This window comes from Furipterus horrens, unplaced genomic scaffold (genome assembly GCF_987537825.1).
Source record: "Furipterus horrens unplaced genomic scaffold, mFurHor1.1.pri manual_scaffold_1, whole genome shotgun sequence".
NCBI classification, from domain to species: Eukaryota; Metazoa; Chordata; class Mammalia; order Chiroptera; family Furipteridae; genus Furipterus; species Furipterus horrens.
In genome coordinates this window covers 217829065-217965573 of record NW_028327171.1, presented here as the reverse complement: position 1 = coordinate 217965573, position 136509 = coordinate 217829065, and the positions used below count along the sequence as shown (strand labels likewise).

The following is a 136509-nucleotide window of genomic DNA, read 5'->3' as shown; positions in this document are numbered from 1 at the left end:
GCGGACGCAGGAGGGGCAGGGGCCAGGCCTGAGCACTGGGGCAGGGACGAGGCCGTCCCTGCCCAGGGCCACCCCCTGCACACACCACAGCCGGGGCCCGCGCCCCGGAGGCTGGGCTGGCTCTCAGCCCCTCCGTAGCGCCCTGGCCAGCCCTGGTGGTCCAGCCGGCACAAGGGCAGAGCAGAGCCCCAGCTCCCGCCCCTGCCTCGGGGTCCCCTGCCCTGGGGTCAGCCCCGGGCAGTACCGTAAGTCTCGGTGGTGATGCGGCGCTGGGCGTAGGTGGCCAGGCCCTCGCTCAGCCACATCTCCTCCCACGTGGCGTTGGTGACGGCGTTGCCAAACCAGCTGTGGGCCACCTCGTGGATGACGTCGATGACCAGGAACTCGTCACACTCCAGGATGGAGGAGATGACGAAGGTGAGGCAGGGGTTTTCCATGGCCACGATGGGGAAGGAGGGGGGCAGGAAGACGATGTCGTACCTGCCGGGGAGTGGGGACAGGCTGGTGACCACGAGAGAGCCGGGCACCTGGGCGGCGAGCGTCACTGCCTCCCCAGAAGGTCAGACAAGGGGCCCCTGCTGCTCCTCGGTAGGCTAGGGACTGGCCCTCTGGCCCCTCTCGCAGCCGACCAGGGCTCCTGGGTGGCCCAGGACATACCTGCCCCACATGTACGGCCCGTACAGCCGCTCAGCCGCGCTCAGCCACTGCTCCACGGCGCCCGACAGCTTGCTGGTGGCCACCGGCAGGAGGCAGGGTTCGGCCCACACGCGGCTCCTGTCACAGCACAGAGCCCGCTGACGCCGCCCTCACCTGGCCCCGCCTGCCCCACCCCGCCTCACTCAACGGCCACTGCGCAGGCCCTTTGGTGGCAGGGACCCAGCCTCACACCCAGGAGCCGCCTGGTCCCTCTCGTCTCTGAGCAGAAGGAACCCGCGTGGGCTTGAGGAGGGTGCCTGGTGGTCGGGACCAGGGGTGCCCGGTTTGGGGGCGTGAGCAGCCTGGCAGGGACGGCCAGGCCACAGCGGTGCGGTGGTGCAGGTCCCCACAGTGTAGGGTCCCCCGGCCTGCGGCCGGGCCCCAGGCAGCAGCTGCAGGAGCAGGACGCAGAGGCTCTACCTGGGCCCGATGTCTGCCGGCTGCAGGTCCCCGGCCACCAGGGCCACGAGGTAGGCGGGCACGGGGTGCTCCATGTGGAAGTGGTAGACGCCCTCCTCCTCCACGTAGGTGCTCTGGGTGGCACTCATCAGCACCTGCACCCCCAGCGGGGCCTGCATGTGGGAGCCCCACCCATCAGGGTGCCCACACGCCGGTCAGGAAAACCCATATTTGTGTGGGAACCTCACCCTACAGGGCACCCTACAACCTGGGTCGGGGAGCCCCACACCTGTCGGGGAGCCTGTCGCCCCGTCAAGGCTCAGTGCCAGCCTGTAACCCTTTTTCCCCTGGCTGGGGGTGCCGCCCTGAGGCCCAGGAGCCCCGGCCCCTCGTGGGACTGGCTACTCCATCTGAGCCCCTGTCTCGGGGTCCTACTGCTCATCCTCGGACCAGGAACCCAACCCTGAAGCAGTCCTCTCCCTGCAGAGCAGCCCCTCCCCCAGGGAGAGGGCGGGCTCCTTCTAGGACGGTGACCCCACCAGGGCTGGGCGGAGGGGGAGGCAGGCCAGTGGGGTGCGCACTGACCTTGACCACGGCCGAGTAGGTGCACTTGACGGCAGGCGTGTCGAAGCAGGGGAAGAAGGAGCGGTTGCAGACGGAGTGGCCCTGGGTGAAGACGAAGGGCTTGGTGCTGCCGTAGGTCAGCTCGGGGTCCAGCCACCAGATCTGCAGGCGGACAGCAGGTGGGGCCTCAGCACACCCCCCCACCCCAGTGAGGCTGGAACACCCCAGGGTGGCCCACAGGGACACCAGGACACCCCTGAGCCGGGCGGGTCTCCTTGAGAGGGCAAGGCCTTAGGAAGTGCACCCAAACCTGCTGTCCTGCTCGGGCTGCTGGGCCCAAAGCCTTTGGGTAGCAGCTGGGGAGGAAGGTCGGAAGGGACCCAGGGCCGACACCCACTCTGGTCACCACCGCTGGCCCACCCCCTTGCGCAGGCAGGGCAGCTGATGACCCAGAGGGTGGCCTGCACCACGTTACCAGGGCCAGCCCTCCCTCTGGGCAGCGGGATGTGCCTCAGGAGCCAGCCCATGCCCCTTGTGCCAGCCCCCAAAGGAAACTGAGGCACAGCCGGAACACCCAAGTCCCCATTCTCACAGGCTGGCTGCCACAAAGTCCGTGCCGGCAGGGAAAGGGAGTCAGGCACGTGGACATGTGGGGCACCAGAGCTTCCCCATGATCCCGGGGTTGCCCCGGCAACGGGACCAGCCTGGTGGGGATGGGCTCCCACGGGGTGATGGGCTCCAGGCCAGGGGACGCTGGCCAGGCCCTCAGGAGGACCTCCTGCACAGCAGTGTCCCCAGGCAGGGCCACCAGGGCCCGTGCCTGCAGCAGCTGCCGGCACCCAGCTGCCCGCCCGTAGGAGGGGCCTTCCCCGCTGCCAGTGCTCACAGGCCTCTTCAAAGTTCGCCCCAGCCGCCACACGTGTGTCCCCCTCACCACGGGAGCCTGCAGCAGTATCTTGCTGACCCCATGGGGTCCCCCATGTTCAGGAGGCCTGTCTGGGAGTCTGTTAAAAGTGCAGACTCCTGGGCCTCACCCCAGAAGGTACCTGGCTGGGACCGAGGAATCTGCATTAAGGAGACACCCTGCAGTGGAACCGGCTGCAGGGAGCCCTTTGCCCTCCCTGCGGGCAGGCCCCCATGGTCCCCAGACTCCCTTCAACCCCACCACCGCGGCCTCTCAACAGACCCTCCCCTCCCCTGTGGCCCTCCTCAGGGCCAACCCAGCTCAGGCCTCCTGTCCCCACTGCCACATCCTCCTCTTAGCCTCACAGAGACCAGTGGGGCCCACAGTCCTCCCTGGGAGTCAGGGGCTAAGGCAGACCCCAGGCGGGCAGGACCCCGCCCCAGACAGGCCACCACTGCCAGGGTGCACAGGGCCAGGGAGCAGAGTGACAGGTCCTATGGGCAGGAGAGGAAGGAACAGGCCTAAGGGCCCCAGACACTGCCAGCTGGGAAGACACCAGCACTGGCTGGCAGTGGGTGGGGTTCAGGAATGGGGTATGAGGGGCATGGGCCCCAGAGTCTGCAGCACTCCAAGCTGCCTCCCAGGGAGCATTCACGTGTGATGGTGGGCACCGAGGTCAGATAGCTCGTGGGCGGGCCAGGTGCCTGTCCTCCAGCCCACAGCCCCAGAGGCCCACAGCCTGTGCGGACCACGCTCTCCCTCCCTGCCCGATAGTATCCAGGGGCCCTACAGAAAGCCCACAGCCAATGGCCACCCTTGCTGGCCTGGTCCCATCCCCATGGGCTGTTGAGAGCCCCAGTTCCTCCATTCAGCTGGCCACGGGTCTCGGGTGAACCAGACACATGGGCTCCAAGTTCACATGTGAAGGTCAGAGAGGAGCATGTCCCTCTAGTTCTCATTGCTGTGCTGGGAGGCATGTCTGTTGGGTCCCCAGATGACCTGAGCAGGCAGCCGGGGCCAAGCCAGCCGGCCCTTGGCCAGCTCGGTAGCCTGCAGGTATGTGTCCAGGTTGGGCTACTGGCCTGATGCTGCAGCACCACCTGTCCATCACTGTCCATTTGCGTGTCACGAGCAGGGACAGACAGAAGCCCCAGGGGACTTCCAGAGCCGTGGGCACATTGTCTGTGTGTGTATCTATGTGTCTGTGTGTGGAAGGAGTGGAGTCACATCTGTACTGTCCACATGGGAGCCCAGGGCCGTCCAGCTTTCCTGGCAGAGCCTCTGGGTTAGTGGGAGCTCTGTGCCCACAGTCCTGCAGAGTTTACGTGTGTCTGCCGGGCCATGGGGCCACTCAGCCTCCTGCCCCGCCAGTCCTCGCCCAGGAGGCCCTCAGCCTCCTGCCCCACCAGGTCTGCCTCTCGTGCCACCTCCAGAGAACAGACCTGCTGCTCACGAGTCCTCGGAAGGCGCAGGTCACACGCCAGCCCTTCCGCAACTGACACCCCTGGGCTGTCCTCAGGGCTAGGGCTCCGGCAGCTTCAGAGCGTGGCAAGTGCCTACCAGAAGCTGCCCTGTCCCTTGGTGGCATGCTGTTCCCAGTCCCTACCACCCCCTGGGCCGGCACCTTGGCTCTCACTCTGTCCAAGGCTTCTCGGGGCTCCCCAGACACCGCTGGGACTCGGTGCGGGCACCTGCACAGGACTCCAGGGCCAGGGGGGGAGTGCCAGGTGAGAGGCCAGAGCCCTGGCTCTCTGCAGGTGCCCCGGTCTCCAGCCGGCCTGGCAGCGGGGACAGAGGCTGCCCGGAGGTGGCCCCACGCCCTGCCCACCCTGACAGGACTCACGGCGGGGGCGTCGGTCGACGTGTAGCGCAGGATGACCTGGAAGGGCTGGTGCGCCTGCAGCTCGGGCGGCAGCGTGACGGTGAGCGAGGAGCCGTAGTCGGTGAACGGGTCCACCCTGAAGGCCAGGGGGCAGCAGGCGGGCTCGGCGCCCGGCGCCCCGGGGAAGGCGGGCACAGGGGCCGGGGGCGCGGGCGCGGGCCCGGGGCCGGGCGCGGCGAAGGCAAAGGCGCAGGGCGGCTCGGCGGCGGCGGCGGCGGCGGGGGCGCGGCGGAAGGCGGCCGAGTGCAGGCGCAGGGCCGGGTGCGTGTCGAGCACGAGCGCGCGGGGCGCGGGCCGCAGCGCGCACAGCTCGAGCACCAGGCAGCCGGCCAGCTCGCGCGCCTCGGGCCGCAGCTCCAGGCCCAGCTGCAGGTGGCGGAGGCGGAAGAGCTGCGCGCTGGAGGCCGAGGCCACGTCCAGGGCGGGCGGCGGCTCGGGCGGCGGGCGGGCGGGCGCGGCCTCGGCGCCGGGCGCCTTGCGGCAGCAGCACTGCGCCGCCATGCCACCGCGCTAGGTGAAATCCATGGGCGGCGCCGTGCCGGACTGCGGGGAGCCGGCGAGGGGTGCCGGGCGGCAGCGGCGGCGGCGGCGGGGCGCGGGCACAACAGGAAGTCGCGACGGGAGCCGCCCGGCCCGGCCCCGCGCCGTGCGCCGCCCCGCTCCGGCTCCGCCTGGCCGCCGCCGGGGGCGCTGTGCGCGGGGAACCGGGCGGCCGCGGCGCTGCGAGTCAGGGACCGGTGGCCTGGACGCTGTGCGCGGGGGAACCGGGAGCAGGAGGCGCTGTGCACAGGTGGTCCTGGGGCTGTGCTGTGCGCAGGAGACTCGGTGGTCGGGGGCCGGGGCTCTGTGTGCGGGGCTGGGGCGCCGTGCATGGGGGTGGGAGGGGTCGTGAGCTGGGATCTGGGGACCCGGGACGTTGTGCTCGGAAGGCAGCGGCGCCCTGGGGTACCAGGCAGCCAAGCGGCCTCCCTGCCCCGGGCGCTTCCTACGTGGCCCGCGCCCGAAGGACCCCCGCAGGCGCTGCTCCCTCCGGGATGCTGCGGCCCTGGTTCCTGGGGCCCTGGTGCCTCCGGGAAGTGTAGTGTCTGGAACTCGATGCTGCCTACCCACCGGGGGCCGAGGGAGTGAGCCTCTTCCTCCCCCCGCCCCCCACTCCCCGGTGGCTCCGCTGCGGGCCCTGTGGGCTGCGGGGACGCTCCGGTGCCTCCAGGCTGTGCTGTCGGGGCAGTGGCCACTAGCCGTGTGTGGCATTTAGGTTTGAATTAAAAGGAGAAGTTCTGCTTTTCAGTTGCCTGAGCCTGTGCCCAGGTCTCCGTGTGTCTGGAGCGCAGACTCAGCAGGTATTCCATCATGGAAGACAGTTCCCTTGGGCGCGCTGTCTGATGGCCGGCAGGGCCCTGGGCCAGGCTGTTTAAGGAGGGGAGTGCTGGGGTCTGGCCCGCGCGCCCCATCCCACCTGTCCAGCACTGCGCAGGGCCCTGGGCCCAGAGGGGACAGCTGCAGACCAGGCATGATGCCCAATGACAGGGTGTCAGGCGGACCTCGAAGCTGTGGGGTGACAGGGGCCAGCATGATGTCACCGTCAGGGTCATGTGAGGACTCAGGGCGTTGAGGAGAAGGACTCTGGCCTGGAGAGCGTCCAGGAGCCCCGCACACCTCTCTGCTGTGCTCAGCTGCCCAGTGGCAAGGTGTGGGCTGGACAAAGATGTCATACTTGACCTCAGTGTCTGCCCTGAGTGGTGCTGAACCTGCACTGTGTCCCTGTCTGTAACCATGTGACCGTGCCTGCCCTCCTGCCTTGGACATGGGAAGGACAGCTGAAAGGGGGGATGTGTGTTCACTGAGGAGCGCACATTCACTGAGGCAGGTCCCCATGTGCCATCTCAGCTGGGGACACAGCCTCCCTCTTCAGGCCCCTCCCCAAACTCACCAGGACCCCAGCGTGTCTGCTGTCACCTGGAGGAGGGGTCAGTCCTGAGCCAAAAGCCCAGCAGGGAGAGGCCTGGGGTCTGACCAGCCCTTCCTGCCCTCAGTGGCCATCTCCTGCCTGGGTGGCAGTGGCCCCATGGTGCGAGGGCAGTGTCTTCAGTGGCCCTCCCAGTTGACCAGCCCCTCTGAGCCCCACACCCAGGCCAGCAGGTGGGTGCCTGCACTGCCCCTCCAACCCCCTGCAAGCAGCTCTGAGCCCCGAGGGTAAGTTACTGTCAGGGCTTCTTACCCTGCTGGTGCCCTGGACTTGGGGGCAAGGGCTGGATCTCATCCCTTCTCTCCTGGAGGGCCCTGGCATCTCCCGGCAGCCAGTTCTACTCCCAGGAGGGGTGGAGTGGGGCAGCCTTGCTGGTCCAGAGGGGCTGTTGCCTCCTTGGCCCCTGGGGTGGGGTGTCTCCCACCCCACATTTGTATAAAAAGCTAACAAGCCAGTTTGGAAGGAACAAGTAGACCCATTGTTAAGTATTAACACCAGCCCACCGAGGCACAAGCCACGGGCATTGTCTGCACTCTGCGCCCTGTCCCCATCCTGCTGACAGGTCTGTGGTGGCTGCTCCCTCACCCCATCCTGGTCTAACCAGGGGAGAGGGTGTGGAAGTCTGGGCAGCTGAACCGGGGGTCTTGCCCACAGGACTGTTCATACCCCAGCCTTTTGGTGATCAAAACCTGGCCGGCTGGGTGGGCTGCAGCAGATGACACTCCACCTACACCCCACCACTCCCCTAATGCACATGGCCTGTGCACCCTCATTCAAGCAGCAGGCTCCAAGGAGGAGAGTGGGTCCCTGGCCTCATCTGCCGGGGGTGGAAGTGGAGGCGAGGGCTTCCAGGAGGGAGCGGCACTCAGGCAGGGACTGTGTTGTCCCAGAGACAGAGGTCTCGGGGATAATTGGACCCCTGGTGGGAACCACAGTTGGATGATGCTCAGAACAGAGCTGGTGGGAAAAAAGCCGAAGCAACCCACAGATGTCCCCCAACCTGGCCTGGGCTCTGTCGTCTTTGCACCATCACCCAGGGTCAGGTCAGCAGGTTAGGGGCTGTGCCATTCACAGTCCTGTGAGTCAGGGCACTGCAGCACACAGGGTCACTGCCTGGGCTCAGGTCCTTGTCCTGACCTTCCACTGGGCAAACTGCTCACCCCCAAGGTTGCAGATGGCACGACTGCAGCACTTGCCAAGTGGAGAAGATGGCAGAAGACCCCCATGGGGTTGACGCAGTGGCGATCAGCTATGGGGGCGTTCAGGGGAGTAAGTGGCAGCTGGCAGGTCTTCCGCTACGGTGGTAGAGTTGGGTTATGCCTGGGGCTCTGGCTCTTGGGGGTGGGGCTGCTGCCTGCTGATGCCAAGTGGGGCTGCATGCGGTGTGTGATCTGAGCCAGGGACCCACGAATGGCATCACCCCTGTCACAGGTGCAAGAGTGAGAGGGCCAGGGATGGGGAAGCCCCTTTCACGGCCACTCGTGCCCACTCACAGTGCTTCCCGCTCCCACAGCTCTGAGCGGCACTGGGGCAGAGGTCGTGGTTCCCACGTAGGATGCTTGTACCCGGGGACACACCCTGTGTCCCTGGACGGGAGGCTGTCACCACCTCATACCATAGGCATCAGGCAAGTCAGGGCTCTCTGCTGGGTGGAGGGACTGGCCCTGACCTCCAGCGGCAGTGGGGTGTTGCTGCTGCTCCACGGGGGCGGGAGGGTGCTCTCCTGATGCCTCCCAGGTAGAGTGGGAAAGGATCAGGGCGCAGCTCCAGTGCAGGCAGCGCCACCCAGGGCCCCCCAGGGTGAAGGCTCATCCCAGCAGGAAAGACCAGCACTGGGGACCAGCCGGCCGAGAACGGAGTGGGCGTGAAATGAGTAATGGGAAAAGGAAACGATCAATCCTAACTACAGCTGCTTTATTCACGATCTTGCTGTCTGTATTTTAACCGGGAACTATCTACAGTGTCTGGAATTCACACTGCGAACCCTGAGAAAGAGGGCACCTGCTAAGCAGGGCTCCTGGCGGCTCACTGGGCTCACATTAAAGACCAGAGCCCAGAAGCCGTTCCTGCAGGGGCCTCTCACGCAAAGCGCACGTCGCGGACGAGCCCCGGGCGCCGTAAATGCCCTGCCCGTTCCTGCTGCCCGAGCAGCGCTTATAAAGGAGCTCCTGGGATCCTGCTTCCGCCAATGAAACGGAGGCTTCCCTCCCCATCCAATCAGATGCACAGCTCCTTCCCCCGACCGGAGTGGCTGCATTCTAACCAATCAGGACACGTGCCTGTCAGGCCAATCCCACGGTGAGCACTGGAGTCCTCATTTGCATGAGGAGGGACCAGGAACGGGGACGTCTGTCCCCATAGGCCCGCTCTCCGCGCGCTGAGTGCGTGTTCTCTTCCCCGCGAAGGCTGCGGGCTCCCCCGCCGAGCTGACCCGGTACCGCGCTCTTGCTGGAGCACAGCCCGGCAGCGAGCGGAGCGGTGTGGCCGGAGGGGCCGGGCCCCGGGGCCAGCGCAGCTGCTCCTTTACAACCGGTGCTGTGTCGCGATCGAGCTGTTCTGAGCTGTTCGACAGCGAATAGGTTCCTTCCTGACCACGCCCCGAGTGGGGGTTCCTGTTGGCGCCGAACTGGCACCAAGGATCCCTGGCTGACAACACGCGTTACCCAGTTTTCCCTTTTCTTTCCCCCACGATCTTACTTAAGCCTCGGTACTTCCCTGGCTGGTGCGGCTCCGTGCTCGGGTGTCGGCCACAAACCGAAGGGTCGAAAGGTCGCCAGTTCGACGCCGGTCAGGGCACAGGCCCGCGCTGCGGGCGTGCAGGGGCACCCAGTGCTTTTCGCCCCCCGTTCTCCTTTCTAACAATAAATAAACAGTTGGTGGTGCTAAGTTTTCCGGTGCATCTCTAGGCCGCGGGGGACGTCCAGGCGAGGCGTGTGTGACCAGAAAAGGGGTGCCCGTGCTCAGAGGCACAGGTGGCTGCAGGAGACCAAGGGTGGGGGCCCCATCCTGCTGCTGAAATCGGGGCACAAGTAAGGTGGGGGGTGCGTAAGCGCGACAGCCTGCCACGCCCTTGCGCCCTCGCCTGCACATTGCAGCAGCTACAAGTTGGGGACCGTGGGTCCGCGCCAGCCGGGTCCTGTGCTGGCTCCGAGGCCTCAGACGGGGCCGCCGTGAGGCCGGGGGCAGGCACGAGAGTTGGCCGCAGCCCCGGGCGTCCTCCCAGAGTCGCCCCCGCCACGGCGGCGGGTCTCCGGGACCCATGAACTTCCCCTTCTCCGGATCTGGACGCGCCTGTAAGAACCGCCCGTCCGCCCGAAGTTCGGCTGGTTTGGATCTTCCTTGCCCAGCCCCGTCTAGGAAGCTCGGGGTGTGTGTCGGCTGCCAACTCTGGGGAACTCCGAGCCCCCGCTGGGGCTCACTGTCCGGAGGGCTGACGGGGCAGGCGGGGCCTGGACTGCACGGCCGCCTCGTACTCCTGGAGCTGAGACCAGAAGCCGGGGTTCGGCTCGGCCACCCGGCGTGCGCTCTTCACGGCCTGCGAACAAGGGGACCAGCTGAACCGCAGCGCAGCGCCGGCGCTGACGACCACGAGTGCCCTGCCGCAGGGCGCCCCGCCCCCGCCCTGAGCCCCGCCCCCTCCCGGAGCCCCGCCCCTCGGCCCCGCCCCACCGCACCGGAAGGCCCGCCCCACCTGGAAGGCCTGCTCCAGGCTGAGGCCGCGGTGCCGCATGAGGTAGGCGGTGCAGACGGCGGCCGAGCGACTGCGGCCGTTCTTGCAGTAGACGAGGCAGGCGCCGCCGGCGCGCACCGCGGCCTCCATGGCGGCGCAGGTGGGCTCCAGATGCGCCAGCAGGTCCTCGGCCGGGTCGTCGAACACGGGCACGCGCAGCTCGGCCACGCCGGGCGCGCGCGGGCCGGGCTGCTGGCGCGAGACGTTGACGCACAGGGTGACGCCCGCGCGCGCCAGGAGCTCTGACTGACCCGCGGCGCGTGCGTTCCCGAGGAAGAGCGAGGGGGCGACGTGTACAAACGGCGGCGACACGGCCTCCGTACCCCCGAGGTGTCCGGCTCGTCCCGAGTCCATGACCGGCGCTCGGGGGTCTATCTGGGGCGGTTTGTCAGGCAGTTGGGCGCCCTGGGCTCTAAAGGCCTCCGAGGGACGCCCGGGCGGGCAGCACCGGAGCTGTACACGAGCGGGTCCGCCCCCAAGGCCCAGGCCGCCTCCTCATTGGCCAGGCCCTGCGGGCCCCTTCTCTGATTGGCTACTGGTGGGCGGAGCCTGCGGGTGTAGGTCCCGGCGACCGGGGAGGTCTCACAGACGGCGACAGCTGCGCTGGAGCCTGTCCCGCGGGCGGCCAGCAGGGCTCCCGCGGGCCCGAAGGAGGCCGGCGTCTCTCGCTGCGGCTGCCGTGTGTGTAGAGCTGCGGTGTTTGAACTGTTCCGCAGCGGGCACACGGGGGTGCCACAAGGGTTTTTAAAACGGGCAGTACCTGGCTATCTGGTCGGGGCACGGACAGTTTCCCCTTCGATCAGCAAGTTAAAGAATGACAGTAGCCAGCACAACAAGACTCCGGTGTGAGTGACTCAAAGTTACACCGCGTACCTACTTTTTGGTTAGATGGGCAAAAATATATTTTGGTGTGCTGCCGAATTTTAGCCGTGAGATGGGAAGGGCTGAAGGTCGCGGGGGCGGAGGAGCAGCGGGCCCGTCAGAGCCTCATCCGGACCCTTATCAGGAGCTTCCGTATCTAGTTGTCTAGTTGGTAAACCACCTGGTTTCGTGCATTCTTTTTTTTTTTTTTTTTTTCCTAGAGAGAGGAAGGAAGGGAGGGAGCGAATCCATCGTTTGCCTCCTAAGCGGGGACGCAGCCTGCAACCCAGGCATGTGTCCTGACCGGGAATCGAACCAGGGACCTTTCAGTTCGCCAGCCGGCGCCCTACCCAGAGCCACACCATTCTTAATAACTACTTCCTCTATAACTGCGTTGCCGGCTTCCTGTTCCCTAATAAATTGCCCTTTGTAATGGACGCATTTTATTTATTACTGTAAAACATGGTTCATATAAAGCTATTCACCGTTAACTTTTCATCATTTCTTTCTATACCAGTATATTTGTTGTTTGTATTTTTCTTAGTTATTAATTTTTGGGACATCACTGTAACTTTTAAGAATTAATATCACAAGGTCCACAGTTGCCTCTTCAATAGGATTCATTGGGAAGACCTTTTCAATAGGTTTTGTTCTGTTGGCCGGTACCTTTCAGGGAATGGTTTCAGTGAAAGGTCTTGGCAGCCTTGCATATATTTATTTAGTTGTAATTTCAGTTTTATTTTAATAGCAAAAAATTTTTTTCTGATTCATCCCCATCGTTCACTTAAGATTTGCAACCCCAGCACCCCCCCCCCACACACACACCCCATACACACCCTCCCTCGCACTGGATGATCTCGCTGGCTGATCTTGATTCCCTCCATTCCAGCTGTAGCCGCCAAGCGTTGCTAACCCGGGGCCCCGTTGTGAGCTGAGGACTCGTGTGAATCCCGGCTGTAGCCGGGCGTTCACTGGCTGCAGGTCCGGACACCGCCTGCCGCGCCCCGCCGAGAATTCATTTCCCTCTTCTGCCCTAAGCACAGACTCGACGTTCCTGGGATGGGGAGGCAATGGAATTCCCGTTTTTCCACGTTCATGGGAGCTGCCGACGTAGACATTCTGTCCCCGGCTCCAGGAGGGGCCCTGACCATCCCCAGCCAACCAGTGAGGCTTCCCAGGGTCGCGCGCTCCATCCGGCGTCACCGCGCCGCTCGCTGCCCCGGGGGCACATCTCCAAACACGGGGTTCAGTGGAGAAGAAAGGGATCTTTTATGGCACGTTTCTGCCTCAAATATCTGGGTACCAACAGTAAGGGGAATAGAAAAGCCAGCGTATGACACCAAAAATAGGTAAGTATGTGACAACTACCACACAGGTTCAAGACTGGAAATAACGCAAGAACAAAAGTCTGTTCCCTGTGCTATTATCACCCAGGTCCTGGAAACAACGGCGAGGTTCTGCCTCAAAGCCCGTTCCCTCTCCGAAACCCAAAGAAAAGTCCCCCTGCCGCCCTTTGCCCGCGCAGTTCAAGGTCGCGCCAGGAGCGTCTTCGCCCACGCGGAGGGAACACGAACGTGCGCGGCTTAGCTGGTGTCCAGCTGCTGCCCAGCTGTTACGACCGTATTTGGAAACGGTCTCGGCAGAGGTAAAGGCGGCGTCCTGGGTTAGACCGAGCCGCCACTGTGCTCGCGAGGACAGGAAGGCCGCGAGGCCCAGACGCACGGGGAAGAACGGCTTCTGTCGTTTTAAGCCGCCTCGTCTGTAACCCTCGGTTCCAGCAGCTCTAGGAAACCGATACATCACCCACTACAAAAGGCTAAACAACCGTTTTAAAATGTTTCTGGCCAATCGGACAATTTGGTGAGATGGGCAAAGCAATTCTAAGTACTAAGTACTGAAATGTGGTCCGCGGGACCCCGGACCCCAGCCTCGTCTTGCTCCCCCACAAACACTTACTTTAGAGTCAGGCAGAGCGTGATCAGATACCGCGGACAAGTTCATTTACCCCTCAGGGCTCTCTTCACGGGGGCGTTGGGAGCATCAGCCCAGAGGCTGACCGCCGTCCTCTGCTGGACATCGCGCTCCGCGTGGGGGCGGGGAAGACTGACCTGCAGCGTCCCGCGCTCTCACGGGGCTCAGATAAGCCAACAGCACTCGCGAAGGTGCGGGGGCGCCGGGGCGTGGGGAGGAGGAATGGGGGGACACACGGAGTCAGGGAGTCCTATGAGGTCACAGCGGGGCACGTCTTATCCCGACGCCAGGACGCCCGGGGGCGTGTCCGGTCGCTGTGGGGCGTGTCTGTGGGCGTGTCCCGGCGAGGCCGGGCGCAGGATTGGCCGAGGCCGAGAGCCGCGCGTGGGCGGGGCCGGTCTCCAGGGAAACCCGACGCTCCCGGGCTCCAGCGCGGTGCCCACTGGAGACAGGCCAGCGGCTCTTCGCTGCTGGCGACCTGGTGCGGTCGCTGCGAGCTCCCCGAGCCTCTGTGCGACCCCGCGGCAGCGGCGCGGTCGGGATCCCTGCGGGGAAGCAGGGGGTCGCGGTGTGTGGAAGTGCGTGGTGGGAGTGTCCGAGCTCCACAGAGGCGGCACGGGGACCTCTGCGTGGTTCCCACGCCCGCTGGGGGGGGAGCAGAGAGGAGATTTGGGACCCCACGTGCGTGATCGGCTGTGAGTTAGGGGTTAGGTGGAGGCGATGCCCTCGAGCCCGGTTCCGCAGCCCTCGCTGGGTGGCTCCCAAGGCCCCCGGGGGGAGGGGGAGCCCTCTGACTGTGCCCCCAACTCGGGCAATTAGCCGGCGCAGACTGGCCTCGCCACATGGCTCTAATTAGAGGTCGTGGGAAGGTGGTCCGACGTCTCTTCCTGTGATTCCCGCCTCCTGAAGGGCCAGAGACACCCTCGGGGCTCTGGGGAAGCTTTCCCGGGGGGTTCTAACAGGATGGGGGGCTGTTTCTCTGAGGCTGATGGAGCTGTGGGCTGTCAGTGGGCGCCTGTAAGAAGCCCCGAGAGCTAATGTGGGTCTGGGGCTTTGCTTCCAGGTTCAAGGACAAGAGATATGGACTTGGACTTATTTTACCCAATCCCAGACGATGACCAGCTGGAGGGGAGTGGCAGCGAGTCTGCTGCCTCTGAGGACCCAGAAACCCTGGAGGGCTCCATGCTCTTCACCAAAAGGTGTGGGGACCCTTCCATGGGTGGGCTGCCCCTGCCCCTGGGGCCCAGACTTAGCTGGGATCCAGCTTTGGGGCAGGTGCTAAGAAGTAGCTAAAAGTTATTTTATCCCTCAAAAAACGGGTCCCTGGAGAAATAGAAACACCAACAGTCACTGAGGAAAATTACCATAATGGGCGACGGCCTGGAGCCCGATCTTTGCTCCTTCCTTCAGCCTACCCGCTCTGCCCCTGTCAGTCACTCACAGCCTTGGGGACATCTGCTTTATACCACAGGGCCAGGGTTGGCACCGCCTCTTCCCGGACGTTGTGGCCCTGCCAGCTGACACATGCAGGTCTGCTTTGGGCCAGGTGCTGCCCTCAAAAGGTGACCCCGATGTCTCAAGAAATCACCCTGTACCCGCATTGTGTTTGTCCCTGTTATGGACTGAACTGTGCTCCCCAGCACCGAAATTCCCATGTTGAAGCCCTAACCCTCAAGGTGACGGTATCAGGAAAGGGAACTGTTGGGGAGTCCTTAGGTTAGAGGAGATCACGAAGGTGGGTCCCGTGATGGCACTGCTGTCCTTATAAGAAGAGGAAGAGACTGACTAACAGCTGCTCTCCCCACCACGTGAGGACGCAGTCGGAGCCGACCCTCATGGGGAACCGAGTCTCCAGGCACCCTGGCCTCGGGCTTCCAGCTTCCGAAAACTGGGAGCAATAACTGTCTTGTGTTGAAGCCCCACCGGTGCTGTTTGTTATAGCAGCTGGAGCAGCCTGGCATGGTCCCCGTTTACCAGATGAGGAAACTGAGTCCAAGGGAGCTCCATGGTCGAGCTCTCACCCACCTGGCCAGCTGACTGTTTCTAATGACCCCGAAGTGGGCAGGAATGATTTTCTTGCTTAACCTCAAAGCCATTTTCATTTATTTTTCTTAGGAAAATATTTCAAAAATTTGTTTCTTATTCTCACTGTCACTTATCTTTCCTCATTATTATTTTTTTAAAGATTTTATTTATTTATTTTTAGGGAGGTGAAAGGGAGGGAGAAAGAGGGAGAGAAACATCCATGTGTGGTCACCTCTTGCGCCCCACAACTGGGGACCTGGCCCACAGCCCAGGCACGTGTCCTGACTGGGAATTGAACCAGCGACCCATTGGCTCACAGGCATTGGCACCCAGTCCACTGAGCCACACCAGCCAGGGTTTTTTATTTATTTTTAATTAACAAGTAATATCTGTACCACGCAGAAAATGAGAAAATACTGGTGCGTTAAATTGCTAGGTCTGTAACAAAGGACCGCAGACTGGGTGGCTTAAACAATTTATTGTTCGCAGTTCCAAAGTCTAAGATCTTCAAAGGCATGGGCAGGGCTGTTCCTTTTAAGGGTGTGGGAGAATCTGTGGCAGCCCTCTCCCCAAGACGTGCAGATGGCCGTCTTCTCTCGGTCCAAGTCTGCAGGTCATCTCCCTCTGTGTTCCTCCCCATCCCAACTTTCTCCTTTTATGAGGACAACAGTCACATTGGATCAGGTTCCAAATAAAGTCACAATGTGAGGTTCTGGAGGGGTAGGACTCCAACCTATGAATTTTGGGGGCTGGGGGCACTAGTCAACCCACAGGTAAGCAAAGCAAAAACCAAACCCAAAACCAAAGCATATCTGAGCCCCAGGCTTCATCATCGCTGTGTGTGGGTGTCTACCCTTCTCGGCTTCCTCCTGCAGACATATGACAATATGGCAGATGAGGTCCTTGTGTTCGCAGCAGCCACCTCCCTCTCTGCTGGGCAGGTGCGTCAGGCCTCTGTGGCTCACAGCTGGCATTTGAGGGCCATCTGGTGCGGGGAGTTCAGAGTCTTGTGTGTTCCCACACCATGGGCAGCCAGATAGCAGCATGGGTCTGGACAGACACCCAGACACAGTGCCCTTTGGGGGGGGGGGCGGTGCGGGGGTGTGTGTGCTGGGCGAGGGTGCGCCCCCTTGGAGTCAGGGTCGTACTCTTAGGCAGCCAGAACAGGAAAGACGCTAGCCCACCTCAGGCTGTTCTCTGATCATCCCTCCTCCCGAAGCTGCTTCTCCTTGTTTAGCCCCCGGGTCGGTCCACTCGTGTCTGCCCAGGCTCCGCCTCCTGCCCAGCTCAGGAGAGAAGAGCTGGCAGGGCACCCTCAGGCTGGTGGCCCACACACGGCTCACCCAGCACACAGCTGGCGTGGGGCAGCCATCAGTCCTCTGCCTGGTCCTGCCACCAGGCCACCCGCGCCATTACCCTTGCCATTACCCTTGCCAGACTTACTGCGCTTTCCACTTCCTGGGTGGCCCTGGGCAGTCCCTGCACCCTGCCTCAGTTACCCTTTCTGGAGAATGGGGATCCCAACAGCCTCTGCCCCAGGGTTGTTGGAAGGATGCAATGGGGGTGGAATAGGGTTCCTGCTCTCAAGACCTCTGGCCAGCTCAGTTCTGCCCTCCCTCTGCCCTTCACCCCCCACCCCAGGCACATGTCCAAGGCCCGGCAGGAGGAGAAGGAGTCCGAGGGCCCCCTTGGGAGGCAGGACCTGCAGGAGGCGTCAGTCCAGCTGGTCCGTGGCATGCAGGAGTGGCCGGACGGCTGTGCGTACCGAGGGCAGTTCGGGCTGGACATGAAGATGGGGTACGGAGAGTTCTCGTGGCCAACGGGCGAGGTAACTGGCTTCCGATGCTTCCTCCCCTCCCGGCCCAGGGCTGCACCAGCCAGGGCTGGTCTCGCTCCTTCTGAGGGGGGTGTGGTGCGCACTCGTGGGCCTGGCCACAGGGGGGCGGCAATCTGATGTGTCTCCACCCAAGAAATCGTGGAACGTGCCCTGAGCTCCCAGGGGCCTCCAGACCATGTGGCCAGGACCGAGGCAGGAGGGCAGGGACCTGAGCCCACGATGGGCTGCCAGGGAGTGCTGGTCACCAGGACATTCGTGCCTCAGCACTGGCTCCTCTTCAGATTTGTGTCCGTCCTCGGCTGGTTTCTCTTTTATGGGACATCGTGGTGTCGGGGGGTCAGCCTGCCCCCTCCCTCAGAGTCTGGGAGGTTCGGGTACTTCATCCTGTCCTCCCAACACCAGGCTCTGCCTGTGAAGGGGGAGCAGAGCAGGGAGTCCGGCAGGGACCCAGGGGTCCGCCGAGCTGAAGCTTGGGCAGCCACGGGCTTGTGAACCAGAGTGGTACAAGGCAGAGGGTGTGCCACACCCCAGCAGCGACCTTGAATGCCTTACCTGTATCTGCAGGGCAGACCCGGCACGCTAATGCTGCAGGTCAGATGAGGCCCCAGGCGGGTGGACGGGCGCAGGGGCCATGGCCCAGTGCTGAGCGTGGACAGATCCCTCCCACGCTAAGTTCCCCGTCCGCCCGCAGTCCTGCACAGTTTGCAACACGCAGGCTTTCCTTTGAATGTTGGGGCGGCAGCTGTCCCCAGCCTAGGGCTTCCCTGCTGGTCAGGGGCCGGCTCTGCCAGACTCTCAGGAGGAGTAACCAGCAGAACCTGAATTAGACCTGAAACAGAAAAGGGCCTTGTTGGCTCTCGTAACTGGAAGCTCATCGCTGGGGTCCTGCAGCCTCTGCACGGCAGGGCCCAGGGCTCTGATGACCGGCGGAGGGAGTGAGGCTGGTGTTCCACTGCCCGGCAAGCCCACGGGGTGGCACCACATGGCTGGAGAGAGAACGGGCCCGGCAGGACCCTGACCAGGCTTGGGGATGGGTCCTGCGGCCAAGCCCACATCAAGGTCTGGGCTGGGGACAAGGAGCCCTCTGGCTGGCCCGGCTGGGTCACGTGTGTGGGGCAGGGCCAGCCCACTGAAAACCAGTGGGAGTCGGCTCAGTTGCCAGCGAGAAGAGAAGGGACACTAAGCAGGCAACACTGAGTCCCCTTCGTGTAGAGCAGGGACAGTCGTTGAACGCTGGCTGGCCTGCTTCCGGTGTGAGGGCAGCAGCTGATGCGCGTGACAGTTGAGTCTGGCAATCGGACGTCACCTTCTCTCTTCCTCCTGGGCCCCCAGGGGAGGGACAGGCCCCGGTAGACTGGCGCCTGACACTGAGGAGTTTAAAATCAAAGGCACCCCCGTGTTCCTAGCCAGAGCCCGCAGCCCACAGTGACTGGAGACTGGCGGGCCCTGCTGTCCGTGAGCTTGAGGGGAGGCGGACTGGGTGAGAGCTGAGGCCAGGCCAGAGCTCCAGAGTGGGGACAGCTTGTGACCAGATCCAGGGTGGGCACTGACCCATCACGGGCTTACCTTTCATGACTCAGCTCCCCGCCGAGCCAGGCAGGAGGGAGCACGGCCGTCGGGGCTGACCCCTGGCCAACCTCTGCATGATTCGGGTGACCAACCTCTGTTCACATTGGCCATCTGAACTCGAAGGGGACCCTGTGGCCAGGCAGTCCCCAAGTTTACAAGCCCAGTGGTCCCCACTCACGGCTGGCCAGGCGTGGGCTCAGCTGGGCGGCCGTCCTGAGGGTCTGGGTGGTGAGGGGCAGCTTCTCTGACTCGCGTCACAGAGCGCTCTGTCCACAGTCCTACCGCGGGCAGTTCTACCGGGACCACCGCCACGGCTTTGGCACCTACACGTGGCCGGACGGCTCCCGTTTCACCGGCATGTTTTACCTCAGCTACCGAGAAGGCTACGGCACCATGTACACGAAGGCACAGCTCTTCCAGGTCAGGGGGGGCCCTGTGTGCAGGTGAGGGGCGGGGCCATGTGTGCCTGTGTGTGTGCAGGTGAGGGGCGCGGCCATGTGTGCCTGTGTGTGCAGGTGAGGGGCGGGTCCATGTGTGTGCCTGTGTGTGCAGGTGAGGGGCGGGTCCATGTGTGCCTGTGTGTGCAGGTGAGGGGCGGGGCCATGTGTACCTGTGTGTGCAGGTGAGGGGCGGGGCCATGTGTGCCTGTGTGTGCAGGTGAGGGGCGGGGCCATGTGTGCCTGTGTGTGCAGGTGAGGGGCGGGGCCATGTGTACCTGTGTGTGCAGGTGAGGGGCGGGGCCATGTGTACCTGTGTGTGCAGGTGAGGGGCGGGGCCATGTGTGCCTGTGTGTGCAGGTGAGGGGCGGGGCCACGTGTGCCTGTGTGTGCAGGTGAGGGGCGGGGCCATGTGTACCTGTGTGTGCAGGTGAGGGGCGGGGCCACTATATTTTCAAGCCACTGGACAAAAAGATGCTTAGGTTCTGGGCAGTTTGTGCCCTAATAGATGTACATCTGCATATACTAGTGGGGGTGAAAATGAAAACACCAGGAAATTGGAAGCCTCTTCATTATAGTTTCCCCAGAGTAAGGATGGAATGTTAGCAAGTCATATGTACCTTTAGACAGAACATTAAATGCACCTAAATGCTTACTTTTTTATACATAAACTGGATCATTCTCTGTACACTGTTTTGAAACTTGCCCTTTTAACTCCCAGAGACCATTCCTGGTTTTGCAAATACAGACCCCTTTTCCTGTCTTCTACTTTATCACAGTATAATTTACCATAAAATTCACCCGTGTTAGTGCACAGCTCTGACAGCCTGACAAACACGGGGCTGTGTAAGTACCACCACCGCCGAGGAATAGACAGCCCCCCCGCAGCGCCACCCCATGCCCCACATAGCAGGCCGCTCCTCGCCCGCTTCCTTCTCACCATCAGGTTGCCTCTGCGAGAGTGCCACATGCCTGTGATCATGCTCCGTGTCATTTCCGACCGCGTGTGTAGCTGTGTGTACACGGCTCCTCCCTTCTCATTGCTTCATAGTGTTTCATTGCAGGTCCATCCAGTCTTCCACTCCCCACTGGCAATTATGAATAAAGCTGCTTTAAATGTGTATACATACACATACATGTGGGTGCTGTATGTATGCATGCCTGTGTGTGTGTAACATGCTCCTGGATTTCCTGCTGTTCCTATCAATCCCACCTCCACCACGAGCCTTAACAACCACTAATCTGTTCTCATCACTGTATTTCCTCCTTCCCTGCAGTTGCATGTAAATGCATACACACAGCATGCAGTATTTAATGTTTGACTTTTTTCAGCCTAGGGCATGATTCTTTTGTGATTCATACATGTTTGCATATGTCTGCAGTCCGTTTCTTGATATTGCAGAGCTGTATTCCACTGCATGGACGTAAGTCATTGTCTGTTGATTCACCAGCAGCTGCACATGTGAGTTCTTTCAAGTGTCTGGCTATTATGAGGACAGCTGCTAAGAGCCTTTGATTACGAGTCTTCATGTGGACATAAGACTTCATTGTCACTTGGATAAGCACTGTGACTGGGTAGCAGTCACGTGCCGAGTGGTTTTATCAGGAACCGCACAGTGGCTTTGTAACGGAGCTGCGCCATTGTCCATTTCAGCCACCATTGCACAAAAGTTCTGGTTGCTCTGCATCTGTGTCAGCACTTGGCCTTGCCAGTTTAAACTTCTAGCCATCCTAATGGGTGTCTTGTGGTTTGAGTTTGCATACCCTAAGGACCAGTGATTGAACCTTTCCATCTTCTGGTTTGGCATCTGTATCTCCTGTGGTGAGGTGCTTATTCCAGTGCCTCACCCATTGCTTTTATTTCTTTTTTTAAAGTATATTTTGTTGATTATGCTGTTACAGCTGTCCCAATTTCTTTTCCCTTTGCTCCCCTTTCCCAGTTCCCCCTTCCCTCCAGCAATCCCATCCCCCTGAGTTCATGTCCATGGGTCGTGCATATAAGTTCTTTGGCTTCACCCTTCCCCATATTATTCTTAACTTCCCCCCTCTGTTTTGTACCAACCAGTTATGCTTCTTAGTCCCTACGCCATTTCCCCATTTCTACCCCTTTAAAATTTCATATAATAATGGCTTGGTGATGATGAACTCCTTTAGCTTTACCTTGTCTGGGAAGCACTTCATCTGCCCTTCCATCTAAATGATAGCCTTGCTGGATGGAGTAATCTTGGTTGTAGGTCCTTGCTTTTCATCACCTTGAATACTGCTTGCCAGTCCCTTCTTGCCTGCAAATTTCTTTTGAGAAATTAGCTGACAGTCTTGTAGGCACCCCTTTGTAGTTAACTCTCTGCTTTTCTCTTGCTGCTTTTAGGATTGTCTCTTTATCTTTCACCTCTGACATTTTTATTATGATGTGTCTTGGTGTGGTCCTCTTTGGGTCTAGCTTGTTTGGGACTCTCTGGGTTTCCTGGACTTGTATGTCTATTTTCTTTGCCAAGTTTGGGAAGTTTTCCTTCATTATTCTCTCACATAAGCTTTCAATTTCTTGCTCTTCCTCCTCTCCTTCTGGCACCCCTATGATTTGGATGTTGGCACGTTTAAAGTTGTCCCAGAGGTTCCTAAGCCTCTCCTCATTTTTTTTCAATTCTTGTTACCTCATTTTGTAGTGGTTGACTGTTTTTACTTCCTTATGTTCCAAATCACTGATGTGAACCCCAGCTCCTTCTCTTCACTATTGGTTTTGTGTGGATTTTCCTTCATTTCATTTAGCATAGCCTTCACTTCTTCCCTTATGCGTTTGTTGTACGTAAGCGTATCTGTCAAGTCTGTGAGCATCTTTATCACCAGTGTTTTGAACTCTGCATCTGTTAGGTTGGCTATGTCATCATCGCTTAGTTCTCCCACTGGAACTTTGATCTGTTCCCCCTTTTGGGCCATGCTTCTCTGTCTCCTCATTCTGACAGGCTCCTGTGTTTGTTTGCCTCTGTGTCTTAGGCAGAGCTGTTGCACCTGTTATGTTGTCAGGGCGGAGCCTTAGGTATTCGTCAGTACAGGGCGACCTGTTTCACCACGTGGTGGTGCTGTGTGTAGGGGAGGGGTCTTAGAGGGAACAATGCTGCTTGCTCAGCACTCACCCCTTTTCAGGCACTTCTCCCACTTCCGTATGTGACTGGTGCCTCTCTAGCTGTTGCCCTGGCCGTCATTCCCAGGGTAGATGGGTCTGCGGATGTTCTAGGACTGTGGGGTCCCTTTAAACAAGTGGACTCTGTTGAGAGACTGACAGTTTCCTCCTCCTCCCCAACCCCCATTGGTCTGCACAGTCAGAAGCAATGAGGCTTTATTGTCCCCAGCGCTGGAACCATGAGCTGTGCAGTCTGGTCTGGTGCTGGGAATGCTCCCCAGGTGTCCCTCCTGACTCTTTAAAATGTGTGACTGCACTTTCTGATGACCTGCTGCTGCTGCTATGACACCGCGTCCTCTCCACCCCGGCTCCGCCCCTCCTGCCTGTCTGGATGAGTATTTCTTCTTTATATCTTTGTTTGTTGGACTTCCATGCAGCTCGATTTCCTGGAACTTTTGGTTGTTTCTAGTTTTGTGGTAGTTGTGTTTCTTCTTAGCTGTGGAGGGAGATGCAGTGTGTCTGTCTAGGCCTCCATCTTGGCTGGAAGATTTCACCTATTGTTTTTAATTGGGTTTTTTAGGTTCTTATTAGAGTGATGGAGTTCTTTGTATATATAAGGTGCACTTGTATATATATATGGTCCTCCTTTGTAGTCCCACCTGCTGGTGTCTACCTGACCCTGAGCCTGGTGCCTCCACCCACACGCTGCGGGGGCACCGGCGCTGGGTCTCCAGCTTAGAGCTACAGGGGGTTCCTGAAATGAGCTCCTTGGTGCCATTCCCAACAATCTTCCACCTTGAGACCTCTGGTCATGCCTGCACCTTCTCAGAAAGGCCGCCCTAGGTCCGCAGCGTGTACTGCACAGAGGTGTCCGTGTCTACACAGTTTCCTTTGGTCCCTGTGCCTGGGGCATACGAAGCTGGTCACAAAGTCTGCCGCCCTCTGAGTCCTTCTGGTGGCCTTGTCTCGCAGGGGCTGTACAAAGCAGACCAGCGCTTTGGACCGGGCATTGAGACCTACCCCGATGGCAGCCAGGACGTGGGGCTGTGGTTCCGGGAGCACCTGCTCAAGCTGTGCACGGTGGTCCCCAGCAGCTTCTCCATCCGCAGCTACCCCGCGTTCTCGGGCTTCCTCGCGCATGCCCCGGGCAGAATCAGCCTTGCAGATGAGGAGACCACGCGGCGGGACCTGCGCGAAGAGCAGGACCCGTTCTTCTATGACTACAAGCGGTTCCTACTGGACGATGCCTTGACTCTGCCCCCCGAGGTGTACATCTACTCAACCAACAACACCCACATGCCGGTGACCCCGGCTCTCCGCAGAGACCTGGATGCCCACGTCTTCCTGCAGGACATCCCTCCGATTGTTGAGGATGGAGAACCCTGGTTCATCAAAAATGAGAGCCCTTTGATGGTCAAAATCCAGAAGCAAGCGTACAAGTTCAGGTAATCCGGGCTGCCGTTCTCACTGGTGTCTGGGAGAGCCGCTCCTCTGGCCCTGACCTCTGGCGCCTGGCTGAGCTGCTCTCGGGTGCTTGTCTGGCTGACACGGCCGATGATGAGGGGAGGGACAGCGGTGTTGGGGGCTGGGACACGCTGGGGTGCAGGAGGCCGCGGAGCCGGGATCTGCTGGCCTGCTCCGTGGAAGGAGGGGTCAGGAGGCAGCTTGGTGAGTGTGGAGCCAGGGCCTGGAAAGGGCTGTGGAACAGAGTAAACAAACTCCCAAGCCCATGGAGCTGAGTTCACACCCTGGCGCAGGAACCTGGTGCATGTTTTTTCCATGTGCATCGGAGCCAGTGCCCCGGACCGGCACAGGGTCATGTCTGTGACTAGATGGTCATGTCCCTATACAAAGTCTGCACAAAGAGGACTTGTTATTAACATGAAGTCTTACTACAGATCTTGGAGGAGGGCTAAGGGTGGGGACACCGGGCAAGAGTGGGCTGAGGGCTGGCCAGGCCTCTGGCTTCTCCAAAGATGGCTGGGAACAGACGGAGCTGCTCTGCTCGTGTCTAAGACTCCCCCACCCACAGCCCTGGGCAGGAGCAGCACCAAAGGGAAGCTGATTTCTTAAGCAAAATGTTCAAGAATATTTTAATCCCTTTCTTAAATGTTATCTTTAGATATTACTGCTCTGTTTTAGAATGCATATTTTGTGTGCACAAGTGGTTACTTATGCATTCATCCAGCTGTCCATCCATCTATCCATCTATATCCATCCACCATCCACATCCATTCGTCCACTCACCCATCCACCATCCATCCATCCATCCACCCATCCCCCCCCAGCCCCCCACCCCCCACCCATTGACTCATTGAGGCATCAGTCCGTCCATCCGTCCGTCATGCAAACATCAGCTGCTGGTGGCTGTTGGGCACAGAAGTTGTCATAAACCCCAGGTTTTTCCCTGCGGAAGAGGCTGTGCGCACACAGGAGGCTTTGCTGTGTGCGGTGAATGGGCCGTGGGACTTGCGTGTTCTCTGCTCAGACGGGAAAGTGAATGAGCATAGGGGGGGTGTGGTTGCTTGGTTGCCAGACCTGTGTGGGCACCCAGCCCCTTCCCACCCGGGGCCCCAGCACACACAGAGGGACTGGATAGGTTGGGGACGCGTGGGGCCTGCTCGCAGCCTTTCCTGCCCAGGGCAGATGCGTGGCCTGTGCATTGTCACTGGCGTGGCCCACCACCATGCCATGTCCCTTTGACCCTGGCCAGCAGAGCAGCCCCCAGGGCAGAGGGGGAGGGGAAGGAAGGGCTGGGCCATTTGGGGGTGAGGATGGAGGGGAGGAAGTGCAGGAGGGTGGCCCAGAGGGGCCCCGTGGGGGCCGGTGTTGGGCCTATGGAAGCTCCCTGTGTTGGCAGGAACATGAAGGCACATGCCAGCTGGAACATGGGCGCCATCCTGGAGGGGGACCGGAGAGGCTTTGCCCGCCAGGGGCCCAAGGAGCGGCTTTCCTGGGAGATGATCCTGAAGGCGGAGGAGGGGAACTACGACTGGATATACGGGATCCTGAGGGACGACCTGGCCAGTCCTGATGTGGCTGACGCTCAGGGCTACACCGTGCTCGCCGCGGCCGCAGTGAGCTCCCCTCCCCTGCTGTGTCTGCTGCAGGGTCACCCTTGACTGGGTGGGAGACATACCCTCCCCCCTCTGTGAAGCCGGTGTCCTCCCAGTCCCTCGGTGGGGCGTGCGGGGTCACATGGGAAAGGGTGAGGGCATGCAGAGCTTCGCACGCCTCGGTCACATGCGTGGCGTCTCTGAGCGGAGCCCGAGCGAGAGAGTGAGTGGCCGTCTGAGCTCAGGTGGGCAGGGCCTCACTCACTCGCGGAAGCCGTTTCTATGGGAGTAAATGTCAGGTGCCCAGTTGCCCTGTGCAGAGGCAGCCTGCTGTCCTCGTGAGCTGGCCTTCTCCCTCCAGGTTCACTGTCACATCAATATTGTCAACCTGCTGCTGGACAACGGGGCCGACGTGAACAGGTCCACGGATGAGGGCCTCACGCCTCTCGGCATGTGTTTCCTCCTCTACTACCCGACCAGGTCCTTCAAGCCCAACATCGCCGAGCGGACGGTGCCTGAGCCCCAGGTAAGCTGTGGTCATCGCGGCCAGGCTCAACCGCTGCTGTCCACCTGTCCTCGTCACCCACCCCTCTGTCTGCCTGCCCAGCTGCCCTCCAGTCTCCCCTCCTTGCACGGACCGGGTTCAGACGGGGTGAAATGTCGATAAGGCCTGTGGCCGGGAAGCAGGGAGCGGGGACGGAGTCTGCACGCTCGCCAAGGTGTTCTGAGCTCATGGCCAGGATGCTGAGGGACATGTGCCCTTAAGCCACTAGAGAGATTTGCCACCTTTCCTCTTTCCAGATAAAAGACACTTAGAGTTTGAAACACCTTCTGTTTAGTGAGCTGCTTAATGTCCATAAGCTGCTGACGGAGTTCAAATTGTAGCCGATCAACCTGGCCTTTCGGGCTGGTGGCAAAGGTGTCCCATAGATGATGTGGCATGTCCGCCCAAGAGTGCTGACTGGAGCTCCACTTTAGTGGGGTGGCACGTGGTCTCGAGAATCCAGGACCATAAGGAAGCTGTTGCTGGGTGACCACAGCATCCTGTTGCTCTCCCAGCCCCCGCACAGCAGACTCCGCGGCAGAGAGCGGGGCCAGGACTTCTTGGTCAATTTGCATTTGCAATAGGGTTGAGTCTTTTAGGTCTTCGGGAAGACTTGCTTCCCTGGCCAGAATGGGTGTAGGGGCTTGTCAGGTGGGTAGACAAACAGGCAATGAGTAAACTTTTACAAAATGGGTAATTTACATAACAGTGGCAATTTGATAGGTCCTTCTTGCCTGTAAATTGAGCATTTTTGGTGGTGTTACAAACCTAGGACTTTCTGCGTGTAAAGCAGAGACAGTCCTATTTCTTTAAAATACCAGGGGAGAATTAAGGGGTTAAACAGGGGCAGCTACTCCCTGGGAGGGAGTTGGGAGAGTAGAGTGCCCCCCTCCCATTCCTGCTCTGAGGCTAGAGAAAGAGAAACAATTTTATTTTTGGTGATTACTGCATTCCTTTGGTGTGCTCAACAGAGGGCTGTTTTTATTATCTAGTGACCTTGCAACTTTCACAGAGGCAGGAGAGATAGCAAGCTTGGCCCGGCTTGTGCCTGAGACGGCAGCTCCTAGGTCTAAAATTTACAGCGTTTCAAGGACTTATATGCTTACTTTTCCTTCTTATTTCTTTCTTGAGTTACCCACCTCAATGTTCTTCCTTCCCACGCCATGCATGGGTGTGGCATGTATCTCTTTCCTTTATTCCTTCTTACCCTCCTCCTTCACAGTCCTTCCTTCCTTCCCCCTGCCCAATCCTACTTCAACTTGCATAGACCATCTATGACTTACTTGGACTTCCTGCAACATACATAATTCTTTTGACCTAACATTCTACAAGAAGCATCTTAAGCCCGATTAGGCTGCTAAACGTTTGACCTAGGGAGTACGACAGACCAGTAGTTTAAGCGGATTTTCTTTGGGCCAGATTTAGAGGCAGAAATGATCAAGGAATTCATGGAGTGGGTCCAAATGCGCTGATTATAAGTAGGGCTCCCACTCTGGAGCCTGCCCCTGCCTGACAATGACCTGAAAAGCAGACAGGGCTTTCCAACCTCTTGCCTGAGCTGCCCCCTGAAGACAGCTCTCCAGTAGGAGTGGGTGGATCTGTGTCAGCCGGTGGAGGTGGCGAGAGCTATTGTGGCTTTCCAGGGTCCGAGCGGGGAGGGGCCGCTGAGCTGATCATCCGGCAGGGATGGCAAATTTTTGCATATTCCCCTCTCCCTCCCCCTTTCCTACTTCCATCGTGGCTGCGGCGCCTTCTAAGCCTAGTTGTTTTCCTTACTTTCCCTTGTTCCTCTGAGGCACAGCAGTATGCAGCTTTAAGAGGTTGCTGGAGCAAGCGAAAGTACATTTCCTGCTCCTCAGAAAGACCCGTTCCCATGACTGAGCAATGGGAAGATGAAATCCCTTCCCCTAAACTAAGCACGCCGGCGACCTAACCAAAGAGCAGTGCTGCTGCCCCTTACCTCGGGATGAGTTTTTTCTGATCAGAATGCTTCCCTCCTCCCTTGACGAGCTGTCCACGGTCATGGCTTCTAGCCAGTAGCACTAAGGCGAGTCCTTCTCGCCAGTCCCTGTTCGGGCGCCACTTGCAAGATACCTGTCCCGCAAATCCCCGACATGGATGAAATGACTGACTCAGAGGCCAAATGTCTGAGGAAAGAGAAGGGGAGTGCCTCTCGGTGGAGGACACTGTCGAGCCTTCTTTAGGTCTGAGTTTTTTCTAGGTTGGCTCCATGCAGAAATGCATGACTTGAGGAGGCAGCCCCTCCTGACTATCATTCGCAAGGACAAAGAGAAATACGAATCAACATGTAGTAATAAGCGGTTCAGACTTTCGGGGCCAGAGTACATTGCAAAAGCTCAGAGTACACTCCCGGAGTTAGACATTCCGTTGGTATAGATTAGGAGTCATACGAAGCAGAGCAGGCAGAGCAGGCTTCCCTAGTGTCACAGGGCACGTTATATTTTTATGTTTCTCCTTAAGACTCTCTGGAGAGTGGGAACGGTACTGTGGCGATTGGGGTGTGCTAACCAGATGTCTTTAAGGCTTATGGGCCCATATGCTGTTCCTGGCTCAAAGCAGTGGTCACAGTTTCCAATACCACACAGACCGGTCTCCCACACTCAGGGACCTGGTGCCTAGAGGAGTCTTTGTACGCTTGGGGTAAATTAATTCTTGATGAAGGAATTGGGCCCATAAAGATTTTTAATTCTATTCTTAAAATTCTTGTAAAAATCACTCCCTTAGTTTGTTTTTAAACAAAGCTGGCAGTTTTTCCTCTCTGTGGGGACAAGGCTCTCTCTGACCCCTGCACTGCCCCACAGAGAGTGGCTCACAGGTGTGAGTGAGCGTGGGGCCACCTGGAGCAGTGCTGTCCCTGTAGGTGATGCTGTGGGACCATGGCCATGTCGACCTTCATGGACCATTTTGCTGGTTTGCATTGCAGGCCGCGCAGCCAGGACAGGCTCCTAGGCTCCCTAACCTCAACTATTTATAGAAAAATGTAATCACATATAGCTGGGCCCCACCCCCAGTGTCCCTGCCTGGGTGGGTCTGGGGTGGGGCCCAGGAACGTGCATTTCTGGCCGTGCCAACACTGACGCTGGTCAGGAGTCCACCCACACGTGGAGAAGGGAGGCTGTGGCGTTGGGACAAAGAGCTGCGTCACGTCACAGAAACGCGCTGTGAGCTGCAGCGGGAGCCCCACATGTGATTTCGAGTTTTCTAGGAGCCACATGGAAAAGTTAAAGGTGGAATTAATGTTATTAATATACTTTATTTAATCTGGTGCATCCGTGATCTTCTATGGGCCCCGAGGAAGAAGACATCTGCTAGGAAGGGCTCCCGGTGGCTCACTGGGCTCACGTTTATAAAAAACAGGACCAAGCAGCCATTTCTGCACAGGGGCCGCCATACATACTGCCCTTCAGGGAGCAGCTGCCCTGCCCTGCTGCCTGCTCGGGTTCCTGCCATCGAGCCGCCCTTATAAAGGAGCTCCAGGAATCCTGGGTCAGCCAATGGGACTGAGACTTTCCCATCCAATCAGAGCAGCTCTATTCTGACCAGTCAGGAAAGTGAACTTTGGACCAATCAAACTGCGAGGATTTGGAGTCCTCGTTTGCATGAGGACAGACCCATCAGGGCCCAGGGACAGGGGCTTCTGTCCACGTGGGCCAGCTCCCCTCTTTCCTGGAAATCGGAGGCTGACTTGTGCCCTTGGCTTGAGCTAAACCCCGGCCAGAGCCTTGCTGGGAGCAGCAGGGAGCAGCCAGGGCCTGTCCCCAGGGCCGCCTCGCAGCCGTGCTGCGTCACCCCTGAGCTGCTGGCACTGAGCCGTGCTCCCTTCACCGCACCCTGAAGTGGGGGCTCCTGTTGGAGCTGAATTGGTGCCGGTGACCATCAACTGACACTCGTGGTCCCATTCTGGTGTCTTCACACTCATGTGTGTCTGGTGTATGGAACACGCCCTGCTCTGTGTGCTGCTCCCACGTGTGGCTGGTGGCTGCCGTGTCGCCAGGTCTCTGCTTGCTGGCCCCAAGGTCTTGCCGCGCCTCTGGGGGTCTTTCAGAAGGTGCTTGGGCACTACTGTGCGCACCGCCAGCCAGGTCCTGCGAAGGCCACCCTGGGCCACGCGCACCGGTCCTTGCTAAGGAAGCTGTTTGAAGGGGCTGCCACTCTAATTGTTTTCCTTCTAATGGTGGGTTTTTATTTTATTTTATTTTACTCTCCAAAGGAAGCTCCAAAGCTCTCAGTAACCCAACACCGCCACTCAGGCTCCGTCTATCATTCTGAGCTGGCACGTGCCCCAGGCAGCCAGGAGTCCATCCACCCGAGGGCCAGCCCCGAGACGTGGGCATCCACGTCGCTGGGGGGCAGTGTCAGCAGCCCGGACCAGGGGCTGGATGACGAGCTGGTGTCCCAGGATGAGGGCACGCTGTGCAGCAACGAGACCCGTGTCGGGTCCAACCGCTGCGGGCAGGACTCCCCCATCGCGCCCTCGCAAGCCGCGCGGAGGAGGAGCGCCGAGGGCTACAGCGTGCTCCGGGGGTCTGGCGGCATGCCCGGCGCCAGCGGGGGTACCGTGCAGCAGATGGCGCTGTCCGTGCTCAGGCAGGTGGCAGTGCGTGGGCGGCGGGGCCCGGGGCCACAAAAGTATTTCATGTCAGTGGGCAGTGGGATTTTATTGTTACTTGTTAAATGTATCAGTACTTTAAAATGTCTCAGTTTTTAAAATTCATAACACAGTAGACACGGATGGACAGAATCCACACGAACAAAAGCCCTTTGGGGTCCTCAGAGAATGCTAAGGGTAGGAAGGGGTCCCAAGAGTGGGAAATTCGAGAACCGCTGCCCCTGACTGCGCTCCCGCCCATCTCCCCTTGTCCTGTGCTGGCTCAGCTCCTCAGCACAGCTGCTCCCCGCACCCGACCTCCCAGCCCACCCCGCTGGCCTCTCGAGGCCCAGGGCTCGGCCCAGCTCACCCCAGCTCTGTGCGCCTCATAGGCGTGTGCGCGCGTGCGCCCGTGTGATACATGTGCATTCGTGCATGTGTGGGGTATGGGCTGTACATGTGTGCTTGGGTGGCACATGTGTGTGGTTGTGACTGGGGTGTGGACATGTGTGTCCCCTGTGGTACATGTGCATGCGTGTGTGTGGAGTGTGTATGTGCTTGTGAGTGGGTGGGATGTGGTGTCTGTGTGCCTATATGTGTACCTGTGTGTGTGTGGGGGTGTACGTGTGTGCATGTCTGCTGTGCATGGTGCTAGATGCTCTCCATCCTAACCTTACAGGAGAGAGGCTGGCCCCCACCCCACACTCCATCTCACGGGTGACCTCAGTGAGGCTAAGGGACTCCCGAGGTCAGAAGCCAGGCAAGGCCACAGCTGGACTTGTACTTGGCTGGCTGGCTGGCTCTCCTAAGGTGCTTGGTGTTAGATGGGTGGCTCTGGCCGCGGGGCAGGGGCTGGAGGTCCCGGAAGGGCAGGACCCAGGGCCCAGGGTGTCATGCAGAGGCCAGTGCTTCCCAAGCGTCCTGACCTGGGGAGCGCCTGTCCAGATGGGGTGCTGCCTGGACAGCCGCCTGTGCACCCCCCCCCCCCCCGTGACCACATCTTGCTGATCCTTCCAGACACAGAAACAGGTGGCTGACCATCCAGCTGCTGCTGCACCGAGGCGCGGACCCCAACCTGTGTCGTGTGCCCATGCGGGGCCTGTTCTTTGCGGTGATGGCCGGGGACGTGGGTGGCGTGCGGCTGCTGCTGGAGAGTGGAGCCAGGACCGACATCCAGTTCCCCCCCGAGGTGGGGCCCCCGAGGGCAGCTGGAGGTGCAGTGAGCGTGGGAGGGGCTGGCTGCAGAGGCCACTGGCGGTGTGAGGCCAGGGCGCTGGCGGGGACACTCACGGGCACCCACCTTCCTGCTCTGGTGGGTGAGCGCTCCACCCGCCAGCCCTGGGCCCCCTGTTGTGCTGAGAGGGCTCCGCTGGCGGTTCTGTTTTCCCTCAGCCTTGGTTGGAGGTGGGCGGCTCTCAGCCTTTAGGTTCCTTGCCCAGGCCCTGTCTTCTCTTCTCTTCTGAGAATAAGGCCCAGTAAGTAGTGCAGGGAAGTGGGATTTGTGTAAGACTCGGGATAAGTTTACTGATTGGACTGCACCTGTGAAACTAAGGGTTACAGCCTTCCAGCTCGGCAGGTTCCACCCACCCACCCATCCACCCACTCATTCACCCATCCCTCCTTCCCTCCACCCGCCCACTCATCCACCCATCCACCCGCCCACCCATCCCTCCATCCACCCGCCCACCCATCCACCCGCCCGCCCACCCGCCCACTCATCCACCCATCCACCCGCCCACCCATCCCTCCACCCGCCCACCCATCCACCCGCCCGCCCACCCGCCCACCCATCCCTCCATCCACACACCCACTTACTCATCCACCCATCCCTCCATCCACCCGCCCACCCACTCATCCACCCACCCACCCACCCATCCCTCCATCCCTCCACCCACCCACTCACCCACCCATCCCTCCATCCACCCGCCCACCCATCCCTCCATCCCTCCATCCACGCGCCCACCCATCTATCCCAGTCAAGAATCAGTTACTTACATGCACCCTTCACATGGGAGTTTCGCTTTATTGAAACGCCCAAGGAGGCAGAGCGGCAGCACCCGGAGAGCGCCCGTTCCTCCCCAGCGCACAGAGGGCTGATGTCAGTGTTTTCTGAGCAACGTCCCCGCGGCCTTTCTCCCGGGCCCTTCCTGTTTCCTCAGGGTCCTCTTGGAGGGCTGGTGTGTCCTCCCCCCGGCCCAGGGTGCACTGTGTGTTCCTGGCTGGGTCCCTCTCCAATTTGGCTGTGCCCCCTCCGCACGCCCTGCCCCAGGACGAGGCCCCCGACCCCCTCTGTGTGGTCAGTGCTGACCAGGCATCCCAGAGACAGCCCTCCGGTGACTCTCAGCCCAGACCAGAGGGCTGCTGTGTCAACAGGCCTGGCTGGGGACTGGCGTCTGGACTGCGTGGCCGTCTGCGGGCACCTGGACCAGGCCCTGGCAGGGGGCCGGGCCTGCCGTGGAGGAAGGCAGGGACGGAACCCTCAGGCCCTGCGCTCCTGCCCGTGGCCCTGGAGGCAGAAGCATCTTGTGAATGGGAGGGGACGTGCCCGGGTGTCCTGTGGGCGGGCCTTGCTGTCCTGAGTGTCACGAGGCAGCCGGCCAGAATGCAGTACTGGGGCCCAAGGAGCACGCGGGCACCGGCCCAGACAGGCCCTGGCCACCCTCCCGTGGGGGAGCCGCTCCCTGGGAGCCTTGCCCTCACCGCTCTGCGTTTCCTCAGCAGCTGGGGGCCCTGACCCCCCTCCACATTGCGGCTGCCCTGCCTGGGGAGGAGGGCATCAAGATTACAGAGCTGCTGCTCCACGCCATCACGGACGTGGACGCCAGGGCCACCGACCAGGACGACGAGTGCAAAGTGGGCAAGGTGTGCCCCTGTCACACGGGAGGGCGGGCGCCCGGGCCCCGGGGCTGCTCTGGAGACTATGTCATCCACTTAGTTCAAAATGTCACTTGTCTCTAAAGAGATTGGTTGATGCTCCGTGTGCGCCCGACCAGCCTGGCCCCGCCGCAGCGTGAGCACAGCTCCCTGGCAGGAGAGCGCGCGAGGAGGGCTCGGGTCGCACGTGCAGGACGCAGGGTGGGGGTTCCTGGGAGGTGGCCCCGACCGCTGCCCGGGGAGGACGGCGGCCCGGTCCTCCACGCAACCACATCTGTGAGTGAGCCTCCCCCTGCAGGGGGCTTGTGGCTGGGCCTTGTCCGGCAAGGGGCAGGTCTCTGGGCCATGGTGGGAGGGGCTTGGGACCCGACCTGACTCCTCTGCCTGCACACAGCTAGACCTGGGGCCTTCCAGCCTGAAGCTCAACAACGAAGCAGGCCCGCCCAGCACCTACTATAGCAGGCACACGTCTGTCCCCAACGAGGGCGGCAGGACGCCTCTGCATGTGGCCTGCGAGCGGGAGGACAACTACCAGGTGAAGTGGCCTTCCTGGGGCAACAGGAGCTGTGTGCTGTGTGTGCATGTGCGTACATGTATGTGTGCACACATGGGAGCGCCCTGGGGCACGTGGGAGTGCATTTGCATGGGTGTGTACATGTATGCGCGTGTGTGCACTGAGTGCATGCATGTGAGCATCTGTGAGTTGTACTTATAGGCAGTACACATGTACACTGTGTACATGTGTGCATTACGTGTGTACTTGGGTGGTGCATGGGTACCTGTGTGACTGTATGGGGGCAAGGCAGTGAGTCAGCAGCCCTGTGGGGACCAGCCGGGCTCAGGGGACACACCTGGGGTGGTGGCCCCAGGCCTTCCTGCCTGAGTGGGCTTTGGCGCAGAGGATGGTCACATCCACAGTGAAATGTGACGTCCTAGGCTGAAACACAGGGAACTCATGTGTCCCAGTGTTGTCTCACAGCATGTGTTAGGGACACGTGTCCACACGTGTGCCTACATACCCACGGGTCCCAGGGTGACGTCACTCTCCCCTATGTAGGACCTGCTCAAGCACATTTGGGCGTGACTGTCCTGGACTGAAACTGTCCGGTGCTCCTCAGTCACCTGTGACTCAGTTCCCCAGTGGTGACCGGGTCCTGTGGAGCCCTGGGTGGTGGCCCCCGGACAGCCTTGGGACTGCTTCCAGCAGGAGGCAACTGAGGGGCCGGGGCGGGAGTGGGGGGCGTGGGAGCCAGGCTGGGCCGAGGGGAGCAGCGGCCGGTGCGGCCGGGGCCGGTAAGCCACTGAGCCTCATTTTACTCCCCCGTAAAGCGACAGTCGGAGCCGGCCTCTGTGGGCCGTGCATGGCTGTTTGCCACTGTACATGGTGATACGAGACCATGAGGACCTGCGGGGGCGGCGTCCGGTGATGCTGGCAGGGCGTGGGGGGCACCTTCAAGCCTCCCTGCTTCAGAGCACCCCTCTTGTCAAAGCCGCCTGGAGCCTGGGCCACTGCCCTGCCCAGAACCTTCTGAGGGGCCATGAGCCTGTGCTGGGAACGGCGCCGCTAGGCTCTGAGACGCAGGCTGGGCAAGGCCTGGGCCAGTAAGTCCAAGGCCTGGGTCTGAGCCCTGTGCCCTCCAACTCACGCCCTGGGTCCTTCGTGACGATTTCCGACCCGGACAAGCAGTTAGGAGCCAGCAGAGGCAACTCTGTCGCTGGGTCCGGGCAGGTGGTGAGGATCAAGTCCCAGAGCTGAGAGGCGTGGCTGCAGCAGTCCTGCCCTTGCAGCTGCGTGCGGGAATGGGGGGATGCTTCCCTGGGAGCTTGGGGGCCCTGAGGCTGGGGAGAGGGAGGGGGCGGCCCCAGCCTGCGAGCACTTCCGGGAGAAGAAGGGGAGGAGGAGCGGACATGAGGGTCCCCGGGGAAGGGCAGGGAGGGTGTACAGACTTGGTGGGCTTCTTTCCCCGGCTGTGTCCTGGGGGCCCCAAGCCCTGGGGACGGTGCACCCTCCAGCCTGCCGACGCCATCTGCCGCGACGGTCTGGTCAACGGTGGGAAGGTCCTGGCTCCCCACTTCCTCGGAAAACAAGCTTTACATCAGTCTGCGCACCGGCCGGCTTCCCACTTTTCATCAGAAACAGTGGATGTTTAGAAAACCTCTCAGGGTGCGGGTGGATCCACACGGCCGCCCGCCGGCCCCTCATCTGCCTGGAACTCAGAACGTGCCGGGCAAGGAGCTGGGGTGCGGGCAACAGCCGGCCACCTCGGGGTGTCGGCGTTGAGGACCCGGCCGCCCTGACCTGTGGCCCTGCCTCCCCACCCAGTGCGCTCAGGGCATCGTTCAGCGGCTCCTGGCCCACAGGGCGAGCCCCAGCCTGCTGTGGAGTGGCCACTCACCGCTGTCCCTGGCCATCGCCAGCGGCAACGACCTGGTGAGTGCGCCCTGACCTTGAGGGCCCCGCCGCAGTGGGGGCCGCAGTGCTTGGCAGTGGCACAGAGACAGCAGGGTGCCAGGGGCGTGGGTCCCCTCGCCCGTGGGTGGAGCTCTGAGAGGTAGGGGGATGAGAGGAGGGAAAGGGAGCAGGGCGGCAGCGAGTGAGCGGCCCGGGTCACAGCCCTGCCCCCGGCGGGCTCCACAGTCTGCAGGAAAGGCGCGCTGGCCGGTTCCCACCGCCTGCTCCTGCCGGCCGCCCCGCCACCCCCTTATCCAGCCGCCCACCAGCCCCGCCCCTCATCCCCCCCCCCCCCCCCGCCTTCCTTCCTTCCTTCTTCCCTCCCTCCCTCCCAACTTGCTCCCCTCCCCCCTACACCCCTCCCCCTTCCCCTCCCCTCCCCTCCCTCTCCCTCCTCCCCTCCCCCTCCCCCTCCCCCTCCCTCCCTTCCATCTGTGTTCCACCCTCCTGCTCATCCTTTCATCTCTGTAGTTTCTGGAGCACCTACTATGTGTCAGGCGGGCACCCCTCTAGGCATTAACTGTTGAGTAAAACCAAGTCTCTGCTTCAAGGGCTTTACATTCTAGTGGGGAAGACAGACTGTCATTGTGTGTGAGGCGTCTTTAGGTGACCTCTGACACGTTCTTAGGTGATGGTAAGTGCTGTGAAGAGATGAAGGTCAATGACAGACAGAGGAGGATGGAGGGAAGCGACCTCCGCAGGGTGGCGAGAGGGCTTCCCTGGTGAGGGGCCATTTCAGCAAAGGAGCTGAAGGCGTCGTTGCTGCAGGCAGGGCCTCCGCAGACATTCGCGGGGTCCCGGCTCCTCTCCCCACTCTCACCCAAAAAGCTGCGCGGCACCTGCTCCTGCCTGGAGCACAGGGGCAGCAGCCAGAGCGCGCGCTCCGGGGGCAGCTCGTGAGAGAGCCGGGCGCTCGTGGCTCTGGATCCCACGCGGCTGCTCTGCCTCCCAGCTCCCCGGGCGGGTGGCACCTGGGCCAGCAGCTGGGGACACAGCAGGGAACAAGGGATATGTGGCCACGCTGCGTCTGGCCGGGTGGTCACAGAGACCCAGGGGGCGCGGGGCGGAGGCACACTGGTCCCAAGGACAAGGGGTCATCCGGGGCTGGCTCCGCAGTGGCCTGGGACAGACAGCACACGCCCCACCCCCGGCGCCACCTCTGCGCGGGTAGCGGCCTTGGGAGTGCTCAGCGGTGGCTTCTGTGAGCCCCAGCTGAGGCCACCACTGTGCTGGGCCTGGCAGTGGCCTCGCTCCGGGGCCAGGGCAGGGAGGGGCCTGGTGGGCGCTGACCAGCTGACCAGCTTGTCTGTGTCCAGGTTGTGAAGGAGCTTCTGGCCCACGGAGCGGACCCCAACCTGCTCCTGACCAGAGGCTTGGGCAGCGCCCTGTGTGTCGCCTGTGACATCACCTACGAGCAGCAGAGGAGCGTGGACAGCAATCTGGCCCTGGTGAGGGGTCGGGCGGGGTGGGCGGGGAAGCCCCGGTCGGTCGTGGGGCCTGGGGCTGGGGGACCCTGCGTGTGGCCCTCCTCCCCCGCGGGCAGGCAGAGCGTCCTGTCCTTGCTCTGTGTTCTCCAAGCCATGATGCTCTGAGTACTGAGAACGATAAAAATGCTTGCCTTTTAAAATGTATGGATCTAAACGATGTGCCGAGGCACCAACACCCAGCGGGCTGGACAGAAGCCCCCCGGTTTGTCTCAGGAAAGACACGCCAAGATTTGGTCTGATTGCAGGATTCTAGATTTTTCTGTGTTGAGTGGGCGTCGGCCAGGGACCCTGACAAAGGACCTGTTGGGCAGGGCTGCAGCCGCCCTGGCTGACGGGTCTCTACACACTGTCTCCCGGGAAGCAAACGCATGACACCCACTCACCAGTAGCCACCAAAGTGGGTGCTCTGGAACCGAACATGGGTCCTGCAGTCCCTCATCCAAACACTAGAATGTGTCTAATAACCACCTCAAGAGTCTCATAAATGCTTCCAACACCTACGATGATTAAAAACATTTTTAGCCCTGACCTGCATGGCTTAGTAGGTTCAGTGAGCAAAAGGTCACCGGCTCGATTCCCGGTCGGAACACAGGTGGGGTGTGCGAGAGGCAACCGGTCAATATTTCTCTCACACACTCATGTTTCTCTCTCTGTTTCTCCCTCTTTCCCCCTCTCTCTAAAAATAAAATCTTAAAAAAAAAATTCTATTAACTGTATATCCTAAACCTGTTATAAATATACTAACACTGCAGAATTAAATTAGTTTTTATTATCTGTATAGTATGTAGATGTAATTTTTCTTACATCTTCCCAGGGTTACTGTCTGTTCAGTAGACCTGTAGCTACTGGTCACCAACCTTGACCTCAGGTCCTGTTAGTTGAAGAGTTTTCCATTCATTCTTTAGGACTTGCAGGTAGAGAAGGATCTTGTCCATAGTCATGGCATTTTTCTCTTCTCTTCCCGTATGTGTGACCTGTTTTCTTTGCCCTGCCCATGGCCTCAGCAGCTGCCCTTTGAGCAGGGGCTCCTGGCCTGGGTCTGCGGGGCTCCTGTCCACCCTGGTCCCTCTGCTACGTCCTTCATGGGCCTCCCACCCACAGCAGCCAGGACTGCTCACCAGCATCTCTCTGGAAGGTTTTCTTTTCTTTTTCTTTCATTTTTTCTTTTTTAAATATTTTTTAAATTTTTTTAGAGAGAAGGCAAGGGAGGGAGGAAGAGGGGGAGAGAAACATCAATGTGTGGTTGCCTCTCACACGCCTCCAACTGGGGACCTGGCCCGCAGCCCAGGCACATGCTCTGACTGGGAATCGAACCAGTGACCCTTTGATTGGCAGGCCGGCGCTCTACCCACTGAGCCACATCAGTCAAGGCTCCCTCCCTCCCTCCCTCCCTCCCTCCCTCCCTCCCTCCTTCCTTCCTTCCTTCCTTCCTTCCTTCCTTCCTTCCTTCCTTCCTTCTTTCCTTCCTTCCTTCCTTCCTTCCCTCCTTCCTTCCTTCCTTAAAATAGGTTATACGCTACACATTAAAAAAATAATTGTGGTAAAAGACACATAGAATTTACCATGTTTTTTTTTAAAAAAAATCCTCACTCGATGACATGCCTATTGATTTCAGAGGGAGGGGAAGGGAGTGGGAGAGAGAGAGAGAGAGAGAGCCCTGCACGTGCCCTGACGCGGGCTCGAACCCGCAGCCTTTCGGTGTACGGGACGATGCTGCGCAACTGAGCCCCCCGCCGGGGCAGCGTCGACCACCTTAACCATTTCCAAGTTCAGGGGCATTGAGCACATTCACGTGGGGCAGCCGTGACTTCCATGCACCCCGTGGGCCTGTTCACTTGACACAGCTGACTCTCCGCCCATTCAACGCTCGCGCCCCGCCCCGCCCCTGCGAACCCGGCCCCTACATCACACGCGTTTGTCCCGCGGGGACCGCCGGTGCCACCGAGCGCCACGCCCCCGGCCCCTGCGCTCCAGCGGGGGCGTCAGGTGTTCTCGCCTTTGAGGCGGACGGAACCTGCTGTGCGCACGGACCACACTGTGCGCTTCGTGTCCGTGGACGGGCGCGGGACGGCCTCCTCTTCGGCAGCTGTGGTCACGCGCTGGGAACACGGGGGCACAAATCTCTCTCCCAGACGCCGCTTTCAAGTCGGGGGTCCACCCAGCCGCGGCGTTGCGGCTAATTTTCTGCGGCGCCCCCACACGGCTTCCCCCCGGGGCTGCCCCGGCCGCCGGCCCCGCGGCCTCGCCAGCGCCCGCCTTTTCGGGTTTGCGGGACGGCGCCCGCCCCGACGCGGGCGAGGCCGCGGCTCCTCTGCTTTCATCCGACTTTCATCCGAGACGCCGAGCACCTTCTCGGGCTCGTGGGCTGCGCGTCCGCCTTCCTTGAAGAAACGCGCGTTCGGGCTGTTCTCTCCGTTTCCTGGGTGCCGATCGCTGACCGGGTGCGTGGCGGGAAGTGCTTCCTCGCACCCGTGGGGCCTTCTTCCTCTTTATAGTGACCTTTGAGGCCCAGCGGCTGTGACGTGACATGGCGTCCCACGCGTGTTTCTCCCTCGTTAGCTGTGCCTCTGGTGCCCATGAAGCCACCGCCAAGGCCACGGTCGTGAGGCCGAGGTCCCCTGTCTTCGTCCCAGTTTTCTAGCTTCAGCTACGGTTTGAACAACAAGCTCTGCCCAGTGCCTTCCGGCGCTTTTCCTCCACGTGACGGGGTCCGGGCGGCCCTCGGAGCCCTGTGCCTCACGCGCGCCGGGGTCCCCCAGAGTGTCGCCCTGCTTTGCAAGGAGGGGCGCGGGGCAGGGCGGGGCCTGCGGCCGGCTGGGCTGCGTCTTCCCGGAGCGCTGGGAACGGGTCCCGCCGCGCTGGCCGCGGGCCTGGCGTGGCGTCCCCGCGGCCACGAGGGATCCGGGCGTAAACTCCACGCGGCCCCCACCCATGCGCTGGGCCTGGTCAGGCCACACTGGCTGCCACTGTTCGGCGGCGTTTGCCCCCAGATGGCGGGTTCTGTGCCCACGAAGCTCCGCGCAGGGCGTCTCCAAGGTTTTGAGTTTGTGAAGCATGAACGTTAGACTGGGAGTGAGGACCGGCCGAGCCCACCATGGCCCAAAGGCAGGCCGTGTGCGGCCCGTGAGTGCCCTGCACCCTCGGCCCGGGTCCCACCCGCTGTGCTGGCTGCTGAACCCTGCGGTTTTGCTGTGTGTCCTGCTAAAGCTATGGAGCCGTAAAGCCTCTTATTGAAGGTGCCTCCTCCCTCGCCAGCGCTGGGCGGGGGCCCTGTTAGATGACATTAGCTGTGAATGGAATTGGTGGTAAGTCTCAAGCCCGAGACCTTGCTGTGCTGCGTGTGGGAAATCATACATGTGCATGGACAACTGCACACCCGCATACCCACCTGCACACACACACACCTATACATGCATACACACATATACCCACCCACCCACCTATACATGCACACACCTATACATGCATACACACATACACCCACCCACCCACCTATACATGCACACACCTATACATGCATACACACATACACCCACCCACCCACCTATACATGCACAAATCTATACATGCACATACACATGCACACACCCACTCCCTACACATCTATACACACCCACACATGCAAACATCTATGCATGCTCACACATGCATGCACAAACCCTACACACATGTACATGCACGCACACACTCATCCCCCACATATCACATGCAAACAACCATGTGTGTACACACGTGTACACGCCCATGTGCACAGATGCGCACACACAAATGTGCATGTGTGTCCACAGTCTCCCTGAGCACCCAGATGTGTGGAATAGGATGTAAACAAGACAGGCCTGTGCTTGCCCTGGGCCACTCCAGTCTAGGGGAAGTGGGACCGCAACCTGGCCTCGACAGACATACGCAGTGGGAGTGGGTGTCACGAGGGGTCCCCAGGAATGGCCTGGCCTTGACTCCCATGACAGTCACTGCAGTGATGATCACCCTGACTTCCTGTCTGTGAGTCTGCATGTCTGTCTTGTGTCTCTCCGCACACCTGCGAGGTGGCCTCCCTGGGTAATGCAGGTGACAATGGCCTGTCTGGCAGTGCCTGCTCTCCTGCTGGGAGCGTGACCTTGGACTGCCCTCCTCCATCCAGCAAGGCTGGCAAGAGGGCCTGGAGGCCTTGGGCAGCCCTGAGCACAGCCTGGGGGGCTGTTGGGGGGTCGAACACCCCAGTTATGGATCCCACCTCCTGCTGGCTGGAGTGTTCACATGCTTTTGATGTAGCTCTGTTCTCCACAGATTGACCAGCTCATTAATTACGGGGCCGACATCCTGGCCCCTGTGACGCTCATGCAGGGGGACAAGGTGGCTGTGGGCACGGCCGTTGACTACGGGTATTTCAAATTCTACCAGGTATGGCTTTGAGTTTCCTGTTGGGGGTGGGGGTGGAGCTGGGGCCTTACCATCCCTTGGGCAAAGCTGGGCCAAAGGTCCCCCACGCTTCCAACCAGAGCGCATCCCAGTCCTTCTGGAAGACACCTGGTGCCCAGGTGTTTCCAGGCCTGGCAGCCATGCCTGGCTTTGAGAGCGCTCTCCCGATTTGTCCTCACAATGAGCCTCAAGAGCAGAGGTGTACCCCCCACCCAGTTCCACCCCCCATAGCACCAGGCCAGGGCTGGGAGTGGGGTCTGCCCTCCCCGGGGCGGGGCTGGCACCCCACAGTGACCGGGCTATGCCACAGGACCGGAAGATCGCCCACTGCCCCTTCCACTTGCTGTTGCCGGCGGAGCGGGAGACGTTCCTGGCCCGGAAGCGGCTGCTGGAATACATGGGCTTCCAGCTGCGCCGCGCTGTCCTGGCCAAGGAGAGCCAGTGGGACCCGAAGGTGCTGTACCTGAGCAAGAGAGGTGGGTGGCTGTGGGCAGAGCCAGGCTGTGTCTGCTGACGATCATGGGAGGTGAGCGGCTGGGCCAGGAAGGGATACAAGAGAGACCTGTCCTGCTACTGCTCTGGCCACCTCCTAGGCCAGGGTCAGCTGTCCCTCGTGTCCTGCCCTCTGAGGAGGTCATGCAAGAGAGGTTGGGGGGGGTCCCAGGAGAACCTCAGGCCACGCTGTGGGAGCACATGTGGGAGCACCGTATCTGTCCAGGAATGCCCATCCCACTGCCAAGGGGTGGGGGGCACAGCACCCGGGAGGGGCGAGGTGTCAACTGAGCTGCTGGAGGCACTGCGAGGCTGTCCTGTGGGCAGCAGGGGGTCCTTGTCCCATGAAAACCTGGCCCAGGGCCACCCTAACCCAAGACTGGGATTTTCCCTCTCACGTGAGGGGTCTGGGGCAGGTGGGTGCGACGAGGAAACCGCAGACCTAGAGCTTGTGGTTCCTGGGGGGGACTGGCCAGCACTGGGATGGGAGGGAGAGGGCCCTGCTTGGTGCTTTGCTTGGTGAGCCACGTCCAGGGGGCTGAACTGGTGACCCCTGCGTGTGTCAGGAGCAGTCTGCTCTGGGAAGTGAAGTTCTGGGTCGTCCACACCCAGCAGGTGGCAGAGCCCACCCGAGAGATCGAAGTTTTGGGCAGAGCCTGGTGGGAAAGGCTGCAGGGTCGCTGGGCACAGGGAATCGTCCTGTGGATCTGGAGAAGGATCCAGAACACACCCCTGTGCACGTGGAAGCTTGTTGCTTAGCTGTAGTAACATCTCTTTCCACCTGCTGAAGAGAATTGGACTTGGTGAGAAACCATGGGGGGCACATCAGGTGTCTGCCCGGGAGAAGGAAGGCGTGTCCCTGGATGGCGAGGGGACCAGGCTAAGATGGCATTTGCGGGGGAGCCCAAGGACCAACCCTTTGGTGGCACTGGTCAGTCACTGGTCTCTCCTCTGCGTGATGGAGCGTCCCCAGAAAGGACTGAGTCACAGGCCCAGGATGGCAGCCTTTTCACCTGTGTCACTGAGGGGCCCGGGGACTAGACGGGATAGGAACTGCACAGGACAACCAATAAGGGGCAGAAGACACTTTGTCAACCTGACAAAGGCACCTGGAGACCCCACAGCCACAATCGGATTTTAATGGCGAAGGACTGACCATTTGCTCTCCGAGGTCGGGAGGAAGACAGGGATGTCTTCTTCCAGTGTTTCTGTTTGATGCTGCACTGGAGCTGCTAGCCTGTGTGATCATGCAAGAAAAAAAAAGATGCCTTCAAGCCAGAAAGGAAAAGTGGAACTATCTCTATTTGCCAGTATCACCTTGCAGATTGAAAACCCTAAGAATCCACTTTAAAAACTAAAACTAATATGAAATTATTAAACTAGATGTATACATATTAAAAGGTTAATATAAATATAAAACGCTCCCACTACTAAAACTATAAATGCACTCAGTAAGGCTGTAGGATATAAGGTCGATATACAGTCACAATGAACAAACCAAATATGAAATCTAAAAGCAACTCCATTTGCAATAACACTGAGGAGAGTGGAAAACTTCCGCATGCATTTAACAGAAGCTGTGTTAAACTTATGCTCTGAAAACTACAAAACATGGTTAAAGAAATCGGCCCAGCAAGTGAGGCTCAGTGGGTTGGAGGATCATCCCATAACGGACGAGCTGCAGGTTTGATTCCCAGGCTGGACACATACACTCCCGAGTCTGGGTGCATATGGGAGGCAGCCAATCCATGTTGCTCCCCACCCCCCCTGCCTCTCTCAAAAAAAAAAAGAAAAAGAAAAAAAGCAATGGAAAAAAATGTCCTCAGGTGAGAATAAAAGAAAGGAAGGAAGAAAGAAAAGAAATGAAAGAAAGAAAGAAAGAAATGAAAGGAAGCTCAATAAATGGGAAGACATCTCCTGGTCAGAATTCCAGCTGACTTCTTTGTACAAAATGAGAAGCTGATTCTAAAATTCACATGGAAATGCAAGAGTCCCAGAACAACCAAAAAAATCTTGAAAGAGAACAAAGTTGAAGGACTCCTCTTTCTCAATTTTAAACTTACTGCAAGGCAACGGTCATCAAGACTGTGCCGCCCGCATAAAAACAGACCAACGGGCCAGCAGACTGGAACCTGTGTGTCCCCGCCGAGGCTTTAACGGGGGAGGGACAAGCCTTTGCAGCAAGTGGGGCCGAGGCCTCTGGTTACCCAAACACGAAACGATGAAATTAATTCAGCTTGGACTGAAGACCTACGTGTAAAAGCTTAAACTGTGAAACACTTAGAAGAAAACACAGGGCAAGTCTCCACACCCTGGGACCCGGTGGCAGAGTCACAGGCAAGACACCAAAGGCATGAGCCCCGGAAAAGTAGATAAATTGGACAGCCTTTTTTTTTCTTTCCTTCAAAGGACACTGTCAAAAATGAAAAGACAATCTACAGGCGAATATATTTGCAAACCTACACCTCGTAAGGAACTCGTATGTAGAATAAACTGTCACCCCTCAATGATAAAGACAAACAATTGGATTAAAAACTGGACAAAGGATAGGAGCAGAAACCCGTCTGACGCTGGAGGGAAGGAGCGGTTGGGCCGAGAAGGCGTCTTGAGGCTGAAAAGCCAGGCCGGCAGCTGCACAGCCTGGGACGGGAGCGGGGCGGCCCCACGGCCCGCACAGCTCATCTTCGCGGCCACACGCACTCGCAGGAGGTTTGCAGGGCGCCGGCGGGCGGGCCAGACAAAGGGGCAGGAGCCACGCCTCCCAGCGGCCCGGTGACCCTGTGACTGCTCAGACCGGACGCCAGCGCCTGGTGTGATGCCTGTCTCGGTGGCTGTGCCGTTCCGGCAGTTGCTGACAAAACTCTCCGTGGCTCCCAGAGGCCTGGGGATGCCGGCCGAAGTCGCTCCGTCCCAGGTCACAGCACGAACACTGGAACCGAAAAGAAATCGGGCTCAGAGATGGGGTCGGTCTTCGTGCCACCCACATCTGCACAAAACTCCTGTAAAGAAGGGTGTATGCATGCGAGCAGCCAGCAGACCCACAGGAAGACGCTCAGTGTCACTGGTCATCAGACCCGAACAGACGGAACCACCGAGATGCCGCTTACCCCCAACGAGATGGCCGGAACATGAACATGGGCGAGAGAGGCCACCCTCCTGCCCGGCGGCTCCTAAGATGCTAACCTGGGCCCCCATGTGACCCGGCAGCCCCGCTCCTGGCTGGGTGCCCCCAGCATGTGCTCGCAAATGTGCAAAGCGGCATGATTCATGAAAGCCCGACGGGAGCAGCACGGGTGGGCGGAGGAACGCGCCGAGGCCGATCCACGGTCATGCTCTGCGGCGGGGTGGGGCCTTGGACACACGATGCTCTGAGAAGGCGCCATCACAAGGGCCACACATGAAAGGAGGCATCCAGAAAGGCAAAGCGGCACAGACCGAGGAGGGAGCAGCCACGGGGGGCCGGGCCGTTTTCAGTGACGATGGTGTCGGCTGGATTGTGGAGATGGTCACACACCGGCGCGTGGACAGGAGCCCCTGAACTGAGCCCTTGATAGGTGGCGACCTGGGGGCACAGAGTTACAGCTCAATGGAGTGGTGGAGAAGAGCCCACCCCTCCCGTGAAGGGAACACCCTTCCCATGTTCACGTTTCCTCCCAGAGAAACGGTCTGTGAAGCTGGGGCCCCAGACCCACATCCCTGTTCCTTATTGTCGCCTCTCCCGGGAGTGGCCCTGTGCCATGTGGGCTTCATAACCTTGCCCATGGCACGTGGCTTCCGGGGCCCATGTCCTCGTCCCCACGGCAGCTGGACTGGCAGCCCGGGTGCCGGGGGGCGTGGGAGGAGCAGCCGGGGGGGTGTTTCCTTGTGGGGGTCCCTGCGTTCCTCAGGGTGGGAGGAAGCAGAGGTTGGGCTCCCCTTCTGGGTGGGGTGACCTGCTGTTGAAGGAGAGGACGGTACAGGGATGTGGCGGGAACCCTGTGGTTACTGTGGGGACCCACCGCGCTCCGGTCCCCGGCCCGATCCGCTGTGCACCGGCTCCAGTCCAGTGGGGACTGTGCACTGGACAAGGCCAGAGAAACCTGGGGCTGCCTCGTGGCCTGAAAAGGGTGCGGGAGGGGGACACTGAGCCAGACGACCGCGCAGAGGCAGGGCGACCGGGAGGCTGCAGGCGGGCGGGTGCGCAGGAGCAGAGGGAAGCCCCTCCCCGGAGGCCGTGGATGCCCCGACCCTGCCAGACCAAGCCCCACTCTGCCTCCTGGGACCTGCCGTGGGCTGTCAAGGGTTTGGAACCCCACCGGCCCCCAGCACTGCCAGGGTGGGCAGGGCGGGCAGCCCAGCGCGCCCTCTCCCCACGGGGGCCTCAGACCTAACGTGGGGTCTCTGCACACAGCCGAGCTGACCCCCTGCCTGAGGCTGAAGCAGAAGGGAACCGGCCCCAAGGCGCTGCGCCTGGAGGAGGCGGAGCCGTGAGTGGCCGGCGGGGCCCCGCCCACTGTGGGTGTGGCAGGATGGGGGGCACGGGGGTCCACAGGGCGCTCTCAAGGAGCCCTTCCATGTTGGGGGGACAGCTGTCTCATGGACCCTGTGCGCTGCACCCCTCCCAGCCCCCCCACCTTGGGGTCATGGCCCTGCTCCCAGCTGGCTCTCCCAGAACAGTCTCTACATGACTGTATGTGCCTGCCCAGGACGCCCTGGTGGGTGGGGCGGGGGTGCGGGGCGGCTGGCAGGGGTGGCGCGAGGGCAGGGGCGTGCTGGGCTGACCCGCAGCCCCTCGTGCCTGCTCGGAGCCGCTCCTCCCCACCCCACGCTGTGGCAGTGGGGTCCCCACTGCCCCCGCCCAGACCCATCTGTGAGCCTTTGGGTGGGGTCCTGGGCACGGTGCTTGTTTTCTGTTCTGAATGGCTCCATGCTGGACGTCCTTGGATGGGACTTCAGGTCTCTGTCCACGTGCAGAAGACACGGGGAAGATCCCGGGGCCAGGTCGGAGGCACGGGTGGCCAGCACTGCCCGACCCTCGCGTGGCCCCCGCAGGATTCCCTTCTTCAAGTTCTGCCACCAGTGCGGCCGCTCCGTGGGGGTGCGTCTCCTGCCCTGCAGCCGCTGCTATGGCATCCTGACCTGTGGCAAGAGCTGCAAGACCAGAGCCTGGACAGACTTCCACAGCAAAGACTGCAGTGCCCTGGTGGCCATGGGTGAGTCCCGGTGCCAGCGGGTGGTGTGGTTGTGGGCACCGGCCTGTGGGCTGGCCGGGCGGGGTCCCCGTCACTCCCTGTAATCTCGGCCACTTTCCAGAGTTCCCAGATGGGCCTGTCTTGGGGACCGGGGACACTGAGCAGGCCTGGCCTTTCTCCACACATGGTGGGCACCACACTGCACGTGCCCGTGGCTGCTGGCGTGGGCCTGCCACCGGCTCCACTGGACACCTGGGCCCCCTGGTGGACAGGGCTCCCTGGGACCACGGGCACCTGCGATGGGAAGGTTCCTCCTCTCCCGCCCTGCCCTCCTCTGGGCCGAGCTAAGGCTGGTGCTCTGAGCGCACGGTGGGGTGGGGCAAGACTGGGACCTGGCTGGGTGGGCTCTTCCTCAGAGCTTGTGCTCTGCGGGCGGAGGGGCTGGCTGACCCCTGGTCTGGGCTGCGCCCCCGACACGGATCCTGATCCTGAGCTCTGACACTCGCTGTCACCTCCGTTTCCCCCTTTGCAATACGGGAGTTTTTGCAACAGCCTGGCACGCGGAGCTGAGGCTCTGCCCCAGGGGCGAGGCGGGGAGGGCCTGCGGGCTCAGGGTCTGCGCTCCCGCTGCTGCCTCCGCCTCCGCAGGCGCCCAGGCCCCCCCTCATGGTCCCCCTCTGCCCGTTCCCTCTCCAGGGTCCTACCCGGAGGAAGAGAGCTCGAGGGCGGAAGGATCTCAGTAAAGGAGCGAAGTCGGGTCTCAGTTGCGGGCACCCGCCCCGCGCGCCGGGGCCTCCTCCAGCCTGACTCAGGGAGTCTGCGCGCCCGTGGGCCCTGGTGGGGCCTCCCTCCTGACCTCGCAGTAAAGCGGCCCCACTGGGTGTGCTTTAACCCTGCCTGTGCTGCGTGCCATCCACAGACTCGCCACGTGGGCCTGGCCGTCTTCGGGCAGATGAGGGTCAGGACCGGAGCAGAGGGTACCGATGGAAGGCGCTCCTGTGCTCTGGGGATGTTTGGGGGCTCCTGAGCGGAGGCTCTCCACGCCCAGCTAGGCAGGGACGGGGTGGGGGTGGCGTGTGTGTCCCAGTCGCGTTCCTCCCCAGGCTCCGGGGCGCTGGTGCCTGGAGTGTCCCCTGGCGGGGGTGGGGGTGAGGCGGTGGATGCGGACCCGCCGTGACTGAGGGAAGGAGGGATGGGGTGACCCTGGGCCAGGGTAGCGGGCCTGCTTTGGTGGAGAGACAGGTGGAAGGGGGCTGTGGGGAGCCTGCTGAGAGCAGAATGGTGGGGCAGGGGCTGGGGAAGGGGTGCAGGGGCCTGTGGGGGCCAGCCAGGCCAACTCTGTGCTGGGCCAGGCGGTCAGCCCGCTCTGCCTGGTTCCCCTGACCTCCTGTCAAAGATGGGGTCCCTGTCGGCTGGGTGCTCTGGGAGGTGCTCCTGGGCATGCAGGACAAGGGCCGTGTGCTGCTCTGGAGCCCGGAGCGCTGTCCCCTGGCCACAGCCCCTAATGTGACCTCAGTGGGTGGGCTCCCGGCTGGGGAAGGCCTTCCTGGTGAAGGCTGGAATGGGGCATGAACCCCAAGAAGCGGGGGTGGCTCCCCTGCATCTGCCAGCAGGGAAAACACTCCTACAGAGGACTTGTGACTCCACCCTGTCCTTGTGACTTGTACAAAAGTATTCGTGCAGAAGAAGAGGTGACATTAATCCCAACCCCCATCTGTCTGTAGAGATGCCCACACCCACACGCATGTACACACACACACATACACATGGCTGACACTGCTGTCCTGTCAAGTCCACCTGTACAGATGCCTGTGCACACGTACACGCACGCACACATACATGTGCCCCACGCATGTGCCCCACCACACATGTGCCCTTGAAGGTAGAAGCGTGGTGTGTATGTTTCAAACTAAGCCACAGACATCTTTCTTTGATGGTGACCATTTCTCTGCAATGCACTTTCCCGGGTGCCGTTTTATTTTCTGCGCTGCCCGCAGTAGCTGCTCCGCACCAGGAAAGGCACAGTAAAGACAGTGGAAGCCGCCCCGACCACCCACGCAGGGACCGGCGTCCCGAGCGTGTTCTCCCCAGGGGCCCCTCGCACGTGGACATGTGTGTGCTCACCGCACCTTTTCACTCCTGGCTCACTTCTCACTAAGACAGGGGTTGGTCTGTGGCCTCCCCCGCCCTCCCCACATGCCCGGGTCCTGTCGTGCCGTACGTTGGCCGGCGCCTCGCTGGTGGCATTTGCTGGTGGGCTTTACATGTTTGGCTCACTTGTCCGCACGCTGCACACGCGTGGCCTGTGTGTGCCTTGGGGGGGATTCACAGAGGCCGGTCCTCAGGCGGTAGGGCCCCCGTCTCCCGCGCTCTCCGGGCGGGTTGGTGCATGTCCGCGTGCGTCCTCCGTGATGACAACTTCCCTCCACTCTCCTGAGGGATTCGTGCAGGTGGGAGCACGCTCCTCACCCGCGAAGTGGGGTGTGTGTCCCTGTGTCCCTGCTATTCGGGGTGTGGCTCTTGCTGACAGGCATGCCCTTCCTAGAGCCCAGCACCCTCCCGGGTCCTCGGGGCTGGGGGGCACCTTGGTTTCTGCGTGGGGTTCCCTGCTGATGCTTTCTGCCTGCCTGACTCTCAGGGTCTGGTGGGCAGGGGCTGAGGAGGCTGCCCACCCCCCCGAGACCACACAGGGTATACCCAGCCATCTTGTTCTGCCCGTGATTCTGTGAGCAGCCCAGAATAGATTCCTGTGGGGGGGGGGGCGAGCGCCCCGTGGCCAGCACCTCCTGCCCCAGCGATGGGCGCTGCGCCGGGGGACCTGCACTCAGGGGGCCCGTCTGCACGGACTCGCCCCGGGAAATGCGCACTGCTGCGCGTGATCACTCAGTGAAAAGCATCTCGCTGGGCCTCACTCTCTTGTTTGGTTGGGGACACAGCGGGCATGTCCCCCATGCTGTTTCTGCCGCCACGACCCCTACCCTCGGCTCTGTCCTGTGGCCCCCAGGCACCAGTGCCGCAGAGGCCAGCCCGTGCAGCTCCTGTGTCCACACGTGGGACGTCCCATCAAAGTCCTGGCTGCTCCGCCCGGCCTCCCCCACCTTCGCTCCATGCCCCTTGTGCCAGGCTGGGCCGCGCCTGCCCGGAGCACTCCCTCGTCCCGCGCCCGGATGGATGGCGCCGCGTGCTCTCCCCTCTGGGTCCACCTGTGTGCTGAGCGCTTGCCCTGGGCCCCGAGGGCCGTGGAGGGCAGTGTGGTGGGGCCCCTGCCCTGAAGAGGAGGCCTGATGCTTGAGGTGTGGGTGCCGCCAGGCCCCCCTGGGTGGGGCGGGGCTCATGACTGGGCGCAGAGCGGGTCCTCAGCACCCACCGAAGGGGCGACCTGGCTGCAAGTCCCCCAGCGTCACCTCACATCATCGTCTCCTACCCACACCGAGTGACTGTGGCAGCCGCAGCTGCGTCCCCATCCTGTGTTCCGGGCGGTCGGCTCCCGGCTCTGCAGATGCTGCGTCCCAGCCGTGCCTTCTGGTGCCTGCGGTTCTTTCTCTGTCCCCCCCGGCACACGGCACACGGCACACGGCACAGCACTGTGTGGTGTTAGGTGACGGTGGCAGCGGCAGGCCAGCCTGTGACTTCTTGGGAATGTTCTCAGCCATGGACTTCTTAAAGGACACAGGCGTCCCTTCCTCTGGGCTGTCATGTTAAAGTCAGTCATTCCAGCATAAATCGGTAACTTCATGGGCCACATTTTGTCCCACTGATCTCTCTGCTCTGTCGATGGGGTGGCTTTGTGCGCTTTTAGTCCAGAGGGACGTGCCCACACCCGCCTGACCCGCAGCCCCTGTCCCTGGAGGCCGGCTGCCCCGGTGCAGGCCACAGACCCTGTTCTGTCCCCGACAGGCTGCTCTGCAGGAGGTCAGGCTGCCTCCACCTGCAGGGGTCCCGGAACCGGCCACGTCCCACCACGCCCTTGGCGGGGGCTGTGGCGTCGGGGGCGGGCGCCGCGTGGCCCTACGCTGTGCCGAGCTCTGTGCCAGCGCCCAGAGATGCTGTCCCATTGGCCCGCGGCGGGTGCTCTGTGTCACCTGTCCCCTCCCACGGTGCCGTCCACCAGACTCCGGCCGGGCCCACAGCCACCCCCAGGTCCTGGTGCTGCCGGCAGCTGGCCAGCTTCCCAGGGACAGCTGGGGCTCGGAGCAGCAGGGGGCCTCTGGTCACCTGTCCTCGGGGCCCCCGCTGAGCACAGCCCTCGCTCCAGAAAGTGCTGTGACACTGCCGAGGCCCCCTGCCTGCCTCTGCCTGAGGCTGGCCGCCCGCCCTGGGGCCCCAGCTGCCCCCGGGGCTGTTATTGCTGCTGGAGGCTGACCGGAGGGAACAGCCCAGGCTGCTGCGGAGCAGCGTCCCGCCTGCTGTGTGGGGGCCCCGGGGCCCGGGCGGGGGTGAGGCCGGAGGGGCAGGGTGCAGACCTAGGTGCGCTGGGGGCAGAGGCCGCTGCGGCTGTAACCACGGTGGCAGAGGCAGGGGCCTGTCGCGCTCGGTTTGCTGAGGGTGGTCCGGGGCCGGCCCACCAGCCTTCCGCACCTTCCCAGCCTGGCCTGTCCTTCCACTTGGCACCAGGTGGACAGATGTCCGTGCCAACATCCACCCCGGCTGTGCTGACCCAATGTCGGGCCAGCCGGTCCCTCCTGCGGTTCTGTCATCAGGTCTGTCTTCCTGTGCTTTCCCCGGAGGACCCCTCCGCTCACGCCCCGGAAAGTCTCGTGTTCCCTTGACGACAGCTGGCTGAGCGTTTCTCCCGTGTGGCCGGTGTGGGAGGCTCCTGCCTGTGCAGTCTGGCCATTTGTCCTGTCGAAGGGATGGTTATTGTTGGCAGTGAGAGCGTCCTGTGTGCTGTGTGGCCTGCAGGTCACGGTGTCCACGGTCTTCTCAGGACCCCAGACCCAGGCGCCAGGGAGACCTGTCGTGTCCTTGGTGGCCTGTGGCTCTGGGTCTGTCGTACGTGTTCTATGTCTTCCCCATGTTTTCAAGTGTTGTTTTCTATATTTTGGGGACCCATTTTCTTCTTTCCTGTGGGGGTCACCAGCGGCCTGGCACTGTTTGCAGGTCTTGGTCCCACCCCCAGTCCCTCACAGTTTTTGCCGACCCGCCTGCGGGGGGCCCACCTTCTGCAGGGGGTCTGCGCCTCAGCGCCACTTGCTGCTGCATCCAACTTCTTTGTTTGTTTTCTTTTAAAAACTAGACTTGTCCTCACCCAACGATTTCCATCTCTGTGTTCCTCTGAGACCGTGCAGTGCTCAGCTGCCCTCCCTGCTCAGGCCCCAGGGCCGGCTCGGGGGGCGGGGGGGGGCCTTTCCCCAAGCGGGAATTTTGATTTGCAGCCCCGTCACCGGGGTGTCTCCCCATCCCCGAGGGGCTCGATTCTGCCGCATGCTTGGGGATCCTCGCTGCTCCGGCATCTGCTCCAGGCCGGGGCGGCCGAGGCCCCACGGAGCCGGTGTTTCTGTGGGTTCTGGCTGCAGGGGGGCTGCATCTGTCCGTGTGGCCCAGGCCACATGGGCTCGGCCTGCGCGCCTGCCCCGCCTGTCTGCTCACCGGCTCACGCAAAGGGGTTTTTGCAAGTGACCCCCATTCACCATGGCCTTGCTCCCGGGGAACTCACGCAGCTGCTGACTTTGGAAAATGCTTCCTTCCAGCATCTCGATGTGCCTGCCGGGGAGGGGTCACTTTGGCCGAGTGCTGTGACCTCTTCCCACTGGACACCCCCTAGCGTTCTCTCCCTTCTCTCCCGTTTCTTGCTCTCACGCGGGGACAGAGGTCTGGCTCCCGGTCACCCCTGGCGCTTGGAGACCTTGCTGGCTGCTGCTGTTTCCCCAGGTCGGGCGTGGAAAGGGGTTCATGCTGGACACCAGGCGGTCCCTGTCCAGAGCTGGGACCACACAGAGGCGGCGCCAGTGCTGAGATTCCCTGAGGTCTCACTTTGGTCCCCTCTGTGCAGTGGGGAGGGCCAGCCAGGCTCCCGGAGCCCATCCTCCAGTGCCCGTCCCCTCCCCTCGACTCGGTTCCCATCTTTGGTGGCCCCAACATGCAACCTGCCACCTGCCTTTGGTTCCCAGCAGGGGGACAGACCCCCAGTGCTCCCCCACCCCTTACTCACTAGGCACAGAGGGTGGGGGTCGGCTCTCCATCCTCCCGAGAGCTAGAGCTCTGACTGCAAACTTCCCGGAGAGCAGGGTGTGCACGCCCGCACGCACAGGTGTGAGTACACACATGCGGCTCAGTGCCGGTCACCCGGAGGCTGGGCCCCTGGACTCCCACAGCGGGCGGGCCCGCGTGCTGTCCTGCGCTGGGGCCGCCTCACCTGGCCCCCCACTTCCCCAGCAGGGAGCCCTTATTTGCCTCGGTTCCGGAAGAAGGTCCAGGAGCCTCTGAAGCATCTGCACGGCTGCCAGGTGCCCATGCGGAGCAGGGGGCAGCAGATCTGCTCCAGCTACAACCAGGAGTGAGCGGCGGCTGCCCCACTGCCCTGGGGCTGGGCAGGCCCCAGACGGCCTCTGTGCCGAGGTCGGGGGAGCAGCTGGGCGCCAGGCACCCTGGACTCTTGGAGGGGTGGGGGAGCACGCAGCCCCTGCTCTGCCCGTGCCCGAGGCCCCACTGCGCCCAGGCCGGCAGACTCTGCGAGGACTAGGGGAGCCCCTCCGTGGGATCCACCCTTCCTCCTGGGTGCCGCCTGCCTGTGCTGGGGGTGCCTGACCCTCTCCTTCAGGGGGCCCCCAGCACTCCAGGCCCCAGGGGAAGAGCAGCTTTGCTGAGTGTCTGCCAGATCACCTGTGTGGGCGGTGAGGTCAATAAAGACGCCCTTCCCTTCGTCAGCTCGCGGGTCTGTGTTGGCTGCAGCCTCGGGCCTGAGCTGCGCCTGCGGCCCCCGGCGGGTGGCGGGGTTGGGGTGCCTGGGGCAGGGGTCCCACCCCGGCGAGAGATGGCAGGCCCCGCGAGGCTCCAGCGCACCTCTGAGGCTACTTGGCAGGAACTGGAACCCTCAGGCATGCGTGAGGGAGTGTGTCCAGAGCGGGGAGGGGTGGAGGCAGGCGGTTCCTCCTGGGGCAGGATGAGGACCCGCTGAGCCTGCCCGCTGCAGCCGCAGGGCCTCAGGGCCCGGTGCCGTCCCACCTCCTCCCTGCTGTGCCGCCCACGGGGCCGCGCTCTCGGCTGGGCTGTGCAGGAGGGACCACAGCAGCCACACGAGATCTCCAGCCTTTTATTCATACGAGGACGCAGAGAACACACGTTGCCTGCTGCCACCATGTGGCAGGACGAGGCAGGCCCGGCCGCTGCACGGCCAGCCCCTTGCAGACGCACGTAGGGCGGGGCCGGGGCCGAGGCCCCATGCAGCGCAGGGTGCTGTCCTGGCACACGGCAGCCACCGCCCGAGCCCCCGGAGTCCAGGCCCAGACCCCTCGGGACGACCTGGGCGGCGGGCCTGGGGGACGGGCTGCCGGTGGCGCACAGGCAGGGGCCTGGGCCCAAGACCCCGGGCTGTGCCAGGGGCCCCGCCAGCAGCCTCCTTGGCCCTGGAGGGGAAGCAAGATGGTGCAGGCCGCTCAGGGCTCACACCGGGGCGGACGCGTCCCTGCCCACCTGGCTCTGCCGCCTCCGGCCCTCTGGGTGAACTTCTCCCAGTCTCAGCCCCGCCCTGGGGCAGGCAGCAGCTGGGCGCCCCAGGCCTGCCCAACCAAGCAGGGGCACCCAGATCCTGGGCCCAGGGAAAGGCATCCTTCAGAAGCTGTTTCAGGAGGAGCTGAGAAAACAGCTCCCAGTGAACAAGGATGGGAAGCATTGTAAATGTCTGCGTGTCTGGAAAAGCCCTTAACTGTCAAAGCTCCCCTGGGCTCCCTGCAGCAGGCGGGGCCGAGGAAGGGACCCGGGCGTCCCCCGACCTGCAGTGCCAGGACTTGCTGGCCCTGAGCTGAAGCTGCACCTGCCATTCAGCAGCCCTGGCCTGTGTCACCCTGAGCTGGCACTTGGCCCTGGGTCTGGGTGGGGACGGGAGGGAGGACAGTGGCCAGGTGGCTCCTCCCCACACCTGTAAGTCCCCACGCAGGCTGTGGCCCGGCCCTGGGTATGAAGGGGTTGCCCGCCTTTGCAGAGGGCCTGGCCGGCGCTCCTGCGATGGCCGGGAGCAGCAAGCCCAGACCACAGACCAGGATGTGAGCTGCACCGGCTGCCGCTCAGGGCACGTTCAAGGACCGCCCGCAGGTCTTTGGCATGGACGAGGTCCGCAGGACCCACCTAGCCAGACAGGCCTTCCCTTACCTCGGGGTTCTGGGGGGGGCCCGTTGCATGGCAGGATGGGGGCCTGGCTGCCTAGGAAGGGTTCATGCATAATCTCAAAGGACCCTTGCGATCCCGGGTGGAGGAAACCCTATGCCCTCTCAAAGATTCTTGGGGCACAGAGGGGTGGGCCTTGCTTCCTGAGACCTGGAGCCCCTGGCTGTCACAGGAGGAGGCGGGAGAGGAAGGCGCAGGCTCAAGGCCCCGCCCCACAAGCCCTGGCACTGGGTGGTGATGGAGCAGGAAGCTGGGGGTGGTGCGCGGGCAGGCAGAGGGGGGCCCAGGAGGGAGGCCCCCCGGCCCGCATGCGCAGGGGCGCTCAGATCCTGGGCCCGTGGAAGGTCCCTGAAATACATGGCTTTGGGGGGCATTGTTCCCGGCTGACCTGAGGGCCTCACACAAAATTAAGAGCCAGGGTGATGGCAAAGCCAGGCCTGGGGGGCCGGCGCCACTCGCCGGCCCCCCGCACGTCCTGGAGCAGCAGCCGCTTGCTGTCCCTCCCTGTCCTGCCCCCGGCCTCGGCCCAGGGGATTGAAATATCGTCCATGAGAGTTTTGGCACAGTCAATCCTCGGCCTCGGTCCCTGGGACAGTTACCGCCACCGGGGCCCGGTCGCTGGGAGCCCCAGGGCGAGGAGCAGGAGCAGGAGCAGCAGCGCCGGGCGGGGCCGGGGGCGGCTGGTGGCGGAGGTCTGCTGGCCTTCCCGCTCCGACAGGCCGGGGAGCACGTGTGTCAGGGTCGTCCGTGAGCTGGAGCTCTTCCTGTCGACCTTCCGGCTACAGATGTCGTCCGGGCAGCCATCGCCGCTGCCCGAGCCGCTGCCATCGTCACCTGGGGGGGAGAGGAGGCTTGGGCAGGCCCTCTCTGCCCTGGGGACCCCAAGTGCCACAACCCTGCATGGGGACCTCCCAGGCGAGGGGCACCCTGACTCCAGCTGAGGCGGCGTGGACATGCTGACCAGGTCTCAACTGTGCTTGGGGACACGTGATGGGCCGGGCAGCAGCAGCGTGCTCAGAGCCACCACAGGGCGGGACTCGGTGGCGCCCCTGTGCTGACCCCTGGGCGCCGGCCCGTGGGCACCGTCCCCACCCGCGCCCGCAGCGGCCCTCACTGGCGTCCTGGAAGTCGGCATCCTCGCCGTTGTAGGCGCTACGCAGCCGGTTGGTCATGATCTTCAGCTTCATGATCTGCTGGCGGATGGTCATGTCGGGCTTCGTGATGTCCACCTCCACCTCGGGGTTGTTGATCTGGTTGGCCAGGCCGTCGCCCATCACCTCGGGGAGGTACCTGGGGCCCGGAGGGAAGGCCCTGGGTGACTGAAAAGGTCCCTGAGAAGCGGCCCCACCCAAGCACTCCCCTCGTCCTGTCCGGGGGTGGCACGTCTGAGACGCCAGTGGCCTTCAGGGGCCCAGGGCGGCCAATGCAAGCCCCCCAGCAGCGGGGTGAGGACGCATGGGGCATGGCGTTCGCGGCGAGAGGCTGGTTCAGGGCGAGAACCTGGCCCTCATCCCAGCATCTCATGTCCTGGTGTCTGTCCCACGTCAGGCGTGGCCCGGTGCAGGCCAGACGGGGGCCCACTGAGACGCGCAGGAGGGAAGGCCTGCTCAGTCAGGGCACCCACCGGCCCCGGGACGCCCCGTTCCAGCAGCGGTCGTCACTGGCAGCGCTCATGGCCAGCTTCTCGCTGCACAGTGTCCCTGGGAGGCTGATCCAGAAGTCCTGGGCGTCGCGGAGCTGGGCTTTGGCCTCCGACACCTGCGGGGCAGCAGTCAGGCCACCGGGTGCCCCTGCCCAGCCTGCCCTCCCTTCCCCCACCCCCCAGGGTCTGGCCAGCGGAGGGGCCACTCACCAGCTTCTCCAACGCGCCTGTGGGTGGCTTCTGCAGCACCAGCTTGCCCCGCGGCTGCTTCTCCTTGGACCCGGGGCCGTGGGGGTTCACCTTGGGGTTCCCGCAGCCCTGGATGACCTGGGGGAGACCATAGGGGTCCTGGAGGGGCACGAAGCCACGTCTGGACACCCCTCCCACGCCCAGCGCACCTCCTGCCCGCACCTTGGCCGTGAGCGTGTCGCGATTGTCCTGGAGGGCGTTGATGGCGTCCGCCAGCCACAGGTGCAGGCTGCCGATGACGTTCTCCGCGCCCGACGGGCCCCAGAACTTGTCGGTGATGAGCACCATGGAGTCTGGCACGGGCGTGGGCACACAGAGCACTTCGCACGTCTGCATGCCGGCCCACCTGTGTCCACGTGTGCAAGCTCACACGTGTTGACATGTGTGCACTGTGCTGGCCCACCATGGGTCACCCATGTGTGTTCACTCATGCACATGCTGGCCCACCGTGTCCCACATGCTGGTGCATGAGCACGAGGATGTCATGCATCCTGCATGTGCTGGCATGTGTGTGCTGGGCGACACGAGGCATACATTTGTGTTATCTCAGTTTATGCATGTGCTGGCCTGCCACCAGTCACAAACATGCATGCAGCACGTGTGTGGGGGGCATGCACCCGGGGGGGGAAGGGCAGGGACGACGACCCCACAGAGCTCCCTCCTGGGCAGCTGCCCACGTCACACTCCACCCAGGACATTCAGGAGGCATCCTTGTGCCCTGCCCCTGGGGACCGCTGCCTCCCAGGGCCCCGGCCGCTCACCCAGAAGGTTCCTCCACTCGGCGTCCAGGTCGGCCTGGTTGGCCAGGCAGCCTTTGAGCACGTTGCGGCAGTAGTCCGGGCAGGGGCGGGCGCCAGGGACCCCCAGGCAGTGCGCACAGTACAGCAGCTTCATGACGGCCCGCCAGCACTCGGGGCCCAGGGGCACCTGCGTGGCCAGGACAGCTGAGCACCTCGCAGCCAGCACCCGGCGCCCAGCCCCCCGGGGCCCAGATAGAGGTTCTGGATGGTGGTCTGGTGGCCTCGCTTCTGCTCCAACCACCGTGGGGCCTGGCCTGGCCCTTCTCAGTGGGCCAAGTGGCCATGGGCGCTCACCCTGATGACCACTCCCTGACTCACCACCGTCACCCCCCGGCCCCCGCCCCTGGGAAGCCCTCCTGTAAGCACAGCTGCCATGCAGACGAAGAGACAAGGCTCGGGCTGGGGGAGACTCGCCAAGGACCCCAGCTGGAGCGGGAGGCGGCTCCCACCCGGGGCTCTGCAGGTGTGAGGCCGATGCTCTCCCACACCTGCCACCAGGCGGCTCCAACAGGGGCTGCCCAATGGGCGAGGCACCCGGCGACCTGTGTGCCCTGGCCTCCAGCGCACCTGCCCTTGTCTCCGGTGCTGTGGCCCTGCAGCCGGCCCACCCAGGCCCTTCTCTTCTCCCTGCCTGCCCAGGACCCGGCCTGGCTGGGGACGGGACCCAAGGGTGGGGGGGGGAGCTGCCCAGGGTGGAGTCTATCCCCAGCCTCAGCCCAGGGTCAGGAGGTGGCCCAGGGGTCTGGGACATGAAGCAGCGGGCAGGGTGTGGGTCCCCAAGGGGCAGCAGCGCGCACCTGGGCCACCTTCCGGACCACGTCGCTAGCCACGCCCAGGCCCTGCACGAAGGTGCGTGCGGCCACGAAGGCGCGGGTGGCCCGCAGGCGCAGCTCATGCGGGGCGTCCCCGAAGGGCCGCAGGGGCTCGGCCTGCTTGCCCAGGCAGTCCAGGTAGTCGTCCGGCAGCAGCAGCTGGGGGTGCAGCTGCCTGAAGAGGCGCTCGAGCAGGCGGGCCCAGAACTCGGCCAGCGTTTCCTCCAGGTGCAGGTCGGCCCCACGGTAGTAGAGGCGCAGCTCTGTGTACAGGTCCCGGAAGGCCTTGGCGCTCTGCGTGTACAGCTCGCCGAAGGCGCCGGGGAAGGCGTCCTGCAGCGCCCGCTCCGAGTCGTTCAGCAGGTGCTGGAAGTGATCTAGGCACAGGAGGGGCAGCGTGAGGCTGCAGGGACCCTTGCCCCCCGCGCAGGCTGAGGCAGTCAGGGCCGGCTCCAAGGGACTCCCCAGGACAGCCACGCGGGGGGCCCCACAGAACAGACCTGGGAGTGCTGGGTGCGGCCGCCCACCTGCCCCTCCCCGGTGGCCTGGGAGGCTGGCTCAGGGGCTTGTTGTCAGAGGCAGGGAAGCCGCTGCCGACCCGGCGGGGCCGGGCCCAGCAGCCACGGGGAGGTGACCGGGGACCTTGGCTCTCTGGGAGTCCGTGGGGCCGGCTGCTGTGGACAGGAGCCCAGGAGCTGACATCCACAGGCCTTGGACAAAAGCCATGTGGGCCTCCCGTTCAGCCTTGGTGCTCCAGCCTCTGCCCAGGCCGGCTGCCCCACCTCACTGGCAATGCCCCCGAGTTCTCCTTCCATGGAGCCCTCGGTTCAGAGATCACTTCTTTGGGACCCCCCCAACGGTGCCCACTTAGGTGTCACCACGTGGCTCTGAACTCATTGCTGAGGCCCCTCTGCTCTCTGCCCAGGTCCGACGTGGCGGTGTGAGGGACTGGGGATACCTGACTCAGCCGCAGCAGCTGCCCTAGAGGTGCGAGGACTACACCAGGGCCCCAGACTCTCCCTGTCCCCCGGCCCCCCCGAAGACCCAGCGCTCTGGAGCCTGGCCACCTCAGCCCCCACACTGAACTCCCTGGCTCTAGGCCACCTGGTGGCCGGCACAAGCTGTTCTCGGCCAGGTGCCCAGAAGCACTCAGCCTATGAAAGGAGCCACCTCAAGAGCCAGGGGTCCCTTCTGAGGGCCTGACGGGAGGGATGGCTCCATACCCTGAAACATGCATGTATGTTCCCTACGGCGTGGATGCAGAAGCCTCAGACTCTGGGGCTCAAAGGTCTCTGGCATGTGGATAGCCTTGTTACCGGGACCCCCAAATCCCAGACCTCAGCCCCAAAGCACTACCCGAACCCCCTCTGACTGCAGCTCACCACAGAGGCCCCGCGTGCGCAGGTCCCCACCGTTTCAGTGGCCTGGGGTCCCTGCGCCCTGGGGCCCACTCACCATCAAAGCCCCGCAGCTGGGCGGCCAGGGTGGCCTGCAAGGCGTGGCTGCTGCCCAGGAGCGCAGCCTCCAGCTCGGCGCGGCTGCGGTTGGCCAGGTTCCCCTCCATCTCGCTGGTGCAGCAGGTGTAGCCCTGGGGGCAGATGCGCAGGTGCTCGCCTGCGGGGAGGGGTGGAGTGAGGTGGAGGGGCGGGGTGGGGCGGGGCCTCGGTGGCCCCCGCCCCTGCTGTGCAGGCCTCCCCTCCAGGCAGGGTGGGCACAAAGCCAGGGTGCAGACGCCTGAGCCCCAGGGCAGGATGGCGGGTGTCATCCCCCATGCCACCATGCACTGAGGGGGAGGGCTGTCCCAGAGGCTGGCAGCAGCTCAGGACACATGTCACCCCAGCACAGAGAGGCCCCGGGGTCCCTTGTGTGGGGTGGGGCGGGCTTGGGCTCCTGTGTTGGGTGGGATGGGCTTCCAGACTCAGGGTCACTGGAGGGGGCTTCCAGGCCTGCCCAGGCTGAGGACGGGCAGTGAAGGACGGCCCCTGAGGGGCAGGCAGGGCAGCCTTGGCCTCCTCCCCCCAATACCGCCTGGGGCTCAAGGCCCCACCGAACAGCAGGCTCGAGTGTGCCCGACCTACATGGGGGTGTCCGATGGCTGACAATTCCGGGCTGGCCGGGGCACTGGCCCCAAAGAGCACAGACAACCCAGGTCAGTACAGGGCCGGGTGCAAGCCTGCTGGGGGCCTGCTGTGAGCCCCGCCCCTGCCCAGCAGACCTGTGCCCCCTTCAGGGGCCTGTCTCCTCCCCTGCACCCTCAGACCTCCAGGTCAGGACCCGCCTCCTGGCAGAGCTGTCCACAGAGCCCCCCGTCCGTTTCCGGGAGGAGGGGTGGGGACAGTCTCTGAGCCAGCACAGCCGGGGGAGGGGCACCCCCAGGGAGGGGCCAGAGGCTACTTAATGCTCGCATAGGAGAGGGAACACTGAGCCTTTATAAATGCGCTGCACCCCATTTTATAACAACTGCGGTTTTGAAGTGGGTGCTAGGACCCCAGTTCTTAGACTGGGAAGCTGAGACTGGCAGGGGTTAGGTTCTGGGACCAGGTGGCTCCAGCTGCCACATTGCAGGTCCCCACACCCACCGGGGCGCCTGGCACTCCCCGGCCACCCCGTCACAGCCCCCTTCCCAGCCCGCTCCCCACAGGGCCCAGTGGCGGCCCGGCGGGGGCTGGTGTGGAATGCAGGCGAGGCCGGCGGAGGCAGAGCTATGTGGGGTGGCGGTGCTGGGGCCTCCCTGGGCACTGTTGTGGGGTGGGGGTGGGGGTGGGGGCGGAGCGGCCTGGCAGAGCTCCCAGGTCCAGAGGTGGGGCTCCCGGGTGATCTGGAGCGCGCACCCTGGCCCAGGCGTGAGCAGTGGGATGCATGTCTCAGGACCGCCGCCGCTCTCCAGCCCTGGGAGTGACCTCAGCAGGCCCCGCCTTGGGTCACAGACAGATGGAGCAGCAAGACCACTGTGTGCCTGCGGGGGCGCGAAGCCAGGGGGCTGGGACTCGACCCCAGGGTGAGCGAGGCCCTTCAGGTGTCCTGGGAGCAGCCTGACTCCCCGGGGCCTGGCAGAGAGGGGGCGTCCCCCTCCAGGCAGGCAGGGCTGGGACAAGAGAAATTCCCAGCAATGGTCCTGTCCCCGACTGTGACATGTGGCCACACCCCTGGCAACAGAGCAGGACCTGGGTCCCCCCCACCCTGGGCCCCAGCTGAGGGTCTTCCAGAGGGCAGGCGGGGCGGCAGGATGGGGCTGTGTGCACCCACCAGGGAAAGCCCGAGCCCCCCCCCCCCAGCCTCCCCTCCACAGGGACCAGGACGCACCTTGACAAGGCTGGCGGTGCTGGGATAGGGCGAGGGGGGAGCTGGGGGCGTGCCCGGGGGAGTGGGAGGGCAGGGGACGCCTGGGCTCAGCTGGGATGGGTGGCCAGGCCAGGCTGGCTGGGTGCCGGGGCAGTGGGCGGGCTGCAAGGGCGCACGCACTCCAAGGCCAGGGGGCGGCCACATCCCAGCTGGCTGACCTTCCAGAGTCCTCCCGGTCCCCAGGGGACCCCCGACGCCCGGTCCTGACACCTGTCATTATGCAGAGAGCACGGAGCGGCTGAGCCCAGAGGAGGGAAGACACAAGGCACCCCCAGGGTGGGGGAGGCTCTGGGCTCCTGGGCACCGGCAGCCGCCTGCGGCTCTCAGCTGCGAGCCCCGAGCCCCCTGCCCCGCCCCCAGCCCCGCTCGGCCACCTCGCCCCGCCGCCCGGGACTGCGCTGTCCCAGCGGCCCCAGCACAGCCCCCGTCCCTCCCTCCCTCCTCAGACACACACGGGAGTGAAGACACGGAGCCAGAGCTCGGGCGCCGGCCTGAGGCCCCGGGCGGGCGGGCTGAGGCGGCCCCCAAGCCCGCTGCAGGGCAGGCAGGCGCGGGGGCTGGCGGTCAAGGCTCAGAGCCTCTGCGCAGCCCCCCGGCCCGGGCCGGCCCGGCTCAGCCTGGGCGGTAGGGCACCGGTCGGTCCTGGACGTCAGGGGCAGCGGTGGGCTCCGCAGGTTAGTGCGTGGGGGGGTCTGCTGGGAGGGGGGTGAGCCCCTGGTCCTGGAGGTGGACCAGGGGGACGGGGAGTCTGCACTTGCCATTTCAAACCGAGCTGGTCCTGCTCCACCCCCCCTAATTCATTCCCAAACTGCCAAGTCCACCCCCTCACCCCCCGCCCCGCTGACCCCCCACCCTGGGGCGCCGAGGCCGCTCCCCCTTTGCTGGGCCCTGCACAGCTGGCTCCGGCCTTCCAGAACTCTCCCTCGCCTTACTCTCTGGGACACCCCCTCCTCCGCTGATCCCAGGCGTTTGAGGGGAGAGCAGAGAGACGGCAGGTCTGTTCACTCACCCCAGCTCCTCCAGAGTCTCCTCCAAGCCCCCCGCTTCCAGACCGCCCGGTCCTGCTCCTCCGTTAAAGCACCTGCACTTGCTTCCCTGGCTGGGGGGCGCCCCTCCTGGGCCATTCTGGACCCCGGCTTCTCCTCACTAACCCCCACCTGTCTGGGAGGCTCCCACCCTCCTGCCGACACAGGTCCCAGTCCTCCCATCCGAGGGCACTGGGAGCCTCCAAGTGGGGTCCCCATCCAGCACAGGCACCCCAACGCCGTAGCCCCAGACCCCCACTCCAGCAGAGGCGGTGACAGACGCAGACCCGTCTGTCCGGGCTCAGCTGGCGCCTTCCCAGGGCGATTGCAGAGGGAAGATGGCGCCATGCCAAGCCCATCTCTCCAGAAGCTTCCACGGCCCCCACAGGTGCAGAGTGCCTGCTCCCCGACCTTTACAGCCACATCCCAGAAGGCCTGTACCCCCTGACCCAGCCACCTGGGAGCCCTCGCTAACTCAGAGGCCCCTGTCTGGGAGCCACGCGGGAACAGGTGACGGTTCCAGACACCGTGGCCCCCAAACACACCAAGGGGGTGTGCAGGTCTGGGAAGCAGGCAGGGGCCCCTTCCCGCCCCTCTGCTCAGTCCTGGACCCTGGGTGGCTGGCTGGCCAGGGGTGCAGAAAACTGCCCCAGCGAGAGACCTTTCCCTGGACAACTGCCCCCGCCCACCCCCGCCCTGGGACCCCAGCCCACTCCGGGGGCGGCAGGACCCTCCTGGCACTGACAAATGGTCAGAGGTTGGGCCAGCACCCCCATGCCGCTCCAGACCTTGCTCATCTCTGCCCGCCCCACCCACCAGCCTTTGCCCCTGGCCAGTCGCTGTCACACTGACAATCCCTCCCTGAGGGTGGCCTCAGACCCACCAGCGAGAGGACATTTCAGCGCCCCCCGCCTGCCCCCCACTAACCCACCAACAGCGGCAATAAGCCCTCTGCCTCGGCCCCAGCGCCCTTCCCTGCCCCTCGCCCACCACCCAAAGACCCTCCACCATCTCGGCCAAATGACAGCCGCGGAGTCTCCGTCACACACGGGGACCCGCACCCGGGGGGCTGCGCTGCGGGAGCCTCTGCGCTGCGTGGGAGGGGTCCGCCCCCCAGGCCCGCGCGACAAGTGCGAGGCTGGCGGGGCTGTGTCGCAGGCAGCGGAACAAAGGCCGGCGGCCGCGGGGTCCTGGGCGCCCCAGTGCCAGTCACGAGTCCCGCCAGCCGGGGACGGGGGTCGAGCGCGCAGACCCGGAGCCGGTGCGCGGGGTCTGGAGTTGCGGCAGCGCCGGGTACGGCGCGCGGAGCGGGAGGGTGGGCGGGAGGAGGGCGACGCGGATTGGCGGGGAAGGGGCTTGCCGCAGTGGGTGCGGCAGGCCCGCGGGGGGTGGCGGGGGGGGCTCGCAGGGGCTGCGGCGAGAGAAGGGAAGGGGGATGGGTTCCACGGAGAGGAAGGGGGGCTTGATGCAGAAGGGGGCTGCGGCAGCAGAGTGGGGAGCAGAGGGGGTGGCGGGGTGCAGCGGGGATACTGGCGCAGAGGCCCATGGGGATGGGGTGGTGGTGGGGAACTGATGAGGGAGGGCCGGGGCCGGGGTGCAGTGAGGATGGAGGGATCCATGGGGTGGACGTGAGACGGGTGAGGAGCCCATGACGGGAACGGGGCGCAGAGCGGGGCGCAGATGGGCCCTGGCCGGGGAGGTGGGTGCGGAGGCGGTGATGGGGCCGCAGTGGTGTCGATGAGGGTGGCGAGGCGGGCGGGAGGGCGGGTGGTGGCAGCGCGCCTGGGGATGGGGACGCGCGGGGATGGGGAGATGCAGATGGCTATGCGGGGGATGGTAGGCTGGGCCCGGACGGGGTCCCCCTGATTGGATCCCAGCTCCCGGACGCCACCCTGGCCTTGGCCGAAACCCCTTCCCGCCGGCGGCGGCAGCGGCGGCTCCAGCGGCGCGACGTTCCGGGAAGCGCGCGCAACTCCGGGTGCGGGCGCGTAGGGCTCTGGAGGTCTGGCCGCGGAGAGGCGGAGGAGCAGGAAGCACCGGCTGGGAGCGCTTGGAGGAGAGGAGCCGTAGCGGGTCGGGGAGGGAGGACGCGGGACCAGGGCTCTGCGACCACGGCCGGAGACAGCCCCGCAGCTGCACTGGCGCGCACGGCGAGGGTGGCGCCCCGCGGGGACGCGCCTCCTCCTGCAGCCCCGCCCGCCACGCTCGCGACGCCAGGCTGCCCTGCGCCCCCTCCCGCCGCCCTGCGGGCAATGGCCCATAGACCCTGGTTTCCCTCAATCCAGGGACCACTCGGTGCCCAGAACAGCGGCGAGCCCCTCCCTATCTCCGCGGGGGTGGAGGGGCCAGGCCCTTCCTTCCTGCCCCCTGGAGCACAGCCTGCGCAGGCATCGCCAGCCGCTGCCCATCCAGGGATGGCGATAAGGGTGGGGGTGGGTGATGCCAAGTCTCTCCCCTGGATGGAGAGTGGCAGCCAACCACCTGGGAGTCCCTTCTACTGCCGACCAACCACGGCCAGATTCCCACCACTGTCTGGGCATCCTCACCTGCCCTTCCATCCCTGTAGCTTCTCACCTCCGTGACCTGGGCCTCCATACCAAGGTCCTGATCTGCTTCTCCTGGGAAATACCAACCCCCTCCAGGGCCACAGCCTCCCCGGCTCAGCCCCCACCTCCGAGGGCACCCTCCCAGCCCTGTGCCCTCCCTGGACGTGATGGTGGCTCCCACCGGTGCCCACACCCCTGCAGCCTTTCCTGGGCCTGCCAGCCTTGCTGGGGAGACCCTTCTGCTCACCCATGGAGGCCACCCCACCTTCAGTGCAGCGGTCCCGTGTGTGCCCCCTCAGCCACCGTGGAGCCACGAGCCCTCGCCAGGGCAGGACACGGTACTGAAGATCCCAAAAGGATCCTCACCAGTCAACTCTCTGCACTGCCTGGTTTCCGTTCAGGGACCCCCTGGGCGGGCCACCCGGCCAGTGGACACCAGGTTTGGGGGCTCCTTGGTGAAGTGGAGGCCCCAGCCACAGCTCTGGCCAGGAGATGGGGCCTCCTTCACCGGCCTCTCCAAGGCTGCTTCAGGGTTCACAAGTCATGCTGCGGCCTCAGGACAGATGAAGGGGACCCCAGGTTTGCACCCACAGCACCCGTGACCCCAAGTCTTGGTGGTCAAGGCAGGGAGCTCTCCTGGGGCCTGGGCCTGAGCCGCTCCCCAGTGGCCTCGCCCTGCAGGCCCAGCTCAGCCCTGCCCAGGCCGTGCTGTGGAGGGCACCTGCCAGGGACACGTCCACGCCCCTGTGCACAGCTCTCCCTTCTAGCTGGCCTGGGGGTGAGGGGGCCCCAGGGATGGACAGGAGCTGCCCCCTCTGTGGAGCCCTCAGGGCACGTCCTGGGACAGGGCAGGGGGACGCTGCAGCTCAGACCGTCAGCCACACTTCCCACCAAGGCCACTACAGGCCGGTCCATCCCCCGTGGATGCCAAACACTTAGAGCCAGCGCAGACTCTCGGCTGGGCCAGAACAAAGGGGAGACCCTCCGGTATCACCGTGGGAGCCCCCCAGGCTGTTTGCCCCTGACGCACACTTCCCATGAATCCGAGCGGCCCTTCTCCAGGCCGCGCTGGCCTCCAGCCTGGCACACCGGCCCCCGCAGTTGCCCCCGCCCAGCTGGGGGCTTGCTGCCTCTGCTGACACCTGCAGCTCACTTCCAGGCCCCCACTCTCCCCTCCTCCAGGAGGCCTTCCCAGGACCCTGTGGCCCTCGCCCGGGGTCTCCCTGAGTCAGCAGGAGGTGGCTGCCCTGCTGTGGAGGGAGCCCCCCTGCCCTTGGGGCTCGGCCCAGCACCCAGGCCAGAGCCGGAGCCGTGCAAGTAACTACGTTTGAAGGCCCAAGCCCTGACCCCACACGCCCCGGAGCCGCAGCCTCAGGCTTCTCCCCGAGGCCAGCACCTCCTGGAGGCGGCAGGAGAGGCAGTCGTGTGGCAGCAGCAGGGGGCCGTGGGGGAAGCTCCCACCCCACAGGGTTCCTTGCTCTCACAGAGACCTGGCCACCTCCCCGACACGGAGGGCCCCCCGTGTACTGTGTGAGGCTCGCAGCCACCCCCACCCCCCGTTTTCAGATCCATTCCTTCTGCACAGCAGCGCCTCCCTCCTATCCCAGCAAGCCGGGGTGACAGGCCACGAGCAGCAGGGGACAGGGGCCCAGCACAGCTGAGCAAGCCAGCCTCCTGCCCCGCCTCCGGATTCCAGTCCCAGGGGAATTCCTGAGCAGGGCAGACACCTGACTGGGCAAGTGCAGGCGGCCCGGCCCCCGGGGCCGGCGGGTGTCTTGGCAGGAGGGGCCCCGCTGACTCAGCGTGGCCGCCCAGGCCGCGGCCTCTCCCGTGCACCCGGCTCACAGGTGTGTGGGCGTCCAGCGGGGAGCCCAGCCCTGCAGGCAAAACAAGAGGGCGGGGGGCGGGGGGGACGGGCGCTGCAGGCTCAGCACAGGACACGGACGCGAACTGCAGAAAGAGAGGCCCCCCTTTTTAGTGTGGAAGTAACTGGCCCACAGGGCTCGAAGGCAGGGCCCGGACAGAACCTGGTACGCCCCTGTGCATAACAGCGCCATTCAAGGGACCCGGACGGGAAACGCGGCCCCTAACGGATGAGCAAACGCGCATGGTCACACCACGGCATCACCCAGCATCAGAAACCGAGGGGGCGACGCTCCCCACAGCCTCAGCCCCGAGCACCCAGCCCGCGGGGAGGGGCAGCAGACAGTGTGGGTGAGCCCCACGCTGAGCCGTCCGCGCGGCCAGACCCACAGAGACCGGCAGTGGAGGGGCGGGAGCCAGGGTCTGGGGTGGAGAGGGGCGAGTGCTTCATGGGGCCCATGTCCCTTTGGGTAGATGAGGGGGTCCTGGGGGTGGAAGCACAACACTGTGACCGCGAGCGTGCTTCCTGCCACCGAGGGGCCCCCAGAACGGCTGAGACCGTGAACGCTGTCACATGTTTGCCACCAAAACAGCAAACCTCCCCAGCGACTCGGGCTGTGCGCACTTATACTGAATACACGCGGCCTACTCATGCTAAAGCCTCCTGTGTGGTTTATTTGAAGTGAAACTCAGGACGTAAACTGCAGGACTGTTCAGTGTGGCTAGAATTCCTGTGGTCTGATCTGCCGCATCTGGCAGCCTGCGCTGGGTGTGGGGAGAGGCCTGAGCGAAGCCACACAGGGCCATCGTCCCTCGTCCCCACGGCCTGGCCTGCTTGCCCAAACCTGGGACCCGAGCTGTGTGGGGTCCCGGGGGCAGGTCAGCTTCGCCACGTCTTCTCCGGCTCCCGTCCAGGGCACGGTTACGCGGGGGCACTGGGGGACGAGGCTGGGTCTCTGGGACGCAGGAGTCTCGGCCCCGCCCTGTCCAGCCGCTCCCAGCAGGCAGAGCGGCACCCGACCCCCTGCAAGCAGCCCTGGGCAGCCAGACCTACAGCAGGCAGCTGAGGCCGCATCCCCAGAGAAAAGCAGAAGGGACAATGACCCAGCCCCACAGGTCCCCGGCAAGGAGGCTGCCAGACCCCCAGGCCCGGCCGCAGGCTGACCACACGCGGGGTCCCCCTCGCACTCCTGCAGTGCCTTCTGGGGCCTTTGCCCGCGGCTCCCTTCTGAAAACCAGCTGCCACCCTCCGAGGCCACCCGAGAACACCTCCTGAGCGGAGGCAGGGCCCCGTGCGGGGAGCACCCTCCAGGAGGGCCTGTGGCCAGCCCTGCCCGAAATCGCTAACTTCCTAGGACCCGGCCGGCCACGCAGGAGCAGAGCATCATGGACGGCCACGCCCTGGGAGGCGGAGGGCAGTCCTTCCCTCCAGCCTGGGGCTCCCCGAGTCCCCGCGCCCACAGTGCGGCTCCCCAGCCTGGCCGTGTGCAGGCTGCCCCTCCACAGCAGCGGCCCCCTTCCCACAGCCGCCTCTAGAAGACAGACGGGACTGGGAGAGGGGGCCGCCCGGCACCGCGCGTGGGCTCCGCCGGCACCACGGGGAGCAGCACCCCGCGTGAGCCCTGGCTCTCACCGCTGCCCCACGAGGCAGCACCCCCACTCCAATGGCAGCAAAGGACACCAGGCACAGAGCAGCTCAGTGACCGGCCCGAGGTCCCAGAGGGTGAGCGCGGTGCTGGCGCCCGACCTCCGCGGGGCAGCCGAGTCCAGCAGGGTGGGCTTGGCTTCCTCTGGGGACCCGCCACTGAGAGGACAGCTGACCAGAATGTCCAGTGGGTTCAAGGGCACTGGCCCTCGCCGGGGCTGTGGTCCGACTGTCATCCAGGCAGCGGCCCTCCCCCCGAGCCCCTCCTTCCTCATCTCTGCCGCTACCTCCCCAGGGCCGCCCCCAGCCTTCCCGCTTTTCCGGGCGAGTCAGTGCCCATGAAGGACAGGGTGGGAAGGCCCTGGTCACAGCGGGGCGCAGGGCGGGTGCAGGGAGGAGGGGGTGTGGCTGCCAACCCCACACACCTGTCTTAATTCGCACGTTATTTCTTTACTTCTAACGAGCAGACGTTCCACGGGGTCACTGGTCACTGGGGCTAGCAAAGCCGCGGCTGGTGAGGCCTGATTCTGGTCACGTCCCCGTGCTGACGGCATTGCTTGGGGGCTGCGTTTCAGCACCAAGAACAGCGCCCGACACACAGTGGGGGTTCAAAGGACTCGGTGGCTCAGCGCCATCAGCTCCCTGCCCCTGCCCTGTCCCCAGCTCCCTGGGTGCAGACACTGGGGCTCCGCCAGCCCCCCCCACGGCCCAAGCCTGCAGACCCCTCCTCAGAACAACGCAGTGAAGCCAGCATTCTGCAGGGGTCACGAAGGCCACCAGAGGCGGGGGACAGCATCAGAGGGGCGTCACCCACGGGACGTGGGCCGCGGAGCTCGCCCGCAGTGGGTCTCCCGCTGCTGAGAGCTGCAGAGCTATGGCGGGTGTGTGAGGCATTTCGCGCGATCCGCTACGAAGGGGAAGGGACAGGGAGGTCCTGTTAGTGACCAAGTCTCAGGCTCTGATGCCACTGTGCCTTGTTCATGGTGACAGGAAGTGGAACTTTCAGTCAAAGCCTAGAAAAAACGGCGCTAGAAAACCCTCCTCAGCCAAGGTCACGAACACGGAATTCTACCCCTGGGCCTCTCCTGCGCACCTGGCTACCCCCACGCGCCAGCGAACCCCTCTGCCTGTGTGTCTGCCCCCCACCCCACCCAAGCTGCCGGCTGCCCCTCCCTGGGCTCCCTCGGCCCTGGCCCTGGCCTGCAGACAGCTTTGGAGATGCTGGAGTTTCCGGAAGGTGTGGGGTCCCTGTCCGCCCCGACCCCATCTCCAAATCACTGGGACAACCGCAGATGCTCCCGGGGCAGCCGCTCCTGGTTGAGAACACGCGCCTTATGCCAGAGAGGGGCCTTTCGCTGTGTCTCTGCCCTGCAACCCCCAAACACACAGTGACAGGGAGCAGCCCTGGGGTGTCAGGTCACGCCAAGGAAGGAGGTCAAGGTGCCTGTGCCGTCCTGTGGGCAGCCCCCATCGGGCCGGGCGGAATTATTTAAGCTTTGTCCCTTTAAAACATCTGTGGGTCCAGCGAGTCCCACACTCCATGACAACCAGAAACGCCGTGCGCACCTGAGCCAACCCCGGCCACGGTGGCATCATCTTCCTCCCCAGAGCCTGCAGGTGGTCACGGGAGGGTGGGGTGCACTCCCACAGCCCCCAGAGCTGGGGCATTCGGACGTCGCACGTGGCCCTGATGGCCAACTCTCTTTCCCTGAGCGGTGGGGGCAGGGCTCCATGCTTCGGGGGGCTGAGCCAGGCGGGTGGTGAGGGAGAGGCGGATGGAGTCCCTGGGGCTGCCCTGTCACCCGGCCAAGCCTCCAGGGCCCAAGGAGCACTTGGCACAAATGAGCAGCGAGCTGCCTGGGCTGAGCCCCGGGCCACCTCCCTCTCTCCTAACCCTGCCCCACCACCCCTGCGCCTCAGCCCCCCGCTTGCCCCGAAGCCCACCTGGGACCCAACACCTGCCCCACACACTACGTCCTGCTTGGAGGCCCTCCTGCCTGCGGGTGGGGACGCTGAGCCTGCCCAAGGCACTCGGGTGCCACCCTCAGGACCCCCAGCCAGAAGCCACCCGACCCCCATGAGGGTCCTAAGGCCGGCCCCTCGTTGCCTACCCCGGCTCCCGGACGCAGCACAAGCACCGAGGCAGGAGCTGTGTGGTGGTGGGCAGCGGTTACCCGGCTCCGAGCAGTGGAGGGAGGGTCCCCAGCCTTCCCACCTTGACAGGAAGGAGACGTCGAGGTGCCCTTCAGGGGCAGGGGCTGGCCGGGGACCGAACGGCAGTGCAAAGCCCGAAGCGAGGCCACGCCGCCCAAGGCTGTGCCCGAAGCCTGCAGGTGGCGCAGGGATGGCCGGGCCACTGTGCCGTGACCAGGGCCTCAGTGCAGCACGTTATGCTGAGGCCCTGGGCCTGTGACAAGTGCAGGGGCAGGACCCCGCCATGAAACACTCAGAGGCCACCGTCGCCCCCCAGGAAGGGCCCCCATTCGCACCCTGGCGTCATGGTCCCCAGGACCTCGATTGAGTATGAGGTCCCCGCAGCGGCAACTGGTTAAGATACGGTCCCACGGGAGCCGACGGGCCCCTGGTTTCCTAGGAGGGGCGTCTTTGGTTTCAGAAAGAGATCTGGAGGCAACCCCAAGGGGCATGCACGGGAAGGGGATGCCAGAGACCTGCAGCTGTGGAAGAGATGCCGAGGCGGCGGCTGCCAGGGAGATGGGCGGCCTGGAGTGGTGATCGAGCCCCGGGAACCGGCTCGGCCGACGCCCTGGTCCTGGGCTCCAGCCTGAGCCGAGACGACGGGCCTGTGCTGTGTGAGCGGCCGGCTCTGTGGCATCCGTTCCGCAGCCCAGGGAGGCCGCCGCATCCCGGCCCCTGGCACCCAGCCCAGGCCTGGCACATGGAGGTGCTCACGGTACCTGCTGCCCAGACTCGGGGAGCACCCGGCAGACAGGCAGAGCCCACGGGGTGCATGTGTTGGGGATGCCTGGGCAGCAGGGCCAAGCCCCAAGGGAGGAGGGGCCAGGCGTGTGTTTGCGGGGCACAGGACGGACCCGCTCGGCAGGAGGGGTGCATGTGCCAAGAGGCAAGCGAGCCAGGAGCTGGCCGCAGACGCCGCCGAGGCCAGAGGCAGACAAGGGGATGGGGCGAGGCTGGCTTGTCCCCCAGGAGCTCCGGGACCCACCTAGGATCCCAGAATTCCTGCCCAGAGAGAGCAGGTGTGTGCCCCTCACACCCAGAGTTCCCAGTGGCCCACAGCCTGATGGGGCCAGAGGCCAGGGCCCTGCCCCCCAGCATGGCTGCCACCGTGCGGGAGGAAAGGCCAGCCTGTGGCTCACCCTTGGCTGCCGTGTGCTCCCACCTGGGAAGGTGGGGTGCGGCCCAGAGCCGGAGGGAGGGAGGGCAGGCTTCGACTCCCTCACCCTCAGGCAGCTCAGGGCACCTGCCCAGGCCTGTTCCCAGACGCGCAGGCGAGAGCGGCTGCCCGCTGGCATGACGGCGGGGCTGGAATGCGGGGTGGGTGGCCCTGGGCTGCAGCCCTCCCCCTCCCGAGCCTGTGGGCAGTGCCCTGACCCCACAGGCCCCCAGGGCCAGCTGACAGAGACGGTCCGGGTGGCATTGGTGTCATGCAGACCAGGGCTGGGGGCAGGGAGCCGGCCCAACACCTCCAGGCCCTGACACGGGTCTCAAGTCTTAGTCTGAAACCCCCTGAATCAAGTCAAGCCTTGGGGAGGAGGGGCTGGCTTCCAGGAGAGGTGTCTTGTCTGTCACTGCCGGGGCAGGGCAGACCCTGGCTCCGTGTGGCCTTGGCGAGCCCCTCTCCTGACCCGTCGCCCCATCCAGGGCGAGCTGGGCCAACACGCGTCCCCATGTGTGTGGGTGCCGGAGCAGAGGGGTGAGTGAGCATGCTTTCCTCCTGGCTCTGTAGCTTGGCTCGCGTGTCCCCAGCCCCTCTCCAGAGGCCTCCCCCTCCCGCAGGCCTGCCAACCACAGGCTGGCACTGTTTCTAATTACAAAGCTTGTGCACCAACAAAGCAGCCACCATCTCCTAGGTTCACCGGCCCCTGCACAGGACGTCTGTCCAGGCTCCTCGGGGACTTGGCCCATCCCGGTGCTGGGACACACAGGGGATTCTCCTCTGGCGGGGCAGCGGCACACAGCCAGGCCAGCCTGTGTGTGTGCCTGGGGTCACCTGGCTCCCGTCCCTGGTGCCCACGAACAGCCCTCCTCAGCAGGGCTGGGGCGGCAGTCCCCCCAGGGCGAGGCCTGGCCGTGTCAGGCTGGATAGGGGCAGGTCTGGGACAGGGAGGGGCCCCAGGGAAGAGTTTAGACTGTTCTAGCACCATCTGAAACCCCAGGGGCCGACAGGAGAGGGGCCTGGCTGGGCACCCCCATTTCAGGCCTCAGGGCGGGGACACATGAGGCTTTCAGGGGGCATGGAGCTGGGGCTGGACAGCCACTGATGTCACGGGCTTTGACTGAGGTCAGCAGATGGGGCCCTGGACCTCAGAGTCCCACACGGAATGTGAGAGGCTCCCCTGGCTTTCTCATCTGTAAAACAGGTGACGCACTAACCCTCCCCTGGCGCACCAGCTGGACGCCGATCCCCAGGCCCAGCTCACAGGGAGGGCAGGCCTCCAGGGCTGGGCGCCATCACTGCGGAGGTCTGAGTGGCCTCTGCAGCCCCCGGGCAGGGGCGAGGGGTGAATGGGGCCCAGGGTGTCGGAGCCGTGCCCAGGCAGAATGCCCCCCACCCCTTTCCCAGCAACCTACAGGGTTGGCCGGGGCTGCCGCCATTTTCACAAGCAGAGAGGGGCAGAGGCCGTGGGGGACGGTCTGCCCCTCCAAGGAGCAGGGCACGTGTCCAGCACACATGCTCCAGCCAGGGGCCCAGGGCCATTGCATCATGCAGGTGACCCTGTCAGATCCTGGCTCCCCCGGGCCCCCACGTACCCCTCTGAGCCCTGCCCCCATCCTGGGGATGATGAAACCTCAGCTCTTTGATGGCAGAGACACAGAGTGGGGCAGAGCCAGAGGCGCAGGCCACCTTGGGGACCATGCCAGGCACACGGCAGGCTTCTGTCTTCTGTGCGGGACGGGGGACCCCGGCGCTTCTGGTCTGCGGTGGGTGGTGTGCCAGGCGACTGGGAAGACCCCTGCAGCCCACGGCAGAGGGACAGGCCCTGGGTGGGCTGTAGGAAATGCAAGGACGCCCAGGGCTCCCGATGCCCCCCCAGGACCCGTGGCCACTGCACATGCACTCAGAGTGCACACGGACAAGCCCAGGTTTCCGCTGAGGGCCTGCTGGTGCCCACCCCTGCCGGCAGGCAGCCCCAACCCTGGGGCAGAGGCGAGGCAGCCGGATCGCATGTGGCTGCGCCAGTCCATGCCTGTCCTCTCTGCCTGGGCACTGGCTGCTCTGCAGAGCCCGACACAGGACAGGCCTGAGTCCCCAGGGAGTGGTAGCCCAGGACCTTCTTGGCACCAGGAGCCGGGCAAGCTCTGTGGCTACAACTGGGAAGGGTGCAGACAGCTGCTCCCTAGCCTGGGACCCCAGTGACGGGTCAGAGTGTTGGGAGGCCGGGTGCTGCTCGGGGCGCACGGGAGGGGGGGCGGGGGGCACACCTGCCAGCGTGCATGCGCCACAGCGTGATTTGGCACCACGGAGGCGCTCTGGCCTGAGGAAGGGCTGCTGTCCCCAGGCCTCCTCACCTGGGGCACATCGGTCGTCACCTCTGCCGGGATCAGCAGTCCCCACAGCCACACGATCCCCTCTCAGAGTCCACCCCCATTTCTGCTCCCTGCACAGAGGCTGAGAGGCCACCCCGGACCCAGGGCTGTCCCCCCGCCCGACCTGGGCCCGCTGCACGGTCCTCATGCCAGAGAAGTCTGGCTGCCGCCCTGCCGGCGAGGGCACCCAGGGATGGCAGGGCTCCCCAAGAGCAGTGTGTTACCATTGCGCCACCAGAGGGCTCCCAGTCTGCAGAGGCCCAGCTGAGTCACACAGAGCAGGAAGGGACAGGGCTGGTGGCTGCTGCCCTGGGAGGTCACCCTGTTTCTTTTGCCCCGCGAGGCAACTCTGAAGTTCCGGAGCTCATGGGGGGCTGTGGCGCTGGGGGTCTAGCAGGGCAGCTCCCCTGGTGGAGGAGCCGTGGGCACTGGCAGGGAGAGGACAGTCCCTGGCATTCCAGACCCAGAGGAGGGTGGCGCCTGAGCCCTGGCCGGGGCAGTGCTTGGACAGCTGCTGGGTGGCCCTCTCCCCCGGCTGGACGGAGAGCACCCTGCACCCACTCGTCACGCTCACAGCAAAGCATTCGCTCGTCCTCGGCCCCTAACCCCCTGCGTCCTCCAGCCCAAGGGGGCGAGACCCGGACCCCCGGTCTCCCACCCCCATCTGGGCCTCTCCAGCTCCCCAGTTCTCTCCCAGCCCTTGGCGGTCACCCAGCCTCTGCCAGTCCGTCTCCCGGCCTCACTGGGAGGGAGGCCTGTGGACGTGCGTTTGGCACGGCCCCTAAGGACACAGGGCTGGGCAGGAGCAGTCACAGAGGGGGGGACGGCAGGGAAGGTATCTGTCCAATGCCCAGGCTGCGTGAGGGCAGAGACCCTGGTGCCTGGGGAGGGGTCCAACAGGACGGCCAGGGCCTCCCAGGCAGGAAGTTTCTCTGCGTGGGGGAGGAGTTGGGGGTCAAGGCCCCGTCAGCAGAGGAAGGCACAGGGACATCTGAGTTGGGTGCCCGAAAGAGGCTTCTCCAGATCCTGGGGGCGCAGGGGGGTGGGGGAGCTGGAGCTCTCAAGGCGGCCTTCTGTGCGCCTGCTCCTCCTAGGAGCCGGGCGTCCCGGGCCTGGCTGCCCCCTCCCCCTGGGGAAGACAGGGCTCCGGTCCCACCCTCACACCGACTCATGGCCGGAGTGTGGCTCTTAACTGCTGCCCCCACCCCGGTTTGGAGAAGCCCCCAGGACGGCGCCTGCCCTGCTCTGCCCTGGCCCGCTGTGCCCCGGGCACCCTGCACAGTTCCGGGGTGGCTGTGGCACGGCTGCAGCGTTAGGGTGAAGTCCGGGGTCCTCAGGACACCGCTCCAGCTCCCACCCCCACGGGCGCTGTTGTCCCCAGAGCTGCTCAGAGGCCAGCAGGGAGGGGACGGGCAGGGCTGCCGGCGGCAGCTGCCCGGCTGAGGCCGCCTGGGAAGGTCGCTACTTGTACAAAGAAATAACATGGCCCCTGGGCGGGATCCAAAATGCCGACCACCTGCAGCGGGCCGCCAGGGGAAGGGGCTCGGAGTGCCGGGCGGGCGGGCGCGTTCGCCGGGCAGACACAAGTCCCCGGGCAAGACCCTCCATCAGGCAGCAGCCCTGCGGCGGTGGCAGAGGTCGCCCCACCCCACAGCGCCCCTCCGCTGCCTAGCTGGGGGCCCCGCGGGAATCCCCAGTCCACCCGGGGGCACCTCCTGAGAGGCCCGCACAGCCCAGTGAGTTCCTAGCCCGTGGCCACCGTCAGCTGCGCCCCGACAGCCACCCCGCAGCTCAGCCCCGGCCGGAGGCGAGGGTGGCCAGCGCGCCCGAGGGGTCTGGGACGCCAGCCCCGCCACTGCGCTGGGCCCAGCGGGTGGCCTAAGACGCCCAGATGGAGCCGTGGCCCTGGTGGAGCGCACCGAGCAGGGGCCAGTGGGTCACAGCCCGGCGAGGACAACTCCACGTAAGGGGAGCTGGTGAGCCACTTAGGGGTTCGTGACGGCCGAGCGGAGCCGAGCGGAGGGAGGCACGGCAGGGCTCGGAGGTGAGGGTCCGAGGGGGTGCGGGCGAGCGGAGGCGCAGGGGGCTCCTTGGCCTCGGGGCGGCCGGCGGGATTCAGGCGCCCGGGGCGAGCAGCCACGCAGGGCGGACCAGGGGACGCAGGGGAAACCCGGGCGCGCTAGGGTCCGGGGCCCGCAGCCCTCACTCACCCGAGATCTCCGCCTGGGGCACGTCGCTCAGGCTGAAGCCCTTGGCGCCGTAGATCTGCCGAACTTCGCTGCAGCTCCGGCTCTTGCTGGCAGGGTCCCCGCGGGCGCAGGAGGCCAGCGCGGCGGCCGCGCACAGCAGCCACCAGCCTCCGGTCCAGAGCTCCATGGCGGGGCCGCGGCGCCCCGGGCCGCCCGCCGCGCCTCTCTCGGATCCGGTGGGGCCCGCGCAGCCCCGGCCCGCGAAGGGCAGAGCCAAGGTCCCGGCACGCGGCTCAGGGTCCGCGGGCGGCGCGGCCGAGGAGGCGGAGACAACAAAAGCCGGCGGCGGCGCAGGGCGCGCAAGGCTCTAGGACCGGCCGCTCAGTCGGGCCGCCCAGCGCAGCGGGCGAGCGCGCAGTCCCGGCTCGGCGCCTCCCTCGGCTCGGCCCGGCCCGGCCCCTCGGCCGCCTGGGTGAGAGGAGGGGAGGGGCGCGCAGGGCGGGAGCGGGGAGCCCCGGGGCGGGGCGCGAACAGGGCCCACCGGGCGTTCCTCCCGTCCCCGAGGACTTGGGGGCCCAGTGGCTCCCGTGAACCTGTCCGCTGCCCGAGGGAGGCGGGGGCGGGGAGGGGGTGGTGGCTAGCACGCGGGCCGTGTCCAGGATCCCCGAGGGCGGCCCCGCGCCCAGCGCCCCGGGCAGCGGCACCACCTGTGGGGGCGGGGCGGGGCGGGGGCGCGAGGCCGGGCTTCCCCGCCGGACGTGACATCACGCTTTCCACGCGCCTATCAGGGGGCTCCCCGCCCACAGCCGAATTCAGCATCCCTCGCATCCTCCCGCGCCGGCTGGGCCCCGCTGTCCTGCACCCGGCCGCGCGCGCGCCGCCTCCGCTGCTGCCCTCAGCTCCGTCCGCCGCCCCCCTCCTTGCCTGCACCCCCTCGCCCCCCCACCCCGCGCCCTGCTCCCGCCACACCTGCTGTTTTTGTGGGGGTCGGTGCGGGGACTGTACGCGGGAGAGCAGCCGAGAGACTCCACGCCACCCTCTGTAGAGAGGCGCGAGCCACTGCGTTGTCGGAGGCCCCACGCCACTTTTCGGTCCCCTCCACGTGATCCTCTGGATGCGCAATAAACTAATGGCCCGGGCTGCTGGGCGGTGGCAGGTGATCTCCTGGAGAAGGGACGAGGCTGCGCCAGCAGCAGGTCGGGCCGCTGGGTGGTGAGGACCGCGCGAGGGGCGGGAGAGGCAGGGCCGGCGCTGCCCGCGGACTGGGCTGCGGGAAGAGGTGAGACGCTGGCGGCTCCTCCGCTTCCTCTTCCCCGGCTGCGGCCTCCTTCCCCCGGGCCGCCTGCTCTCCCCTCTGCCCTGTGGGCAGAGGCCGCGGAGGCCACCAGCCTTGGCCCAGGCCACAGACCTGCTGCCTGGTCGGCAGGACTGGGAGGAAAACAAATAAGTCCGCACCCCTGGCAAGGACCCCAAGGTGACCACCATGTGGCCGCAGGGACCGGCTGGCCCACAGGGTGCTGCCCCTGCGCCGTGGAGGCTGTCAGCTGTGTGGGCTGAGCGAGGAGGGGGCTCCGGCCCTGCTCCCCAGAGACACTGGTCCTGGCCCGAGTGACTGAGCAGGAGGCTGCGGGGCCCCGACTCCAGTGCTCAGACCTGCGGTGGCTCAGGCCCGGCCGCCGCTTCGTCGCGTGGTGACTCGGATTCCCCCGCGAGCGCACGCGAGGGCCGGCCCCTCCCTGCCTGCACCCGGACACCTCGCTGTGCCTGCCCGGCTCAGGCCCCCCGGGGCTCAGGGACACCGGGCCCGCACTGCCCCCTCTGAACAAGCTCGCCGCCAGCACGTGCTTCCGGGTCAGGCAGGGGCTCCGAGCCCACCCGAGGCTCGAGTCACGTGCTCTTCCTGTCATAGTTACGGGACCCCTGTCGCCTGCTCTTAATCTGGGCCGCCTGGAGGTTGCCGAGGGCGGGGTCAGTGTCCCGGCGTTTCCCGGCCCAGACGGCCACGCAGCCAGTCATGCTGGGCACGGGCACACCCCCGGCTCTGCTGCAGGGTCCCCGCCTCACAGACCACCTGCAGCTGGGGCCCTTCCCTCGTCGGGACCCTGTCCCCAGCCAGTTCTGAGCTCTCGTGGCAGAGGCCCTGGGCGCCAGGTGAGTGAGGAGGCTGCGTCCCGCCCTGAGCGAGCCGGCGGCATTGCAACACATAGGCCTGCCGCCTCCCGCTTGCTCTGGGGTCGGCCTCCATGTTGGGTGGCGGCTGGGGGCTGGGGGCTGGGGCTGGGCCGGATGCAGGTGCCCGGGTGGGGGCTGCGGGGCTGCGCAGGGCGCCTGCGGGTCCCCACCACCGTGCAGCGTGCAGCGTTTGTCCAGCCTGTGCTCAGGACGCGCGGGGGAGAGCGGCAGAAAGCCCTCCGGTGGCCGAGGGCAGGCAGGAGGCGACGCAGGTTCTACAGTTGGTCTGGCTGCTTGCCGGTCCTGCCTCCAAAGAGAGACGCCGAGACCCAAGTTCAAGTTTGAGCCGGACCCGCCACCGACCAGTCGTGTCGTTTCGGATGTGACACTCGGCTGTTTTTGTATCACTCCTGTGAGGGTCCAGGGGAGCCACCCAGCGAGGACCTGGTGCGGGGCCAGCTCTGGGGGCCACCCTCAGGGGCCATGTGCCAGCGTCAGCCTGTGGCCTCACGAAATGGCAGGTGGGACAGTCCTCCCAGCTCTGGGTGGGGCCAGCGCCTACCAGGGAGCCTGGTGGCGAGGAGCAGGGAGGCCAGGTGCAGGGCCAGGCCCGCTAGGTGGTTGCAGCTCGAGGCGGCTCTGCGGGAGCTGCCAGAGGCCCACAGGGCCGCCTTCCCTGTCCCCACCCCAGGGGAGCCTTTGTCTGACAGGTGCAGACACTGTGCCTGGCAGGGCAGGGGCTCCCACTCAGGTCACGCAGCGCCGAGGAGCTGCCCCAGGCCGGCTGTCAGGCCTCGCCGCCCTCTGTCTGCCTGCCCTGGTCCAGCCCAGGACAAGGAGGGGGTTGTGTGGCGCCCACCAGCAGCCCTGGTGCCAGGGGCAGGGCCCTGTGAGTCTCTGGGCCATGTGACGGGAGGACGGAGCAGCGAGTGAGCGGGTGACTCAGTGCTGCATTGGGGCAAGTGACACCCAGTGAGGGCTGAGAAGAAAGGGCCATTTAGAGTCTCAGGAGCAGGAGTGTGGGCGCACCCACGTTTCCGTCTCCTTGAGGAGGGACCCCGTCCTGGAGGGCAGCACCCACCCCCCACTTCCTGCCTCTGGCCCAGGAGGGGTGGGGGAGGCTGGGGTTCAAGGCCACAGAGCAAGCCAGTCCCTGCTGCGTCCTCTGCTCCCTCAGAAATGACTGCTCCCGCTCCTGAGAGTCCTGAGGGTCGGGGCTCCCCTTCCCCAGCCGTTGGGGGTCCACAGGGTGTGTCTTCTGTTGGGGATCTCTCGGCACCTCCAAAGTTTCCACGTAGACTGAGCAGTTAAAGCCACTTCCATCCGAGTGCCCCACCACCGGCCATAAGGTATGCGGGTCTGAGCGCGCCGGGCGGGCTGGGCCGCGGGACAGGGGCACAGCTCTGCAGGAGGGACAGCACATGGGCACCCCTCCTGCACGGGCGGTCTGACCTGTACCAGCCTCCACCACCCTGCAGGCCCCGTGGGGGCAACAGACTTCACGGCGGGCTCCTCGGCAGCCGCTCTGCCTCTGATCAGCCCGGGCAGGCCTCTCCCATCCACACCCAGCAGCGGGAAACCAATTCAGAGCGGCTCGGTCACGCATGTGGGGCGGTGGGGTGACCCCTCTGAGAGCGGGCACCTGTTTCTCTGGCCCATGTGCCCAGCTGGAGGGCGGGGCTCCGGGCCCTCAGCTCCGGCCGGGCCTGGCCAGGCTTCCCTGTGCGTCTCCCTGCGCCTCCTGGCTCCTTGGCTCATCCCGGGAGGAGGGAGCAGCCCAGACACTGGGCTCCCAGGCGTGGGTGGCATGACCAGACAGAGTGCTCCGTATGCCCAGTGAGCAGAAACGGGCGCTGGGTCCCACGGGAGCCCAGTCCCCAGGAGCCGCCGGCCCTGCCCCACACCATGTCCCTCCGGGACTGTCGCTGGCCTCTCCAGTCTGCACGGCCAGGCTGACCATCCACAGCCGGCGTCAGGCACAAGCCCGGAATAAAGCCAGAAGCAGGTGCCCGGAGCTGCTGTGCACTGGGCATCGCTCACGCCTCACCTTGTGGCTGGCCTGTCCCCAGACATCCCCGGTGGGTGGCCTGCCACCTTCCTCATCTCTGGGCAGGCCTGAGGTCGCATCCAGCTCCAGAGGCGGCTGCCAAAGCCTTTTGCTGTGTGAGGCCTTCTGCTGGCCCACCTGGCAATGCGACGTGACCTGTCCCAAGTGTCCCCACCTGCGCTCCGAGAGGCTGGGACTCTGACACGTCCTCAGTCCGCTGCCATTTTCCCGTTCATCGCTGGGCTGTTGTTGCATTGGTTCTGAGGAGAACTTTCTCGATTGAAGGTCGTTGCCTGGAATCTGGCTGCAGACCCCCCACCTCCCACCCCCTGTGAGATACCAGGGGGACTGCATCTTCCTGCCCTGTGTCCCCTCTGTGATCTCCATGTGCATGTCCATCTGGGCCGAGGCCACACTGCCTCGAAGACTGACATTTTATGGGACACATATTTCTTGCTTTCAAAAGTTCTTGGTGGACTTCTGGCCAAGATGGAGGCCTAGACAGACACGCTGCATCTCCCTCCACAACAAAGAAGGAACACAACTCCCTCAAAACTAGAGACAACCAGAAGTTCCAGAAAATTGAGCTGCATGGAAGTCCAACAAGCAAAGGTATAAAGAAGAAATACCCAGACAGGTAGGAGGGGTGGATCTAGGGTGGAGAGGACACAGTGTGGTGGCGGCAGCAGTGGCAAGCCGGTGGAAAGCACAGTCACACATTTTAAAAAGTGGGGAGGGACACCTGGGGAGCGCTCGCTCCCAGCACCAGACCAGACCGAGCAGCTCACAGTCCCAGCGCCGGGAAAATCAAGCCTCATTGCTTCTCACTGTGCAGACCAGTGGGGGTTGGGGTGGAGGAAGAAACTGCTGGTCTCTCAGCAGAGTCCGCTTGTTTAAAGGGCCCCCACGGTCCTAGAAGGTCTGCAGACCCATCTACTCTGGGAACGACGGCCAGGGCAGCAGCTAGAGGTACCAGTCCCATACGGAAGTGGGAGAAGGGCCTAGAAAAGGGGCAAGTGCTGGGCAAGTGGCATTGTTCCCTCTCGGACCCTTCCCTCACACACAGCGCCACAACGTGGTGAAACGGGTTGCCCTGTACTGACCAGTCCCTAAGGCTTTGCCCTTTACAACGTAACAGGAGTGACAGCTCTAACTAAGACACAGAGGCAAACACACACAGGAGACTCCCGGCCAAGATGGAGGCCTAGACTGACACGCTCCGTCTCCCTCCACAACTAAGAAGGACTACAACTACCACAAAACCAGAAATAACCAGAAGTTCCAGAAAATAAAGCTACATGGAAGTCCAGTGTATGAAGTTATAAAGAAGCGGTGATCATCCGGGCAGGTAGGAGGGGTGAAGCCGGGGTGGAGAGGTCAGGCTGTGCTGGTGGCAGCAGCGGAGACCACGGCAGGATGGCGGTAAGCACAGACACCCATATTTAAGGGGAGGCGAGAAGCACCCGGGGAGCACCCCCGGCTGTACACCAGACCCGTCAGGTTGCGATTCCAGCGCCGGGGAAGGCAGACCCCCATTGCCTTGGACTGTGAGGCCCAGAGGGGGTGGGGACGGAGGAGGAGGCTCCCGGTCTCTCAGCGGAGAGTGAATGGCAGGACTCCATCTTGGACCCCCACCCCCACAGAAAACACCACAGCATGGTGAGAAGGGTCGCAGGTTGTGACGAGTGCACGGGGCTCCACCCACTATAGCATAGGAGGTGTGACAGCCCTGCCCAGGAAGCAAAGGTGAACACAAACTGTCAGGATGGCACAGATCATGTGATAGAGATGCCAGTGACGGAGCTGACCAGCAAGCAAATATCTAATCTAATGGCTCAGCAGATAGGGAATCTTTCTGAGGCTCAGTTCAGAGCTTTGGTTGTAAAAAAGCTTATAGACCTGACAGCAGATCGTAAACAAGACGGGGAAGGAATGAAGGCTAGTCCTGCTGAAATGAACAAAAATACATATGAAACTAGTGGTGAGGGAAAGAAAACCAGGGATCAAATCAACACATCAGAACATAGGGAAGGAACAGACAGTCAGCCAGTGCAGAAAGAGAAAACAAAAAGTGAGGAAAATGAGGAGAAGCTCAGAAACCTATGGGACAGCTATAAGCGGGCCAACATCCGAATCACTGGGTTGCCAGAAGGTGAAGAAGAAGAACTAGAAATTGAAAAATTATGTGAAAAAATTATGAAGCAGAACTTGCCTAACTTGGGGAAGGAAATAGACTTACAGGTCCAGGAAGCACAGAGAGTTCCAGAAAAACTGGACCCAGGGAGGACCACACCAAGACACATTATAATCAAAATGTCAAAAATTAAGGAGAAAGAGAGAACCTTAAAAGCAGCAAGAGAGAAGAGAATTACATACAAAGGGGTCCCAATAAGACTCTCAGCTGATTTCTCAAAAGAAACTGCAGGCAAGAAGGGACTGGCAAGAAATATTCAAAGTAATGAAAAGCAAAAACCTACAACCACGATTACGCTATCCAGCGAGGCTGTCATTCAGGATAGAAGGGCAGAGAAAGTGCTTCTGGGACAAAGTAAAACTGAAGGAGTTCATCAGATCCAAACCACTGTCATATGAGATGTTAAAGGGACTTGTTTAGGAGAAAGAGGATCAAAACTATGAACATTAAAATGAAAACTGTATCACAACCACCAACAACAGAAACTAGGGAACCGAAACAAAGGCAGACTAAGTAGGCAACCAGAGTGGGAACAGAATTACAGGAATGGGGAACATTATGGGGGGAGGGCAGCGGGGAGGGAAGGGGGGAAAGGGAGGGAGATGGTGCAGGAATTAAGAAGCATAGCAGGAGGGAGCGGAGTAGACAGGAAGAGGTTGAGAAGAACTATATGCACAACCAATGGGCATGGACTAAGGTCAGGGGGACAACTGGAGGGAAGGGGGTCACTGGGTGGAGGGGAACAAAGGGGAAAGAAATTGGGACACCTGTAACAGCATAATCAATAAAGCATATTCAAAAAAAAGTTCTTGATGATTCTTTCCAATGTTCTCCATGACCGCTTTGGATTCAGCCTGTCAAATATTGTAAATAATGGAGGAGAATTGCCCTGGATTTCTAGATTAGTTCTGGAAGAAATTCTTTTTCTCAAAATTGAGAATTTTATATATTTCAAATTTCTCCCCATATTCATTTTTTTTAAGCATCTAGGCCTTTTCCATTTTGGGATTTATTTGTAGCTATTCTTGGCTGTGGCGAGCATAGTAGTGACTGGGTGTGTTCCTCAGCCATCACTGCATACAGGAAAGTACTGACCACTGAACGCGGATTGTTCTTTTTTTCACAGTTCTATTAAGTTATCTAACTAGTCCTAAAGGTTTTCTAGTGGACCGCCTTCTGATTTCTTAGTTGCCCCTACATCATAACTTGAATATTTTTTAGATTTTATTTATTTCTAGAGAGAGGGGAAGGGAGGGAGAAAGGGATAGAAACATCAACATGTGGTTGCCTCTCCCACACCCCCAATTAGGGACCTAGCCCACACCCCACACCTGTGCCTTGACTGGGAATCGAACCGGCGACCCTTTGGTTCACAGGCCAGCACTCAATCTACTGAGCCACACCAGCCAGGGCATAACTTGATCTTTGAATTTCTAAATATTTATGCCTGCCGTTTCTTTTAAAACCATATTCTTGCCTTGACTAGGATAGGACGTCTCATAAATACTGGTAAATGAGCCAGAACAGAAGTCCTGGCGATGACGGGCTCCTGTCTCTTCCCTGGCTGGAGGGGGCGCTTCTGAAGTCCGTGATGTATGTCAGCTGCTGGTCCCCAGGAGAAACCTGTCAGGTCAGGGAAGTCTCCTTCGTGCTTGGCCAGGAGGTTTCTTTTTAAAGGTTTAGTAGGAAACGGGACGGGACGTCTCCACATCTGTTTCGAGGATAAAACCGCTTTTGTTTTCTCACTTCTTAGTGCAGAGAATTATGTTTGTGGACCAGCAGGTGCTGCGTCCTCGTATCCAGGACAGAACCCACCTGACGGGCATCTGGTTGCCGGCGTCTGCCCCGGGCCCTTCTGATGTCTGGCTGGCTCGCCCTGCTCCGGCAGTCCCCTCCAGGCCCAGGGCGGGGTGCACGTCCCTGTGACCACAGGTGGGAGGGCCAGCTTCTGTGCCATGAGACCCACGGTGTGGCCAGTTGTCCCTAGAGCCCATGGCCAGCTCAGCGTCCTCAGTGAGCCTCACCCGTGTCACGGTGGCCCTGTCCTGCCGAGGGAGCCTCACGGCAGGGCCTTCCCCAGGGCTACCTGGGAATAAGTGGGGTCGCCAAGGGTGAACGCGCGCTGTCCCCTGCTCAGGAGGAGGACTCTGCACCGTGAGCCGGGGGAGCCTCGTCCTCTGGTGCCTGTCGTGTCCCCTCCCCTGCCATGCCCAGCCGTGGGGACCAGGCCAGCCGCCTGTCCCCTCACATCTTTGCACAGCTGGCCGTTGGCCAGGTGCCGCTTGGAGGTGCAGGGCTGAGCACACCCCAGTGTGCAAAGACACCGCCGCCCGCGAGGCCGGGTGCCGGGCACACGCAGACACGGAGCCTCGCACCCCTCAGTCCCAGCAGAAGCCACCGCTCCACGTGTGGGCCCTTGGCTCCCGGCCCAGTGGCCCGCGTGACAGGTGGGCGCCGGGCCCTGCGAGACCGCCCTCTGCAGGAGGGCAGCAGGAAGCCCCCAACCACGATGAGGGTGCCGGGAGGAACAGCCAGCGCGTCCAGGGACCAAATGGCAGGAGGGGTCTTTGGGACCTTGCCCTCCTGTCCCAAGAGCCCAGCCGGGGTTCTCAGTCCCTCCAGGGTCCCCCCACCTGGGGCCTGCCCACCCAGGAGGCTGTCCTTTGGGTCCCTGCCCTGTTTTCCCAGGGAACGCCCATAAGGTGAGACACAGGTTGCGTGTCAGCTGTGACCCCAGGCTTCTCCATGCCGTTCCCAGCCCCCATCACTGCAGGACACTTCCCCACCCGCCCCAAGCAGAGCCCACCGGCCTTGTGGGCCATGAGGGTGGTGTCTGCTAGCCTGTGTTTGAGCGGGCACCTGAGGGGCTCAGGACAGTGTCTGCTGGAGCCTTCACCTCTGAGTGGATGAGCAGCGTGGACCCAGGAGTGCTTGGAGGGCCGCCCCCCGGCCCGTGCCCGCAGCTGGGTCTGGCAGCCCCAGGGGGTGGGCAGGTCTCACCTGGCCCCCTGCACTTGGGCTGGCTCCTGACTCCCCCCGAGACGCGTCACTGACAGATTAAAACTAAAGTAAAGTAGAAAATGGCAAAGCCTGGGGAAAGGCTCTGGGGCCGCTCTGGACGCCGTGTGGATTCTGCTCACTGAGATTTTGATGACAGAGGCAGAATCGGCAGCACACGGGCCGAGTTTCCTGCAAATGCACGGCGGTTTGGCTTCTTGCTTTTTTCTTCTTTAAATCACAGGAGGAAGGCACACTTGGCGAAGGATAGCCTGGGGTTTGCCAAGCCCAAACCATTTGGAAAAAAAAAATCACAAGACTTTTTTGCTCAGACTCTAAAAAAACCCTTTGATTCTACTTGAATTTTGAGGTCTGCGCATATGGCCCCAAGGAAGTCCTGGCCACTGGGCTGGGGTGGAGCCTGGGACCAGCCCCGATGTGGCCACAATGTGGCCAGGGAGGCGGCCACGGCAGGACTTCCCCCCACGCCCTCCCCCACCGCGCCTGCCTGTCTCCATTTAAGGTCACTGAGGCCCGGGGGCTCCTGGAGATTATAACAGACGCCCACCGTCTTCCCCCAGCCTGAGGAACAAGTGGAGGGACACCTGGCTCAAGTTGGAGGGGACATTTCACACAAGACCACCTTCCCTCTGACACGCATCTGTGGTCCCTGAGGCCACCCTGGGGTGGCGTCCTTCACCAGAGAGACTCAGAGCTCAGGGAAGGGCTCCAGATTCCCCCGGGAAAGGAGCAGATTCAGGTGTCAGCACACGGGCTGAGCCGTGAGCACACCATGGGGTTCCACTGTCCTCTCCACGGGGTCAGGAGAGCAGGACCCTTCGTGTGCATGGAGCCTGCCAACCAGGGCCACCGAGCCCCGTGTCTGGAGTTTCCTCGGGGTCTGCATGACATAGGCACTGTAGGGGCACCAAATAGTCCCTGTAAAAAGTTTCAATATGTAAGTATGTAAGGGCTTTAAATGTCCTTTGTAAGGAGTAGCAAGGACTTGCTAAAAGGCCTTGGGAAAAAATGTAAGGAGGAGTGTTATAGCAATTAGTGATTTACAAGCTAAAAGCACCTCAGCCTCTGTCACCTCCCACTTGTTTGCTTCTGTCTGGTTTAGAACATTTGTGAAGGTTGTGCTTTGCAGAATGTCTAGCCCTTTGAAAACAAATTGCTTCACAGGGAGTTCGTCCCTGGCTGAAGAGCTGTGCTGCCGCCGGAGATAACCTTTAGCCTTGCGAATTTCTGTTCCTGTCACTGCCAAGACACCCCTGCAGTCCTGCCCAGCCCCCTCTTCCTGAGGCTGTTTCCCGCCAAAGAAGAAACAAAGAGACTGCACCAGTATAAAAACCCAGCGTTTAGACTCCACCGTAGGTTGGAGCATGTTAGAGACCTGCTCAGGGTCTGCCCAGCTCCTGGCCATTATTAAAATCCTTTGCTTAACTTTATACACCGCTGCAGAGTGTTCAGTCCCGCCTACGTAGCCGCAACAGCTCCACTGACCGACTGATTGGTCGACTGCTCAGGTGACTGCCCTCAGTCAGCAGCCCCTCCTGAGGTCCGCTGATCCCCGGGGCCCAGAGACCCCACCCTAAAGCGCGGTCCTTACTGGGTGTCGCCTGAGACACCTCTACCAGGTGGACCTTCCAGGGGCTCTGAGTTTACCTCCCAGAAGCTCAGGGCAGACGCTGGGTCCTGGGGTGCGAGGCGCCCTGGAGGAGGGAGCAGCGCACTTTCTGCTGTGCCCCTGAGCCCAGAGGGGACAGGGTTTGCAGGGGGTGGGGGGACCCGGCCGCTGACCCAGCTGGCCGTGGGTTCCGTGTCACTGAGGCAGGAGGAGCAGGCCCTGAGCCCGCAGGGCCACCGGGAACAAGAGTCGGGGCTGAGACACTGGGAAAGGAGCTGGAGCCCCACCCAGGTCCCTGCAGGTGAGACAGAGACAAGGCCACCAGCTCCCCGATGCCAGCCCTGCTCCTGAGAGGGAAAGCCGGGGAAGCAGGTCGTCCCAGAATCTCCTCCGTCCGCCCCGGGGGATTGATTGATGACCAAGCTGCGGCCGCCAGCCAGGGATCGATGCAGGCTGCAGGGGCGCCCTGCCCACCGCACCGGTCTGTCCCGTGTGCTGGGGGGCAGGGAGAGGCTGGAGCTCAGCTTGCCGGCCTCGCCCCCCGCCTCCTGCCCCTTCCTCGCTCAGCTCAGCGCCCCTCTGGGCCTTGAGGAGGCTGGAATCCATCAGGACGGGACGACTATTGGGAGCAGACAATGCTTAATGAAAAGGATACTTGCAGACCCCGGCTCCGTCTGTGACCTGGACAAGCCCCGAGCTCATGGCTGTTCCGGGGTCCTCGTTCCAGCCCTCAGGTCCCCCTGCGTCACTCAGGGCCCAGCAGAGACCCCACACACTCCCAGGAGGCCGGGGGGCTGGCCGGGCGAGTCCAGAATCTGCGGATCCGGAAGGCAGGGTCGCTGGCTGGCCCGTCGTGGGCAGGAGCCTCGCTGCGGCCCCCAGAAGCCTCCCTTTTGCTCTTACTGCCTCACCTGATTGGATGAGGCCCACCCGCACGCCCCCCCCGCCCCGAAGTCCACCGGCTGCAGATGCCGAGCCCCCCGTGACCCTTGCAGCGGTGTCCAGGCTCAGGTCTTGCTGGGGCACCGGGGCTGTGTTTCAGCCATCGGGAGACTGGCCACGGCCCCAGGCCACCCTGGGACCCTCGTTCCCCCTCCTCACAGAACCTCTGCTGTCACACGGGGACCAGCCACCCCGATGATCAAGGCAGAGAGGGAAAGGGAGTCCCGTCGTCCCAGGACACGTCTCGAGAGGCTGCCCCTGCTGCCCTGGGCCTGTCCGGGGCTCACCCTGCGCTGGGCCCGGAGCCCCACGGCCTCCAGAGGGCTCTGAGCCCAGAGACGTGCCCCTGGCAGACATCCCGGAGGCGGAGGCGGGACGAGGCTGCCGCGGCCTGTGCTCACCGTCCACACGCGGCCACTGCCTGGCCACACGGCTGGTCAGGAGAGGGCAGAGCCGGAGCCTGGTGTCCTGATTTGACCCGAGAACTCCCAGCCTCTGTGCTGACGGCTTCCCGCTCTCCCGGGGCCGCGGGCAGCTTTGGACTTGGTGAGCAGGGCCCGCCCCAACCAGGGTGGCCTGGCCCCTGTCGCCGAGGTGGACGGCCACCGCTGGCGGCTCCGGGTGCAGGGGGGCCTGTCCAGTGTGGCTTTCCTTCCACCACCCCAGCCGCTGCAGGAAGCCCTCGGGGGAGGGAAGCCCAGCCCAGCCTGGCCCCCCATCACCCAGATGCCTCTCAGTCAAACCCCAAGGCCCCGGGGACTGGGCCAGCTCAAGCCCTCGGCGCTCGGGGGCATCTCTGGCTCTGACTAACCTCAGGCCTGTGCTGAGGACTCCTGTGTGTTTTGGGGGGTGGCAGCGGTGACAGACCCTGCCCCCTGCTCCATGTTCCCCCACATCCACCATCGGGACAGCCTGAGCCCCAGAGGGAGGGGCCCCGGCCCCACCCCCGGGGACAGACTGGTTACTGGGCAGAGGCTGGGCCTCGGGGGGCGGGGCTCAGAGGACAGTGCCGAGCAAGGGTGGGGAGGGCAGGGGGCCCCTGCGGGGTGCTGACAGAATGGGGTGAGGACACATGGCCTCCATGGAGGGTCTGGGAGGCTGTCGCCCTGGCATGGCTCCGCGGGGCACAGCCCCCCCAGTGGGGCCTGCAGCAGGACTGAGGGTGGGACTGAGCTGGCTCTGAGCAGACCCCAGGCTGCCTGGGTGCGGCCAAGGCCCTTGGGGTCAGGCATGGCGCATGCAGGGTCCCTTCTGTCTGGACTCAGGGCCTGCAAACTGCTGCACCAGCCTCGCCGGGCCCTTCCGTAGCTGTTAAAACATCAGTTGTTCTCTGCTCCTCGGCCACTCTGCCCAAGCAGAAGCAGTGCGTGTGGTCTGTCCCCAGGGCCGGTCCCCGTGGGATGGCGGCTCACGGGCTGTCCCCCCACCTCAGCTTCCGGCCGGACCCAGCATCACGATCTGAAGGCTTGTTCTCGTCGGGGCGAGAGGGACACTCGCTCTCTGGTGACGTCTCCCACCCGACACAGAAGCCAAGTCCCCGGGGTGGTGGATCCCACGGCTTCTAGGTTTTGTCACGTGCGGGGCTGTCCTGACCCTGAGACGTGGAGTCCTCACCCTCGCCTCAATTTCTGGGGGGACACTCCGTGTCGTGTCTGCATTCCCGTTGCTAACTTTCCGGTGTCCCGTGTGAGACCCAGCTGGCTCTGCTGGTCCCAGCGACCGTCACTGACAGCTCCCCAGGGTCTGCGCGTCATCTGACGCCATCTGACCGCCCGGCCCTGGCGCTCACCGCTCACGCACGCGAGGGCACCGCCTGGTTTGGATCACAATGCCTCCTGCCTTAATTTAAACTTCGGCTCCTCTGGTGGACACGTGCATGCTCTGTAGTTGGAACCGCACTGACGTGTGGGGCGTCTCTGTGGGCGGCTCCCGTCCTCACGATGGGACACCTACATGGGCCCTCGTCACCTTGGGATTCGTTCGAAGAGAACTGAGTCCTGGGAGGTGGGCGCACAACTCAACACACTGATCACGTGTCACGGGATTGTGCACCTGGAACTTATAAAATCATGTCAGCCACTGTCACCCCAATACATTTAATTAGACATAGACACACATTTATATATATATCTGTGTATATATATCTGTGTCGCATGGATGTATTTTTAGACGTTCTCCGTGTAGAATGTTTTGGAGCCTGCTTAAGTTCCTTCCTCGAGGTTCTGACGTTTGTCGTTTGTGTTGCTACCTTAACGAGACCATCTGTCCCACTTGCTCTTCCTCAGCTTTTTACCGCCTGCATGTATGAAAGCTGCAGGCTCCTGTACATTATTTCTGAACTGAGTCACCACGCGGAACTCCCCGCTGGCTTACAGCAGCGCCTCGTCCATTTCCTTCGATGTCCTCCAGGTGCTCGATCAAGTCCCCGAGAGGGTGCTGGGTTTACCGCCCCCTGGCCCATGGCGACATGCTGGTTTCTCTCCCTTTCTCTCCGCTCCTCCGGCTCGGCCTTGGCCACTGGAGCGCGCCGACGCTGGTCTTGGGGACACAGGTGCCTGTGTGTCGCCGAGCATGATGCCGCCCTGGGGCTGGGACAGGGGTTTCCGTCCATTTCTCCTCTGACACCTTTTCAAACTTTCAACGAGGATGGATGGGGAATCGCCCCAACACCCACGAGCGTGCCAGTAACCGTCCTGAGGCGCGCCCCACTTCTCACGCACGTGAGCCCCTCATCCTCCTGGAGACCCCGCTGCTGGCTCCTCCTCACTTCTGGAGGCACCTGTGCCCTCAGCCTGAGTTCCCTGCACCCCACCCCCAGCATCCTGCTCTGACCCTCCGGTCCCCCTCTGACGAGGGTCTGCCCAGTGACAATGGGCCAGTGGGTGGCCCCAGGGTGACCCCCACCTCAGGACCCTCCACTTGAGCCAGCGACAAAGCCCCTTTCTCACTTCAGGGGACACAGCCGCCGGTGCTGGGGCCCCTGACACGGATGACTCAGAGGCATTATTCTGTTTGCCTTGGGGGCTGTTACCAGGAGGACAGTCCTGCCTGTCTGTGGGAGGCGGATGCTCTGACATCTGCTGGGGACACCCTGGGTGGGGGTTGCTGGGCGAAAGACGAGTTTAGCTTCCCGCCCGGGCCTCAGGGTTTTGGAGCCTGGACCATGCCCAGGCCCTGCTGGGCTGCCCTGTGTTGGCAGGACGCCCCCTCCCGGGGGGGGGGCAGCTCCCCACCTGCGGCAGGTGAGCACTTCACAGCAGCACGGCCTTCGTGCCCCAGCCTGTCCCCTGTGCTGGCAGCCGGGCTCCTTTGATGCTTGCGTCCCCCTCCCTGGCCGGCCGGGCGCTGTCTGGGCAGGCACGAGGGCTCCACATTCCTGGCCGTGGGTCACTGAGAGCAGGGGTGTGGGTGCAGCAGCTGGGACCAGGGGTGGGCTGCCTGCTCCTGCCCTGGCCTCGGGCTCCCCCCCAACCCAGACCCTTGTCTGCTTTGACGTCTGGCCTGCCTGCCCACGGCCCTCGATTCGGACGAGGAAACCGAGGCCAGAGAGGGGAAGTCATGGAGGAAACTGGGCAGGGGGTGTCTGGTACCTGGTCCGGCGCCCTCCGGGCTGGGTCCCTCCCCTCAAACCATCTCTTCTTTCCGGGCCCACGGCGCCAGCTAGTCCTGGGATGGCACCATCCGGTGGCTCCTGCGGTTGTGGGTCTGGAGACGGAAGGCCACGGCGTCGGTGCCCCGGAGAGGGGTCCCGGTCTGAGCAACACTGGCCGGACGAGGAGCTGACCCCCGGCTGGAACCAGTGCTGCCCAGGCAGCTGGGGTCGCTGTCCACGCTGGTCGGCCACCCCTCCTCTTCCAGCCGGGGCTCCTGGGGACTGAGGCTGTTCCCAGAAAGGGAACCTCCCCGTCCCAGGGGAGCCTGGGAGGCTGGGTCTGTGTCCCCTGCTTCTGTGAGCCGTCACGTGTGAAACACATGTGAGCTTCGAGAAGGGCCTCGAAGGTCCTGCATGAAAGTCAGGAACGTGGGGGCAAAGGCATCAGCTTCGAAGACCTGCACATTATAAATGTGTTTCAGAAAACATCAGCGGAAGGAGGAGGCTGCCTCCGGGGGCGGGACACCTGCCACCCGCGGCAGAGACGGCAGCCTGCGACCTCCTGGAGGTGGCACGGAAACCACGCACCGGCCGTCCGCAGCGCATGCCCGGGGGGGACGCTGGGGCCGTCCCCGTGGGAAAGGGTGCAGCCGCGTTCCTGATTAGAGGTTACAGGCATGACCGTGATTTCTGGAGGCTTCTCACTTTATTCTCTGTGATTATACTTTTTGAAATTCCTACATTTCAGAAAAGGGGGCAAGGCCAGTGCAGGACAAGGTGTGTCTGTCTGTCTGTCTCCTGGGTTCCACGGGACCTGTGAGGCCTCGGGCCGCCTGGGCTGGACCTCCCTGGCGGGGAGCCCCTGAGGTGTGCCCAGTGTGCTTGCGCCTGCTGGCTGGCGGTCTGAGAGCTGGCACATCTCCAGGGGACACTGTCTGGCGGGGCCACGGGGGCCAGGCCCAGGTGCTGCCCAGCCTGCGAAGGCCAAGCCCTGCCCCCCCCCCGTTGCCCCACCCTCACAGGGCCACGCACTCCCAGAGGAGGCCCGGCCTTGTCCCACGGAGCCTGCGTGGCTTGGGCCTGGCGGGACCGGGACAGGAGGGCTCTGCGTGCTGGGACCCAGACCCGGCCTGTGTCTCCTATGCCCGGCGGGGTCCGCAGTCCACATGCCTGGGCCTGATCTTGGCCGCTCTTCCTCCCTGGCTGTGGCTCTCCGGCGAGGTGCCAACCCGTTTTGAGTTTCACTTCCCTCGTCAGTCGGAGAGGGTGGTAACGTCCACTTTCTGGGGTGGCCGTGGTGGATGGGTGATGTGCCCATGTGAGAAGTGAGTGCCGTGGCGGGGCTGGGTTGCGGATCAGCAGGGCCCCGCAGCCAACAGACCCATTAGAAGCTGCGCGTGCCCGCTCATAACCGCGCTCTGACGGCAGCGACTCAGGCAGTGGCAGGCGTGTGGGGGCCGTGCAGCAGCCCTGTGACCGAGTCATGGCCCGGGCTCCCCCTGTGTCGCTGCCCTGCCACCCTCCGCACAGAGCTCCCATGCTCAGGCTGCCTCAGGGTCTAACACGATTGCTGGGGCGCCCTCCCTCACATCAGCATCCCAGGTAGGAGCAGGCACGCAGGCCCAGGCGGCAGGGACACTGCGCTGAGCCGGCCCTCCCTTGGGTGCCGTCCTGTGCGCCCTGTGTTACCATTTTGTGTTCTTCCTGTTGGTTTCCTTGGGCGGCGGGGAGGCTGGGAAATGCCTTTGCCCCATAAAATCAGGGTTCTGACTGAGGCTGGAGGGAGAGTGGATGTGGGGGGTCAGCGAGCAGTGTCTGCTGCTGCTGCTGTTTATCCCGCCAAGTGCCCCCCACGTGCTGGGCATGGTGGGCGGTCAGACCTCTGGGAGCGGCTGGATGTGGGGGGCAGGGGGCAGGGCAAGGAGCAGCGGTCCTTTCTGGGACCTGGGCGCGCAGCGGCGGGTGGCCCAGCAGCGCCCTGCCCCCCTGCTGAGGTAGATCCTGGCTCTGAGCCCAGCAGGTGCGGCCCCCAGACAGCTGGGCTTCCTGGGGTGCTTGCGGCCTGAGGTCAGCGGCCGCCCTGCCGCGCCCCGGGCTATTTTGGGAGCTTGAGGTCAGAGCCCAGCCCTGCTGATCTCACCGTGATCTCCTGGAAGTGGTTGGCAGTAGGGATGGTTCCTTTCTTGTCACGCATCTGTCCTGTGCCCTGAGCCCCTCCAGGGAACAGCCATCCCTGTGGGGTGGGGCCCGCTGCTAGGGGCACCCCCCCGGGAGCCGCAGCCCCCAGCCCCTGGAGCGTCCTCCATGCCCTGGGGCAGGGGGAGGGGCCGCGGGGGTGCGTTCCTCTGAGAAGCCAGCCCTGCCTCACCATCCCACCACTGGCTCCACACTTGGGGTCTCTCTAAAGAACTGAGAAGAGCGTGTCACTCACCCCTTCGTTCTGCAGAGATGACACCTATGTGCAGTGTCTCAGCCACTGAGGACCCCTGCGGTGTGGCCCTGGCCTTGGAGCCTCGAGATAATGCTGAAACCGGCGGTGGGCCCTGCCTGCACTGTGGCCCAGCCCCACATGACAAGGGGCCTCCCCTACCAGGGACCAAGGAGGAGCTGGTGGCGCGTGGCCCTGAGGAGGACAGTGTGCACAGGACCCAGTGCCTGGCCCCCTGAGCACATCTGTCACATGCCTCCTCCAGTTTCCCACCCTGACCTTCAATCCCCAAGGTCCCAGCTTGGGGAGGGGCTCCAGGAGTGGACGGTGGTGGTCCTCAGAGGCTGGCTTCCACCCAGGCCCAGGCCGGTGTTGGGGGGACTGCACCCACCTTTCTGGGGGCCTCCGAGCACAGCAGCTGGGAAGGAAGTCCAGCACCCGCAGGAGGGTCCCAAACCAGGGGGCATAGCTAAGGGGTGGTGGTGGGCAGGGCCCCCGCTGAAGGCTCCCGGGACTCCCAGTAGGTGCTAGGGAGACAAGCCAGGGACGGCCAGGATCTGGGGCCACGGCTTGCCACAGCTGGTCATGCGCCATGGGACCCCCAAGCCCAGGGGGCTGCAGGCTCGCTGAGGAGACTGAACTGACTCAGAGCTGGGGACAGAAGTGCTTGCTGTCATTTTTCTCCAGGGCTGTCCACGACCCGGTCAGCCTGCAGCTCGGCCAGGGCAGAGGCCAGGGCTTCGGGGTCTGTTTGCTGATATAACACCCAGCTGACTTCACCCTTTATATTCAGTTCTATGTGTTTCTCACCCTTTCCCTTCCTCCAGCACCGTGGGAGCCGTCCCTGCTGCTCGGAGCATGTGTGTTTATGTGCATCCATGTGTGCATCCATGTGTTCATGCCCGTGCAAGGCATGCAGCATGGTGGTTATGTCTGTGTGCATGTGTGTGCATGCGTATGGTGTGCGCATGCATTCACGCATGTGTGTTCATGCCTCGTGTGCTTGTGCCTGTGTGTTTGCGCCTTGTGCGTGTATATTCATGCCTGTATGCATGTGTGTTCATGCCTGTATGTTTGTGCCTGGGTGTTTATGCATGTGTGCATGTGTGTATGCACTTTGTGTTATGCCTTGTGTGCATGTGCGCCTGTGCCTGTGCCTGTTCATGTGTGCGCATGTGTGGTGCTCGTACATGTGTGCATGTGTGTGCATGCCTTGGGTGCACACATGTGCATGTCTTGCATGCATGTGTGCATGCCCTTACTTATGTGCATGCCTTGTGTGCCTGTGTGCACATGCCTTTGTGTGTGTGCTGGAGGAGTTTCTGGCCCTGGGACGCCCCTCCCCCTCAGCACAGAGCCCTGTGAGCCATGCTGTGCCTGGGATACACGCATCAGTGTGACCTTCCATCACCCCAGTCCCTCTGTCAGTGAGGATGCCTCGGTGGGTGCAGGGTCCCTGCCAGGGGCCCATGCCTCTGGCCCTTCCTTGCTATGTGGACTGTCAGCCACCTGCTGTCCCTGCCCAGCCCAGGAGCTGCCCCAGCGTCTGAGGGCCCAGGTCCTCCCCGGACCCCCCTACAGCCCTGGGGGCTCAGTGAGTCTGCTGGCTGGGAGCTCCACGGTGTCCTTTGTCACAGCCCCCAGCCCCAGCAGGAGAGGCCGACTCCTGTGACAACCACTCTGCGTGCCAGGCAGGGCAGCTGGTGGCCAGTGGGTGAACGCTGCTCCCAGACCCCAGCACCTGCAGCCCCTCATCCAGAGAGACACCCCCTCCCCACAGCTCCATGTCCCACTGAGGCCGGGCCATGGGTGTGCCCGCCCCTCCCGAGAACCCGTGTGGGCAGCGTCTGGGTTTGGTTCCTGCTGGTAAGCTGGGGTACAGGTCCTGCTTCCTGCTGTGGGGCCACGAGTCAGACCGAGGGCCCCAAGCGCCCCCCCCCCCCAGGACCACAGCTGCCGAAGGGGCCACGTTGGCCTGTGTGCTATGCTGGGGTGGCCTGTCCTTCCTCTGGCTACTGTCTGGACCTCTTTGGGGCCCATGGTGGAGGGTCCAGGGTCCGGCAGGGAGGCCAGCGCAGGGTGAGGGGGGTCCTGAGGTCCGGGTGGCGGTGGGCAATGAGAGGGGGCGGTTGAGCTCAGATGGGGGGTGGGTGGTCCCAGGGTCTGCAGGAGTGTCCTCTAGCCTAGGGTCAGCGGCTGAGTCTCAGAGAAGCTGATGTCTTGGAGGCAGGGTCCTTGCTTGGCTGGAACGTGCCCAAAGTGACGTTCCCTTCCAATAACGCCAGGAGCACAGCACCGGCGCCCAAACCTCCCCGCATAACAGTGAGGACCCTGCAAGGAAGGCCCTTCTCTGGGGGGCCCCCAGCTCTGCGGCGAGGAGGGGGAGCCTCAGAAGGGCCGCCCTGAGCCACGCAGTCCCAAACCCAAGCCCGTCCAAGCCACAGGGCGGAGAGGAGAAGGCAGCGGAGCCAGAGCAGGGCCGATGAGGCCTCTCCTGCGCTGTGGCCAAGCCGAGCCCACAGACACAAAGGCACCCACATCAGGGGTGCTGGGAGGTCCCCACACCGTGGCTGGTGGGGTGAGCTCAGCCCCATGTGCCACACTCGCTGGTGGCCTGTCTCAGCCGGGGGGTGGAGGTGGGGCGTGACAGGAGAGGCATCCAGGTGGGAGGGAGCTGGGGGTGAGTGCCTCCGGGGAGCGGCGCGTGTCATGCGGGGTGCAGGAGGGGTGGCCCCACAAGAAGACTGTCCCCACCCCGCGCTGGGCAAGTACCTGATTCCTGCTGAGTGACAGCAGCGGGAGCTGGCCAGGAGGACTCTCCAGGGTGACTGTCACAGGGACACCCAGAGCAGCGCTTTATCAGGGCCCGGGGTGGCAGGGATAGGAGGTGGGCTGGCTGAGGAGACCCAGCTGTATCCTGAAGTTAGAGCCTTGGTGTTTAAGGACCACAAAGTAAAAGAAAATAGATTTTTTATGGCTGTGAAGTCCCACGGTTACACAGAAACATAAGCACAGAGTGCCTCTCAGAGGACCGAGGCGCGTCCCCCGGCGCTGCCCCTGCGTTGGTGTGACCTCGGTCAAGGCCTCGACGTCTGTCTGCCAGAGCTGGGCGCTGGCAGCCCTGGGAGCCAAGCCTGTGGCCGCTCACCTCACCCAGCCAGGCTGGAGTGCCCCTCTACACTGGGGTGGGGGTGAAGCAGTCCTGAAGCCCCCACCCCCACCCCAGCCACCTTGGAATGGGTCCCGTTCTCCGCGGAAGTGGCAGAGGGAGGCGCCTGAATCTGTCCAGCCTGGTGGGGGCACAACCCGGGGGGTGGGCAGGGAGCCCTGGGTGGAGGCGCCTTCGGGATCCGGGTCAAGGGCTCCTCTGCCGACTACCCTGCTGGGGGCCTGCGGCACAGCAGCAGCTTCCTGATATTGGGTGTTCATTTTTGGATGTGAACTTGAACTTGTCCAGCAGCGCTGGGCGCCCCCAAATGCCTTCATCTCATGAGATGGCTTTGTCTGCTGCCAGGAATGAGGACCTTGTCACCAGGCTTGTCCTGACCTGATGTGACTGTCATGAAACTGCCCCATGGTCCTCTCCGCCATGCCCCATTAGGATGACCATGATGAATGCTGGGGAGCCCTTCCCGTCCACCTGCTGGGGCCCCACTCTGCGGACACCAGACTGAGGGGTTTGGAATCTGGAAGTGTCACAAGCAAGGAGCGGCGCTGGACGGACACTACACTAAGTTGGGCTGCAAGGGCTGTGGTGGCCTCATTTCAGGGCCACGCTGTCCATCGGTGACGCCAGGCAGGCCTCGGCCGAGTGTGACGCCGCCTCCGGCCACGGTGAGGAGCAGGCAGCCCGCAGTGAAGGCCAGGGCTGGCTGCGCACGCCGCTGGAGCACCGGGCCGAGGGCCCGCCGGCCCCCGCAGATCTGTCGGCTTGCACACCTTCCTTGCCTGCAGACTCACTGCCTGGCAAGGGCGCTGCCACCCAGCCCAGCAGAGTCAGCTGGGGACCGGCCTGCACAGACTTTGCGCGGCCTCCACACAGACTCACGGAGTGGGGGACCCCCAGGGAAGAAAAACGCTGTTCGGCAGAGCTGAGAGCACCGCTTACCAGTCCCCCAGCCAGGCTTTTCCTCCATGATGGCGTCTCCCAAGTACAGCTGTCCAAAGCCACGTGGCTTTGAAGACCGCAGTGACATCTCCTCAGGTGGCACTTTGACATGAACCCTCTTCCCACCGTCTCATCTGGGCACTTCAAAGACAGGGCCCCCGGGGGCTCCCGTTCACCACCCAGACCCGAGGGGGTCGTGGGCACCCTGCCAGGGACACTCGGCCTCTACCATCCTGTTCGGCAGCGGTGGGCGCAGCAGCACAGCTGGCGACCGTGTGTGCTCGGCCCCCAAAGGAGCAGCCGGTGGAGACGTGGACAGAGGGAGCCGACTTCCACGGAGACAGCAGTCGGCACAGAACAGACGTGGCCAGCCTTCAACCAGGGCCCTGCCCAAGGAAACCGGAACCCGGGTCGGAGTCTAACGAGATGCAGACAGCGTGCACCGACCATCCGTGGCAGGGCGCAACGCAACACCCGCCGACGGCGGCGCACGATGACGGGCCCTGTCTGCGCGCGGCCGGCACCAGTCCCGCCGGCTGCCATCGCGGCTGCAATTCATTCTTTCTGGAGCGGCTGCATTAACTAAAATGATCTCAGTTGTAAGCTGCTATTAACATGTCACAGACCCCACGATTTTTCACATGACTAATTCAAAACAAATGTGTCAGCCCGGGAGCCCTGAGAATGTGCGCGCGCTGGGAGGCGGAAGCCCGTGGAAGGTTCCAGGGCCATCCAGCTCTTGTGCTCAAAGACAGCGCCCCCCGTGGGGTACGGCTCCAAGGCCAGCAGGGCTACACGGATGTCACGGGCGCCCCTCTTGCCTGGGGCCACCCCCACAGCCTCCAGCCGAGGGGTTTGCTGCCGCCGCCGCCCCCACCGACACGGATGTGTCACCTTCCAGGTCTGGAGGTGCTGAGGGCAGGTGTCAGCAGAGCTGCGTACTGGGAGGGGGTGCCGGGGGGTCCTGGGGAGACCGGACTCTGGCCCTGCTCGGGCACGCCCCCCCCTTCAAAGTCAAGGTCGCAGCATCTTCAAACCTGTCTCTCGCCTCTGCTTCTGCGGCCACCTCTCTGTTTGACTGACCCCATCTCCTTCTTTCCCGTTTTTCCTTTCACCCCCCCTTCTCCGTCCCCCACCCCTTGTGATAAGAACACCCAGTGGCTAAAGCACAGGTTCCCCTGGTTCTGGGGGGAGCAGACTCAGCTCTCCCACTGGGGCTGCTCAGGGTGTGGCTCAGACAGCAGCGGGCGGAGCTGCCTGAGGACCCAGTGGCCTGGTGCCCACTCCGGCCGGAGCCTTGTCTTGGCTGGACGGCTGGGCTTACCCCACCTCCCAAGCCAGCCCCACGTGTGGCCAGCTGGGATGTCGGGGACGTGCCTTGGTCAAGCAGGCCACGTGGGCCAGGTCAGAGTCCACGGTGGCAGGGTGCTACGACCCTCCCTCAGTGGGAAGACACGAAGGCGCTGCACCCCTCAGCACCCATACCTCCAGTCCACGTCAGAGCCCCCAGCCCCCATACGGCCGTCCCGTCCGTCCAGCCCGGGGCCACCCGACAAGCAAGGCATGCCACGTGGGTGATTCTAAACTTTCTAGATGTCACAGACAAGCAAATAAAAAGAAATACATAAAATTATTTTGAATATTTTAACTCAATATACCCCAAATAGCAACAGGTAATTGATTAAAAATTGTGACTGAGCTATTTCCTCTGTTTTCAAAATCAGGTACATCACACTCATGACACCTCTCGGCTCCAACGAGCTGCGTGCTAAGTGCTCAGCAGCCACCCGAGGCTGCCCCGCTGCACGGCCCAGCTCTCGGTGGGGGCAGGGGGTGGGGGGTGGTGCTGCTCCCACACCCCGGGAGCCACGGCCAGCGCCACATGAGGAACCGACAGAGGACGTCAGAGCCACCAGGCTACCGTGCCTGAACTTACCTGCTCCTGGAATTTCCAGCCGGTGGGGTTGGGGATTTCCTAATTGCTCAGTTACTTGCCGCACCCAGCGTCCTGGCACTCAGCCTCACTTCCGTCTGGTGACCTGGGGGCGTCTCCAGGGAGGGTCCCTTAAAGAGTGTCCAGAGCAGGAGTTCGCCCATCTGGCTGTTGAGAAGCCTCAAGGTAGATTTGGGGGCCCTCCTTCTCTTGGAAAAAACAGAATTCCTGATACAAACCGGGGCGGGGGTTTGGTAAGGGCGCAGCGCAGACGGGGCCTGAAGCTTGAGCCGCGTTAGCCATGTGACATGTGGCCCCTTGTCCCGGCTCTCCGGACGAAGGTGGACAGAGGAGGACATGGGTGGAGGGAGGTGGATGGAAGTGGACGGAAGTGGACAGACGTGGACAGGGGTGGACAGGGGTGGACGGGAGGCTGCTGAGCCACTGTGCCTCCTTTGCTGGGATGCCTCCCCAAACAGCTTCATGGGTCCTACCCCGTAGAAGGGCCGCCCCTGCCTGGAAGGGTTGACCAGCTTTCATCAGCCGTCCGTGTTTTTCTCCATTATTACAAACTTCAGAAACGGGCCCTTCCGACGTGAGAAAGCGGCGCAGGGTTTCAGAAATGGAGCCAAGCCTCAGTGGTATCTCTGCCTCCTGCAGAGGCGGGCGTAGGCGAGGGGCTCCAAGGCCGAGCGTCAGCCACGGAGGGTGGGGCCCTGCCCTGGCCACGTGTCTGGGCCGACGGGGGTGCTGTCCCTGGACCGGCTGTGGGCTCGCCCGCGAGGTAAGGCGCCCCAGGCTGCTGTGGCTGAGCACGCTGGGGCCGCTGGTGTGTCTACAGCAGGGCAGGGTAACCGACTAAGACCCTGGACGGTGGGGGGCTGCTGGAGCGGGCGGGTAGGACTCAGTCTAGGGGCTCTGGCCGCCCCCATCGGGAGGCTCCCGGCCCAGCTGTGCCCCACACCCCGTGATGTCTGCCGCTCCTTCAGGGCTGCAGGTGCTCAGCCCATCCTGGGGAGTGAAGCCAGCAGCGGGCATGAGGGGCGTTCACCTGGGACACCTGCCTCCGCCACCCCTGCCCCCTGGCCTGTGGCTGGAACACTGACCCACTGTTGTCCACGCATTGGCCTTCCCCTGGGGACAGGCCTCCACCCTGGGGTTGGACAGCTTTGAAAGGCCATCACACCCACCCACTATGTCCCAGCTGCCAGGGCAGCGCTGGTGAGGGTCCCTTTAACCAGACCACGGTGGGGAAGGTCCCTGCTGCTCCCCAAAGTCACGAGTGCCCAGGCAAGGCCCTGTCCCGGAACCAAAGCTGGGGCTCAGGGAGAGTCGGGGACCTGGTGCTCTGGGGGCCTTCGTGCCCTGAGACAGGTCCCTTGGGAGGAGGGTGGGGCCACCTCTCCAGGTGCGCACTTGTCCAGTGGGGGTGCCGTCGAGGGGGCTGGGAATCTGGGATGGGCATGAGGAGTGCCAGCCGTGGGGCGTCCATGGCCCTTGCAGTGGTCAGCGTCCCCAGGAAGAGGCCAGTGGGGGACCTGCCCCGTGAGCCAGCTCCCTGCACCGCCGTGCGGACCTGAGTGGTGCCGGGTGGCCTGCACTGGGTGGCTGCACCGTCGTGCCCCGGGGCGGAGGCCTCAGGGCCCGCGGGGTCCACCTGCCCGCTGTGCAGGTGCTGTCACGGCGCATCGTCGCCCGGAGTCACGTCTCTGATTCTGCGCAAAGCTGAACACCTTCTCCGTATTTACCGTTGGGCAGAATTGCAATTCCTTTTTGTTTCTGGACTGAGAGAGCCGCCCTCTGGGGCAGGACAATGTAATTACGTTAACTGGAGCCCCCAAAGACAGGTTCTGGGACAGAGCTGAGGGACATGGGGGTGGCAGGGTCCTCCCTATGTGCCCATGAAAGCCCTGGGGGCGGCTCCGCTCTCAGTGTGTCTGGGATGAAGGTCATTGGGGTCACGGCCAGCGCCTGAGGCTTCTGCCCTGGCCCCGAGGCTGTGCCCCCACCTCTCTGGGCGGGACCCCCCCACACACCCACAGCTGCCTGATGTGGTGCCCACGGACTGGGCCAGCGGGCCCTCACTTTGGGGGCAGCTGCCCTCCTTGGATGCCCTCTCCCTGGGGAGATGGGCACCCTGCCTTCCACGTCGGGAGAAAGGACCCTCCTGGGCTCCTTGGTTGGCGGCCCCCTCTCTGGGCTGCCCCCACCCCATGCTCAGCGGGAACCCCGCCTCTGCTCTCACAGCACCACCCACGCCACCCTCGTGGGGGCTGCATGTGGAGGGGGAGGGCACAGTCCCCAAGGATGGGGCCACTCAGACCACCCTGAGATGGAGCACACTGTGGGGGAGGGGAGGGGCGGCCACGCCCATCCCCCCAGGGTCCCTCCCCTTGGCTGGGCGCTAACGGGGTCCACAGACATAATGGATCTGAATTCCTGCGAAGATGGTGGAGCCACCAGGAGCGGGGCGACGTCCACCTTGCCCTCCAGAGGAGGAAACGAGGTGGGAGGGCTGCAGGGGCTTCCCACTCGGCTGCCTGAGCTCTGCGTGGAGGGTGTGGTCGTGGCTGGGCAAGGGGTGGGTGCTGGGGGCGATGCAGGCTGGGCCCACGCCCACCCCTGGACCCAATGTGCCCCGCAGTCCACACGTTGCCTCTCCCTTCCGACCGGGGCCCAGAGGCCGGACAGCAAGGAGGTGGGACAGGGGACGAGAGATGCCGGGAGCCCGTCCTCTGCACGGGGCACCCACGGGCACCCACAGGCGGTTCTAGAAGGCAAGGAACCACCTGCACTGGCCTGGGGGCAGGGGCTGCCACAGGAATGGGTCCCTGCCCAGAGCTCTGGGGGACGTGGCCTCCGGGGAGCCCCCCGACCCTGCCTGCTCCCTGGCAGGACAGCCCAGGGCCCCTCATGAATATGCATCAGGGAGGCCCCATGGGCGCCCCCCCCCCCACTTTTCTCCGCTGGAGAGTGGGTGTTATTGTGGGCTCCACTGCAGAATTTTAATGACTTGCAAAATATAGTTAATTATGTAAAAAGACATCTTCTGCACTTTTTCATGGAAATGAGACACACTAATTGGTGCTCAGTAGCTGTGAGAGGGGCCCTGCCCCGGCAGGCGGGGGGCGGGTCTGGCCGTGCTGAGGAGGTGCTGCCGGGGGCCAGGTGAAAGGAGACACAGAGAAGTGTGACTTCTGATCCGTCCAATTAATCCCGGCCCTGCGCTCGGGGTTGTAACCCAAACCGTGAGAACGCGCTGCCCGCGGGTTCCCGCGCTCCCGCCGAGGAGCCAGGGAGCCGCGGCTGCAGGGGCAGCTGCTGCGGCTGATCGCCCCGCACCCCATGGGCCTCAGCCCTGCTCCCCACCGTGGCCCTGAGGTGGGTGGGGGTCTGGCCTCTGGGGGGGATGGGCAGTGTCCACACTGGCTCCCGGTCACTCAGAGCATTCGAGCCAAAGCATCAGGCACTTCAAAGGACCAGAGCTGACGTTTCTACTAAGAAGACACGTGAGCAGCCCTCAGCCCACGAAGATGCTCAACATCAGTGACTGTCGGGGACACGCAAATCACATCACGTGAGACCCCCTTGCACCCACGGAGGGTTAGATCAGGAAGACGGGAAGCAGCTTGTGCCGGGAGCCCCCGTGGTGGACCCCTGCGTGGCTGATGGGGGGTTTGCACCACCGTGTTCACGCAGCCTCATCACGCCAGCCAGCAGGTGCCCACCGACCATGTGGCCCGTCCTTACACAGGTGGTGGCGGTCCCTCACCTGTCATAGCATGGGGGGACATTGAGGACATTACCAACATCCGTGACACTCAGACTCACAGACGGAAGGCAGATCAGAGGCTATTGGGATGGGGCTGGGTCAGGGAGAGTTTCATGGGACAGAGTCTCCGTTGGGGACGGCGGAAGGGCCTTAGGCGTAGACGGGGCTGACGGCCGTACCGCACGGTAAACAGACCAGCATCGCGGGACGTTGTAATTATATCTGCTTAAAACCAGCACTTGCCTGTGCTGCCGGACATGGGGGGCAGGGGGGGAGGCGAGGGCCCTGTCCGCCTTCTGGTCTGGCCCCCGTGGACACTGTCCAGGGCGGCTGGCACGTGTGAGTGGCCCGGAGCGGCACACGGGGCGCTTGCCCTGAGCCCCTCCTCCTGACTCTGCTTCCAGGGGGCGGCCACCCCACCACGTTCCCAGCCCCAAATCGAACCAGATCTGCCCCACTTGGCTCATCTTTCTGAAGCCCCCACAGCCCTCCCAGCCCAGCTGGGGGGCCGTGGCCCCCAGAGGCCTCGCCGTCCCTGGGAACCCGCGGCCAACAATGGGCTTCTGTCTCCAGGGGGAAACCGGACCCGGCTCGGCTCAGCATCCACCAGCCCCACATTCTAGTCGGGCCTGGCTGCCCAGCCAGTTCCATGGAGGAGGAAACCCGACCCGCCCACGGCTGTCGCCGGAGTCTCCCCGGCTTTGAAAATGAGAATGGTGAATGGCACCGACCCCCTCCAGGCCTGACAGGCAGGGGGGCTCCCGGATCTTTCCAGAAAGTGCCCTGGCGTCCCTGGGGAGCAGGGGAGGCCCTGGGTATTGTTAGCTGGTGCTTGGTTGCGATGCTGTCATGCTTGTCCCGGGCCTCGGCACTTGCGACAGTCTCGGGTCTCCAGCCAGATGCTCAGAGACAGGGTCTGTTGCAGGCAGCCGGCCTCGCTGTCACCCAGACGCAGGTCAGAGCCCTGGGCGGCAGCCACAGGCGGCACCGAGGCCACCAGCGTGGAGGGTGCCACGCGGAGCCCACCTCCCAGCTGTTGCCCGGCACCTCCCTGAGCACATCCCAGGCAGTGGGCAGAGGCCGCCCCCGGGGCACGGTGCTGCTTCCCCAGGACTCGCCTTCCTGTCCGGGCCCCAGCACTGACCCCTGGACGCTGCGGCCAGACCCGCTGAGGACAGCCTGGCTCTGGGTCCAGAGCTCAGGCCGCTGAGGACAGAGCTGAGCTGCCAGGGTGTCCCGGGCACGGCCCGCTGCTCCCGGCCACCGAGGCTCGTCCAGTCCACCCCAGGTCCCCGGGCAGCCGCAGTGCTGAGGAGCGATGGAGGGGCGGCCCCCACTGGACACAGGGGCTCCGGGGCTGCTGTCCTGGTGGCTACAGCTGTCCCTCAGCACCGCTGCCCAGCAGAGCCCGAGGACAGACTTTGGGGAAGCGGCTCCCCCTCTCCTTCCTCTCAAAGGCCCCAGCCGTACCCCTACATCTGCAGGGCAGCCTCCATGTGCTGTGCACGTCAAAGGGCCGGTGGGGCAGGAGTCACCCCCCAGACGCGAGCCCCAAGGGCATGACTGCTCTGCCCACAGGGAGGGGCACATGGGTCTAGAAAGGCAGTAGCCACGCACACCAACTTCCTTCTGCGTGACTCTCCCGGGCGTGAGTCGTCAGACTCAGGGGTCACGGGAGACCCTAGTCAGGAATGTTTTAATTTGGAAGGTGCTGGAAAGATGTGCCCTTTCTGGAGCCCACGGGGCCATGGAGACACAAGGAAACCCCAGCTCTCTGGTGAGGACACTCCCGGGACCTGGGCACCACCGAGGCCACTTCCACCGAGAGGCTCACGGCCTCTTGCTCTTTATCATTGTTAACCGCGGCTGCACATCCAAGTGGTTTGAATTTTGACCAGCGTACAAAATATCACCCTTGGCTAAAAGTCAGATGATTCTGGTTGAAAGTAATTCCTGCCATAACTAATTACACTCTTTGTTAATTAAATGATACTTCAACGTAGATTTTTTCTTCCTTTTTTTTAGTATAGTTTATTGATTATGCTGTTACAGCTGTCCCAATTTTATCCCCTTTGTTCCCTTCTGCCCAGTACCCCCTTCCTTCCAGCAATCCCACCCCCTTAGTTCATGTCCATGGGTCGTGCATTTAAGTTCTTTAGCTTCACCCTTTCCTATATTATTCTTAACTTCCCCCTGTCTGTTTTGTACCAACCGATTATGCTTCTTAGTCCCTGCACCATTTCCCCATTTCTCCCCCTCCCCCTCCCAGCTGATAACCCTCCAAATGATCCCCACACCTATGATTCTGTTTCTATTCTGATTTGCTTAGTTGGATTTTGTTTTTATTTTTTAGATTCAGTTGTTGATAGTTGTGATTTGTTGTCATTTTAGTGTTCATAGTGTTGATCTTCTTTTTCTTAAATAAGTCCCTTTAACATTTCATATAATAGTGGCTTGGTGATGATGAACTCCTTTAGCTTTACCTTGTCTGGGAAGCACTTCATCTGCCCTTCCATTCCAAATGATAGCTTTGCTGGGTAGAGTAATCTTGGTTGTAGGTCCTTGCTTTTCATCACATACAATACTTCTCACCTGTCCCTTCTTGACTGTAAAGTTTCTTTTGAGAAATCAGCTGAGAGTCTTATAGGCACCCCTTTGTAGGTAACTCTCTGCTTTTCTCTTGCTGCTTTAAAGATTCTCTCTTTATCTTTCACCTTTGGCATTTTAATGATGATGTGTCTTGGTGTGGTCCTCCTTGGGTCTAGCTTGTTTGGGACTCTCTGCGCTTCCAGGACTTGTATGTCTATTTCCTTCACCAAATTTGGAAAGTTTTCCTCCATTACTTTTTCACATAAACTTTCAATTTCTTGCTCTTCCTCTTCTCCTTCTGGCACCCCTATGATTCAAATGTTGACATGTTTAAAGTTGTCCCAAAGGTTCCTAAGCCTCTCCTCACTTTTTTCAAGTCTTGTTTCCTCATTCTGTACTGGTTGATGTTTATTTCTTCCTTATATTCCAAATAATTGATTTGAACCCCAGTTTCCTTCCCTTCACCATTGGTTTTGTGTGGATTTTCCTTTGTTTCACTTAGCATAGCCTTCACTTCTTCTCTTATGCAATTGCCGTACATAAGCATATCTGTCAGGCCTGTGAGCATCTTTATCACCAGTGCTTTGAACTCTGCATCTGTTAGGTTGTCTGTCTCCTCATCTGTTAGATTGGCCATCTCCTCATCGCTTAGTTCTCCCACTGGAACCTTCTCTGTCTCCTCATTCTGACAGGCTCCTGTGTGTGTTTGCCTCTGCATCCCAGGTAGAGCTGTCATACCTGTTACATTGTAAGGGGCGGAGCCTTAGGGATTCGTCAGTACAGGGCGACCTGTTTCACCATGTTGTGGTGCTATATGTGGGGGATGGGTCTGAGAGGGAACAATGCTGCTTGCTCAGCACTTATTCCTTTCCTGGGCACTTCTCCCGCTTCCCATATGGGACTGGTGCCTCTCTAGCTGCTGCCCTGGCTGTCGTTCCCAGAGTGGGTGGGACTGTGGACATTCTAGGACCGTGGGGGCCCTTTAAACATTTGGACTCTGCTGAGAGCCCGGCAGTTTCTTCCTCCGCCCCAACCCCCACTGGTCTGCACAGTCAGAAGCAATGAGATTTGATTTTCCTGGCACTGAGGCCACGAGCTGCGTGATCTGTTCAGGAGCGGGGAGCGCTACCCAAGTGTCGTTCTTGACTTTTTAAAATGTGTGACTGCGCTTTCCGCTGGCCTGCCTCTGCTGCTGCTGCCACCACCACCACCTGTCTGGGTGAGCATTTCTTCTTTATATCCTTGTTTCCTGGACTTCTATGCAGCTCGGTTTTCTGGAACTTCTGGTTGTCTCTAGTTTTGAGGTAGTTTATTCCTTTTTAGTTGTGGAGGGAGATGCAACGTGTCCGCCTAGGCCTCCATCTTGGCCTGAAGTCCCAGATTGTATTTTTTTAATAAAAAGGATATTGAAAGGGGGGCTTCCACAGACCTGGAGCTTGGCTCTGCCCCCTGGCCCCAGCCCCTGTATACTTGCCCCCACCTTGGCACCAGCCCTCCGGGTCCCTTTTGGTCTCCTGAGAGCACGCTGTGCTCAGGAGCCTTGCCCCTGGGGGCACCCCACCTCTCTGGATCAGGGGCACCCCGCCTCTCTGGGTCAGGTTGTGTGGCTGCTGCCGCCCAGGCTGGCCTCTAGAAATACCCGGTTGTAGGGCAGGGGCAGCACCGGACAGGAACAAAGCCCCAGGTCCCCCTTTTTTAATTAACAAAGTCTGTGAGTGGCCTGGCACCTTGACAGAGGAATTCTGCCGCTGGGCCCTGGTGGTTCAGGGAAATACATCTCGGCGCCACCCCCTACCCCCGCCCCAACCCCAGGGCAGCCTCCCTCCCAGCCCGCAGTGGGTGTGTCTTTCTGCCGGTGAGGGCCTTTCTGGGCCACGCAGGGCAGGGGCTCCAGTGGGACCGAGTAAAATCCAGCTGAAATCTCGGCTTCAAGGAAGAGGAAGGAGGGTCTCGGGCTGTTAAGGGAGAAAGTTTCATCTCAGTCCAGAGGTGTTTCAGTCCCAGAACAAGGGTGTGGCCTGGGCGGGGGTGGGGGTCAGCACCTGCTGGCAGCCGGGAGAGCTCTGAGCGGGGCGGCCCCCTGAGGGCCCGGGTGGAACGACAGACGGGGCAGGGGAGGGGTGCAGAGGGCCTCCGGGTGCCCAGGAAGGGCCTGGAAGCTGCCAGGAGGGGTGGGGTGGGCTGCCCCTCGGCCTCGGAGGGCATCCTCCTGGTCAGGAGGGGAACGTGGGCCTCCTGCCTCCTGGCGGGACACTTGTCACCCACAGAGTTGACACAGACTTTTATGGACAAAGAGGACACAGGGAGGCCAGGGCCTGAGGAAGGGAGTGGTCATCACGGGAGGCACGCAGGTTGGATGGATGGGGCACGTTCACTCTCGGCACCTTGTGTCCCACATGGTCAGAAACGATGCTGACCGGGCGCTCGGGGCCGGGTCCTGGGGCCAGTCTGAGAGTCACCGCTGCCCCTGTAGGGGCTTGAGGTAGCGACCAGCCTGGTGCCGTTAAACAGCCGTTCTAACCAGACCTTCTCTGGGTTCTTGGACTGAAACGCTGGCTGGTCCTTGAAATCAAAGATGCCCAACCAGGTGGTCAATGGGGCTGCGCTGGGGAGCTCACAGCTGCTCTGGGGTCCCACGGCTGCTCTGGGGATCTCACAGCTGCCCCGGGGGTCCCACAGCTGTCCTGGGGGTCTCACAGCTGCTCTGGGGTCTCACGGCTGCCCTGGGGATGCCACGGCTGCCCCGGCCCAGCCAGGCCTGCAGCTGCCCTGGCCCAGCATGGACCACAGGGACGCTCGCTCTGCCTCCAGACTCCCAGCTCAACCTCACCCCGAAGCTGCCTCCGGATGTAACTGACGGTGAAACACTGTATACATTTCAGGTGTGCAGCCCGGTGAGCTGCCATATGGACTCCAGGTGAGACAGGCGCCTCCATCAGCCAAATGAACACACGTCACCTCGGTTACCGCTCCCGCCCTCCTCCCCTCCCCCCTTCCTCTTTCTTTGTGGTGAGAACCCGAGGTCACCCTCTCAGCACTTCTCAAGGACTCAGCGTGGTACTAACTGTGGTCACGAGCTGCCCACCCCGCGTGACTGAGACTCGTGCCCTTGGTGAGCAGCTGACCCGCGCCCGGCCCGCAGCCCTGGGCCACCGCCCTGGGACTCCCCGTCCTGCAGCACCAGGCTGTGCGGGAGGTGCTAGAACGTTCCCCAAGATGTCTCAAAAGCAGGCACCCTGACAACCTCTGGGTCCCTCACAGTTTGACACCCTGTGAACCAAGGTATGGACCCTTTCTAAAAAGTGTGTCCCCTGGCACTCAAGGGGCAGGGGCCCTGGAAGGCTGTCCAGGGACACTTGACCAGAATGAGGCCTCTGTCACCAGCCTGAGGCCCATTTACTCAAGTTAGATTCTTTCCTTCCAGAAAGGCCTCCCTTGCTGCTGCAGCCAAGTGCAAGTTACACCTCACAAGTTTTTCAGCGACCGTGCGGAGGGGGCCAGCCCCGCCCCACACCGGCCTGGAGGCAGGGGCTGCCCGGGCACACTCCCGCCCGCACCCGCTGCCTGGCACAGGGGCCGTGCCCATGTGCAAGCTGGAAGCCACATGCTCCGTCGATGGGAACTGGCCAGGAGCACTCTCTCTGCCGGATCCCTGGGAACTTCATTCAGGCGGTTCCCCTCCCTCCCCAAGTACACCATCACCACTAAACACCTGGGGCGGGGACGGCCCCCCGGAACCTGCAGGAGGGAGCGCTCCTGATGCCCCTCAGCCAACGAGCTCGGCCCTGCAGTTGAATGAACGGTGTTGGTTCAAGTCACAGGAAAATGTTCCATTCCACAAGCAGATGGTAGGGCTTGCTGCTGCTGCTGTTTCAAATTCAAAAGGCTCGGCCTCTTCTTTTTCAAAGGAGAATTCAATAGTCTTACCCTGGTTTGGGTGTACATCAGTTTATTTTAGATTGTTGGCCAGCCTTCCATTTTCCTGAAGTAGGCCATACGTACGGCAAAGCAGAGCCAACACAGGAGGTCAGCTGCGAGAATGTTCGCAGGCTGAATACGTCCCTGCGGCCGGCACCCACATCACGACCCGGAACATCTGCGGTGTTCTGGAAGGTTCCCTCGTACCCCCTAAAAGAAACCTCCCTTCCAAGGGCGGAGTCTCACGAGTCCAAACTTCCTACACGTGGAGTAACCCGGACGTGCCATTTTGTGGGTGGCTTTTACAGAACCATGTGGGGTGCGTGAGATGTGTGCTTGCTGTGGGGAGCCGTAGCATGTCTGTTTCCACTGCTGTAGGATGCTCCATGGCGTGGAAGGGCGGGCCCAGGCAGCCAGGCCTCGTGGGCATTGCCGCTGCGCACGGGCCGGGCCGTTCTCATTCATGCTTGCTCACACGCCTCCTGGAGCACAGACGTATGCGTCGTGTTGGGGGTGTTCACATATGTGCACATGTGTAATTGATGACGAAGCGCGGGTGTCGCAGCTGCTTTGGGGGACAGTCTGGTGGCATCTGCCAGGCAGTGGGTGGGGGCCGGAGTATGCCCGGCAGCCCCTGCCTCCAGGCCGGTGTGAGGAGGGGCTGGCCCGGCCAGTGTCCTCGTTGAAACCCTCGTGAGGTGTGACTTGCGCTTGGCTACAGCAGCGACGGAGAGGCCTTTCCGGAAGGAAAGAGTCTAACTTGAGTAAATGGGCTTCAGGCTGGTGACAGGGCCCTCATTCTGGTCAAAGGTCCTGGGCAGCCTTCCAGGGTCCCTGCCTGCTCACGCCTGGTCTGACCTCATCCTCACGCACCCTGGCGGCAGCAGTGCCGGGACCCACGGACAGACCACAGACCCCGAGGGCAGAGCCACGTCTAGCTCAGAACCCTCTCCCCCTCCCCCGCGCCTCCCAGACAACCCAGATTTTCCAAAATTCTGTGACGATCCCGGGTGATTCAGCTACTGTGGTTTCTTTCAAACACAGCATTTTATTCCATCTAAAGGCACCATTGAGCATGAAAAGCAGAGCAAAGCAGAGATGCAAGAAGGGATTTCCAGAGGCAGGGCAGCCAGGAGGAGCTGAGGGGGCAGTGGAGTGGGCGGAGGCTGGAGGAGAGGCTTTAGGGACAGGGACGTTCAAAGGGCGCCTGAGCTATGAGAAGGTGCCTGCGCCTCACGCCCCAGGGAGGCGAGTTCAAACCGCAGGCTGGAACCGCAGGCTGGTGCTGAGCACACGGACAACGCGGGAGGCCGCCATGGAGCTGAGGAGCAAAGGGGGCCTCGGGCGGTCCCCCTGGCTGGTCTCTGGGGAGGCAGGAGGGAGGCGTGCCTGTGGGAGCCCCGGGCGGCCCCAGTAGAACTCAGGGAGGACCCCATGCCATGGGCCATGTGACCTGGGATAAGTCACCCCTCTCTGAGCCTCTGTTTCCCCCCCGCACAGCCATGGTGTCGCTGTAGATCTCTGGGTGCCTCTGGGTCCGGGGAGCCCGTCTCCTGGGGTCGACGCCAGCTCCATCCCCCAAAGGCCGCGCAGCTCGGCGCCAGGCCTTGGGGTCCCGGGATGGTGTGGGAAGTAGGAGGTGAGGGTGGGCTTCTTGCCTCTTTCTTTCTGGGGACCAAAGTGCTTATAGGGGTTTTCTTCTAACCCAACTCCGGGCTACAGCCGCGTCAGTTTTGGCACGCGGCCGCGCGGCTGCCCGACTGGATCCCTCTCGTTACAAGTTTTTATTTCTTCTCTGAGCAAAGGGTTAATTAAGGGTTTTTGAAAGCTTCCAACTGTTCTTTCTGTTCCCACTTTGTAATCATGCTTATTGCCCTGTGGTCAGAGAACCTGGCTGAACGATTCCAACATTTAAAAATTTTAATTTTTAAGATGTCCTTTTGGTCCAGGACCCGAGTTAATGGACAGAATGAAGAAACTCGCGGTGTTTGAAAACCTGTGTCTGAAGTGTTTGTGAAGAACGGAGTTTGAGCCGCAGAGCCCAGCGGATGCGCCCTCCCCCCCTTTGTACTACATGGGGTCTGCGTCCTTCTGTCCACAATCACTCTGACCCTGTCCCTGCCCAGGGGCCCGGCTGGCGAGGGTGGTGTGGACCAGGGTTCAGAGCTCCCAGAGGCAAGGCCGGGTGCTGCAGACACTCATGGCCCTCGTGTGAAAATAGGAAAGTCACTGTGAAGGAATTCTCTGGAAGGTGAACTCTGTAAACTGCACACTGCCGAGCGAGGCACACAGCCATGCGGGTTGTTAAGTGAACTATAATGTTCACATGGCGAAAGGCTGCTGCCCTCCCATCCCCCCAGGGGGCCTGGCACCCCGTCCTTCCCCGGCCTCTGCCTGCCTCCCAACCCTGCTGTGGGCAGAGGGCGCGCGGGAAGGCTGGGCGGTGCCCCCCACCCCGGGGGGCTTCGCTGTGCTCTGTGCGGGCTCCCCGGTCCTGCTTGAGTTCCGTCTCCTGTAACCACAGGGGCTGAGTTTTATTTCTGGGCCGATTTGGTAGCTGGGTGCCCTCTCTCCCTCCCCTCTTTTCTGTTGCCTCCTTTTTATGTAACATTTTTAGGCTTCGTGGTGACTTTATTGCTCTGTTACGGGGCTCGGGTTTGTCTTGTTGACTCTTCTTCTTTAGTTGAAAATGAAACATTTTATTCTCCCAGTGGCTACACCCTGGTGTCTACCTCATTCCCACTAACGCATCCTGTGCCTCCACCCGTCCAGACCGTGATTCCCGCGACCTCCGCGTGTCCCGTTGTCTCCTTCCCACTTCTAGTCCTCACATTATGTTGGAATACCACGGTCCCCTCGAGCTTTATTTTGTGAATATACTTTACGCACGACGCCCTTTTGCAATTGCTGTTTGGGCATTTGTACTGTGTTTTATAAACATACGAATTATCTAAACTTTGCTGTGTGACTCACCGGTGTGGGAACCTACCGTGAATGTGTTCTGTACCGTGTTGGCTTTTTCCTGGAATCTCCATTCCCACCCGTTCCTTGTTACTCTGGCTTCCCCGCTGCGGCGCCGCCGTCCAGTGCACGGTCAGAGTCCTGGTCCCCGAGCGCCTGCTGCCTCGCCTGCGACCGCGCAGGCTGCAGGGAACCGCGCTCTCGGGCTGCACACGACCTTCCGCTGCTCAGGGGTCCGAGTGGCTATTGGGGTGTCAGGCTGCTCCAGGGCCCGGGACAGAACTGCGACGTGGACGGCTCCCTCTGTCATTAACCACAGAAGTGTCTCCCCAACCAGGGTGCCCGCAAACTCCTCTTCTTGAGACAGGAGCTGCCCGGGCCAGCACCAATGTCCCTGGGAAGGAATCTCAACAGAGAAAGGGAAACTAGACAAAGAACCAAATAGGTATTTCAATACTAAAGTGAAAATTTCACTGTAACTAGAGACTGGAGGTGGCTGAGTAAGAACTGTCAACCCTGCCTGGCCGGTGGCTCAGTGGCTTCGAGCGTCGTCCTGATGCACCGAGGCTGTGGGTTCAGTCTCCAGCCCGGGCACATGTAAGAGCAACCCACTGAGGCATAAATAAGTGGAACAACAAACACATCGATGTTTCTCTCTCTCCTCCTCCCTCCCTCTCTCTAAAATAAATAAAAAAACATTAAAAAAACCTGTCAACCCCAAACTCTCTAGCTATCAGATCAGGTGACGTAAAAATTCCCCCAAAGACCCAGTTTCCCATCAGTGACACCGGAAGACGTGGAGGATCAGAACAGAACTTCATGTAGTAAAGAAATTGAATTTATAAAAAAGCCTTCCCCAGAGAAAACTTCAGGTCCGATGGTTCCATGGTTAAATTTATCAAACATTAAAGAAGAAATAAGACCAACCCTCCACAAACTCCTTCAGAAAGCTGTGGAGGAGGAGGACACACACTTCAGCGTGAGGCCAGGACGGTCCCAGAGCCAAACCCGGCCAGGACAAGGCGAGAAGCGGCAATGACAGACCAGCCTTCTCGTGACCACGGCACAGAAAGTCTTCGATGGGAACTCTAGGTCCAGGGATCCACAGAAAGAACACAGGAATGCAATTCAGAACACACACAGAGAAAAGGGGACAAACTGTGTGTTCGTCTTAATAGATACAGAGATGGCGTTTGATGGCACGCAAAGCCCCCAAGATAAAAACTCTCACAAAGCAGCAGGGAAAGCGTGTCCCCAAGCCTCGGAGGGCAGCGGCACGACACCCTGGTGCACCGTGCTACCTGCCGTGGGGTCCCCGGCCTCGCGGGGCCCCGGCGGGGGTGCTCACGGGCGCCATGAGCGCTCTGCCCGAGACCTGCCCGGGACACTCCATGCAGGAAGCAGCAGCCAGGAAGGAGCCTGCAGCTCGGCCCTGGAGACTGAGCCCGGCCATCAGGTCACCGGGGTCACGGGGCTGCAGGCTGACATTCTTAGCTCCTGGGGAAGAGCTGACGGTGTCACGGTGGGGGCAGCAGGCTGACCCGTCATTGCAGAAGGGCCACCCCTGCCCCAGACAGCCACCAGCCGGTCCCTCCACAAACTCGTCATTTCTGCGGGGAAGCCACCTGGTGCATTCACGTCTCCGCAGCCCTGGGGGAGATGACATGTCCCCCTGCCAGCGGGAGGGGTCTCGGAGCTTCCAACCTGCGAAGCTGGCTCTGCCTGGTGTGGCTGGGAAGTGCTGGGCACGGGGGGAGGACCCCCAGTAACGGTGGGGATTGTGGTCTGAACGAGCGAGGACCCCACGTGGGCCTGTGTCAGACCACAGGGGCGGTCTGGGCCGGGACAGGAGGTCAGCTGGCAGGGCCCCCGGGGACTTTCTGGGAGATGTTGACTCAGGGGCCTGGGCCCCTCCCCCAACCCCTGCCTCAAGTTGGGACTCTAAGTGGGGGGTGCAGAGCCCAGGGGCACAAAGCGGCCTCTGTGGCAGCAGAAACGAGTCACAGGGCTGCTCTGCCAGGTCGTCAGAGAGCAGAAATAGACCGGCTCCCTCCCGGAAGGGCCCCTGGGGGGCCGGGCCCGGCTGCTGCCTGTCCTTGTCCTTGAGGCCAGGGTTGGGGCCGGGGCGAGCAGGTGTCAGGCCTCCAGTCCCAGGAAGCGAGAGGTTGGCCCCACGCAGGGTTTCAGGGTGTGAGGGCTAGGGAACCTCCACCCCCGGCCACCCCCGGGGCCCTGCAGGCCACTTTCTGGGAGCGCTGGGCTGCAGAGGAGGCGGCCAGAGCTGTGGGCTTGGGGCCGGGCTCCCAGCAGGTGCCGCCCGGTGCTCAGGCCGTGTGTGCGAGGTGGCCGGGCACCAGCTGGGGCACGGGGCACGGGGCACTGGCTGCCGGGAGGAGGCGCGTGCCCTGTCACAGGACCACAGGGTCTGGCGCCGCCCTGACCTGGCCTCGGCCCCCATCCCTCTCGCCGGGACCGGACGGCCAGTGCCCTGACAGTGCCGCTGGCCTTCCCCTCTGTGCCGCAGGCAGGTCCCTCATTAACCCCCGTAGCCCTTGGGTGGGAGCCAAGGCCAGGCGGGCTGCCGCTCACCCCCGTGCAGGCCTGAGCTCTGCGCACCGAGGCCGGGAGGTGCTGGGGGGTCTCGGGGGCAGCGATCAGTAAGGGAAGCGGGTGCTTAGGTCTCAGCACTGTCCCCGCAACAGGGCTGGGCCACGCCCCACAGCGGGAGGCCCGTCTCGGAGACAGGGGGCCTGCACCCCAGAATACCGCATCACCCCCCCGGGGAATGGAGGCTCCTACGGACAGGTCAGACCTGCGATCCCAGCAACTTCCCCGCCTCCCTGCCCACCGCCCGTCCGCGTCCGCTCCCCCGTGCAGTGCAGTTCAGAGGCAGCTGCAGAGAAAACTCACCTTTCAAAGCCGATTTCACAGGGGGCTCACTCTGCCTCTGCTCCTAGAATAGGCCAGTGTGACCCCTGGGGACACGGGGACGGTCAGCCGTGCCACCGTACCTGCCGCCCAGCCCCCAGGACCGTCCTCTGTCCTGAGGCCACACGCTGTCTGCAGGCTCTTTGACTTTTAAAGCTGAAGCTGGGTGGTCGCGTGGCCCTGGGGGCTGGGTGTGTGGTGGGGGGCCCGCGGGGACACATGGGGGATGATGAGGCTGGAAGGGCCGAGGAGCTCAGCCCGCAGCTGAGCGAGCACGAAGCTGAGCCCACACACGGCGCTGACCTGTCCCTGATGGCCAGGGAGGGTCTGACGGGCACCTTAGGGGCCTCTGTCCTGTGCGCTGCTGGCCAGACCCACTCTGGCTGGTGTGGACCGAGGTGTCCCTCCCACACACACGACACCTCTGGGGTTGTTGAGGAACCTGATGGAAACATCCACCAGAAGCTGCTGATTCCTCCCAGGTCAACACGCAGACCTGTCTAGAGCTGCACACGGCCTTGTGGGGTCACTCAGGCATCCGCGGCCAGGCCAGGGAGACGGTGGGCACTCCTCAAGCCCCGGGCCGCTGGCAGAGGGAGCCCTGGAAGCTGGAGGCGTAGCTGCTCCACGGTGATGCCCCATCACCAGGAGACCTGCAGGCCAGCACCCCACCCAAGTCCACCCCCTGTGAGAAGCTGGTGCTCAGTGGTCAGGCATCGTGCAAAGACGCACATTTCTCAAAACTGGCTCAAGACATAGCAGCTGATTGGATTACAGAATTCGTTAATGTAAGGGGTGGGTGAGCTTCAGGCACGGCTGGATCCAGGAGGCTGGGCAGGAATCTGAGAACCACGCCTCTCCCTCTGGGCTCTGCTTCCCCCGTGGAGCTTTGTTCTCGGGTGGGCCGCCTCCCAGGGGAAGAGGGAGGCCCAAGGATAATGCTTGGGCCCAGCAACCCCCTTTCCAGTGAACATCGGAATCTCCCATGGAACCCATGGGTGGCGGGGGTCACATGTCCACTGTCATGTATACAGCCCCTCCAGCATCAGTGGGCTGGGAGAGGGTCGTTTTCAGAGGCCATTTGGGGACAAAGGGTGGCTTTCAGAGGGCACATGCGTGTGGCGGTCTGGGGGAGCGGCAGTGAGTGCCCCCACAGCGTGTTTACAGAGCTAAGGCTGTGCCAGGAGGCGGGGGCTCCACCTGCGACTCTTCCCTCGGAGCGGAACGCGCGGCTGCCAGGACCTGCGTCTCAGAAAGCCCCGCCAGCTTCAAAGGGGCCTGTCCCCTGCCAGCTTTGATCTCGGGAGGGCTGGCTGACAGTCCCGCTCACAGGGGTGCGTGCGATGCCAGGCATGTGCAGCAGAGTCACGGCCAGAAGAGCCTGACTCATCCTCCGAAAGACGCTTCTTTGTATGTTAGAAACGCAGCCACACGCGCTTCTCTGGGAGACACAGGGTGGGACGGTGGGGTCGTCACGGGGCCGACCGGGGCTGCGGACACAGGGCGCCACAGGACGGCGACGGTGCAGCCCGGCTAAGCCGCCCTGTGCCTTTGCAGGCCTCCGGGCCCAGCCCGAGCTTTTACAAGAACCACCACCACTGTCGCCTCTCACTGCACAGGGGCACCACGTGCCGCGACGTCTGGGCCGGGTGGCCCTGCGGGTCCTTCTGGCCTGGTTCCAAGTTCCAGGCACAACGTTGAAACTCTGGAACTGAAGGAATACACACCCGAGAGTCGTTTCTGAAAAGCAGCCTTTCCGATTCCTGCTCCAGGCAGGCCGCCGAGGAAACAGTGTTTCTTAGGCAGGCGGAAAGCAGGCGTGAATCCAGGGAGGAGGCGAGGGAGGCCACCTGGTCACCAGGTGGGAGGGGAGAAGGGCCGCAAACACAGGTCCTTCCTTACGGGATGGGGGAGGGGCAGAGACTGCGGGCGGTGCAGAGGAAGGGGACAGACGCCCAGGGCAGCCTGGAAGCCAAGGGCAGAGGACTGGGGACCAGGGCAGGACGTGGACGCAGGAGCAAGGCTGTGGGCTCTGGAAGGGACGACCCCTCTTCTGCCGCCTGGGAGGTGGCGCGGGAGCAGCGGGGACTTGATCTCTCCTCGAAGGGAGGCCGGTGGCGCTGAAGGAGGAAGCACCAGCCTGGAACCACGCTCCACGCCACGCTGGGCAGGGTGTAGGGAGCAAGGGAGACGGGGATGTAGGGGAGTGAACACGCTACTTACAGGACCTGGGCTTGCTCTGACTGGTCTACGGACACGAAGCTGAGGACCAGGGGAGGCCCCTGCAGGGTGGAGCGTCCTCATGACTCCCACACTCACCTCCAGGTCCTCCCGAAACGCCGCCCCGATGCCAGGGCCTCCCCCAGGGTCGGGACAAGCCACCGGCCGGGACCCTGGCCCGAGCATCCGCCAGGCAGCAGTCAGAAGCAGGCCCTGCTCCCAGACAGGACGCCTCGCTCCCTGGGCGTTGCCAGCGTCGGGGACACTTGGCACAACCCGCCTTGGAGGATGGAGGATCGCCCGCAGCCTCCTGGGTCAGAACTCGCCAGGACCCATCTGGACGTAAGTGTCTGGTTCAGGGGCACGGGTGTCGGCCATGAGAAGACACCGGGCTGGAATAAGAGGGGAAATGACATGGCCTCTGGTGTCTGGAGGTCACGCTGGGCCAGCAACCACCAGGGGATGAGAAAAGCTGGCCTCGCCGGAGAGGTGGGGGGCTGGGAGGCGGACCACACCCAGGTGCCAGCCTGCAGGAAGAGGCCTCCCTCCCTCTCCCGTCTTTGGAGGAATCACCAAAAGGGCTTTAAATTAAAATCAGCTCCTGGCCCGTCCTTGGTGAATGTGGTTGGCGATCCCTTCCAGCGTGGGTGGAGTTGAGGGAGACCTGGGAGGAGTGGAAGTGACCTTGAACTCATCAATGACCTCATGTCGGGAACCGGGCATCTGCTGGGTGCGGGCCTGCGGGGACAGCAGCACACACATGACTGGGTCCCAAGCACACACAGCTGCAGACCCAGCAGGGAGACTAAGGTGCCGGAGGCTGCCTTGTGACAGCTTGAAGGGAAACCGGGGTCTCTGGCCTGGGGTCTCTGCAAGGAGTGGTGTCTTGTTCGAGGTGCTCAGAGACCCCTCAAGTTCCCAGGGGTCCCAGTTAGCTAGGGGCTCTTCCGGGTGAGGGTGGGGACTTGGATACCTGTCTGTCTGCCTGCTCCGTGTCAGCCGGGACGGGCAGGCCCGGGCGGCCTCTTGGGGTGCTCCCTGGTGCTCAGAGCGCACTGTGTGCAGGCGATCAGGGACCCCAAGTCACCTCCCACTCCATGAGGACAGGACCTGAGACCCTCCCCGCTGTGATGGGAGGTCCCTGCAGCTGAGAGGCGGGAGCCCCTGCCCAGGTCACCTTGCCAGCAGGGCGCTGTCTCGGCCCATCCCAGGGCTGTCCTGCTTCTGCGCCTTTAAGCTTGGCGTCCCCGTGTGAACCAGCCACCTCCATCCATCCGTATCCAGGAAACCTCCCCACCCAGGCACCTTGGCTTCCTGTTCCCAGCACCGCAACTTGGGGTTCCCTCAGCCCTGTGGGTGCCCCATACCCTCGGCGTTCTGTCCATGCCATCAAGGTCAGCGGCCACCTGCCTTATCTCTGTGGCTCCCACATTGGGCCAGTGATGGCAGTGTGTCCTTGGCCGAGTGACCACACAGGCAGACTGGCTGCTGACATGGAGCTTCTGCGTGGCTCTGGGGTGGGGTGGGGTGGGGGGCCCACGTGCCCCCACCCTCTCAAGACAGTTTCCTTTCTCAGACGACCCACCTGGGAGTGGCCGGTGCTGGGTCACAGCTGATTATAATTAAATCCGATGAGCTGCGTTTCTTATCTTCTTAATTAAAGTAATTATGATTAATGGAGTGGATGGCACCAAACTCCCACGTGTCCCCCAGAAAGTTCTACAGAGCCCAAGCCCAGTTTCAGGCTGGGCCTGGGCTGAGTGGGGATTCAGGGGCCCCCAACAGAGAGTTCCTGGCCCCTGGGGCCCCAGGGCCGGCCCACCATCCTGGGGTTCTGGGTGGGCGGGGAGGAGAGAGGACAGAGCCAGGGCCCCTTTCTCTGCTCAGCAGCAGCTCGCACCGTTAACCAGATGGGACGTGGGAGGCTGGCGGGGGGGCCCTGGGCAGGGAGTTGGGGGAAGACTCCCTCTCCACTCTCAGGTCCGTGGGCCTGGTTCTGGTAGGCCCACTCAGCCTCAAGGCTTCTCGGTTTACGAGCATTCTGCCCGTGGAGTCACCGTGTCCCCTCCCCACCGGAGCACAGGCAGTTCCTTGTCTTGGGGGCAGGCAGCGGGGGCGAGGGCTTGCTCATTGGTGAGTCAGGCCCACAGGGACACAGTCCCGGCCTGCCCGCCCGGCCACCCCCTCCACCCTGGAAACAGACGTGCCGGGTGGGAGGCAGAAGGTCAGGCTATTTCGGGATCCAGGACGTGACAAGGACAAGCCAAGCCCCTGCTGGGGCCTTAGAGTCCTTCTGTGTGAGATGCGGCCGCTCCATCGGGGGCAGAGCCACCGGCACAGAAAGCAAGGGTGCCCAGTGATCCTCTGTGGGCAATGGTCAGCTGTCACCTGTCCCAAGGCACCTGGTCACAGCGGCTGAATGTGGACACTGAGACTTGCTGGTCCTCGGTGCCTGGGGACAATCTGGGGTCCAGTCGGCCATCTTGCCTCCGCCTCTCTGTGAGTCACTTGACCTCGAGGACAAACAGCGCTGCCCTCGGGCCCTTTGTGGGCGTGGCCGGGGGCTGCTGTGCCCACGCTCACTTCCTGAGGGTGCAGAAGGGGGAGACGGCAGTTTGTGTGTGGCCCAGGGGCTGGGGAGGGGTGGGCGATGGAGTAGGGCCAAGGTCAGGGCCAGTGCGCTGCTGGGACTTGCTGTCTGCCCCACAGTGGAGGGTGCAGGGCGGCTGGGAAGGCTCCAGGGACTGAGTGGGCACCATGCCCCTCTTCCTCAGGCCCCCTTGGCCCCACGCCGCCCCCCGAAAGCTCCTCCTCCTGTGCTGCCTTGACCCCCACATCCCCCCCGACTCATCCCATGGCCACGCCTACCCCTCACACCCAGGAGCTGCCGGAGTCGAGGCCTTTCACCCTCCTCCCTGTCCCGACGCTGGCAGCCTGGCCACCGCTGTGCGAGCTCTCTGGGCGGCTGGCCCCCGGGGCCCCCACACGTCCCCCATCTTCCGGGGAGAACTCGGGCAGCGCGCTGGGCTGCTGTATGTCCCTCCTTACAGGTTTCCGTGGCAGAGAGCGCAAGCACTACCCACACCTCCTCAGTACCCCCCAAGACTGACCAGCCAGGCTGGTTGCCCTTGGGGTCACGGGGTCACACTCCACCCCTGGGGGGTCTCTGTGGGTGGGGAAGGGAGGCGGTCTCATCTGGTGGCCTGCCTGGTGGGAGGGTGAGTGACAGGCGGCACCCAGCGCGTCTGTGGGGAGGGGTCCACTCTGAGCCCTCGGTACGGCTCCCGTCACCTGGGACAAGACCCCTCCCACCTGGGGGTCCTGGAAAGGCCACCAGAGAAAACCTGCCGCAGCCACGGTTCACAGCCGGCGGGGCCCCGGGAGCGGGGCCTGGGCAGCTGCTGAAGGGCTGAGCGAAAACAAGAGCCCCTTCTCCTCCCAGCCTGCCTGGCTTGGCTCTGTCCCAACTCCCTCCTGGACTGAGTGTGGGACAGAAACACGCTCCGTGCGGAAGTGGCCCCAGCCCTGCAGGCCCCGGGGAGCAGGGGGAGGGGCAGCCAGCAGGAGACACCCTCTGGGGGGGCCTTTTATGGGAGGGGACTCACCAAGATTCAGGAGCAGAGGATGGGGCTCCGGGCCTGGTGACCACACGAGGGGGTGCCGGGGGCCACCTGGGGCCTCAGTGCTGGAGGGTCCCCTCTGCAGATCCAGCTACTTGGACTGTGAGACAGACCAGAACACAACGGAGTAAGACAGGGGTCTGGGGACAAGGGTCTGCGCCCAGGAGGGGGGGGTGTCAGTCATGGCAGACAGCCCCCGAGACAGCCCCCAAGCCCGTGTGTATCCTCTCTAAGGCAGGGGCCTGTCCCAGGTGTGGGCCTGACCCCAGGTAGGAGCCTGTCCCCAGGTAGGGGCCTGACCCCAGGTGGAAGCCTGTCCCCAGGTAGGAGCCTGTCCCCAGGTGTGGGCCTGACCTCAGGTACGAGCCTGTCCCCAGGTAGGAGCCTGTCCCCAGGTAGGAGCCTGTCCCCAGGTAGGGGCCTGACCTCAGGTAGGAGCCTGTCCCCAGGTAGGGGCCTGACCCCAGGTAGGAGCCTGTCCCCAGGTACGGGCCTGACCTCAGGTAGGAGCCTGTCCCCAGGTAGGGGCCTGACCCCAGGTAGGGGCCTGACCTCAGGTACGGGCCTGGCCCCAGGTAGGGTCCTCTCTGATGTCCCCCAGGATAGGTTTCTTCTGGAAACTGTAAGCACACATCTGCCTTTGGTGCAAACAATGAAACCACATGGGATGGTTTGAAGCTTCTAGATGCTTTTACGCCATAATAAAAACTGACCAGCAGAGCCCCGGGAGGGCCACAGGCCCAGGCTATTTCAAGCAGGAAGACACGAGAGCCAGCCTGGGGCCTGGGGGCAGGATCGGGGGCTAGGGCCTTGGGAGGGGCTTCCAGAGAGAAGGTCGTGGGAAGCAGACATTCTCTTTCCTCAACAACCAGCTGCGGAAATCGGGCCCATCCACCAAGGCTGGTGTCCATGCCACTGCTTCCAGGCTGCCGTCTGGGGTGTCCCCTGCCACCTCCTCTTCTGTACTGCAGCCCCTGCGTGCCCCCCACCCACCGTCACCTCCAGTCTTGTATCATTTGAGGATGCCCTCGTGTGGGTCTCCCCACGGCAGAAGGGCAGGCTGCCCTTCCACCACTGCTTCGGGCACAGCAGGGAGCACGCAGCAGACCCAGGCTGGCTCAGAGGGCGGTGCTGTGGTTTGGGGAGAAATCGAGCCACCTGCCCGCCAGCTGAGACCGGCCCTGTCTGTGCCTTCAACTCCAGAGCCTGGGGGCGGGGCCCAGGCCAGGGTCAAAGCGTGTCTGACACCTGCACAGGGCCAGGTGCCAGCACGCAGACACCACGGGAGGTGGGCAGGCCAGCAGGCGGCACCTCATCCGGGAGACTGGGGATAGCCGGCCTGTCACAGACGGCGCAGCCCCAGGTCACCCTGGGGCGGAGCCACCGCAGGTCTCCGCCGGCTCCTGGCCGCGGACCGCCCTCTGCACGCTGGCTTACAGACCTACCACATGGCACGGTGTGAACCGGACTCATCACTAAGCTCCACAGCAACATCACCAAACGCAAAAGACAAAACTCGGATGTAAAATCCTGTAAGTAAAAACCGGACCAGCCCAATAACGCACCGGTCACAGCCGATGGGCGCTGACAGTTCCCACGCAGGAGCTGTAGCTTCCTAACAAACATACAGAAAGGATAATAACGCGGTCATACGGTCACAGCTAATAATAGTATGGCGGTAGTTTTCGGGAAAAATCTGTCTTTGGGGTAAGGTCTATTAGCAGAACTATTTTGGACAGTTTTGTGACAAGTAACTTAAATATTTCTTTCTATTAAATGTAGTAATTGAAGAAACAGTTTTTTCTTTGCATTTCTATATTTTTAAAAATCCTAAATGAATAAAAACCACTTTTTTGAACAAACATATTCAGAGAAGAAAAACGTGTTTTGATGGTGGACCCGCAGACTAGATCAGCACAGCAGGACACGGGTGGGAACACCCTACGGTCCCTGTAAGACGCTCTGCACCAAACCCGGTCGGGTCCCAGTTCATAACGCAAACCGGCACGCAAACGCATATAAGAAAGAACGGAGGAAACACACCGGTATTTTAATAATTGTGTCCTTGACAGGTTTTCCTTCCTTCCCCTGTGCTGCAGCTTCTGAGTTTTCTTTTATAAACATGGTACTTTCGTAATTTAAGATATTATTTATTTTAAGTGAGTTATCAAGTGACCACATTTCTGCCCCTCACTTTATAGGACGTGTTTGGTCCATTAGTAATAGCACTGATCATAATAATAAAATATTAGAAACAACCCGAATTTCCCATAATGTGGGGGTGAATAGATGGCAATCCAGCCACTAGAATACTATGGAGCCTTAAAAATGACCCAAACTGGCGCAGCAATATAAGAGAGCATTTCATTTCTGTACAAAGCCTTCTGACTCCAGGGGTGTGCTCTGAAATATCTCTAGATGGCAGGCTTACTGAGAGCTTTTATTTTCTTCTTTGTGCTACTCAAGATGCCCAGGCTTTCTATAAAGAGTGTGTAGTACATTTAGAATCAGGAAGAGAAAGGAAAGGCCACTTAAAAATAAATGATGTCTCAAAAGTGTGCTGGGACACCTGGGTGGCCACACCTGAAAGGGTCCAGCTGGACTCCCCTCCTCCACACCAGGCAGAAAACGTAGTCAGAGCGGACCGCAGACGGAACGTAGGGGCTAGAAGCACAAGACGCTCAGGAGAAAGCACGCGAGTAAGTCTTTGTGACCGAGAGTGGGCACTGAGTCCTCGGATGAGACACCAAGCGCACAAGTGGCGAAGAAAAAGTAGATAACTGGGACTTCATCAAAATTAAAAACTGGTTTTCTGCAAACAGTACCATCAAGAAAGTGGAAAGACAACCCACAGGATGGGAGAAAATAGTTTTAGATCACATATCTGCTAAAAGATTAGTGCCCAGAATATAGAAATAACTCTTAGAACTCGATAATAAGAAGATAACTAACCCAATTAAAAACTGGGCAAAGGACCTAAACAGACATTTTGCCAAAGAAGAGATACCAATGATAATAACCACACGCAAAGATGCTCAACATATTAGCCAATCAGGAAATGCAAACACCGCCACCACGAGACGCCCCCTCCCACCCACTGGGGTGGCTACAGTGAAGAGAAAGACAATGACAAGTGTTGACGAGGCACGTGAAGCGGCAGAACCCTCCTGCGCAGCTGGCGGGCCGGGATCAGCGCAGCCGCTTTGGAAAGGGATGGGCCGCTCTTCCCAACGTGATGCCCAGCGTCACCACACGCCCCTGCAATGCTGCTCCAAGAGAAGTGGAAACACGTGTCTGCACAGAAACATGCACAGAATGCTCAGAGCAGCATTATTCACCACATGCAGAAAGCGGAAACAACCCATTTGTTTATCAAGACATGAACGGATAACTCACGTGGCACCACAACAGTAATATTTTGGGCGATAAAAGGGGAGCTTGAAAACATGCTAAAGAGAGTCACACAGAATCACTAATTGCATGGTTTTGTTTCTATGTAGTGTCCAAAGCACACGAATCTATGAAGACAAAGTGGTTAAATTGTTAAAAATATACAAAGATAGGGACCAAGATGGAGGCGTAGACAGACACGCTGCGTCTCCCTCCACAACTAAGAGGGAATACAACTCCCTCAGAACTAGAGACAACCAGAAGTTCCAGAAAACAGAGCTGCATGGAAGTCCATCAAACAAAGATATAAAGAAGAAATACTCACCCAGACAGGTAGGAGGGGCGGAGCCGGGGTGGAGAGGACACCGTGTGGTGGCAGCAGCGGTTATAGCGGCAGGCCAGCGGGAAGTGCAGTCACAGGTTTTAAAAACTCACAGGGACACCTGGGGAGCTTTCCCAGCTCCTCACCAGACCACACAGCTCATGGTCCCAGCACCGGGGAAAATCAAGCCTCATTGCTTTTGACTGTGCAAACCAGTGGGGGTTGGGCGGAGGTATTCATCAGTACAGGGTGACCCATGTCACCATGCTGTGGCACTGTGTGTGGGGGAGGGGTCTGAGAGGGAACAATGTCGCTTGCTCAGCACTCACCCCTTTTCCAGGCACTTCTCCCACTTTGTATGGGACTGGTGCCTCTCTAGCTGCTGCCCTGACCGTCGTACCCAGAGTGGGTGGGTCTGTGGATGTTCTAGGACCATGTGGGCCCTTTAAACAAGCGGACTCTGCTGAGAGACCGGCAGTTTCTTCCTCCGCCCCAACCCCCACTGGTCTGCACAGTCAGGGGCAATGAGGCTTGATTCTCCCCGGTGCTGGAACCGTGAGCTGCTAGGTCTGATCTGGTGCTGGGAGCGCTCCCCAGGTGTCCCTCCCAACTTTTTTAAGTGTGTGACTGCACTTTCTGCCAGCCTGCTGCTGCTGCCACTGCTGCCACCACACCGTGTCCTCTCCGCCCCGGCTCCCCGCTACCTGTCTGGGTGAGTGTTTCTTCTTTATATCTTTGTTTGTTGGACTTCCATGTAGCTCGATTTTCGGGAACTTCTGGTTGTCTCTAGTTCTGACGTAGTTGTGTTTCTTCTTAGCTGTGGAGGTAGATGCAGCGTGTCTGTCTGGGCCTCCATCTTGGCCGGAAGTTCCACGTCAGTTTTCAGGAGCAGCAATTTGAGCGCAGGATCTTAGACGTGCTCTGAGGACAGACAACATTGTCTGCGAAGTTCTAAGAAAGGGACCAAGAGAAGGCAAGTAAGGAGAGGGGGAAAGATATCATCAGACCCTCCTCCCAGTCCTCTCCAGGGCAGGGCGCAGAAGAGACTGGACGGGTGACAGTCCTGGGGTGGGCCTCCCTGGGGTCTGCGGAGCAGGCGAGGGAGGGCAGAGGCCTCTGCTTGCCAGGCGTCCAGCTGGACACTCCATCTGGCTTCGAGGACTTTCCATGGGGACTTTGGGTCTCTGGATGGAGTGAGCCAGGAGACTGTGGACACACAGTGGTGTGGGGGTGTGGGGCAGGGATCAGGGAAGACCCCTCTGTGTTTCCAGGCCCAGGAGTACCCCTGAGGCGGGGACATTGACCAGCTCCCTGCGGGTGGCTGATACTCACTGCCTGTCCCAGAACCAGGTGGCGATGGTGGAGCAGGCCGGGCCGGCAAGAAGCAGGAGCCCTGCAGGGGCAGGGGCCTAGCCCAGCAGAAAGAAGGAGCCCAGAGAAAGGCTGGAGAGGTGAGGAGGGGTACCGTGTGGGGACAGCTGGGGTGGGGGCGCACTTCCGGGCGGGCCCGGTGCCGAGGGGTCTGCAGGGACAGTGTTCCACCCATTTTGCAGAGGCAGGAACAGAGAGGGTGGGGTGGTGACAGGACTTGGCCAGGCTGCATGGCTGGCAGCCCCAAGAGGCTGCGTGGCAGACTGGTGCCCGGGCACACCCCACCGTGTGTTGCAGACTCCGCCACCCGGCCTGGAAACCGGGGGCCCACAGCTCCAAGGCCAGCTCCAGCCCAGCCTGCTGGGCAACAGTGGGAGCCGCCGCGTCCCTGGGACCCCCAGCCCCCGCCTCGGGTCTAAGCTGGCAGATTCCGGGCATGCAGCCCGAGGGGAGGGGCTGGCCCGCTCCTCCCAGACACACAGACGCGTCCCTCAGCTCACGCGGAGGCAGAAGGGACGACAGGTGCCATCGCCCGGCCCGGCCGCCTGTCCCTGGGAACCAGCTGCCTCCTGTCAGCAGCTGGAGGCCCAGGCCGGGCTGTCACCGTGCGGCCCAGCCCCCGCCACAGGCCGGCCGCCTTGCTGGGAGAGCAGAGCCGGCAGGCTCCGTGCTCACACTCCTGCGGGGAGTGGGGAGAAGGGGCGCGGAATGTGCCTGCACACAGCTGTGGCCAGCGCACAAGGTCACGCCCCTGTATGGCGTGTGGACAAAGAAGCAGCAGGTCGCCAGCGTGCATGGGGCTCCCGAATATTTGGTAACAATTCCGATGCCACGTTTCCCGTCGTGACCCTGCATTTTGTTTCATGCACTTAACGTCACCCTGGGAAGGGGCTGGAAGTCTCCCCGGCTGCCCTGCCCAGAGCGAGACCGCGTGGCCGAGCCGTTGACAGTTGACAGGCAGACGGGAAGAAGACGCTCCGTGGGGACAGAGGTCAAGTCACGAGGAAGAGCTGGGCTGTGCGCCTGGCACAGAGGCCACGCCCTTGGCCACCCCAGAGCCGGCCTCTGGGCTGGCTGCCCAGGTCCAGCAGCAGGGGCCGTTTTTAGCCCGGAGCGAGGCAGGCCACAGCTAGGGCCGGGCCGCCACGGTGACCTTGTCGGGGGTCACCCCTCACTCACAGGGACCTCTGCAAGGGAGGGCCAGGCCCCAGCTAGGGCTGGAGGGGAGCCCATCCCGGGCTGCGTGAGGCCTGAGCTCCCACCTTCCCCCTCAGAGTCCTGCGTGGGTGCAAAGGCCCTCCCCCCATTCACTCTGGAGGCAGGCCAGGGTCCTGGCAGGCACACCCCCGGCTCTAAGAGAGACAGGGGCTCCCTGCCGCCCCAAAGGGCACTCTCTTGAGTCAGAGCGCCCCCTGCTGTGGGAGTCAGTGGAGGAGGAGTTCTGAGGGTCCCGCCCCCCATTTCCCTGGGACCATGTGGGTCCTGCAGGCTGAGGCAGAGGGGCTGTGGCCCTGCCTGGGGATGACGCCCCGGAACCCGGGCCCTGAGTCCCTGCAGCACCAGCTCCTCCCTGGGAGCCAGGAGTTGGCGTGATTCAGGGCCCAGGTCAGCCCAGCGGCGGGGCTGCCCCGAGGAGGGGCTGATGTTCCCCCCGGGTCTGAGGCCCAAACGCGTGCAGGACAAACAGGTGGTTTGGGACAAGCAGTGGAGGCCGCTCAGCGTCGATGGAGAGACAGCGGATCCCGTTTGAGGCTCGGCCTCCTGCGGAAGCTGCCGGCGCACAGTGGCCGCAGCCCACGCTGCGGGGAAGCCAGCGGCCAAGCTCGGCCTGAGGTCCTGGTGGAGAAGGAACTTGGTGTCTGCACAGATGACACGCCCTGGGGACGTCTGTTACTGGGAGAGCAGAGAGGGGGAAGTGCACTGGTTGGCACTGGTTTTCCGTGCCTGCGCTCAGGCTTCGGATAAGTGGTCTGTAAGCGAACACAGGAGAGGCAGCGGCTGCAGCTGGGCCTGCCGCCCTTTCTCCCAAGGCCGGTCCCGCCCTCTCCTCCTGATCTGCCTGTCACTCAAGGGTCCCCACCCAACCTTCGAGAGCAGCCTCTTTCTGTCGCTCTGGTCTTCTCTCTGTCCGGATCAGCAGAGAGCAGCATTGGTCGCCCAGACACTGCAGCACGGCAGAGCCTAGCGGGAAGGGGGACCCGTAGGTCTCAGTGGCGCCAGCAGGGGCACCCGTGGGAGAAGCTGCACCTTCACGCTGCCAGGAACAGGGTGTCAGGCTAGGCTAGTGACATGCCCGGGTCCCTGGCAAGTGGCACAGCCACCCCTTTGCCAGGAAGGAGCTTCTACTGGACACCGGGTGGCGGAGAAGACCCGGGAGTGGCTTGCAGCACCCTGACCACTCCTGGAAGCAACAGGAAGAGAAGCTCACGTGGGCCCCCCAAAGGATCGAAGGCCAGAGACCCACACATCTGGCTTTCTCCTTCCCGGGCACCAAGGCCATCACCTCCCGTTGCCGAGGATGGAGGTGGAGCAGCCGCATGGCACCCGGGGCACAAGGCTTCACGTGGGGGAAGCATCCGAGGGCAGGATCTTGGTGCCTTTGGGGGTCCGCCTGCACAGCACCCTGTCCACGGTAAGACACGAGGCTTCAGTGAGTCAGGGAAGGGGCTGGCCAGTCCCTTCCCTTTCTCCACAGCCCGGGATGTACAGGGTTAATAGAGCTATCGACAGCCATGCTGAACTTGACAATCGGAAAATGGTGGCCATACTGGGCACAGGGGCAGGGACAGCCCCCCACCAGACCACAGAAGGCCTCGCTGTGCAGCCACTAGGAGAAGACAGGAGGGAATGCCCCCCGCGGGGGGAGAGGCTGTGCACGGTCTCCTCGGGCATCTGCCCTCTGTCTGCCAGTGGGCTGTCAGCCACCAGACTCGCTGCCGTAACCAGGGAAATGGGGACCGGGTCCACCCACATAGCCTTAGCACCGAAAGGCCTTTACCAGACATGGAGTTGTTAATTTTTATAATGTAATATTTTCTGATCTTAAAACCAATGTATATACGAGGGGCGACCCCAAAACCTGGATTTGTCAAAAATTGTGCATTTATTGTCACCTGTTCAAACTTCAGCCACCCTCACGGTCCTCTCCATTGGATACCACGCACCTCCTGAGACTTTCCCCGCTGCTCAAACAGTGTTGGAAGGCGTCGATTTTGATGCCTTTTAGTGCTTCTGTAGTTTTTTGTTTCACCTCTTCCTCACTGGCAAAATGTTCTCCTTTCAGGACTTTTTAAATCCCAGAAACAAACAAAAAAGTGGCTCGGGGCAAGAGCAGGTGAACAGGGAGGGTGGGGCGCAGGGGTCACACCATTTCTGGTTAAAAATGGCTCAACACTCAGCGCTGTGTGGGCAGGTGCACTTGTGAGTCACCCGTCACGAAATGGGCAAACGCATTGAAAGAGTCTTCAAAAAAACCCAAAATTTCACTCAAGCGGAATGCAGCCTCTCACAACCACACCAGCTGGTGCGCTGACCCAGATGGGCTCCTAGAAGACTCACGTAGCGGGGGAAGCCTGGACCACAAGGGGCCTGCCGTTCAGAAGATGATTCCAGGTTTTGGGGGGCCCCCCTCATACGTGGTAGCGACAGAGAAGTGTTACAATTACTCAGAAGTGTTGAGCCAGGAAGGCCCCTTATTACCCCACCCCCAGAAGTGACAGCATGACCCTCGTCCCGCATGGCTCACGCCTCCAGCTGGGCCCTCCCTTCCCCGTAACGGCTCACTGTGCTGAGTCTTGGCAGCAAAGGTAAATGGCAGTGCAGGTGGCCAGCTACTGTCTCTAATTTCTGATTTTAATCTCTGGGGTTCATTGTCATGTAACATGGGGTGTTATTTTAAGGCATCTTTTTTAGCATATTAAAAATATCTCCTGCTCCGGCTAGTGTGGCTCAGTGGATTGAGCACTGGCCTGCAGACTGAAAGGATGCAGGTTTGATTCCCAGTCAGGGCACTGGCCTGGGCTGTGGGCCGGGTCCCCAGTTTGGGGCGTGCGAAAGGCAACCACACACTGATGTTTCTCTCCCTCTCTTTCTCCTTCCCATCCCTCTCTCTGAAAATAAATAAAATCTGTAAAAAAAATATATCCTTCTGCACCTTGAGTTTTATTCTTCCAATAAGGAGTAGGAGTCTATTTTTCCTAAAAACACTGTGCTCCCAGCACTGAGGATGCTTCTGTGGAGGCCCACGCACCGGGTGGAGGGGCTCCTTCCACAGATCCCAGCCCCCACCTTCCCCCCAGGCTCCATGCTGGCAGCTGACAGCCAGCCCCACTGAGCCAGCCCAGGGGCTCCCACTGTCACTCATCCAGTCCTTGGTCCCATGCTCCAGGGAACTTGATGTGACCTTCAAATGTCCGTTTCTTGGTTCCCCCCCAAAAAAGCATAATCTAAAGCAGGGCTCGTGAGGAACCCCATTCCCTGTGACAGTGACTTTACCCGCCTGACACCGATCCTGGGCTAAAAAGTCAGAGGTCAGTTCTGGGGGTTGATGTGGATTCCCGTTCACATGCCCTCGGGGCTGCGGGCCCTGCACACGGCAGGCCCAGCACGGGGACCAGGCTGTGGCTCACAGGCCGGCTGGCCCCAGTGCAAGTGGCCTCGCTGTTGAATGGCTCAGATGAACTCACAAGTGATTTCGTGAGTCTCCACTTTGTGAAAAAAAAAATATAAACACCACTCTGAGGAAATGTAACAAAATGAATTATTATCACAAGGAGATTCATTATGGTTGATGGTTACTTGTTTTCAAATTTTTCTTTTATCTGTTTATTTAATAAGGAATATATATGACTTGCGTAATAAAAAATACTCTCCCTAAAAGGTTGAAAAACTGGAATATTTGTAAATGATTCTGTCCCTGTGACCTCCCAGCTGTGCTCGGCAGGAACACAGGGCAGGCTGTGGGAGGAGCCCTGTGTCCTGCTGGCCTGGCCTTGGCCCTGCCACCTGCCCCACCCCCCTCGGCTCTTCTCCAGGACACGCCCCCTTGACAGGTGTCAGCTCCGCCTGAGCAGTCAGCCTCCTGGGCTGGCCTTGGGGGAGCCAGAGCCTCTGCCAACCCCACCCCCACTCCCCCACGCCAAGTCCCCTCTGCTGCAGAGGGGAGACAGACTAAGGAGGCCAGGCGAGCCCCTGCTGGGTCTGCCACTACCTCTGGGGACCTGGGCGGCTCCCAGGCTGGCAGCAGCTCAGGAGAGGGGTCTGGACCGCGTGACGGGATGGAGGGGCCTGCACCCTGGACCACCCTGAGTGATCCTGGCGCCTGCCCTCCCAGACGTGGGGCCGGGCGGGGGATGGGCTGGCCCCCAGTGCCAGGGCCTCCGTGTGAAGTGGGGGTGCGCTGACCTCGGAGGGGAGGGCAGGCCGTCCTGGGTGAGGCCACTCGGAGCCGTGCGGGACCGTGCCTGGCGCAGGCGAGGGCCCATCCCTGCAGGCTCAGCCCCACACGCCCGTGGTTCTGTGTCTTTGTCCAGCTGGGCACTTCGTCCAGAAGGGCAGGCGGACACGGCTCAGACCAGGGGCGCTGGGCTCCCGCCGCCCACCCCCCGCCCCGCCCGCCCTCAGCGCACGTCTCACGGCTCCTTCTCGTGGTCCCTCCTGGTACCCCACCTTCCTAGGGGCGTGAGCCTGGCTGTCACCGTCGGGAGCTCACACGGACCTCAGGCCTGGGCTCTGTCCCTCTCTGAGGGGCTTCCGCCTCCCCTGATGAAGCAGCTCAGCCCCCCGCCCTGCCCTCACCCCCACTTGCAGGCCCCGGTCGCCGTCTGCTGCTCTGCTCGCCCCCGTCCGCAGGGCTCTGGCGGGAGGCCCAGGTCCAGCAGCTGCAGCCTGCCGGGCTTCAGGGCGGAGAGGCCGCGGGTCCGGCGTGGTCCTCCTGCCTCACCCACGGCCCTGGCGACGGTCACCTCAAGGCCTCCGTCTGCAGCACCCCTCAGATAGCACTTCTGGCCTGCTATGGCCTGGCCTCTGCCCTCCCCAGATAGGAAATGGCCATTTCAGAAGCAGGGCGCTCACCCCCGCCAGCCCATGTGGTCCACCTCCCTGACCTACACCAGCCAGGGGTGGGTGGCTGGTAGGTGCTGCGCAGGAGCTGGGGGCCTGGGGACCCAGGCCGAGGGGCAGAGAGAGCCAGCTCCTGCCGGCCCCGTCCAGCCCTGGAGGTCAAGGCCGTCATCAGTTCTCCAGGGCCAGTCTTGGGGTCAGGGCAGGGTCCCCTCCCACCCCTCATGTGGCCTCCGTGCAAAGCAGGATCCTTCACGGCCCTGCAGAGAGGAACCCGCATCCCACTGGTCACCTGGGCACGGGCGCCTCTCCCACGAGGGAGCGCAGGCACTGCCGCTCACCTACTGGGCGCAGCTGGGGGAAATGCGCGCGTCCGCGCCGCGTCATCTCTGAGCCCAGAGACTAGCGAACACGGTTCCCAGAGCAAAGGACAGAGGCCAGGAGGATTGCAGACTTTTCTTCATGCCCTTCTGCATTATTTTACTTTCTGGAATTTTTAAAAAATCAGTGAAATAAGCCCTGGCTGGTGTGGCTCAGTGGATAGAGTGCCGGTCTGTGAACTGAAAGGTCGCTGGTTCGATTCCCAGTCAGGGCACAGGCCTGGGTTGCAGGCCAGGTCCCCAGTTGGCGTGCGAGAGGCAACCACACATGGATGTTTCTCTCCCTCTCTTTCTCCCTTCCTGCCCCTCTCTCTACAAATAAATAAATAAAATCTTTAAAAAAAAAAGATCAGTGAAGTAAGACAAAAAGGATAGCAAAACACTCCTATTTCCATGAAATAGAAACTGAACATCCTTTGACTGGAATTACACGAAGCAGAAGCATTGTTCACGTGTGCTCTGACATGCAATCCTGCCTTCCATGTGGGGCCCCAGGGTGCGGAGGGATCCTCGGAGGTCAAGGTCAAATGTCAAATGTCTCCTGCCCCTAAAAGTGACACTGGGCTTGTCAGGGAGCAGCTGAGATGAAAAGCAGCTCGTGGGGAGCGTCCTCTCGGCCCTTGGAGAGGACTAGCCGGGGTGGCTTCCAGGCTTTCCCACGTGCACACGGACAATTAAGCTCTTAAGCGGCGCTCACCCCGAGGCGGCAGCTCGGCCCTGGCCCTGGTCGAGCACTGGCCCGCCCGCCCCACCTCTGGCCACAGCTCTACCTGGCAGTGCGCTGGCAGCCAGGGTGGCCTTGGGCGTGGAGCCTCCCTCACCCCCACCTGCTGTGGAAATGCCCACAGGCCTGCCCATACCAGCCCCCCAACACATGTGCCCTGTTCTGGAACTTTCTACAATGTAGGTCACCAGCAGCCCCCTCTCTCTCCCAGAGCAGCCCTGTCTCAGCCGGTGATGTCCCAGGAAAGGGCGGAGGCCCGAGCTGGACTGTGGAGGACTTCCCGGACGGTGCCCCAGAGCAGTGACCAAGGTCAGGGGAAGGAATGACAAGGGCCTTCCTGTAGAGGGACAGCTTTTCTACTGTGGGGTCATCACATCCTTAGCTGTGTGGGGTCTGGCGGGGGCACTGCAGGGGCAGGGAGGTCCTCACAGACATGGGTGGTGGGCGCTGGCCCCGGGCAGCAGCACCAGGGGCCCAGGCGCCCTGACACCCGAAGACAAACTGCCTCATTCTCAGCGCCCACAAGGCCTGGGACCAGGCCTCAAGTGGCCCGAGGGGACCTGGGCTGCCCTGCCCAGGGGAGGCGGCCAGAGGAAGCCGCTTCCTGGAGGCCCAGGGAGGCAGGGCCCGGACCTGGCTCAGAAGCAGTGCCGAGGTCCCGCCTCCAGGAGGCACCCTGCAAAGCAGCCCTGGGGCAGGTGCAGAAATCACAGGACTGACCTGCAGGGGGCCACCACATGGGCCCCCAGCCAGAGGGAAGGAACCGCAGAAGCTTCATCACCGCACTTGCCAGGAGGCCTGGGACAGCTCGTGAAGGAGGGGTACCCTTGTCGGGGAGCTCACCCTGCGTGGGGCAGGGGTTGATGGCAATGTGAGCATAACAGCAGGTGTCGCTTTCTCCTGTACTGCTGGGCTGCTGAGGCCTGGGACAGAAACACACATGCGTGTGTGTAAATTATGCATGTAAATTATATCGTGCAGTATGTATC

At 62.5% G+C, this 136509-nt stretch overlaps 4 protein-coding genes and 1 long non-coding RNA gene across 6 annotated transcripts in view; 1 reads left to right on the top strand and 4 right to left on the bottom strand.

Moving 5' to 3' along the window:
* Positions 1-5003, bottom strand: part of RNPEPL1 (arginyl aminopeptidase like 1) — a 7904-nt gene extending 2901 nt beyond the window's left edge. Inside the window, exons 1-5 of one of the 2 annotated variants that reach the window (XM_090285299.1) lie at positions 4407-5003; positions 1681-1821; positions 1117-1268; positions 658-774; positions 245-480 (exon numbers count right to left, since the gene is read on the bottom strand). In XM_090285299.1, the coding sequence (XP_090141425.1) occupies positions 245-480; positions 658-774; positions 1117-1268; positions 1681-1821; positions 4407-4946 (1186 nt within the window). In that variant the 5' untranslated portion in view covers positions 4947-5003. The remainder of the gene's footprint in view (positions 1-244; positions 481-657; positions 775-1116; positions 1269-1680; positions 1822-4406) is intronic. The other variant, XM_090285308.1, reaches the window with a different exon arrangement.
* Positions 5004-9783: 4780 nt separating this feature from the next.
* Positions 9784-10589, bottom strand: DUSP28 (dual specificity phosphatase 28). Its single transcript, XM_090285285.1, has 2 exons — positions 10103-10589; positions 9784-9946 (listed from the first exon to the last, which is right to left on the bottom strand). The coding sequence occupies exons 1-2, from the start codon at positions 10493-10495 to the stop codon at positions 9827-9829; spliced, it is 513 nt and encodes a 170-aa protein (XP_090141411.1). The 5' UTR covers positions 10496-10589; the 3' UTR covers positions 9784-9826.
* A 6056-nt stretch (positions 10590-16645) lies between these two features.
* On the top strand, positions 16646-47823 carry ANKMY1 (ankyrin repeat and MYND domain containing 1). The gene is made up of 16 exons (XM_090285289.1): positions 16646-16826; positions 18681-18824; positions 22932-23404; positions 24820-25036; positions 25377-25541; positions 29791-30167; positions 31186-31357; positions 32890-33030; positions 33437-33577; positions 35366-35473; positions 36811-36942; positions 41266-41379; positions 41708-41873; positions 46280-46355; positions 46921-47081; positions 47757-47823. Exons 1-16 carry the CDS (start codon positions 16734-16736, stop codon positions 47801-47803), a joined length of 2727 nt encoding a protein of 908 aa, XP_090141415.1. The 5' UTR covers positions 16646-16733; the 3' UTR covers positions 47804-47823.
* Positions 47824-55381: 7558 nt separating this feature from the next.
* On the bottom strand, positions 55382-77877 carry GPC1 (glypican 1). Its single transcript, XM_090285277.1, has 9 exons — positions 77244-77877; positions 60341-60499; positions 58871-59262; positions 58035-58200; positions 57436-57566; positions 57235-57351; positions 57007-57140; positions 56497-56672; positions 55382-56216 (listed from the first exon to the last, which is right to left on the bottom strand). Exons 1-9 carry the CDS (start codon positions 77407-77409, stop codon positions 55978-55980), a joined length of 1680 nt encoding a protein of 559 aa, XP_090141403.1. The 5' UTR covers positions 77410-77877; the 3' UTR covers positions 55382-55977.
* A 37685-nt stretch (positions 77878-115562) lies between these two features.
* Positions 115563-117830, bottom strand: LOC150022862 (uncharacterized). The gene is made up of 2 exons (XR_016509730.1): positions 117416-117830; positions 115563-116002 (listed from the first exon to the last, which is right to left on the bottom strand). It is a non-coding gene; the product is annotated as an uncharacterized LOC150022862 (long non-coding RNA).
* Between the last annotated feature and the right edge of the window lie 18679 nt (positions 117831-136509).

Excerpts from the sequence above, each read along its gene's own strand:
- DUSP28 (XM_090285285.1), bottom strand. The coding sequence starts at position 10,495 with ATGGACTCGGGACGAGCCGGACACCTCGGGGGTACGGAGGCCGTGTCG. Across the intron at positions 9,947-10,102 it reads GCCTGGAGCAGGCCTTCCAG|GCCGTGAAGAGCGCACGCCG; the intron begins GTGGGGCGGGCC and ends CCTTGTTCGCAG.
- ANKMY1 (XM_090285289.1), top strand. The coding sequence starts at position 16,734 with ATGCAGGAGTGGCCGGACGGCTGTGCGTACCGAGGGCAGTTCGGGCTG. Across the intron at positions 33,578-35,365 it reads AGCGGGAGGACAACTACCAG|TGCGCTCAGGGCATCGTTCA; the intron begins GTGAAGTGGCCT and ends CTCCCCACCCAG. Across the intron at positions 41,874-46,279 it reads GCTGTACCTGAGCAAGAGAG|CCGAGCTGACCCCCTGCCTG; the intron begins GTGGGTGGCTGT and ends CTCTGCACACAG.
- GPC1 (XM_090285277.1), bottom strand. The coding sequence starts at position 77,409 with ATGGAGCTCTGGACCGGAGGCTGGTGGCTGCTGTGCGCGGCCGCCGCG. Across the intron at positions 56,673-57,006 it reads AACGGGGCGTCCCGGGGCCG|GTACCTCCCCGAGGTGATGG; the intron begins GTGGGTGCCCTG and ends TCCGGGCCCCAG. Across the intron at positions 56,217-56,496 it reads TGCCGACTTCCAGGACGCCA|GTGACGATGGCAGCGGCTCG; the intron begins GTGAGGGCCGCT and ends TCTCCCCCCCAG.